At 38.3% G+C, this 105,634-nt stretch overlaps 11 protein-coding genes across 11 annotated transcripts; 4 read left to right on the plus strand and 7 right to left on the minus strand.

Annotated features, from left to right (window-relative positions):
* Positions 1-5,301: 5,301 nt before the first annotated feature.
* On the minus strand, positions 5,302-7,210 carry LOC141406045 (uncharacterized). Its single transcript, XM_073991056.1, has one exon. The coding sequence runs from the start codon at positions 6,640-6,642 to the stop codon at positions 5,395-5,397; it is 1,248 nt and encodes a 415-aa protein (XP_073847157.1). The 5' UTR covers positions 6,643-7,210; the 3' UTR covers positions 5,302-5,394.
* A 4,126-nt stretch (positions 7,211-11,336) lies between these two features.
* LOC141386923 (uncharacterized) lies at positions 11,337-13,190 on the plus strand. Its single transcript, XM_073955823.1, has one exon. The coding sequence runs from the start codon at positions 11,337-11,339 to the stop codon at positions 13,188-13,190; it is 1,854 nt and encodes a 617-aa protein (XP_073811924.1).
* A 3,348-nt stretch (positions 13,191-16,538) lies between these two features.
* LOC141386924 (uncharacterized) lies at positions 16,539-18,404 on the plus strand. Its single transcript, XM_073955824.1, has one exon. The coding sequence runs from the start codon at positions 16,539-16,541 to the stop codon at positions 18,402-18,404; it is 1,866 nt and encodes a 621-aa protein (XP_073811925.1).
* A 3,035-nt stretch (positions 18,405-21,439) lies between these two features.
* Positions 21,440-23,281, minus strand: LOC141386925 (uncharacterized). Its single transcript, XM_073955825.1, has one exon. The coding sequence runs from the start codon at positions 23,279-23,281 to the stop codon at positions 21,440-21,442; it is 1,842 nt and encodes a 613-aa protein (XP_073811926.1).
* A 1,945-nt stretch (positions 23,282-25,226) lies between these two features.
* LOC141386926 (uncharacterized) lies at positions 25,227-27,290 on the plus strand. Its single transcript, XM_073955826.1, has one exon. The coding sequence runs from the start codon at positions 25,419-25,421 to the stop codon at positions 27,288-27,290; it is 1,872 nt and encodes a 623-aa protein (XP_073811927.1). The 5' UTR covers positions 25,227-25,418.
* Positions 27,291-35,145: 7,855 nt separating this feature from the next.
* Positions 35,146-37,101, minus strand: LOC141386927 (uncharacterized). The gene has a single exon (XM_073955827.1). The coding sequence runs from the start codon at positions 37,009-37,011 to the stop codon at positions 35,146-35,148; it is 1,866 nt and encodes a 621-aa protein (XP_073811928.1). The 5' UTR covers positions 37,012-37,101.
* Positions 37,102-41,926: 4,825 nt separating this feature from the next.
* LOC141386928 (uncharacterized) lies at positions 41,927-43,495 on the minus strand. The gene has a single exon (XM_073955828.1). It carries the CDS (start codon positions 43,493-43,495, stop codon positions 41,927-41,929), a length of 1,569 nt encoding a protein of 522 aa, XP_073811929.1.
* Positions 43,496-49,077: 5,582 nt separating this feature from the next.
* On the minus strand, positions 49,078-51,114 carry LOC141405121 (uncharacterized). The gene has a single exon (XM_073989126.1). The coding sequence runs from the start codon at positions 50,997-50,999 to the stop codon at positions 49,110-49,112; it is 1,890 nt and encodes a 629-aa protein (XP_073845227.1). The 5' UTR covers positions 51,000-51,114; the 3' UTR covers positions 49,078-49,109.
* A 32,732-nt stretch (positions 51,115-83,846) lies between these two features.
* LOC141404723 (uncharacterized) lies at positions 83,847-89,445 on the minus strand. Its single transcript, XM_073988377.1, has one exon. It carries the CDS (start codon positions 88,177-88,179, stop codon positions 86,989-86,991), a length of 1,191 nt encoding a protein of 396 aa, XP_073844478.1. The 5' UTR covers positions 88,180-89,445; the 3' UTR covers positions 83,847-86,988.
* Positions 89,446-90,381: 936 nt separating this feature from the next.
* On the plus strand, positions 90,382-91,375 carry LOC141386929 (uncharacterized). The gene is made up of 3 exons (XM_073955829.1): positions 90,382-90,993; positions 91,210-91,314; positions 91,358-91,375. Exons 1-3 carry the CDS (start codon positions 90,382-90,384, stop codon positions 91,373-91,375), a joined length of 735 nt encoding a protein of 244 aa, XP_073811930.1.
* Positions 91,376-93,957: 2,582 nt separating this feature from the next.
* Positions 93,958-95,148, minus strand: LOC141386931 (uncharacterized). Its single transcript, XM_073955830.1, has one exon. It carries the CDS (start codon positions 95,146-95,148, stop codon positions 93,958-93,960), a length of 1,191 nt encoding a protein of 396 aa, XP_073811931.1.
* Between the last annotated feature and the right edge of the window lie 10,486 nt (positions 95,149-105,634).

The following is a 105,634-nucleotide window of genomic DNA, read 5'->3' on the forward strand; positions in this document are numbered from 1 at the left end:
ATTTTCTAGAAGAAGACCAAGGGATCATCTATGAAGAGACTATTAATAATGTCTTAGGGTCTTTAATGGGAAGGGCATCGCGTCTTCTAGAAGAAGACCATCAGTAGTGGGATTCTGTAACTCATGTTTGTTACCTTCTCTACTGTGACAAGACCATCGGTCTTCTACAAGAAGACCATCGGGGTTTCTTTCTTACAGAAAGGTTCTATATAAGTATCGTTTCTTTCTTTCAGAAAGGTTGTATATAAGTATCGTTTCTTTCTTTCAGAAAGGTTCTATATAAGTATCGTTTCTTTCTTTCAGAAAGGTTCTATATAAGTATCGTTTCTTTCTTTCAGAAAGGTTCTATATAAGTATCGTTTCTTTCTTTCAGAAAGGTTCTATATAAGTATCGTTTCTTTCTTTCAGAAAGGTTCTATATAAGTACCGTTTCTTTCCGAAAGGATCTTTAGAAGGACCCTTTCTTTGATAAAGAATCTATAGAAGTATCCTTTCTTTGAGAAAGGGTCTATAGAAGCACCCTTTCATTGAGAAGGGTCTATAGAAGCACCCTTTCTTTGAGAAAGGGTCTATAGAAGCACCCTTTCTTTTAGAAAGGATCTTTAGAGTCACCCTTTCTTTTAGAAAAGGTCTATAGAAGCACCCTTTCTTTGAGAAAGGGTTTATAGAAGCACCCTTTCTTTTAGAAAGGATCTTTAGAAACACCCTTTCTTTTAGAAAGGATCTTTAGAAACACCCTTTCTTTGAGAAAGGGCTATAGGAGCACCCTTTCTTTGAGAAAGGGTCTATAGAAGCACTCTTTCTTTGAGAAAGGGTCTATAGAAGCACCCTTTCTTTGAGAAAGGGTTTATAGAATCACCCTTTCTTTGGGAAAGGGTCTATAGAAGGACCCTTTCTTTGAGAAAGGGTCTATAGAAGCACCCTTTCTTTGAGAAAGGGTCTATAGAAGCACCCTTTCTTTGAGAAAGGGTCTATAGAAGCACCCTTTCTTAAAGAAAGGGTCTATAGAAACATCGTTTCTTTCAGAAAGGATCTATAGAGGACTCTTTCTTTGATAAAGGATCTATGAAAGTATCCTTTCTTTGAGAAAGGGTCTATAGAAGTATCCTTTCTTTGAGAAAGAGTCTTTAAAAGCACCCTTTCTTCGAGAAAGGGTCTATAGAAGTACCCTTTCTTTGAGAAAGGGTCTGTAGAAGCACCCTTTCTTTGAGAAAGGGTCTATAGAAGAACCCTTTCTTTGAGAAAGGGTCTATAGAAGCACCCTTTCTTTGAGAAAGGGTCTATAGAAGCACCCTCTCTTTGAGAAAGGGTCTATAGAAGCACCCTTTCTTTGAGAAAGGGTCTATAGAAGCACCCTTTCTTTGAGAAAGGGTCTATAGAAGCACCCATTCTTTGAGAAAGGGTCTATAGAAGCACCCTTTCTTTGAGAAAGGGTCTATAGAAACATCGTTTCTTTCAGAAAGGATCTATAGAAGGACTCTTTCTTTGATAAAGGGTCTATAGAAGTATCCTTTCTTTGAGAAAGAGTCTATAGAAGTATCCTTTTTTTCAGAAAGAGTCTATAAAAGCACCCTTTCTTTGAGATAGGGTCTATAGAAGCACCCATTCTTTGAGAAAGGGTCTATAGAAGCACCCTTTCTTTGATAAAGGGTCTATAGAAGCACCCTTTCTTTGATGAAGGGTCTATAGAAGCACCCTTTCTTTGAGAAAGGGTCTATAGAAGCACCCTTTCTTTGAGAAAGGGTCTATAGAAGCACCCTTTCTATAGAAGCACCCTTTCTTTGAGAAAGGGTCTATAGAAGCACCCTTTCTATAGAAGCACCCTTTCTTTGAGAAAGGGTCTATAGAAGCACCCTTTCTTTGAGAAAGGGTCTATAGAAGCACCCTTTCTTTGAGAAAGGGTCTATAGAAGCACTCATTCTTTGAGAAAGGGTCTATAGAAGCACCCTTTCTTTGAGAAAGGGTCTATAGAAACATCGTTTCTTTCAGAAAGGATCTATAGAAGGACTCTTTCTTTGATAAAGGATCTATAGAAGTATCCTTTCTTTGAGAAAGAGTCTATAGAAGTATCCTTTTTTCAGAAAGAGTCTATAAAAGCACCCTTTCTTTGAGATAGGGTCTATAGAAGCACCCATTCTTTGAGAAAGGGTCTATAGAAGCACCCTTTCTTTGATAAAGGGTCTATAGAAGCACCCTTTCTTTGATGAAGGGTCTATAGAAGCACCCTTTCTTGGAGAAAGGGTCTATAAAAGCACCCTTTCTTTGAGAAAGGGTCTATAGAAGCACCCTTTCTTTGATAAAAGGTCTATAGAAGCACCCTTTCTTTGATAAAGGGTCTATAGAAGCACCCTTTCTTTGAGAAAGGGTTTATAGAAGCACCCTTTCTTTGAGAAAGGGTCTATAGAAGCACCCTTTCTTTGAGAAAGGGTCTGTAGAAGCACCCATTCTTTGAGAAAGGGTCTATAGAAGCACCCTTTCTTTGAGAAAGGGTCTATAGAAGCACCCTCTCTTTGAGAAAGGGTCTATAGAAGCACCCTTTCTTTGAGAAAGGGTCTATAGAAGCACCCTTTCTTTGAGAAAGGGTCTATAGAAGCACCCTTTCTTAAAGAAAGGGTCTATAGAAACATCGTTTCTTTCAGAAAGGATCTATAGAGGACTCTTTCTTTGATAAAGGATCTATGAAAGTATCCTTTCTTTGAGAAAGGGTCTATAGAAGTATCCTTTCTTTGAGAAAGAGTCTTTAAAAGCACCCTTTCTTCGAGAAAGGGTCTATAGAAGTACCCTTTCTTTGAGAAAGGGTCTGTAGAAGCACCCATTCTTTGAGAAAGGGTCTATAGAAGCACCCTTTCTTTGAGAAAGGGTCTATAGAAGCACCCATTCTTTGAGAAAGGGTCTATAGAAGCACCCTTTCTTTGAGAAAGGGTCTATAGAAGAACCCTTTCTTTGAGAAAGGGTCTATAGAAGCACCCTTTCTTTGAGAAAGGGTCTATAGAAGCACCCTCTCTTTGAGAAAGGGTCTATAGAAGCACCCTTTCTTTGAGAAAGGGTCTATAGAAGCACCCTTTCTTTGAGAAAGGGTCTATAGAAGCACCCATTCTTTGAGAAAGGGTCTATAGAAGCACCCTTTCTTTGAGAAAGGGTCTATAGAAGCACCCTTTCTTTGAGAAAGGGTCTATAGAAGCACCCTTTCTTTGAGAAAGGGTCTATAGAAGCACCCTTTCTTTGAGAAAGGGTCTATAGAAACATCGTTTCTTTCAGAAAGGATCTATAGAAGGACTCTTTCTTTGATAAAGGATCTATAGAAGTATCCTTTCTTTGAGAAAGAGTCTATAGAAGTATCCTTTTTTTCAGAAAGAGTCTATAAAAGCACCCTTTCTTTGAGATAGGGTCTATAGAAGCACCCATTCTTTGAGAAAGGGTCTATAGAAGCACCCTTTCTTTGATAAAGGGTCTATAGAAGCACCCTTTCTTTGATGAAGGGTCTATAGAAGCACCCTTTCTTTGAGAAAGGGTCTATAGAAGCACCCTTTCTTTGAGAAAGGGTCTATAGAAGCACCCTTTCTATAGAAGCACCCTTTCTTTGAGAAAGGGTCTATAGAAGCACCCTTTCTATAGAAGCACCCTTTCTTTGAGAAAGGGTCTATAGAAGCACCCTTTCTTTGAGAAAGGGTCTATAGAAGCACCCTTTCTTTGAGAAAGGGTCTATAGAAGCACTCATTCTTTGAGAAAGGGTCTATAGAAGCACCCTTTCTTTGAGAAAGGGTCTATAGAAACATCGTTTCTTTCAGAAAGGATCTATAGAAGGACTCTTTCTTTGATAAAGGATCTATAGAAGTATCCTTTCTTTGAGAAAGAGTCTATAGAAGTATCCTTTTTTCAGAAAGAGTCTATAAAAGCACCCTTTCTTTGAGATAGGGTCTATAGAAGCACCCATTCTTTGAGAAAGGGTCTATAGAAGCACCCTTTCTTTGATAAAGGGTCTATAGAAGCACCCTTTCTTTGATGAAGGGTCTATAGAAGCACCCTTTCTTGGAGAAAGGGTCTATAAAAGCACCCTTTCTTTGAGAAAGGGTCTATAGAAGCACCCTTTCTTTGATAAAAGGTCTATAGAAGCACCCTTTCTTTGATAAAGGGTCTATAGAAGCACCCTTTCTTTGAGAAAGGGTTTATAGAAGCACCCTTTCTTTGAGAAAGGGTCTATAGAAGCACCCTTTCTTTGAGAAAGGGTCTGTAGAAGCACCCATTCTTTGAGAAAGGGTCTACAGAAGCACCATTTCATTCAGAAAGAGTCTATAGAAGCACCCTTTCTTTAATAAAGGGTCTATATAAGCAACCTTTTTTCAATAAAGGGTCTATAGAAGCACACTTTCTTTCAGAGAAGGTATATAGAAGCACCCTTTCTGAAAGAAAGGGTTTATAGAGGCACCGTTTCTTTCAGAAAGGGTCTATAAAAGCACCCTGTCTTTAATAAAGGGTCTATAGAAGCACCCTTTCTTTATTAAGGGTCTAAAGAAACACCGTTTATTTTAGAAAGGGTCTATAGAAGTACCGTTTCTTTCAGTAAAGGTCTATAGAATCACCCTTTCTGTCAGAAAAGATCTGTAGAAGCATCCTTTCTTTCAGAAAGGGTTTATAGAAGCACCGTTTCTTTCAGAAAGGGTCTATAAAAGCACCCTTTCTTACAGAAAAGGTCTGTAGAAGCACCGTTTCTTTAAGAAAGGTTGTATAGAAGCACCCTTTGTTTTTGAAAGGTTCTACAGAATCACCGTTTATTTCAGAGAAGGTCTATATAAGCACAGTTTCTTTTAAAAAGGGTCTATAGCAACACCCTTACTTTTAGAAAGGGTCTGTAGAAACACCATTTTTTAGAAAAGGTCTATAGAAACACCCTTTCTTTTAGAAAGGGTCTATAGAAACAACCTTTCTTTCAGAAAGAAACTATAGAAGCACCTTTTCTTTTAGGAAGGGGGTATAAAAGCACCCTTTCTTTCACCTTTTTACAAATATAATCGATTTTATTAAATCTTATTAACAGTAATTTTTTCCACTGAAATAAGAAGTTTTATCTATTTTATGTTTTTCTAGTATTATTTTCGGGTCTTTTATCGGGTCCACTATGAGCAGACCATCGCGTTTTCTATTCCAAGACCGTTGGGTCCTCTATAAGAAGACCATTGGGTCTTCTACGAGATGACCATCGGGTCTTCGATGTGAAGTCCATCGGGTCTTCTATGAGCAGACCATGGTCTTTCATTTTTCCAAATATCCTCACATGAAATCGAAAGGCATTTTAGGTGAAATTATTGTCTTTATTAGATCAAGAATGGTACTACATAAAGCTATTCTTGCTATTTATGTTTATGTGCGGATTGTGGATTATATTGAACATTTTTTTTAATTCCTTATGCCCCTCTCCTCTTGGCGATATTGCCACAATTCGTTGAGAAAACTCACAAAGGCCATAACAAATCCCAGTATCAGAAATCCCACCACCATACGCAAATGGGTAAATCCGACTGTATGAAATGAGGGATCCTGAACCAAATACCTGACGACACCCGCACGCAGGGCATATTCAAATGATTTCTTCTCATGATAATAATATAGGCCCGATGAATGTATGCGAAACATTAGATATTCGATGTCACGCCAAATTGGCGACTCTGCCACCATGGGAAAGGCCAAATGATAGTCACCAAAACAAATGTCGGTATAACGAAATATGGGTGGCTTCAAGTGGGCCTGCTGCAGATTGAGAAAATGCCAGGTGTCATAGGTGGCGAAGTAGCCGAACGAATTATTCAAATTCAATTGATGTTCATAGAATACCGAAGTGTTGACCGGACGCAGTAGTTCCATAAATTTGGGAGGCAACTGAAATCCCTCCTCTTCCAGAAATTCCAATTCATAATCCACAATCATGACGGGTAAATGTTGGTGGATCACATCGTTAATGCTGTTGATGTCGGCCTTAATGACCGTCACTGCCAAGATACTGCCCAGCATGGAGGTGTAATGGGCTGCCAAAAAGAATCCCTGAACATAAATAAATCCATTGAGAACCATTTCGAACCAAGGCATGTCAGTTCCGTGACTGGCAATCGGTGGAGCAGCAGTAATAAATTTACAGAAATTAATTAAAACGAAATTGTGATTGTCCAGCTGATGGAATTGCAGAAAGAAGTAGCACACAATGTTGATTAAAACGAAGGCCACCAAGAAGTTCAGCCACACTGTCCACTGGAAGGGCATTAGCGGATAAAACATGGTGAAAACTTTGTTGTTAATTGGCACCATAAGACACCAATTGACCACCAATAGAGGATAACTTTTTTGTAGCTCATCATCGTTGCGGAACAGGGCATAAGCATGGGCAGCCAACTCCACTTTATTGCGACGTACATCATCCAAAACATGTTTCATATTCACCACACCATCTTCGGAATAATTCGTCTGAGATTCCACCAAAGTTCCATTTAGGTACTGCAAACACATTTCAATGATATTGTAGGTTACACCCTGAATTCTCAAGTCGCCATTTTTGTTGTGGTTGCGAATAACTTTGGGTGGGTCCATGAGAAGGGGAGTTTCAAAGCGATAACCATTCAAATCGGTTTTCTCGAGTATTCGATGATAGAACATTTTAACATTGCCCACCAAATGGGATTTATTCTCCACCGTAAATTCCGGAAATGTGGCAAATCCGAATACCTCGTCCCGTTGAGTGGTGGCATTCAGGTAATACAAATCAGAGTTGACAAATTTCTCCCGATACAAATATTCCAAAATATTTTCAATGATGGTAAAATTCCATTGCGGTTCGTAGAGGATTAAAATATTCAAATAGAAATGGCGACCTTTTAAAACTTTGCGATGCACCTCCACGATGGGATCTTCAAGATGTTCAAAAATCAATATTGTCAGGAGATTTCGCTTGATATCATGATCCCTTAGTATATAATCCGACGGTTGAGATATGACTAGCTAAGGATGCATTGTGGCCATCTGAATCCATTTCATGAGTAATTCCAACGTTTCATCCTGACACTTGAGACAGGGACAAAACAAAGTCTCTTGAGTTCCCATAGCTATGGGTAATACCAACTCTTTGCCAACGTATTCAATGTTCCAGCCATGGAGAGGTGGAATCGACAATAACAAAAATAGTTTCAACATTTAACTGATGTTCCGCTTATTTGTTCTTATAGTTTCGAATAATTGACCGCAACTGATTTCCAGGTGTGGACATGTCCAATATTGTTGGCACATTTTTCAACTTTTACTACGAGGGTATATCGTGCGTGACCTGATATCATCATGTAAGGCCATCAAATAATTATTGCATTTTAATTAGAGTCATCGTAAACTGCGACACATCCTAGCTGTGTTTAAAGGGCGTATTTCGTGGTTATAATGCGTTTAATCCAGGAGACAGGCTAATTAAGGTTAGACATATGGGTTTAAAATAGTGAACGGAAAAAATCATAAAACAACAGTGAAGAGCAATGGAAAGACCACCAGATCTTTTATGTGAAGACCACCAGATCTTTTATGGGAAGACCTATAGCTCTTCTATGGAAAGACCTCCAGGTCTTCTATGGGAAGACTTCTAAGCCTTCTATGGGAAGACCTCCAGATGATCTATTGGGAGACCTCCAGATGATCTATTGGAAGACCTCCAGGCCTTCTATGGGAGAACCTACACGTCTTCTAGACCCTCAAGTCGCATTGAAGACATGGATCTCTTCTCATAGTAAACATGGAGGTCTTTTCATAAATGAAGTCAAGATTTTCTCATAGAAGGCCTACAGGTCTTCCAATAGAGGGACTGGAGGTCTTCACATAGATCTTCTCACAGAATACCTGGAGCTCTTCTGATCGAAGAACAGGAGGTCTTTACATAGAAATCCTGGAGGTCTTCTCTTAAATGACCTTGAGATTTTCTAATAGAAGGTCTACAGGTCTAAAGCTCTAGAGATCTTCCCATAGAAGACCTAGAGGTCTTCCCATTGATGACCTGGAGACCTTCTCACAGAAGACGTTTGGTTCTTCTTATAGAAGGCTGGAGGTTTTCCCATAAAAGACGTGGAGGTCTTCTCATAGAAGACCTGGAGGTCTTGTTATAGAAGACCTGAAGGTTTTCTCATAGAAGACCTAGAGGTCTTCTCATAGAAGACCTGGTGGTCTTCTCATAGAAGACCTGGAGGTCTTCTCATAGAAGACTGGAGGTCTTCCCATAGAAGACGTGGAGGTCTTCTCATAGCAGACCTGGAGGTTATCTCATAAAAGACCTAGAGGTCTTCTCATAGAAGAGGTCCTCTCATAGAATACCTGGAGGTGTTATCATAGAAGACCTGGCAGGTCTTCTCATAGAAGTCCTGGCAGGTTTTCTCAAAGAAGACCTGACAGGTTTCCTCATAGAAGACCTGACAGGTTTCCTCAAAGAAGACCTGGAGGTTTTCTTACAGAAGACCTGGAGGAGATCCTCTCTTAGAAGAACTTGAAGTCTTCTCATAGAAGACCGGGAGGTCATCTAATAGAAGACCTACAGATTTTCTCACAGAAGACCTGGAGGTCTTCTCATAGAAGACCTGGAGGTCTTCTCATGGAAGACCTGGAGGTCTTCTCATAGAACACCTGGAGGTCTTCCCATAGAACACGTGGAGGTCTTCTCATAGAAGACCTGGAGGTCGTCTAACAGAAAACCTAAAGGTTTCCTCAAAGAAGACCTGGAGGTTTTCTTACAGAAGACCTGGAGGAGATCCTCTCTTAGAAGAACTTGAAGTCTTCTCATAGAAGACCGGGAGGTCATCTAATAGAAGACCTAAAGATTTCCTCACAGAAGACCTGGAGGCCTTCTCATAGAAGGCTTGGAGGTCTTCTCATAGAAGACCTGGAGGTCTTCTCATAGAAGACTTGAAGGTCACCCCACAGAAGACCTAGAGATCCTCTCTTAGAAGTCCTACAGGTCTTCTGATAGAAGACCTGGAGGTCCTCTCATAGAAGACCAGGAGGTATTTACATAGAAATCCTGGTATTTTTCTCATAGAAGACCTGGAGGACTTTTCATAGAAGACCTGGAGGACTTTTCATAGAAGACCTGGAAGTCTTCTTATAGAAGAACCCCTTCCGGTCTTCTCACAAAAGACCTAGAGGTCTTCTCATAGAAGACTTGTAGGTCCTTTCATAAAAGACTTAGAGGTCCTCTCATAGAAGACCTGGAGGTCTTCTCATAGCAGACCTGGAAGTTATCTCAAAAAAGACCTAGAGGTCTTCTCATGGAAGACCTGGATGTCTTCTCATAAAAGACCTGGAGTTCTTCTTATAGAAGACCTGGAGGTCTTCTTATAGAAGACCTGGAGGTCTTCTTATAGAAGATCTGGAGGTCTTCTTATAGAAGATCTGGAGGTCTTCTTATAGAAGATCTGGAGGTCTTCTTATAGAAGGTCTGGAGGTCTTCTCATAAAATACCTGGAGGTCTTCTCATAGAAGACCTGGAGGTGTTCTCATAGAAGACCTGGCAGGTTTTCTTATAGAAGACCTGACAGATTTACTCATAGAAGACCTGGTAGGTCTTCTTATAGAAGACCTGGAAGTATTTTCATAGTAGACCTGGAAGTCTTCTTATAGAGGACCTGGAGGTCTTCTTATAGAAGATCTGGAGATCTTCTTATAGAAGACCTGGTGATCTTATATAGAAGAACTGGAGATCTTGTTATATATGAGCTGGAGGTCTTCTTATAGAAGACCTGGAAGTCGTCTTATAGAAGATCTGGAAGTCTTCTTATAGAAGATTTGGAGGTATTCTTACAGAAGACCTGGGGATCTTCTCATAGAACACCTGGAGGTCTTCCCATAGAACACGTGGAGGTCTTCTCATAGAAGACCTGGAGGTTGTCTCACAGAAGACCTGGAGTTCTTCTCATAGAAGACCTGTAGGTGTCCTTATAGAAGACTGCAGGTCTTCTCACAGAAGACCAGAAGATCTTCACATAGATTAAAACCCAGCGGCCCTTCTCACAGAATACCTGGAGAACTTCTCATAGAAGACCAGGAGGTGTTTTCATAGAAAACCTGGGAAGTCCTAGAGATCTTCTCATAGAAGACCTGGAGGTCTTCTCATAGAAGAACTAAAGATTTCCTCACAGAAGATCTTCTCACAGAAGACCTGGAGGTTTTCTCATAGAAGACCTAGAGTCTTCTCATAGAAGACCGGGAGGTCATATCAGAGAAGACCTGGAGATTTTCTCACAGAATACCTGGAGATCGTCCCACAGAAGACCTGGAGGTCGTCTCACAAAAGACCTTGAGATCGCACAGAAGATCTGGAGATCTTCTCACAGAAGACCTGGAGGTCATCTCACAGAAGAAACAGAGGTCTTCTCATAGAATACATAGAGGTCCACTCTTCGAAGTTCCATAGATCTTCTTTCATAGGAGACGAAATGTCTTTTCATGGAAGTCTTCCTTAAGAAGACCTGGTGTTTGTAACTTCATAGAAGACCTGGAAGACTTTGTTGAATACCTGTAGGCCTGAAGATCTTCTCACAGAAGACCTCGAGACCTTCTCACAGAATGCGTGGAGGTCTTCCCATAGAAGACCTAGAGGTCTTCAGATAAAGGACCCGATGATCTTCAAATAGAATGTCCGGAGGCTTTCTTATAGAAGACGACTTCCAATAGAAAATCTGAATTCCAAACATAGCATCTCGTGTCCTTAGATTTCTTCGTATTGACTTCGCAGACCCAATTCATAGTTCCTAGGCCCTTTAAACTCTTCTTTGTTTTGCCTATTTACCCTCGCATTTCCTTCACACGTGACTCACATCGGTAAAAAGGTGTTGCTTACGACCGCAGGATGATGACGAAGCATGTCTTGTGAGTACATCAACCATTCCCATTGGGCTTGTATCGTAACATGCTTTTGCAAACTTTCTCCATTCTGATATCTAGTTTTTGCTCCTCTGGAACCCCCCTGGGCACTTTTCTGGTGCCATCACGTGGTGCTTACAAGCGACAATCCATAGTTATTCCATTTCAGAGCGCTGTATGCAAAGAGGAATAAACTTAGTGTCATAACTAGCCACATTTTGATGTTTATTGTTGACGTTGTTGTTTTTGTACTAACTGACCAGCCAGTCAAAACAATGAAGAAGTTATTCTTGTTTTGCTTTACAATGTCATGTGGACTTGTAGTCGTCTCCTGAGGATACATGAAACATTGCCGCAGAACATGTCCTGATGCCTCGAGTAAATAAATAAAAAAAGCTGCGCATTAAATATAAACGAAAATTATGTTACGACGATTTTCTTGGGAAATTCTTCTTCAGTCCACAATGAATATTCAAAAGTTGTCCATCGCTGTTCTCCTTGGCCTGTACTGGTTTTCATCGCCCACCCTGCAATGGAATGGGGATTACATGTTCGATTTCATTATCAAATTTTATCCGATGCTGCAGGCCCAAGGAAATGTCTGGTTTCTCAGCCCCCTCATGACCACCGAACACACCAACCAACTGGATAGTTTTATAAAACGCATACAGGATGCCTCGCAGGAGTCTCAATATGTTTTGACAAATCGCACTGATATCCGAATGATACGCACGGCAGCTAAACGCAACTGTATGGTTGCGGTCTTTACCACAGGAGCCGATGATCCCATAATGTATGCCCACAATCGTGTCACGACCGGACGTCACTTTGGCCTTTCACTGATTATCTATGTGAAGAAAGTAAGGGACATGAAGGAGATTGAACGACTGTGCTATGTCTTGTACCAGGGAAATTTTGTCAATGCCATGGTCCACTTCCAGCAAACAAATGGCCAGAATAATCTCTTTGGTTATGAATTTTTCCCCCACTTTGCGGTGGAAAATCGCACCGACTTTATGGCCTATGTACGACGGCAATATGCAAAGGTTATGTCAGCCAGCCAAGATGTGGCGGGTTATAAGTTTTATACGCCCCTCAGGCAGGATTTACCGCATGTCTTCAAATTCAATGACAAGTTTCGTAATCTGCAGTTGCAAGGAACCACATTTCGCATTTTCGATGATTTTGTGGAATCCCTCAATGGCAGCATTGTTGAGTATGAAATGCCCAAGGACAATTACGGTGAGCAGATGGTAAATATGAAAGCCGTCCTGGAATTGGTGCGTTCAAGGAAAATCGATGTTGCAGCCCATGCCTATGCTTTGTATCACACCGATGATGATTTGGACAAAAGTTATCCCATAATGGTGGTCCAGTGGTGTCTAATGGTACCTCTGGAAAACAGCATCTCAACATTTCTCTATGTCTTGCAGCCGTTTGAGTGGAGGGTGTGGTTTATCGTATTGGCTGTCTTTTGGTCATTGTGGTGTGTGGATTTATTCAAAATTATCCTGGAAACGTCCGTGGATAAAAGCAAACGCAAGTGGTTTGTCGCTCGCCTAACCCATGCCGGTTTAATGGATTTTTGTCATGTCATATTTATTGCCACACCCAAGGCCCTACAAGTCCACTCCGTAAGGCATTTTCTGTTGTACACAGCTCTCTTCTTTTTCGGTTTCTTTTTATCGGCCAACTACACCTCCTATTTGGGTAGTTTCCTCACCGTGAGTTTGTTTCGTGAACAAATCAATACCATCGATGACATTGTTCGTGCCCAGCTGCCGGTCATGATAGTTGATTATGAATTGGAATTCCTGCTGTCCGAAGGTTATCAATTGCCCGCAGACTTTGGTAAACTAATAAGACCCGTGGATACGCACACTTTTGCCCGCCATCAGCTACAATTCAACACCAGTTATGCCTATTTTGTCACCGATGATACCTGGCATTTTCTCGATGAGGCGCAAAAACATTTGAAGCAGCGGGTATTCAAATTTTCCGATATTTGTTTTGGTTCCTATCACTTAGCCTATCCCATACAAACTGATTCGGCGGTATGGCGTGATTTGGAATATTTTCTCTTTCGCACCCATTCGAATGGTTTGCTGCAAAAATATGAACAAGAAACATTTCGATATGCCGTATCGGCTGGCTACGTACATCGTTTGGCGGAATCTCAAGAACACATATCGGCAGGATTGGAACATTTGAGGTTACTTTTTTGGATATGGGGTGTTATGTGTGGCGCCGGTTGGATAAGTTTGTGCGTGGAAATTTGTGTTTATAAATGTCGTCATGGTCGTGGCAGATTGGGTTGAGTGAAATATAAAGATTGACTTTTCCATGGTTAGGGGAGTGAAAAGAAATGAGTATGGCAGAGCTGGAAGGTAAATATCTATTGTAAGTTTGCAAAAAAATATAATTGTATCCTGCCAGTAGGGCAATTCTCAATAAATTTTATAAAGCTCCACCAATGATTGTGATTTTTTAAATATCTAGTACTTAGTAGCGCTGTAGAGTAGATGGCCCCTTGGGTCGTCTACTGTAGAGTAGATGGCCGCTTGGGTTGTCTACTGTACAGTGGATGACCCTTTGGATCGACTACTTTAGAGTAGATGGCCCCATGGATCGATTACTGCAAAGTATATGGCCCCTTGAGTCGTCTAGTGTAGAGTATATGGCCGCTATCGTTGTGTACAGTATATCGTCTAGGGTAGAGTAGATGGAGCCTTGGGTCGTCTACTGAAGAGTAGATGGGCCTTTGGGTCGTCTACTGAAGAGTAGATGGGCCCTTGGGCCGTTTACTGAAGAGTAGATGGGCCCTTGGGTCATCTACTGAAGAGTAGATGGGCCTTTGGGTCGTCTACTGAAGAGTAGATGGGCCCTTGGGCCGTTTACTGAAGAGTAGATGGACCCTTGGGCCGTCTACTGAAGAGTAGATGGGCCCTTGGGTCGTCTACTGTAGAGTAGACGGGCCCATGGGTCGTTTACTGTAGAGTAGATGGCCGCTATCGTTGTCTATAGTAGAGCAGATGAACCATTATGTCGTCTATTTTGGAGTAGATGGTCCCTTGGGTCGTCTTCAATAGTGTAGATGGCCACCTATGTCGTCTAGGGTAGAGTAGATGGAGCCTTGGGTCGTCTACTGTGGATTAGATGGCCCCTTGGGTCGTCTTCTGTAGAGTAGATGACCCTTTATGTCCTCTACTGTAGATTAGATTGCCACTTGGATCGACTACTTTGGAGTAGATGGTCTCTTGGGACTTCTACTGTAGAGCAGATGGCCCCATGGATCGATTACTGCAAAGTATATGGCCCCTTGAGTCGTCTAGTGTACACCTTTTATAGATGTAATTCGAATTATTTTAATTGTAATTCGAGAATTCTATTTGTAATTCGTAACATTTCATTTTTAATTCGAGAATTCCATTTGTAATTCGAATTATTCCATTTGTAATTCGAATTATTCCATTTGTAATTCGAATTATTCCATTTGTAATTCGAATTATTCCATTTGAAATTCGAATTATTCCATTTGTAGTTCGAATTATTCCATTTGTAATTCGAATGATTTCCTTTGTAATTTCAAATAAAATAATTCGAATTACAAATGGAAAAATTCGAATTACAAATGAAATAATTCGAATTACAAATAGAATAATTCGAATTACAAAGGAAATCATTCGAATTACAAATGGAATAATTCGAATTACAATTGGAATAATTCGAATTTCAAATGGAATAATTCGAATTACAACTGGAATAATTCGAATTACAAATGGAATAATTCGAATAACAAATAGAATAATTCGAATTACAATTGAAATGTTTCGAATTACAAATAAAATGTTACGAATTACAAATGGAATTCTCAAATTACAACTAAAAAGATTCGAATTACATCTGAAAAAGGTGTACACCTTTTTCACATGTAATTCGAAACATTCCAGTTGTAATTCGTAACATTTCATTTGTAATTCGATTATTCTATTTGTAATTCATAACATTTTAATTGTAATTCGAGAATTCCATTTGTAATTCGAATTATTTTATTTGTAATTCGAATTATTCCATTTGTAATTCGAATTATTTTATTTGTAATTCGAATTATTCCATTTGTAATTCGAATTATTCCGTTTGAAATTCGAATTATTCCATTTGTAATTCGAATTATTCCATTTGAAATTCGAATTATTCTATTTGCAATTCGAATTATTCTATTTGTAATTTGAATTATTTTATTTGTAATTCGAATGGTTTTAGTTGTAATTCGAATTATTCCACTTGTAATTCGAATTATTCTGATTGAAATTACACATGAAATCATTCGAATTACAAATGGAATAATTCGAATTTCAAATGGAATATTTCGAATTACAAATAAAACAATTCGAATTACAAATAAAATAATACGAATTACAAATAGAATAATTCGAATTACAAATAGAATAATTCGAATTTCAAATGGAATAATTCGAATTACAAATGAAATAATTCGAATTTCAAATGGAATAATTCAAATTACAAATGGAATAATTCGATTAACAAATAGAATAATTCGAATTACAAATGGAATAATTCGAATTACAATTGAAATGTTTCGAATTACAAATGGAATTCTCGAATTACAAATAAAATGTTACGAATTACAAATGGAATTCTCGAATTACAACTAAAATGATTCGAATTACATCTGAAACAGGTGTAGTGTAGAGTAGATGGTCCCTTGGGTCGTCTACGGTAGAGTAGATGGCTCCTTGGATCGTCTACAGTAGAGTAGATGGCCTTTCGGGTAGGCTACCGTAGAGTAAATGGCCCCTTGGGCCGTCTACGGTAGAGTATATGGACCCTTGGATCGTCTACGGTAGAGTAGACGGCCCCTTGTGTCGTCTACGGTAGAGTAGATGGCCCCACGGGTCGTCTGCGGTAGAGTAGATGCCCCTTGGGTCGTCTACGGTAGAGTAGACGGCTTCTTATGTCGTCTATTGAAGATTAGATGACCCCTTGGGTCATCTACGGTAGAATAGATGGCCCCTTGTGTCGTCTACGGTAGAGTAGATGGCCCCTTGTGTCGTCTACGGTAGAGTAGATGGCCACTTGTTTCGTCTACGGTAGAGTATATGGCCCCTCGGGTCGTCTATGGTAGAGTAGATGGCCCCCTGCTTCGTCTATTGTAGAGTAGATGGCCCACTGCTTCGTCTACTGTAGAGTAGATGATCCCTTGGGTCCCTTGCGTTGTCCACTGTAGAGTGAGTGGCCCGTTTGGTTGTCTTCTGTAGAGTAGATGGCCCCTTGTGTCGTGTATTGCAGTGAAAATGCCTCCGTCTACTGTAGAGTAGATTGTCCTTTGGATCGTCTACTGTGGATTAGATGCTCGTTTGAGTTGTCCGCTGGGGAGTAAATGACCCATTGTGCTCCATTTTGTTGACGTTTGATTCCCACTCCTTCTCTTGTTTGGAATCACTACTAGCCCATCCGGAAATATCTTCCATAGTATTTCAAAACACCGTTTCCCCTTACTTTACACCAACTCCTTAGGACAACAAACAAAATTCCTGTACAAATCCCCCGTGGCTTGTTTGCTAAATGTCATGAAATGTTACGAATATTAATCTGTGGTAAACGTTAATGCCAGCCATCAGTTATTCGGAGAACTTAACAACATAATGAACACTCGGCAACTGACATTACTCTTTGTGAAACTACTTCTGTGGCCGCCAGTTACATACTCAACATGGGATCCCAAATTTCTTTTGAATTATATTCCACCTATAAGTTCTATGATGCAGATACAAGAGGTAAATTGGTTTATATCGGAACGATTGTCATCACGGGAGAGTGCAGATCTCGACCGGTTTATGGTCACCATTCACAGCACTATTCCAATTACCCAAACTGTGATAACCAACAACACGGATGTGAGGGTAACACAGACCGAAAATAAAAGAAATTATGTTGGCATTGTTATGACAACTGGTCCGGAAGATTACGTAATGACCGTTCATGACAAGGTCCTAAAGGGACGTCACTTTTATTTGAATTTTGTCATTTTGGTCTCAAGAATTCAGGATTTGAAGAAACCTCTACAAATTCTGCAGGATATGAACAGAAGAAATTTCCACAACACATTTGTTTATGTGGGCTATAGAAACGGTTCCTCCGACCTGTATGGCCTGAATAGTTTTCCACAATTTACAATGGAATTGCGTACCGATTTATTTGGCTACATCGGAGCTATGGCAAAAGTTGTGTATGGTGGTTATGATTGCATGGGTTACAAATATTTGACACCACTGCGGCAGGATGTGCCGTTTGTGTTCCGGTACCGCAATCGCCATGGTATGCTGGTGTGGAAAGGCAGTTCGTATGTAATGATGGAATTGTTTTTGGAACATGTGAATGCTTCCATGGTGGAATATGAAATGCCCAAAGATCCGTTGGGAGGTGAAGTCATTGATATGCGTGCTGCCCTGGATTTGATAAGAAACGAGAAAGTGATGCTATTGGCCCATTCGTATGCCCTTTTCACCTCGGATGATTACGTGGATATCAGTTTTCCCATAATGATGGTCAGATGGTGTCTAATGGTGCCCATATGGAACACCGTATCGACTTTCTATTACCTTCTAAAACCCTTCGATGTGGTGGTGTGGTATGCTGTGTTATTCACCTTCTGGATGCTCTCTTTTGCCGATTGCCTTTGGATATGGGTCCATAGTAGAATCAATTCACGTGGTCTTGAATCGGAACACCACATTCTAATGTGGCATCTGAAAGATAGTTTTATGGAGAACTTTTGCTACATCATTAACATAGCTGCCAACAGGATAATACGAAATCCTCCAATCATGCGTTTCCTGTTCTATGCCGCGGTTTGGTTCCATGGTTTCTTCTTAACAGCCAACTACACTTCTCTGCTGGGTAGTATTTTAACAGTGACGCTTTTTCGCGAACAAATCAACACCATGGAAGATCTGATAAGGGTAAATCTTTCGGTGATGATAATCGATTATGAGTATGATTTTCTGGTTAAAGGTGGCCTCAACTTGCCTTTGGAATTTTTGAATTTATTAACCCTCGTAGACCCGGCCACTTTCAATCAGTATCAAATATCATTGAACAAATCCTATGCCTATTTCGTGACAGATGACAAATGGCGTCTACTCAACATGCAACAAAAGAATCTCAAATATGGTCTCTTCAAGTTGACTGATATTTGTTTTGGCTCCTACTATGTGGGTTATCCCCTGGAACCGGATTCACCGCTCAAACGTTCATTGGAATATTTTATGCGCAACATTCACTCATCGGGCCTGCTGATGCATTATGAAAATATGGCATTTGATAATGCCCTACAAGCGGGGTTTGTGAAATACTACCATGAGGAAGGGGCGAACAAGACGGCCCAAATGGAACATATCGCAATGATATTCCTTATAATGATTCTAACTTATATTATTAGTTTTGTTTTATTTGTAATGGAGATTATTGTTGCTGTGCTGCAAAAGCAATGGCAGAAGAGAATGCGTTAAAGAAATAATAAAAATATGCATAAAGATATATTTTCATTGTTGAAAGTCCTACGGTAGAGTATAATGCCCTTTGGGTCTTTCCCACGTCCACTGTAGAGTAGATGGCCCCTTGGCTAGTCTACTAAAGAGTAGATGGCTCCTTGGGTGGTTTACTGAAGAGTAGATGGTCCCTTGGGTCGTCTACTGTAGAGTAGATGGCCCCCTGGGTAGTCTATTGTAGAGTAGATGGCCCCTTGTGTCGTCTACTGTATAGTAGATGGCCCCTTGGGTCGTCTACTGTAGTGTAGATAGCCCCTTGGGTCGTATACTGTAGAGTAGATGGCCCCTTGGCTAGTCTACTAAAGAGTAGATGGCTCCTTGGGTGGTTTACTAAAGAGTAGATGGTCCCTTGGGTCGTCTACTGTAGAGTAGATGGCCCCCTGGGTAGTCTATTGTAGAGTAGATGGCCCCTTGGGTCGTCTACTGTAGAGTAGATGGCCCCTTGAGTCGTCTACTGTATAGTAAATGGCCCCTTGGGTCGTCTACTGTAGTGTAGATAGCCCCTTGGGTCGTATACTGTAGAGTAGATGGCCCCTTGGGTCGTGTTCTGTAGAGTAGATGGCCCCTTGGGTCGTCTATTGTAGAGTAAATGGCCCCCTTGGGTCGTCTACTGTAGAGTAGATGGCCCCTTGGGTCGTCTACTGTAGAGTAGATGGCCCCTTGGGTTGTCTACTGTAGAGTAGATGGCCCCTTGGGTCGTCTATTGTAGAGTATATGTACCCATGAGTTGTCTACTGTAGAGTAGATACGACCTTGGGTCGTCTGCTGTAGATTAGATTGACCCTTGGATCGTCTACTGCAGAGTAGATGGCCCCTTGGGTCGTCTACTGTGGAGTAGATTGATCCTTGGATCGTCTTCTGTAGAGTAGATGGCCCCTTGGGTCGTCTACTGTAGAGTAGATGGCCCCTTGGGTCGTTTACTGTAGAGTAGATGACCCCTTGGGTCGTTTACTGTAGAGTAGATGACCCCTTGGGTCGTCTACTGTAGAGTAGATGGCCCCTTGGGTCATCTACGGTAGAGTAGATGGCCCCTTGGGTCGTCTAATGTAGAAAAGATGGCCCCTTGGGTCATCTACGGTAGAGTAGATGGCCCCTTGGGTCGTCTACTGTAGAGTAGATGGCCCCTTGGGTCGTCTACTGTAGAGTAGATGGCCCCTTGGGTAGTCTATTGTAGAGTAGATGGCCCCTTGGGTCGTCTACTGTCGAGTAGGTGGCCCCTTGGGTCGTCTACTGTAGAGTAGATGGTCCCTTGGGTCGTCTACTGTAGAGTAGATGGCCCCTTGGGTAGTCTATTGTAGATTAGATGGTCCCTTGGGTCGTCTACTGTAGAAAAGCTGACCCCCAGGATCGTCTACTGTAGAGAAGATAGCCCCTTGGGTCGTCTACTGTAGAATAGATGGCCCCTTAGGTCGTCTACTGTAGAATAGATGGTCCCTTGGGTCGTCTACTGTAGAGTAGATGGCGCCTTGGGTCGTCTACTGTAGAAAAGCTGACCCCCAGGATCGTCTACTGTAGAGAAGATAGCCCCTTGGGTCGTCTACTGTAGAGTAGATGGCCCTTTGGGTCGTCTACTGTAGAGTAGATGGCCCCTTGGACGTCTACTGTAGAGCAGATGCCCCTTGGGTCGTCTATTGTAGAGTATATGGCCCCTTGGATCGTCTACTGTAGAGTAGCTGGCCCCTTGGGTCGTCTACTGTAGAGTAGATGGCCCCTTGGGTCGTCTGTTGTAGAGTATATGGCCCTTTGGGTCGTCTGTTGTAGAGTATATGGCCCCTTGGGTCGTCTACTATAGAGTATATGACCCCTTGGGTCGTCTACTGTAGAGCAGATGGCCCCTTGGGTCGTCTACAGTAAAGTAGAGTAGATGGCCCCTACTGCTGCCTAATGTAGAGTAGATGGCTCCTTGGGTCGTCTACAGTAGAGTACATGGCCCCTTGGGTCGTCTACTGTAGAGCAGATGACCACTTGGGTCGTCTACAGTAGAGTAGATGGCCCCTAGTGTTGTCTAATGTAGAGTAGATGGCCCCTTCGGTCGTCTACTGTAGAGTATATGGCCCCTTGGGTCGTCTACTGTAGTGCAGATGGCCCCTTGGGTCGTCTACTGTAGAGTAGATGGCCCGTTGGGTCGTCTACTGTAGAGTAGATGGCCCCTTGGGACGTCTACTTTAGAGTGTATGACCCCTTTGGTCGTCTACTGTAGAGCAGATGGCCCCTTGGGTCGTCTACTGTAGTGCAGATGGCCCCTTGGGTCGTCTACTGTAGAGTAGATGGCCCGTTGGGTCGGCCCTTTGGGTCGTCTACTGAAAAAAAGATGACCCCTTGGATCGTCTACTGTAGAGTAGATGGCCCCTTGGGTCGTCTACTGTAGAGTAGATGGCCGCTTGGGTCGTCTACTGTAGAGTAGATGGCCCCTTGGTTCGTCTACTGTAGTGTAGATGACCCCTTGGGTCGTCTACTGTAGAGTAGATTGCCCCTTGGGTCGTCTACTGTAGAGTAGATGGCCGCTTGGGTCGTCTACTGTAGAGTAGATGGCCCCTTGGGTCGTCTACTGTAGAGTAGATGGCCCCTTGGGTCGTCTACTGTAAAGTAGATGGCCCCTTGGGTCGTCTACTGTAGAGTAGATGGTCCCTTGGGTCGTCTACAGTAGAGTAGATGGTCCCTTGGGTCGTCTACTGTAGAGTAGATGGAACCTTGGGTCGTCTACTGTAGAGATGATAGCCCCTTGGGTCGTCTACTGTAGAGTAGATGACCCCTTGGGTCGTCTACCGTAGAGTAGATGGCCCCTTGGATCGTCTACAGTAGAGTAGATAGTTCCTTATGTCATCTACTGGTGAGTATATGGCTCCTTGGTTCATCTACTGTAGATGGTTCCTGGGGTCGTCTTCTGCATGGTATATGGCACCTTGTGTCGTCTACTGTAGAATACATGGCCTCTTGGGCTATCCTCGGCCCATAGAATCAAAACACAGACACACACCAACAACATTTTCATTTATTTAAATATCTTCACAAAAATCAATAACATCATTTTGGTTATCCCGTTTCTTCTTCAACCATCCCCAGGCATATTCCACAAGGAAAGTAAGGCAGCTCAACGCATAGACACCCACCAACATGCCAAATAGAATCTGTACATGTTCCAAACGGGCGAATTTATGTTCCCCATCGGTATTGAAATGTCGCACCAATCGTGCTTGCAAGGCATGATCGAAGGCATTTTTCTCATAGTATTCCAACAGACCCGAGGTATACATGTTGCGAATAAAATATTCAATCGAACGATCAATCGGTGAATCGGGTTCCATGGGAAAACCCAGACTGAAGGAACCAAAACAAATGTCTGTAAACTTGAAGAGACCCTGCTTCAGATGTTTCTGTTGCATATTCAAGAAACGCCACACATCATCGGTAACGAAATAGGCATAACTTTTGTTTAGTCGGAGTTGGTGTTGGGCAAATGTGGCACTATCCACTTGCTTAATGAGTCTAAGGAAATCTGCACTTAAATTGAGGTTACCCGACATTAGAAACTCGTATTCATAATCGATTATCATGACGGAGATGTTGACTCTTATTAGATCTTCCATGGTATTGATTTGTCCACGAAACACGGTCACTGTGAGAATACTACCCAGCAGGGAGGTATAGTTGGCTGCTAGAAAGAAACCATGGAACCACACGGCGGCATAGAATAGGAAACGCATGACGGAAGGATTTTTAATTGTGCGACTTGCGGCAATGTTAATGATGAAACAAAAGTTCTCCAAGACACTGTTGCGCATGTGCCAAATAAGGGCATCTCTTGTGGCTAACGTGTTTCCGGCCAGGGAATGCGTATATATCCAAAGGGCATCAATAATGGCCAGAGCAACAAAGGTGACCAGTACCACATACCACACAACATTTCCGAATGGTTTTAGGGGATAATAACGGGTCGTTTCCCTGTTCCACAAAGGTACCATGAGGCACCACCGTACCACCATAAGAGGATAACTAATAGCCACATAATCATCAGTGCGAAACAAGGCATACGCATGACCCAGTATAGCAATCTCACCTTCTCTCACCAATTTAAGGGCTGACCTCATATTAATGACATTTCCTCCTAAATGGTCTCGGGGCATTTCATACACCTCAATGGAGGCATTGATGTATTCCAAAAACATCCTTAAAATATTATAGGAAATTCCACGATGCTGGCCATCGCGGGCCTGAAAGACATACGGTACATCCTGACGCAATGGCGTTTTAAACTTATAACCGAAGGTATTCCAACCACCACTGGATCCACCCCGCATGGCAATGGCAAAATAACCAAACAAATCGGTACGGTTTTCAATGTGAATCTTCGGGAAGCTACTGATTCCATACAAATCCGATGAACCATTCGTATAGCCCACATACAAAATGCTGAGTTCAAAATTATTTCTCTCCAGAACGTAGAGAGTTTCCTCGGCTATGCGAAAATCATCTATCCTGGTTGGCAATACAACAAAGTTCATATAACTATGACGTCCTTTGAGTACCAAGTTATGTACCTCCATAATGGGGTCATTCGGTGAGGTAGTTAGGACAATACCCAAATAACTGCGTTTACTATTCGTTTGCACGATGCGATCATTCGTGGTGTTTGTGAACACCTTCTGAGGCAGAAAGGTCTTGGTGTGGACCAGCATCATAAATTCTTGCAAATGTTGGTAATGTTCCGTTTCCAAACGTTCCGATATAAACCAAATCACTTCGAATATATTAACGAACGACATCACAGGTATTATGTAGCCCATGAGGAATGGTATATCCCAGCTGGTTGAGGTTACGTTTTGCCGTAAACTATTCATGACGGAGTTATGTTTGCAACGGAAATGCGTCCGTTTTATTCGATAAGCGAAAAGGAAAAAAAATGAAAATAGCTTATCCGCAGATACCGCTTGGGAATTGCGAACATGTTACATCAATGCCCTGAGGGAGATGTGTTAACATTGTTGCGTTTTCAGAGGGAGGAATTTATTTTTAAATGAAAACAAAATGTCCTTGAATTTCGTCGTATAGACGTCACTCACCTTGCAAGTTAGAGGGGAACGATGAAATTGCAAAAATAAAAGCACAATGGGAGAGTTAGGCTTAAAACCCGGAAAATTTCGTTAGCCAACGCAAGTGGATGAAACTCCACCTCCCATTGGTGTATAATAATTTATTCGCATTTTAGACGCCCCAAGGGGTTTATCTACCCTACATTAGACCACCCAAGTGGACATTTACTCTACAGTAGATGACACAAGGGGTCATTTACTCTACAGTAGACGATCCATGGGGACATCTACTCTGCAGTATACCACCCTCTACCCTGCAGTAGGCTACCCAAGGACCCTCTACTCTGCAGTAGACGATCCAAGGGGCCATCTTCCCTTCAGTAGACTACCCAAGGGGCCATCTAATCTGCAGTAGACGACCCAAGGGGCCATCTACTTTGCAGTAGAAGACCCAAGGGGCAATTTACTCTACAGTGGACGAGCCAATGGGTCGTCTACTATACAGGAGACGACCAAAAGGGCCATCTACTCAATAGTAGACGATCAAAATGGGCCATATACTCTACTGTGGACGACCCAAGGGGCCATCTACTCTGCAGAAGAGGACCTAAGGGCCCATCTACTCTACAATGGGTCGTCTACTATACATGAGACGACCAAAAGGACCATTTACTCATTAGTATACGATCAAAAGGGCCATACACTCTACAGTGGACGACCCAAGGGGCATCTACTCTACAGTAGACGACCAAAGAGACCATCTACTCTACAGTAGACGACCCAAAGGGCCATCTACTCTCCAGTAGACGACTCAAGGGGCCATTTTCTCTGCAGCAGTCGACCAAAGGGTCCATCTACTCTACAGTAGACGACCCAAGGGGCCATTTTCTCTGCAGGAGTAGACCAAAGGGTCCATCTACTCTACAGTAGACGACCCAAGGGGCCATCTACTCTACAGTAAACGACCCAAGGGGTCATCTACTCTGCAGTCGACGACCCAAGGGGCCATCTACTCTGCAGTCGACGACCCAAGGGGCCATCTACTCTGCAGTCGACGACCCAAGGGGGCATCTACTCTGCAGTAGAAGACCCAAGGGGCCATCTACTCTGCAGTAGAGGACCCAAGGGGCCATGTACTCTACAGTAGACGAGCCAATGGGTCATATACTCTACAAGAGACGAACAAAAGGGCCATCATATACGCTGCAGTGGACGACCCAAGGAGCCATATACTCTACATTAGACGAACAAAGGGTTCATCTACTCTACAGTAGACGACAGAAAGGGCCAACTACTCTACAGTAGACGACCCAAAGGGCCATATATTCTAAAATAGACGACCCAAAGCGCCATATACTCTACAGTAGACGACCAAAGGGGCCATCTACTCTATACAAGACGACCCAAAGAAGCATCTACTCTACAGTAGACGACCCAAGGGGCCATCTACCATATAGCAGACGATCCACGGGGTCAATTGGTGGATAACTACTTAACCACATTGGTGGATAATTACTTATCCACCTTGGTGGATAATAACAAATTCACCTTGGGGATAATTGTTTATCCATCAATGAGGATATGCAATTATCTCCATTATCCATTTTGGTGGACAATATCTTAATCACTTTCTTGGACACTGTCTTGTCTGCGTTAGTGGATTTAATAATATCGGCATTGGTGATGGATTTATATATTTGGTTGACCTTTGATTAACACTCCTTCTCTTCTTTTAGATCGCTACTAAAGTTACCTCATCCGGAAATGTGTTTCATCGTCTTCCCTTGCCTTATACCAACTCCTTAGGACAACAAACAAAATGCAGGTACAAATCCCGCGGGGCATGTTAACAAAATGTCATGGAATGTTACGATAATTAAACTGTAACAAATGTAACGCTAAACTTTCTGCCAGCCATCAGTTATCCAAGGAACTTACCAACATAATGAACACGCGCCAACAAGCGTTCCTCTTAGTGAAACTACTCCTGTGGTCGCCGCCAGTTGTATACTCAACATGGGATCCCAAATTTCTTTTGAATTATATTTTCCCCATAACTTCAATGATGGGTTCACTAGAGATAAATTGGTTTATATCGGAACGTTTATCGTCACGGGAAAGTGCAGATCTCCAACAGTTTATGGTCACCATCCACAGCACTAATTTAATTACCCAAACGGTCATAACCAACAACACAGCTGTGAGAGTAAAACAGACAGAAAATAAACGAAATTATTTGGGCATTGTTATGACAACTGGTCCGGATGATTACATAATGACCGTCCACGATAAGGTCCTAAAGGGACGACACTTTTATTTGAATTTTGTCATTTTGGTCTCGAGAATTCAGGATTTCAAGAAACCTCTACAAATTCTTCAGGATTTGAATAGACGAAATTTCCACAATACATATCTCTATGTGGGCTACAGAAACGGCTCTTCCGACCTGTACGGCCTGACTAGTTTTCCACAATTCACGGTGGAATTGCGTACCGATTTAATTAGTTACATTGGAGGTGCTATGGCAAAATATATGTATGGTGGTTGGGACTGCATGGGTTTCAAATATTTGACACCTCTGCGTCAGGATGTGCCGTTTGTGTTCCGCTATCGTGATCGCCATGGCAAGCTGGTGTGGAAAGGCAGTTCGTATGTAATGATGGAATTGTTTATGGAATATGTCAATGCCTCCATGGTGGAATATGAAATGCCCAAAGATTCGCTGGGAGGTGAGATTATTGATATGCGTGCTGCCCTGGATTTGATAAGAAAGGATAAAGTACTGCTCTTGGCTCACTCCTATGCCCTTTTTACCTCGGATGATTATGTGGAAATCAGTTATCCCATAATGGTGGTCAGATGGTGTTTAATGGTACCAATATGGAACACCGTATCGACTTTCTATTACCTACTAAAACCCTTCGATAAGGTGGTGTGGTATGCTGTGTTATTCACCTTCTGGATGCTCTCTTTTGCCGATTGCCTTTGGATATGGGTCCATAGTAGAATCAATTCACGTGGTCATGAATCGGAACATCACATTTTAATTTGGCATCTAAAGGAAAGTTTTATGGAGAACTTTTGCTACATCATTAATATAGCCGCCAGCAGGATAATACGAAATCCTCCAATTATGCGTTTCCTGTTCTATGCCGCGGTTTGGTTCCATGGTTTCTTTTTAACAGCCAACTACACCTCACTGCTGGGTAGTATTTTAACAGTGACTCTGTTTCGCGAACAAATCAACACCATGGAAGATCAGATAAGGGTAAATCTTTCGGTGATGATAATCGATTATGAATATGAGTTCCTTGTAAAAGGTGGCCTCAACTTACCTTTGGAATTCTTGAATTTATTAACTCTGGTAGACACGGCTACCTTCAGTCAGCATCAAATATCGCTGAACAAATCCTATGCCTATTTCGTGACAGATGACAAATGGCGTCTACTCAACATGCAACAAAAGAATCTCAAATATGGTCTCTTCAAGTTGACCGATATTTGTTTTGGTTCCTACTATTTGGGTTATCCCATAGAACCAGATTCACCCATCGAACGTACATTGGAATATTTTATGCGTAGCATGCACTCATCGGGTCTGCTGATGCATTATGAAAATATGGCCTTTGATAATGCCGTACAAGCGGGCTTTATGAAAAACTACCATGAAGAAGGTGCCAAAACGACGGCTCAAATGGAACATATTTCAATGGTATTCTTTATAATGATTCTAACTTATATTATTAGTTTTGGATTATTTGTAATGGAGATTATTGTTGCCGTTCTGCAGAGGCAGAGGCAAAAAAGAATGCAATAAAGAAATAATGAAAAAATATTTGTAAAAATATACTTCCGTTGTTGAAAAGCCTCTTAAGAATGAAATAAATATCTTCTAGAGGAGAACTTAGAATGTCCCTAAGAGGAGCTCAATGTATCTTGAATAAGAACTTGGTGAGAAAACTTTTTCTAGAGAGAATAGCTTTTTCTAATGTCTTCTAGAGCAGACCTATTAGTCATCGAGAGGTGACGTTTATGTCTTCTTGAGAGTCTTGAATCTTGAAGTCTTCTAGGAGAGAGCAAAAAGTAATTGCGAGAATACCTTAATAACTTTTAGAGAACTTCTTTAAGTTTTCCATAGAAATATTCTATAGAAAATTACTAACATACAATTTTAAATCTTTCGAAGAAGGCTGTAGTTATTCTTGCGAGCAAATTAAAGTCTTTACCTTTGAGAATTCTGAACAATGTTTTCTCTAGTAGACCATTTAGAGAAGACTTTAAAGTCTTGTAGGGGAGACTTTCTAACGAAGCCCTTAATATCTTCTAGAGAAGACTCGAAAGATTTTAAAGTAATTAACGTGTTTCAGAGAATAAAAGAACGTCTTCTTAAGCAGGCTTTGATATCTTAAAAAAGGTATAAATGTTTCTAAAGTAGACATCAAAAGACTTTAAGATTTCTAGAAAAGAGAAGGCTTTATGTCGACTGATGGAGGTCTTAAAGTTTTTCTTTTTATTGAGAAGACTTGACTTGCCTTTTGGTTTCTCCGAGAATGTTTGCACAAGGAATAAACGTTTTTAAGGAAATATACTCGTAAACATACATATGTCATCTTGTTTACCTTCTATAGAAGAATTAAAGACGCAGGGAACGAATTAGTGCTGACAGCACGTATGCGCTCCCTTGTCCAAAATTGTATAAATAAATATTCCGCAACGAGTTACAATTTAAATCGATGTTAAAAGGGGAAAAATAACATTTCGGTGTCATTGATTTTTTCAGAATAATTTTTGAAGTCACTTTTAGTGCATTTATCAAATATTTATGTAAGAATTATTCTTGAGGGACTGCCAGGACAATAAATATTTAAGTTTTTTTTTTTGGAAATTTCTACTTAACGAAGACATTGAAATCCCCACAGAAGGTATTAAGGTCTCATATAGAAGACTCTAAAGTCTTCTAAAGACGACTTCAAATTCTTTAAATTAACTGCTTGTAGTTATTATAAAAAATATGTTAATGCCTTCATTAGAACACTAAAAAGACCTTATCATCATCATTTTCTTAACGCCTCTATAGAAAATGTTCTATGGATTGCCTTGAAGTGCTATGGAAGACCTTGTCTATTAGAGAAGAATTTAAAGTCTTTCTGAGAAGACCTTATCCTTTGAAAAACTAAAACAATCTTTAATAGAACATCCTAAATTAATCTATTTAAATTTTAAAAGAAAATAGAAGACCTTAAAAGTCCTTAAAGTTTTTTATAGAAGTCCTTAAAGTGTTCTATAGACGATATTGAAATCTACATCATGCTTGTTTGATCCAAAGGATAAAAATTCCCGAACAAATCTGTTTAGTTTTATTGTTTTTTGAGTTTAAGAAGGGAGCGAAGACGTGCTGACAACATGTATACGCCCCAAATATAAAACTTCATAAATGGATATTCCGGAAGAAATTGCAATTGGAATCGATGTTATAAGTGGAAAATAAGAATTTCAATATCTTTGAGAAGTTAAATTCTCCACCAGAAGGCTATAGTTGTTCCAAAAACATCCCAGGTGGGACAAGGGAGAAGGCTAAAAAGACTTATATGTCTCTATGCTCTCAAACTCTTCTATAGAAGATCTTCAAGAGAGAACTCAAAGACTTAAGTAAGACTTAAAAGTCCAAAGGAAGACCTTAACATCTTCTAGAGGAGTATTGAAAGTCTTCCTGAGAAAACCTCATCCCAAAAATTTTTAAAATTGTGTTATACTTAGTAGACGAACTTCTGAGGAGAAATCAAAATGTTAAAGTCTTCTAGAGAAGAATTTAATGTCTTCCTGAGAAAACCGTATCCGAAAAAGTTCTAAAAGTGTATTATAGGAGGATAGGAGACCTTATACTCTGAAAAAGCAAAAAATCTAAAAGAAAACCTAAATGTATTCTAAACAAGTAAAAAAAGTATCAGTCGGCTTTGCCGGCAGAGATATACCCTCAGCCTGTGTATATTGAAAAAATGTTTTCCCAAAATACGTATGTATTTAGGGGGTTTTAAAAATTTTGATTGTTGGAACCGACAAAAATGTTGATTAGGATCGACATTGACCGTTATGGAAGTGGACCTCCAGCCACAACATATGGTGCCATAGGGGGCTTTTACACTCTTCGGGCTGTTTGCTCAAGAAGTATGGACTTGCCCCTAAAAAAAACTTTTGCCATCGTAATTGAGGCAGCGAATGCAAGTTGTTTCAACCAAAATCAAAGTGATTCGATATTAGGTCTTAAAGTGAACTTATCCGAAATTTTGTGTGGGAGGTACCCGAAGGAGTGGACAAATATAGTCCATATTCGAACCTGATCTATATCTGAAAGATTTATTAGGATGTGTAAAGTATGGATCAAATCGGTCACTCCCATCAAGAGTTATCGTGGGTACAGTTTTTCCGAACATTTTTGAACTTTTGTGGGGGAGGTACCTGAAGGAGTGAACCGATATGGCTTATCTTCAAACTTAAAATATGTTTGAACAAAATATTACTAAGGCCATATTTTGGACCGAATCGGCGGATCCGTTCGAGAGTTATCTTGCGCTCCAACCACCCCACACGGTGTCATACGGGTTTTTTGCAATTTTCATGCTATTTTCTCAGGAAGTATGGACTTGCCCCTAATGAAACTTGTACCGTCGTATGGAGGGCAGTGAATACAAGTTGCTAAAACAAAAATCGAAGCGATTCGAGAGATGGCCCTAAACTGAACTTTTCCGAAATTTTGTGTGGGATGTACCCGAAGGAGTGGACCTACTGAGACCATATTTGAACCTCATATTACTCTGGTAGAAAGTTTTCGCTATACAAAGTTTGGACCGAATCGGTCACTCCCTTCAAGAGTTATCGTGCGCACAAACTTTCCGAACATTTTCGAACTTTTGTGGGGGAGGTACCGGAAGGAGTGGACCGATGTAGCTCATCTTCGAACTTAAACTAAGTTTGGGCAAAATATTACGAAAGCCAAAACTTGAACCGAAACGGTTCATCCGTTCGAGAGTTATCGTGCGCTCCAGCCAGCAGGACAGACAGACAGACAGACAGACAGACGGACGGACATGGCTAGATCGACTCCAAATTGTCTGAAACACATTTCGTCCAAACATACTTGGGGTCTAGAACCATTATTTCGATGAGGCACATTTTCATCGTATCAAAGTGTATATACCCTCCTTAGCCTAAAGGCTGAGGGTATAAAAAGGGCTTAAATTTTTGTAGTTCTCTAAGGTCTTCCTGATAAGGCATTAGAAAAGATTTCAACGTCTTCGTGGGAATTAATCTTTTGGGCATGGCATTAAAATCTTGAAAGCCTTAAGACCTTCTAGAGCAGACCTTAACGTTTTCTTTAACCATAATTAATTCCTTAAAGCCTTCGAAGGAAGAATTAGAAGTCTTATAAGACTTCCTGAGAAAAACCTATCCCAAGAAGTTCTACAAATTTGTTACAGAAGACCTAAAATATTATACAAATGGCTTTAAAGACTTCTATAGAAAATTTTAAAAACTTTATCTTGTCTTTTGGATTCTGGGTAATGAAAATGATTTCGCAAAGAATGAAAAATTCTCAACAAAACTTGTTAAATACCTTGTCCTAGAATTACAAAAGATGAGAGCGTATACGTGCTGACAACATGTTTACGCCCCCTAACCTAAACCTTTAAATACCAATATTCCAGTAGGAATTGCAATTCGAATCGATGTTTAATGTGAACGAAATTAACTTTTCGGTATCTTTGAGACACCCCCTAACCTAAACCTTTAAATGTCAATATTCCGGTAGGAATTGTAATTCGAATCGATGTTTAATGTGAACAAAATTCACTTTTCGGTATCTTTGAGACTTTCAAATTTTAACCAGAAGGCTAATGAGGAATTTAAAGACATGCCGACCTTAACATCTTTTATAAAAGATCTTCTAAGGAAACCTCAAAGTCATTCGTGAGACCTAAGGATCTAAGGAAAGACCATGAAGTTGATAGCAGATCTTATACGCAGAAGATGTAAGAGAAAATCTAAAAGTCTTCCTTCTACAGAAGTACTAAATACATTCTAGAGGAGATAGGTTTTTAAAATCTTCTTATGAAATACATTTTCTGGAAAATTCCTTTAAGTCGTCTAGAGAAGGCCTTAAAGTCGTTAGAGAAGGCCTTAACGTCTTTAGAGAAAGCCTTAAAGCTTTCAAAAGAAGGCGGAGATGTTAAAGTCTTCTAAGAAGGTATTAAAATCTTGTAGAACATACTTTTGAGTAAGATTTTACAGTCTTCTATAAAATATTATTTATGCATTCATGAAAAGACCTTAAAGACTTCAGGTTAAGATATTACAACGTACTGAAGAAAACCTTATAGGCTTCATGCCATTAGGGGAATTGGTATTGTAGGTTTCTAGAAAAGGTAATAAGGTCTTCAAATGAAGGCCCTCCCTAAAGTTATCTTAAAATTTTGTTGAGAAGACTTGAAGTCTTCTTGAGAAGGGATAGGAGTCTACTAAAGGAAACCTTAGAGTATTCTAGGAGAGACTCTAAAGTCTTCAGGAATAGACTTTTAAATGTTTTAGGGAAGTTTTCTAGTTTTCTGATAAATAGCTGGATGTCTTCAGTAGGAGATATACAGCCCAATCATGAATATCAACTCACCGTGAGTTGTGTCACTTTATCCTTTAAGTTGAAACGGCAGAAAGACAAAACTCACAGGGAGTTTGCATTCATGATTGAGCTGATAAATTTTTTTGAAGAAAATCTTTAAGCCGTTTAAAGAAGATCCTAAAGTCTTTACAGACACGCTTAAGATTTGTAGAGAAGCTCTTGAGGTTTTTTAGAATTTTTCTAAAAAAGACCAAAAAACTTCTAAGAACTCCCACAAGCCGTCTAAAAATTACTTAAGCTTTCTATGGACAACCGGGGAGATGTGTTAGAACGCCATCTGTATTTCATTTTACATTATTGGATGATTTATCTGAGTAAAATCAATTGATAGCATACTTTTAGGGGAAATATTAAAAAAATGACCAGCTGAGTTTAACGACTTATTTCCAATCAAAAAATCCATTTGATGGGATTTATTAAATTTATTGCATATTTTAAGAAGTTTTTAGGTCTTCTCTAGAAAAATTTAATATGTTTATGTTTTTTTTTTCTAGATAACCTTAAGGTCTTATCTAGAAGACTTGAAAATGTTTAGAGAAGAATTTTCTGATGAATAGTTTATGGTCTTCTGTCCGGAGACATACAAGAAGAAAATCTTAAAGCTTTTTGTAGAAGACCTCAACGTTACAGAAGCTCTTAGGGTCCTTTTGAAAATATGTTACACTTTCTAGAAAAGAAGAAAAATGTTAAGAATTCCCATACTTCTTTTAAAATTTACTTGAGCTCTCTATTGACAGCCGGAGAAATGTATTAGAACGCCATCTGTATTTTATTTTATATTTCATTTTTGAGTGATTTATTCTGTGAACACAAATTAATAGTATACTTTTAGGGGGAATATTAAAAAATTAACCATAAATAGCCAGCTAAGTTTAGGGACTTATTTCCAATAAAAATCCATTGGATTGGATTTATTAAATAGAATTCAATTTATTGCATATCTTAAGAAGTTTTTAGGTCTTCTCCAGAAAAATTTAATATGTTTTCAAAACTTATGTTTTTCAAGATAACCTAAGGTCTTATCTAGAAGACTTGAAAATGTGTTAGAGAAGAATTTTCTGATGAATAGCTTCTCTCTTCTGTCTGGATACATATAAGAACAAAATCTTAAAGCCTTTTGTAGAAGACCTCAAAATGTTTATCCATGAGCTTATGGTATTCAGTCCTACAGACATTTTAAAACTTCTTAGTTTTTTCTATAAAAGAAAAAAACTTCTAAGAATTCCCATAAGTATTCTAAAAATTTCTTAAGCTTTCTATGGACAACCGGAGAAATGTATTAGAACGCCATCTGTATTTCATTTTGTATTACGTTATGAGTAATTTATTCCATGAACATAAGTTGATAGTATATTTTTAGGGGGAATATTTAAATAATAAGACACAAACGACCACTTGAGTTTAGCGACAAGTTTTCAATTAAAGTATTTTTTATTTGTTGTTAGGAAAATCGACAAAACCCTCTCTGATGAATAGTTTCTGGTCTTCTGACCGGAGACATACAAAAAGAAAATCTTAAAGCTTTTTGTAGAATACCTCAACGTTACAGAAGCTCTTAGGGTTTTAAGAGAAGACCCTAGGTCCTTTTGAAAATATGTTAAGTTTTCAAGAAAAAAAATTTAAGAATTCCCATACGTCTTTTAAAATTTTCTTGAGCTCTCTATGGACAGCCGGAGAAATGTAATTATTGATTGATTTATACTGTGAACATAAATTAATAGTATACTCTTAGGGGGAATATGAAAAATGAAAATAAATACCCAGCTGAGTTTAGCGACTTATTTCCATTGGATTGGATTTTTTAAACTGAATTAAGTTCATTGCATATCTTAAGAAGTTTTTAGGTCTTCTCCAGAAAAATTTAATATGTTTTCAAAACTTGTGTTTTTCTAGATAATCATAAGGTCTACTCTAGAAGACTTGAATATGTTTTAAAGAAGAATTTTCTGATGAATAGCTTCAATCTGGAGACACACAAGAAAAAGATCTTAAAGCCTTTTGCAGAAGACCACTAAAGTATTTACAGAATTGCCTATAATTTTTAGAGAAGACCCTAGAGTCTTTTGAAAACATCTTAAATTTTTCTAGAGAAGACATTAAAGTAGCCTTCTAAGAATATCCACATATCTTTTAAACACTATTTAAGCATTCTAACGACCACCGGATAAATGTATTACGACGCCATCTGTGTTTCATTTTACATTATATTATTGAGTGATTTATTCAATAAGTAATAATTTATAGTATACTTTTAGGAATATTTAATAATAATCCATAAACGACCAGCTGAGTTAAGTGAGTTTATTTTTGATTTTATTTTTATTTTCAAATGCATCTTAGGCACCTTTAGAACATTTAAAAACAAATTAAGTTTTCTACAGTCTTTTAAAAAGATCTTAAATTTTTCTAGGAAAGACAAACAATTTCTAAGAATTCCCACAAGTCTTCTAAAAATGACTTAAGCCTTCTATGGATAAACGGAAAGATGTATTATAACGCCATGTGTATTTCATTTAAAATTATTAAGTTATTTAGTCGATGAACATAAATTCATAGTATACTTTTAGGGGGAATATTAAATAATAATAATACTAACGACCACCTTAGTTTAGCTTTCAATTAGTTTAGTTTTCAATTAAAGTCTTTTTGATTTATTATTATTATGGGTTTTTATTTATGGGTGCCACGGTGGTGCAATGGTATGCACGCCCGCCTTGCACGCAGAAGGTCGGTGGTTCGATTCCCCGGCCAGGCAACACCAAACATTTTTCAACGGTGGCAAAATACCCCTCAGTAATGTTGGCGGCATTTTCTGAGTATTTCAGCCTTGAAAAACTTCTCTACAAGTGGACACGCCGTTCGGACTCGGCGATAAACAGTAGGTCCCATATCATTGAGCTAAATATGAATCGGGGTGCACTCATTGATATGAGAGAAGTCTCCCTTGTCCTGTATGGGATGTTGTGGAACAATGTTTTTTTTTTATTTATTTATTTTCTTATTAAATTCCATTAAATTTATTACATAATTTATCAACATTAATTTTACAAAATTTCCCCATTTTGCGCCAAGTTAATCTACCCTGAATTTCAAAACCAAATATTACAACACTTAAGAGCACCCCAATACCCCATAGAAACAAAATCGGACGGAAAAAACTCAACGACAAGGGGGGTAAGGTTTCATCGACGATAATCATATGAACATAATCCAAATGTAAGGCATCAGCAAAGGCTTCCTTCTCCCAATGATCGATTAGGCCAACATCTGAGGCCAACAAGATGAACGTCTGCAATGGCAATGCCAAATGGGAGTCCTTTTGTATGGGATATATGTGATAATAGGGTCCAATACATATATCTGACAACCGAAATAAAGGTTTGCGGAGATACATTTGTTGTCTATTTGCAAAGTTCCAACGATCGGTTTGTGTACTATAACCATAGGTGGTGTTCAAACGATCCCGATGGATATCCATTTGAGGTTTGCTTGCATTGATAATCAAGTCCATAAATGCCTGAGGATAGTTGTAAGTTTTGACGACTTGATATTCATAGGCCATAATCATAATGGGCAGTTTAGCTTGGATAACATCCGCAATGGTGTTGATTTGTGGAGGGTCCTGGGAGGCTGTGAGAAAGCTGGCCATTTTACACACATACCAGTTGGTGGTAATGAATCCGAGAATGAACAGAATTATGAAAATAAAGCGTATTCTCGCCGTGGGTATTGTGAGGACACGTAATGGAGGTATTTGCAGCAGTGAGCATATGGCCTGGACAAATGTCAAACTTAGATCCCTCTTCCCGGATGGACTACAAATCCAAATACCCAGTGTTATGTAGAACACACTAAAGATGATTAAATACCAGGCATAGGGTCGAAAACTCATTTGCAAAAAGAGATGATCGGGTGTGCGATTTAAATACGGCACCATTATGCACCAATCGTTGATGCCAATGGGGTAGCTGGTACCACTTTTCTTGGGCAGCATATCTGTATAAGAGTGTAGACTTATTTCCAAACGTTTGCCACCCACTTTGCGTATAATATCACTCAAATTTACCGGCTGTGTGGCCAACTCGTGGGAGGTGGTTTCATTGAAGGTGGCATTGATGAATTTCACAAAGGAGGTAAACAATTTACCCGACACCCCGCTCACATAGTGGTCCTTGGTAATTAAACGCCTTGGCCGTGTCATATAAAATACCCGCGGCAAATCATGATGTATAGGTGTGCGTATTTCATAACCTTTAAAATTCAAATTTGAGGTTGCAAAAAATTGCTCCGCACTCCAGTTGCCAGTTAGGTTGACTATACTCGACACAGGGTATGGATCATGGACGTAAATGCCATTGCGAATGGTCAGCAGAGCCGTGTTGATGAATTGCTTTCTCCACACCCATTTGTAGATCTGCCTTATGGTTTCATATAAGTTATAATTCTCCTTCTCTCCGACTAGGGGAAATAGAATAAATAGGGTTCTTACGTAACGCAGGCCTTTTAAACTAATTGAGGCCACTTTCATAATGGGATCATCGGGTTCGGTGGTCAAGACAAAACACAATGAGGGTATATTTAAAAATCCTTCCATTGTTTGGGTATTATCGACCTTTATGGTTATCGGCACCGAGGGAAAGACATTCCAAAAATCGTAAAAGAAATCCGTTGCCGTATCGGTGTCATTGGTCAGGCGTTCCGATATGAAAAACACGAAATTATTAAAATGATTTAAATTGTGTAAACTTCGCACGATTTCGATTAGCAATGTGCTGTTGACCATTCGGGGATAGGTGGCGGTGTCATCATTGATTTTCGTAGAATTCGAGGTCAACAGCAGAAGGGCAATGGTACTGTTTAAGTCCATTTTTCGTGGAAAGAACTTTTGCCAGCTGCCAACGGTGATGAAATGTTGCAAATTTTGGAGTGCGGAAATTGATTGGCGCTATTTCCGTAATTTTTTGTTGTTGTCGTTTAAGTTCAAGTATTTGTGTAGTTTTGCAATAATTTGCACGGTGTTTTTTTGTTCTTAATAATAGGACTGAAGCTGTGGACATGAAATTGAAAATTTATACAAAATTGTAAATAAAAGGCGTGGTGAAAAGGAGGGGAGTTTTTAAAGGTCAAAATGTTTTTAGTTTGAGCAAATATTATAGACAATAAAAATTATTTTAAGAAAAGTGAAACAAGGCGGGACTTTGCGGACTTCCTATTTCAATGCAAAGAAGTCGGCACTTCCATGATATAAAGAAGTATTAATCAGCTTCTGGAAACTCACCAACTTCTGCTTAAGTGTCACTCAACAACACTGCATTTCCACGCCACTTTTTTCTCTTTTTGACAAATGACAGATAAACGTTTATTCGCCAATTAAAACAATACAAAGGAAATAAATGACCGACAGTCATGAAAAGCCAGTCGTCACGTTTTGTTTTGTGAATCGAAGTGACACGGATAAGAAAACTTCAAACGGAAATTAAGCAGCAATGGGTAAATCATAGAATTGTCGTAGTAACTGCGAGGAGAATTTGAGAGTGGCACATGTGATAATTAAACATTTTTAATTTAATTTCGAAATTGTTAATTATATATTTTTAATGTTTTAGAACGGAGTGTCTCCCAGCTGTAATTCACACTAGAGGGTGAAGGTAAACCAAGGACAATGTTGCAAAGTGGATTATTATATGCGTCAATTTTACGGATTTCTTAATAAACACTACAACAACAAAAAACTGAATAAAAATTCCAAAACTCTAAAATATATTTTCCACGAATATCCTCGAAGGCACATTGAGAGACTAATTTAATATAAAACAGTGATATACTTAAGTTGTTTATCTCCCAATTTCGTGTACATCGGGTAGATATAAGACACATTCGCCAATCGATTTGTGTAAAATTTTTCTTTTCCGATTCTCAATAAGTTCAGCATTTCACGGTATAGACAGATTATAGGCATTTTGAGGATTTCAGCCGCATTTTGTAACACAGGGTTGGCTGTAATTTTGTTCCTTGCCAAAGCCCTCCTCTTTAGGTCGAGAACCATGCAAACGTCTTTATAGATAAAATATCTTCTATGAGTCTACCGCGAACAAAAATTCTTCTAAAGATCTACTATGGATAAAAGGTCATCCAAACTTCTACTACATACATTTGTTCCCATACACATCCCCGAAGAGAAACGGGAGGCTTCTCTCATATCAATGAGTGCTCGCCAATTCAATTCAGCTTTACATTATTTTTTACAGCTGAGTCCGAACGGCGTGTCTTTTGACACCACTTATAGAGAAGTTTCAGGAAATGTCACCTACATTACTCTGACGGGTATTTTGCCACCTTTGGAGAGTATGATGTTATTACCTGGCCTGGAAATCGAAGCGCACAACTTCTGAGTGCCATGCGGACGTGCCTACAATTGCACCATGGTGACATAAACAATTCTACTATGGACACAAAATCCTTCCAAAGGTCTCCTTTGGTCGGATAACCTGATGAAAGTCGATTTTCTAAAGATTCTTTTTGCTTAGAAGAGTTTCTAAAGATCTTCAATGGACAAAATATCTTCTAAAGGTCTCTTATGGTCTCTCTTAAACATAAGACCTTCCGAATGTCCTCTAGGGACCGAAGACAAAAATATGGTTTTCAATAAGTGGAAGACCTTCGGAAGTATTTTGGAGACAAAAGACCTTCTTAAAAGATTCTATAAACAGAAAACCTTATACGGTCTTTTATAGATAGAAGACTTTCTAAAGGTCACCTGGAGCTCTATTAAAGATTTTCTATGAGCAGAGGACCTACTAAATGTTGTATTGACAAAATACCTTCGAAAGATCTGCTAATCAGATAAGACCTTCCAATGGGTTTTCATGGACAGAAGAGCTTTTAATAGTCTTCAATTGACATAAAAGCTTTTAAAGCTCTTCTATGGACAGAAGATCCACGAGCGGTCATCTGTGCAAAGAAGACCTCCTAAAGGTCTTCAAGCTGTAGAAGACCTATTTAAGGGGTTATAGGGGCAGAAGATCTTCGCAGTCTTCAAAGAATATAAGACATTAAAACGTTTTTTAAGGGGCAGAAGACCTCCTAAAAAGTTTCTAGGGACAGATTTTTTAATTTTTTTAAAGACAGATGACCTCCTAAAGGTCTCCTAGAGATAAAAAACCTTTCAAAAGTTTTCTAGCGACGGAAGACTTTCCCACGGTCTCTAATTCTACAAGTCCTTCTAGAGGCAGAACCTTTTAAGGTCTTTCATTGACAGAAGACCTAGTAAGAGGCTTCCATGGATATAAGACCTTCTAAATGTCTTCCATGGGCTAAAGACAAAATACCTTTTAATGGTCTTCTAATCACAGAAGACCCTCTAAGGGGGTTTTTATGGACAGAAGAGCTTTTAAAGGTCTTCAATTTATATAAAAGCTTTTAAAGTTCTTTTACGGACAGAGGACTTACTAGCGGTAATCTATGCCTTGAAGAAATTCTAAAGCTGTAGAAGACTTATTTAAGGGGTTCTAGGGGCAGAATATCTTTTCAGTCTTCAAAGGATAGAAGACATTAAAAAGGTTTTCAAGGGGCAGAAGACCTCCTAAAAAGTTTCTACTAAATTTTTTTAAGGACAGGTGACCTCCTAAAGGTCTCCTAGAGATAAAAAACCTTTCAAAAGTTTTCTAGCAAAGGAAGACTTTCTTCCCCCGGTCTCCAATGCTACAAGACCTTCTAAAGGCCTTATAGAGGCAGAACCTTTTAAGGTCTTTCATTGACAGAAGACCTAGTAAGAGGCTTCCATGGATAGAAGACCTTCTAAATGTCTTCCATGGGCTAAAGACAAAAGACCTTCTAATGGTCTTCTAATCACAGAAGACCCTCTAAGGTGATTTTTATGGACAGAAGAGCTTTTATAGGTCTTCAGTTGACATAAAAGCTTTTAATGGTCTCTTGTGGAGAGAAAAGCCTCTTCTATGAACAGAAGTGTATTAAAATTATTTTATGGGCAAAGGAGCTTTTAAAGGTCTTTTGTGGACAGAAAACCTTATTACGGTATTCTATGGACAGAAGAGCTTTTAAAGATCTTTAGTTGACATAAAAGCTTTTAATGGTCTTCAATGGACAGAAGAACTTCTAAAGATCTTCAATGGACAGAAGATCCTTTAAAGATCTTCTATGAACAGAAGAGCTTTTAAAGTTATTTTATGGACAAAAGAGCTTTTAAAGTTCTTCTATGGATAGAAGACCTACTAGAGTGTTTTTTATGGACAGAAGAGCTTTTGAAGGTATTATATGTACAGAAGAGCTTTTGAAGGTCTTCCATGTATAGAGTACCTTTGGAAGGTCTTCCATGCATAGAAGAGCTTTTGAATGTCTTCTATATATAGAAGAGCTTTTGATGGCTTTCTATGTATGGAAGAGCTTTTGAAGGTGTTCTATGTATAGAAGAGCTTTTGATGGTCTTCTATATATAGAAGAGCTTTTGAAGGTCTTCTATACATAGAAGAGCTTTTGAAGGTCTCCTATATATAGAAGAGCTTTTGAAGGTCTCCTATATATAGAAGAGCTTTTGAAAGTCTTCTATATAGAAGAGCTTTTGAAGGGCTTCTATATATAGAAGAGCTTTTGAAGGTTTTCTTTGTATGGAAGAGCTTTTTAAGGTCTTCTCTGTTTAGAAGAGCTTTTGATGGTCTTCTATATATAGAAGAGCTTTTGAAGGTCTTCTATGTATAAAGAGCTTTTGAAGGTCACCTATGTGAAGAAGAGCTTTTGAAGGTCTTCTATATGTTGAAGAGCTTTTGAAGATCTTCTATGTATAGAAGAGCTTTTGAAGGTCTTCTATCTATAGAAGAGCTTTTGAAGGTATTCTATGTAAAGTTGTTCTAGAGACAGAAGACGTCTAAAAGTCTTCTAGATACAGAAGACCACCTCAATATGTTAAGGACAGAAGACCTTCTGAAGGTATTCAAGGGATAGAAGACCTCCTAATGGTCTTCGAGGGACAGAAGACCTCAATCTTCAAAAAATAGGAGACATTCTCTATGTCTTCAAGGGGCAGAAAACATTCTAAAAGTTTTCTAGGACAGAAGGCCTTCCAAGGGTCTTCTAGAAGCAGAAGACCTAAAGTTATTCTATGATCAGGAGATTTTTTAAAGGCATTCTATGGACAGAGGAAGGAAACCTATAGGAATAAGACCTTCTAAAGGTCTTCTGTGGGCAGAATACAGATGACCTTGTAATGGTCTTCTAAGGACAGAAGACCTACTAAAGACGGAAGACCTTCTGAAGGTCTTAAAGGGCTAGAAGACCTGCTAAAGATCGTCTAAGGACCAAGACATTCTCACGGTCTTCTAGGGACAAAAAGCCCCCTAAAGATTGTCTAGGAACAGAATACCTTCTAAAGGTTTTCTAAGAACAGAAGACCTGCTAAATGTCTTCTAGAGATAGAACACCTTTTAAAGGTTTTCTAGGGAGAGAAGACCTTCAGAAGGTTTTAGCGTCAGAAGACCCTCTAACGGTCTTCTAAGGCCTGAAGACCTTCTAAAGGTCTTCTAGTGACAATAAACTATCAGAAGACTTTCTTATTGTCTTCTAGAAACAAAAACCCTTCTCACCGTCTTCTAGGAACAGAAGACCTTGTAAGGGCCTCTAAGGGCGGAAGACCTTCTAAAGGTTTTCCATAGACAAAAGACCTGCCTGAAGGTTTTGTTACAGGCAGAAAAGCTTCTTAGAAGATCTAAAGGTCTTCTATGGATAGGAAACCTTTAAAATGCTTTCTTCAGTTAAGAAACATTCTTTACTCATTTTTCAAAGATTTTATTTCGCAACTTCTTCAGTAAATTAACACAGATTTGAAATATTTCACACAACAAAACCCATTTCACTTCAAAAATAAAAACCACGATACTGCAGATCAAACCCATGCACCATATTATCCAAATGGAACGGAAAAAGTTTAAATTTAATGGCATCAAATGATCCTCCAGCTTCATCATGTGGACATAACCTAAAAATAAAGCATCGGCAAATGTTTCCTTTTCCCAGTGCGGCAACAGTCCCATATCCGTTGACAAAATTATGAAATTTTTCAATGATCGGGCCAAATGTGAATCCCGCTGCAAGGGGTAGACATGATAAAATGGACCCACACATATCTTTGACAAGCGGAATAACGGCTTCTTGAGAAAACGTTGTTGGGAATCCAGAAATTTCCAACGATCTGTTTGAGTGCTATAACCAAACGAGGTGTTCAAACAATCTCGATGTTGATCCATTTCCAGTTTATTCACGACAATTATTAAATCCATAAATTTTTGAGGCAAGTGGTAGGTTCGGAGAGCTTCATATTCATAATCTGTGATCATTATTGGGAGTCGTGCAGCAATTACATCTTCAATGGTATCGATTTGGGGTGGCTCCGAAGAAGCTGTTAACAAACTAGCCATTGTTGATAGGTAGAGATTGGTCAAATGGAAACCAAACACAAAGAGCACTATGAAAATCAGACGCATACGCCAACGTGGAAGTTGTAGAATTTTCATTGGCGTTGTTAACATTAACGAGCCAATGGCCTGCAGAAATGATAAACTAAGATCCCGTTTTCCGTATGGGGAACATAACCAAATACCCAGGCTAATGTAGAAGAATGTAATCGCTATCATCAACAAGGTTGAGGTTTGGAGAGTTCTGCGCATAAACTTATTATCTGGTGTTGGATTTTGATACGGTACCATTAGACACCAATCATTTATACCCATGGGATAGCTCACACCGGACGTGGGTATCAACATTGACGTAAAGGAATTGACGCTGATTTCCAATTTCTTGTCCGCCACCATTTCAATAATCCGACTTATATTAAACGGTTCTTTACGTTCGCTGCTAGCATTTGCTGCGGTGGTGTCATTCAAGGTGGCATTGATGTGCCTTAAAAAGGTAGTAAATAAATTACCAGATACACCGCTGAGTTGGAATATGTTCCGTACACCTGCACGTTGTCGGTGCATGTAGAAAACTCTGGGGAAATCTTGGTATACGGGTGTATGTATAACATATCCCTTAAAATCTCTGCGATTGGCCATGTTGAAGAAATTTCTAGCTGACCATTTATTGGTTATGTTCAGAATATTGGCCACCGGATAGGGTTCATATATGAAAATATTATTACTCCGCGTTACCAATAATGTGTTGATGTACTGTTTCCTCCAGGCCCAGTTAAAGATGGCTTCTACTGTTCCATATATTGTCGCCTCAGAACGTTTCTTTGGAAACAACACAAAAATGGTTTTTATATAACGCATACCTTTCATGCTTTTCGCTGCCGTTTCCATAATTCCATCCTCGGTACCGGTGGTTAGTATTAAACACATGGCTGGTATACCCAAAAATCCACTTATATTTTGGGTATTATTCACTTTTATGGTCAACGGAACCTTGGGAAAATGTGGCCAAAAATTATGAAAAAACTCTCCACGTGTCGTCAGTTGGTCCGATATGAAAAGCGCAATATTTTCAAAAGGGCGAAGCTGCTGTAAATCATTGACGATCTCCAAAATTAAACTATTATTAACTGTCTCCGGTTGGTTAGTGGTGTCATTCTTTGGAATTTTAGAAGAAACTCCGGCTAATATTAGGAGTATGCCCAATGTGCTGTTAAGAACCATGTTTATTCCGGCACTCAAATGGATGTGTCTGGTTTCCAATAGTGTCGCTGGGATTTTGTTTGAATATGTACTACAGTGCCATTGTTGCCCTTCAAATCTTGCTAATGATTTAATTATTTAATTAGTTTATCTGTTTTAATAACACACTATTGACCAGCCAGGCGAATTTAGTTCTGTACAAAGTTGTCACCGACGTTTTTATGCTTAGCAGTTGATTCCTATACTCAGCTGAGTTAATAGGTTATTTTTTGTATTTACAGTCCAAAAAATTGTGTCTGCTGTCGTATGACCACTGTGTAATAAAATTGCTTAGACCAGTGGCCGGTCGGGTTCTTCACGAAGCAGTTAACAGTTTTGTATAAGATTTATTTCGCATATTTTGCAAATGCTAACAATATTTTTCAACAGATTTTCCATCATTGGATCCCGTTGACCTTTTGTTACGGTATTATTTATGCGGAATTGGGTACACAGATGCTGAATTTGATATACATATGTATATCATCCTTCCGTCCTAATAAACATCCCTAAGGAGGACTTTATTATATCTGCGTAGTACATAAATGGAAGTCCTCTAATTCTAATTAAATGAAAGACTCTTAAGGCCTCGACACATAAGAAGCATGGAATTCTTGCTTAAGTCATATCTGGTAAATGACTAAAGACCAAGTTCGACCTAATTAAAATGTGATTCTGAAATCATTTTATTAGGTCGAACTTGGTCTTTAGTCTTTTATCAGATATGACATCAACAAGAATGCCATGCTTCTTATGTGTCGAGGCCTTTAGAGGGACTTCTGCAGACGCAAGTTCTTGGTCCCTAAAAACACCTGTAATGTCCCTAAGAGTCATTTAAAAGGTTTTCCGAACTTTAAAGCTCTTCTGTCCATAGAAGACCTTAAGAAGGACTTCTGTTGATAGAAGATTTTTAAAATGTCGCCTGACCACAGAAGACCTTTAGAAGGCCTGCTATTGATAGAATCTCTTCTGTTCATAGAAGACGTTTAGAAGGTCATCTGTCTCAAGGTGACATTTAGAAGGCCTTTTAGCTCTAGAAAACCTTTAAAATGTTTTCTGTCCCAAACACCTTTGGAAGGTCTCCTGTCTTCAGAAACCCTTTGGAAGGCCTTCTGTCCTTAGAAGACCTTTAGAAGGTCTTTTAGCCCTAGAAAACTTTTAAAAGATCTTCTGATCCAAGAAAACCTTTGGACGGTCTTCTCTCCCTAAAAAAAACCTTTAGGTATTCTGTCCTTAATAGACCTATAGAAGGTGTTCTGGCCATCAAAAACTTTTAAAAGTTATTCTCTCTCTAGTACACCTGTAGAAGGCCTTCTTTCCCCGATAGATCTTTAAAAGGTCTTCCCGTCCGCAGGAAACATTTCGAAGGTATTCTGTCTCTAGAAGACCTTTAAAAGGTCTATTGTCCCTAGAAGAACTTTAGAAGGTCTTCTGTCCCAACAAGGCCCTTAGAAGCTCCTATGTGTTTAGTAGGTCTTTAGAAAATTTTCTGTTCCTTGAAGACATTTAGAAGGTCTTCCGCCCTTAGAAGACCTTTAGAAAGTTTTCTGTCCCTCGAAGACCTGTGGAAGGTCTTCTGTCCCCAGAAGACCTTTAGTGACTATTCTTTCCTAGAATACCTTTGGAGGGTTGTCCGCCCCTGAAAGACCTTTAGAAGGTATTCTGTCCCTAGAAGACCTTTAGAAAGTCTTCTGGCCCTAGTAAATCTAGAGAAGGTCTTCTGTTCATAGGAGACATTTAAAATGTCTAATGCCTTTAGAAGACGTTTAAAAAGTCTTCTGTCCTTGGAAACCTTTGGAAAATCATCTGCTCTAAAAACCTTTGGAATCTCTTGTCTTTAGGAACAGTTTTAAATGTCTTTAGAGGACGTTTAGATGGTCCTTCTATCCCTTGGAAACATTTGGAAGGTCGTCTGTCCCTAAAAACTTGTAGAAGGTCTTCTGGCCCTAGAAAACCTTTAAAAGTCCCTAAAGCTCTTTGGAATGTCTTCTGTCTTTAGTAACCCTTTAGGCGGTATTTTGTTCCTAGAAGCCCTTCGGAAGCTCTTCCGTGCCTAGAAGACCTTTAGCAGGTCTTCTGTCAAGGAAAGACATTTAGAAGGTCTTCCGTCCCTATGATACCTTTATAAGGTATTCCTTCCCTACATCTTTACAAGGTCTTATGTGCCTAGAACACCTTTGCAATGTCTTCTGTTCATAGAAGACCTTTCGAAGCTCTTCTGTGCCTAGAACACCTTTGTAATGGATTCTGTCCCTGGAAGACCTTTAGCAGCTCTTCTGTTCTTAAAAGACCTTTAGAAGTACTTCTGTCACTAGAAGACCTATAAGACCTTTAGAAGGTCTTCTGTCCCGAAAACCCTTTGGAAGGTCTTCTGTTTTTCCTAGAGGACCTTCAGAAGCTCTTCCGTGCCCAGAAGACCTTTTGGACGTCTTCTGTCTCTGGAAGATAGATGTACTTTAGCAGCTCTTATGTGCTTAGAAGATCTTTAGAAGTACTTCTGTCACTAGAAGACCTTTGGGTGCTCTTCTGTCCATGGGCTCTCCTGTGCCTAGAACAACTTTGTAATGGTTTCTGTCCCTGTTAGACCTTTAGAAGCTTAGACCTTTAGAAGCTGTACCAAAAATACATGTAGGAGATTTTCTGTCCGTGGAAGTCCTTTAGGAGGTCTTCTGTCACTGGAAGACCTTTAAAAGGGCTTCTGTCCCTGGAAGACCTTTAGTAGCTTTTCTGTGATGAGAAGACTTATGTCCATGGGAGACCTTTAGAAGCTCTTCTGTACCTTTAAGAAATTGTCTGTCCATGGAAGACCTTTTCTGTGCCTAGAACACCTTTGGCCTCTGTCCCTTAAAGATCTTTAACAGCTCTTCTGTGCTTAGAAGACCTTTAGAAGCTCTCCTGTCCATGGGAGACCTTTAGATTTCTTCTATACCTAGAAGACCTTTAGGAGATTTTCTGTCCGTGGAACCCTTTTTAGAAAGTTTTCTATTGCTGGAAGGCCTTTACAAGGTGTTCTGTCCTTAGAAGACCTTCAGAAGCTCTTCCGTGCCTAGAAGACCTTTAGGAGGTCTTCTGTCTCCGGAAGATCTTTAGATGTACTTTAGCAGCTCTGCTGTTCTTAGAAGACCTTTAGAAGTACTTCTGTCACTAGAAAACCTTTGTAAGCTCGTCTGTTCATGGGAGACCTTTAGGTGGTATTTTGTCCTTAGAAGAATTTCAGAAGCTCTTTCGTGCCTAGAAGTTCTTTAGGAGATATTCTGTCCATGGAAGACCTTTAGTAGGGTTTCTGTCCCTAGATGATCTTTAGAAAGTATTCTGTCCCTAGAAGATCTTTGGAAGCTCTTCTGCTCCTATAAGACCTTTAAACGGTATTCTGTCCCTGGAAGACCTTTGGAAGCACTTCTGTGCCTAGAAGAACTATTGAAGTTCTTCTGTCCCTGGATGATATTTAGATGTATTTCTTCCGCTAGAAGACCTTTAGAAGCTCCTCTGTACCGAGAAGACCTTTAGGAGGTTTTCTGTCCATGGAAGAACTTTAGACAGTCTTCTGTCACTGAGAGACCTGCATAAGATCTCTCTTTATAAGATCTTTTAAAGCTTTACTGTGCCTAAAACACTTTTGTAACCGCTTGTGCCCTTGAAGAGCTTTAGATGTACTTTGGCAGCTCTTCTGTTCTTAGAAGACCTTTAGAAGTACTTCTGTCACTAGAAGACCTATAAGATCTTTCGAAGGTCTTCTGTCTCGAAGGCCCTTGGGAAGGTCTAATGTCTTTAGAAACCCCATAGGCGGTATTTTGTTCTTGGAAGACCTTTGGGAGCTCTTCGGTACATGAAAGACATTTAGAAGGTCTTCCTCTGTCCGTAGTAGACCTTTGCAAAGTCAGCTGTCCCTGTAAGACCTTAGAAGGTATTCTGTCCTTAAAAGACCTTTCGGAGCTCTTCTGTGTTTAGAAGACCTTAAGAAGTATTTCTGTCACTAGAAGACCTTTGGAAGCTCTTCTGTCCATGGGAGACCTTTAGGCGGTATGTAATACCTAGAACAACTTTAGAAGCTCTTCCGTGACAAGAAGACCTTAAGGAGGTCTTCTGTCGACGAAATACCTTTGGAAAGTATTCTGTCCCTAAAAGACATCTAGAAGCTCTTCAGCGACTAGAAGACCTTTTAAAAGCTCTTCTGCGCCTAGAAGACCTTTAGAAGTTCTTCTGTGCCTAGAAGAACTTTTGAAGGTCTTCTGTCCCTGGAAGACATTTAGATGTACTTCTGTCCCTAGGAGACTTTTAGGTTTTCTGTCCATGGAAGACCTTTAGGCGGTCTTCTGTCAATGGGAGACCCTCAGAAGGTTTTCTGTCCTTACAACTTCTTTGGCAGCTCTTCTGTGCCTAAAACACTTTTGTAACCGCTTGTGTCTTGAAAGACCTTTTAGATGTACTTTAGCAGCTCTTCTGTTCTTAGAAGACCTTTAGAAGTACTTCTGTCACTAGAAGACCTATAAGACCTTTAGAAGGTATTCTTCCTTTGGAATGTCGTCTGTCTTTAGAAACTCTTTAGGCGGTCTTTTGTTCCTAGAAGACCTTCAGAAGCTCTTCCGTGCCTAGAAGACTTTTATGGGGTCTTCTGTCCCTGTAAGATCTTTAGATGTACTTTACCAGCTCTCCTGTGTACTTCTTTCACTAGAAGACCTTAGGAAGCTCTTCTGTCAATGGGTGACTTTCAGAAGATCTTCTGTTCCTGGAAGACCTATGTCTGTCCCTAGAAGACCTGTAGAAGCAACAACTAAGCAACTATTAGAAAGTTTCCTGTCCTCAGAAACTGGTAGAAGATCGTTAGAATATCATGAGATAGTCTTGAGTCCATGGAAGACCGTTAAGAGTTTATCTGTCTATGGATGATTTTTATAGGGTCTGAAGATATTTTTTGGTCTTTATAAGTGATTTCTATGAACAGAAGATTTGCTTAAGTTCTTCCGTGCATAGTATATCTAGGTCTTATATGGAAAGTATACCTTAACAAGGTCTTAAATTGATAGAAGATCATCTCTAGTAGTGCTATGGAAAGAGAGTCTTCTTAAGGTCTGTCTGGAGCATATTATTATGCGACCATTCTCCAGAAGACTTTGTGTTTATGGAGTGTACAGCTCTGTCTTCAGAAATTATTACAACTCTTAAATATTTTATATTTGTAGAAAGCCCATAGCATTCCGTCTGTCCTCAGAAGTCCCTCGAAGACTACTTACCTTCTCAAATAAATTCTCAAACTAATAAAAATTCAACAATTTTATTTTTCGATTTTATTCATTCTTATTCTCTATTCCGAATCGTAAAGTTCTTCGTAAAATTTCCGATAACATTTCGTGCAAACTCCTTTCACCCTCTCCCAGGTGATGTGTTTCATTTCGAGGCAAAATACCAAACCACTTAGCGTTAAACCAAACCACCAGACATACCAAATGGAACGGAAATAGCTGGTGCTCAACGGCACCAGGGAATCATTTACCAAAATCATGCGAACATAGCCCAAGTAGAGGGCATCAACAAAAGCTTCATTCTTCCAGAAGGTAATCAAGCCCAGCTGAGACGCAAACATGATGAACGATTGTAACGGTGATGCCAAATGGGAGTCTCGCTGCAGCGGGAACACATGATAATAGGGTCCAAGGCATATTTGGGATAAACGAAAGACGGGTTTCCTTAAGTAGCGTTGTTGGATATTCAAGAAATTCCAACGATCCGACTGGACACTATAACCGTAGCTCGTGTTAAAACGATCCCGATGCTCATCCATTTTGGCCTTGCTTACCCGCACCATCAAATCCATAAAACGCTGCGGATAGTTGTTGGACAGAACGATTTCGTATTCATAATCCATTACCATTATTTTCAAGCCGGCATCAATGACATCCTGCACTGTGTTAATTTGTGGCTGCTCGGTGGTGGTGGTCAAAAAGCTGGACATTTTGGCGACATACAAATTGGTGATAAAGAAACCCATCAGGAATAGCAAAATAAATATGAAATGCATACGTCCTGAGGGTATCACCAGCACACGTAGCGGCACAATGAGCAGCATGGAGCAAATTGCCTGCAGAAAGGATAGACTCAAATCCCGGGAGTTGGAAGGCGAACACAGCCATATGCCAATCGTAATGTAAAGCGTGCTAAAGCATATCAGGAACCAAGTGTGCTCTTGAAAACAGTTTTGCAGATACATGTGCTCGGGTGATCGATTGCGATACGGCACCATTATACACCAGTCATTAATGCCAATGGGGTAGCTGCTCCCAGCGCTATCTCCGAGCATACCTGTGTATGAGTTCATGCTAATCTCGATATGTTTTTCTTCGATCATTTTTAGGACATTATTTATGTCCACCGGTTCCATTTCCATGCCATCGGTCCAGGTTTCATTGAAGGTGGCATTTATGGAACTTATAAAGGCGGTAAATATTTTCCCCGACACACCGGTTACCTGATGTTTGGTTCTGGCCCCAATCCGTGGATGTTTCAAGTAGAACACCCTTGGCAAATCATAACGTATGGGTGTGTTAATGACATAACCCTTGAAATCCTTACTGTTGTCCACGAAAAAACTCTCCGGCTGCCATGACTCTGTGATATTTACCAGCGTGGGTGTGGGATATGGATCGAGAATGAAGACATTATTGCGCACCGTCACCACGGCCGTATTGGTAAACTGTTTCATCCACACCCACTCGTACAGCAGACGTATGGTCTCATAGAACCGATTGAAGTCTTCAAAACTCTGATAGAAATCGTCGGACTCCACAATGGGAAAGAGTATGAAGATGGTCTTAAAATGGCGTATACCCTTAAGGCTCTTGGCAGCCACCTCCATAACTGGATCATCCCGTTCGGTGGTAAAAACCAGGCACAATGATGGAGTACTTAAGAACCCATCCATGGACTGAATATCGTCAATCATTATTATATTCGGCACTGTGGGAAAGGTGTCCCAAAAATTCTGAAAAAATTCCGCTGCCGTATCCGTGTCCATGGCCAATCGTTCCGAAATATAAAATACAAAATTATGGAAACCATAAAGATCGTGGATACCGGCCACTATGTCGATGATTAGGCTACTGTTGACCAATTGAGGCACAGCTTCCGTTTCATTGGCCATCATATCGGAAGGGGCTGACGATAGCATCAGCAAAGCTATGGTGCTGTTGAGAGCCATTTCTTTTGTAGAGTCCCCTCCTTGTGATGTTAGTCCTGCGATGACCAATGCTGGTGTGAAAACGTTTAAACTCTTTTGTTTTAAGTGGCCCTATCATTCCACGAAATGCAAATGCCTCGGCAAACATTTGCCTGTCGCCATTAAGTATTTCGTTTATTTACAATTAATTTGTAAGCGTTCAATTACATAGCAAGATGTTATGATAAGATTGCATTGTTATTGGGTGCCATATTGTGAAATGCGAAATATGGGCGTAGATGTTTGAGGAGGCAGAGTTTAGTAGAGAGGGAATTATTTTCAAAAGGTTTGTCTAAAATGTAGAAGACGTCGACACCAGATGTGGAGTTTATAACCAAAAGGGAGGAATGCCTGTTTTCCACAAAAGAAAATGTTCCATCCATATAAGGTTTCTAGAGAATGTTGAAAGTTATTGCTAGAAGACTAAAGTAGTTCTTCGTTCCTTTGGGTGTTGGGTTCATTGAAGATTAATGTATTCTGCGCATAGCCATAAACTGTCCTTAGAAGATTACTAGAGGTCTTCTGTTCTTAGAATACCCTAAGAAGATTTTCTACAAATAGAATACCTTAAGGTGGTCTTCTGTCCATAGAAGACCCTTTGAAGGTCTAGATGGTTTCCTGTCCATGCAAGACCTTTAGAAAGTGTCCTGTCCACAGAATACTTTTAGAATGTTTTCTCTCCTTCGATGGTATTTTTCTGTAAAAATAAGACCCTAATATGGTCTTCTGTCCATGAAGACCTCTAGAAAGTCTCCTGTTCATAGATGACTTCTTAAATGTCTTCGGACCATAGAATACCTTCAAAATCTTCTGTGTATATAAGACCATTTTAAGGTCTTCTGTCTCTAGAAGATCTTTAGAGGTCTTCGGGTCCTAAAAGACATGTGGAAGTTCTTCTTTTCCCAAACGACATTTAGAATGCCTTCTGTGTCTAGAATACCTTTAGAAGGTATTTTATCACTATACCACCTTTAGAAGGTATTCTGCTCATTAAAGATCTCAAAAATACTTCTGGCCGTGGAAGAACTAAAAAATTTCTTTTGTCCACAAAAGGCGTCTGAAAGGTCCATAAAACCAACAGACTATGGAAGACATCTAGAAGTTCTTCGGTCCTTAGAAGACCTATTAAAAGTCCTCTGTACATAGAGGATCTTTGAAGGTTATCTGTCCATTGAAAATCCTTGTAAGGTGTTCTATCCTCTGTTCTCTTCATAGAAGACCTCCGGATGGCATTCTTACAGTAGGAGACCTCTTTAAAGTTGTCTGTCTTTAGAAGTTGGTACTTTGTTTATAGAAACACTTTAAAAGGCCTTCTGTCCTCTTCTTCTCTCCGTAAAAACCTCTATAAGTCTTCTGCCCATAGAAAGTCTACAGAAGGTCTTGCGTCCTTAGAAAACCTCTAAAAGGTATCCTGTCCATAGAAAACCTGTAGATGTTCTTCTATCCATAGAAGACCCCAAGAAGGTATTTTGTGTCCAGGAAAACCTCTAGAGTGTCTGTCGTCCATTAGAAGATCCATATAAGTTATTATCTATACAGGAACCCTCATGACATCTTTCCGTCAATGGAAATCCACTAGAAGGACTTCCGTCCTTAGGGGACTTTTAAAAAGTTATCTGTTCTTATGGGGAGGTCTTCCATTCTCCATGGAAGACCTCTAAAAGGCCATCTGTTTTTAGAAGACCTCCTAAGAGTCTTCTGTCCATAGAAGACGTCTTAAAAAGGTCTGTTCTATAAAAGACCTTTCGAAGGGCTTCTGTCCTTATGAGACGTCTTCTTTCCATGGAAGACCTTTGGAAGGTCTTCTGTTTTTAGAAGTCCTCTCCTCCTCCGCCTATTGAAGACCTCTGGAAGGTCTTCTGTTCATGAAAGACCTTCTGAGAGTCCTCTGTACAAAGAAGACCTTTACAAAGTTTTCTGTTTCAAGAATACCTTTAGAGTGTCGAAGGTCTTCTGGCTATAGAAGACCTCTCGAAGGTCTTCCACCTATAGAAGTCCTCTCGAAGGTCTTCCGTCTATAGAAGACTTCTGGAAGGTCTTCTGTTCTTAGAAGACCTTCTGAGCGTCGAAGGTCTTCTATCTATAGAAGACCTCTCGAAGGTCTTCCAGCTATAGAGGTCCTCTCGAAGGTCTTCCGCTTATAGAAGACCTCTGGAAAGTTTTCTGTTCTTAGAAGACCTTCTGAGAGTGTTCTGCCTATAGAAGATCTCTCGAAGGTCTTCCGCATATAGAAGTTTTCTTGAAGGTCTTCCGCCTATTGAGGTCCTCTAGAAGGTCTTCCGCCTATAGAAGATCTCTAGAAGGTCTTCTGTCCTTACAAGACTTTCTGAGAGTCGTCTGTCCAAGGAAGACCTATCGATGATCTTTCGCCAATAGAAGTCCTCTTGAAGGTCTTCTGTATATAGAAGTCCTCTTGAAGGTCTTCTGTATATAGAAGTCCTCTTGAAGGTCTTCTGTCCATAGAAGACCTCTCAATGGTCTTCAGCCTATAGAGGTCCTCTCGAAGGTCCTCCACCTATAGAAGATCTTTAGAAGGTCTTCTGTCCTTACAAGACTTTCTGAGAGTCGTCTGTCCAAGGAAGACCTATCGATGATCTTTCGCCAATAGAAGTCATCTTGAAGGTCTTCTGTCTATAGAAGACCTCTCGAAGGTCTTCCGTCTTTAGAAGTACTCTCGAAGATCTTCCGCCTATAGATGTCCTCTTGAACGTCGTTCGTCTACAGAAGACCTCTCGAAGGTCTTCTGTACATAGAAGTCCTCTTGAAGGTCTTCTGTCCATAGAAGACCTCTCAATGGTCTTCCGCCTATAGAGGTCCTCTCGAAGGTCTTCCGCCTATAGAAGATCTCTAGAAGGTCTTCTGTCCTTACAAGACTTTCTGAGAGTCGTCTGTCCAAGGAAGACCTATCGATGATCTTTCGCCAATAGAAGTCCTCTTGAAGGTCTTCTGTATATAGAAGTCCTCTTGAAGGTCTTCTGTCCATAGAAGACCTCTCAATGGTCTTCAGCCTATAGAGGTCCTCTCGAAGGTCTTCCGCCTATAGAAGATCTTTAGAAGGTCTTCTGTCCTTACAAGACTTTCTGAGAGTCGTCTGTCCTAGGAAGACCTATCGATGATCTTTCGCCAATAGAAGTCCTCTTGAAGGTCTTCTGTATATAGAAGTCCTCTTGAAGGTCTTCTGTCCATAGAAGACCTCTCAATGGTCTTCAGCCTATAGAAGTCCTCTTGAAGGTCTTCCGCCTATTGAGGTCCTCTAGAAGGTCTTCTGTCCTTACAAGACTTTCTGAGAGTCGTCTGTCCAAGGAAGACCTATCGATGATCTTTCGCCAATAGAAGTCCTCTTGAAGGTCTTCTGTCCATAGAAGACCTCTCAATGGTCTTCAGCCTATAGAGGTCCTCTCGAAGGTCTTCCGCCTATAGAAGATCTTTAGAAGGTCTTCTGTCCTTACAAGACTTTCTGAGAGTCTTCTGTCCAAGGAAGACCTATCGATGATCTTTCGCCAATAGAAGTCCTCTTGAAGGTCTTCTGTATATAGAAGTCCTCTTGAAGGTCTTCAGTCCATAGAAGACCTCTCAATGGTCTTCAGCCTATAGAGGTCCTCTCGAAGGTCTTCCGCCTATAGAAGATCTCTAGAAGGTCTTCTGTTCTTACAAGACTCTCTGAGAGTCTTCTGTCTATAGAAGACCTCTCGAAGGTCTTTCGCCAAAAGAAGTCCTCTTGAAGGTCTTCTGTATATAGAAGTCCTCTTGAAGGTCTTCTGTCCATAGAAGACCTCTCAATGGTCTTCAGCCTGTTGAGGTCCTCTAGAAGGTCTTCCGCCTATAGAAGATCTCTAGAAGGTCTTCTGTCCTTACAAAACTTTCTGAGAGTCGTCTGTCCAAGGAAGACCTATCGATGATCTTTCGCCAATAGAAGTCCTCTTGAAGGTCTTCTGTATATAGAAGTCCTCTTGAAGGTCTTCTGTCCATAGAAGACCTCTCAATGGTCTTCAGCCTGTTGAGGTCCTCTAGAAGGTCTTCCGCCTATAGAAGATCTCTAGAAGGTCTTCTGTTCTTACAAGACTCTCTGAAAGTCTTCTGTCTATAGAAGACCTCTCGAAGGTCTTTCGTCTTTAGAAGTACTCTCGAAGATCTTCCGCCTATAGATGTCCACTTGAACGTCTTTCGTCTACAGAAGACCTCTCGAAGGTCTCCCGCCTATAGAAAACCTATGGAAGGTCTTCTGTTCTTAGAAGATCTTCTGAGAGTCGTGTGTCCATCGAAGACTTCCAGATGGTCTTTCGCCTATATAGCTCCTCCCGGAGGTCTTCCGCCTATAGAGTTCCTCTCGAAGGTTTTATGTCTATAGAAGACCTCTGAAAGGTCTTCTGTCTATTGAAGACATATCTAAGGTCTTCTGCCTACAGTAGACCTCTTGAAGGTCTTCCGCCTAAAGAAGTCCTCTTGAAGGTCTTCTGCCCATAGAAGACCTCTCGATGACCTTCCGCCTATAAAAGTCTTCTTGAAGGTCTTCTATTTATAGAAGACCTCTCGAAGGTCTTGCGCCTATAGAAGACTTCTGGAAGGTCTTCTGTCTATTGAAGACCTCCCGCAGGTCTTCTGTCTATAGAAGTTCTCTCGAAGGTCTTCTGTTTATAGAAGTAGAGGACCTCTCGAAGGTCTTTCGCCTATAGAAGACCTCTGAAAAGTCTTGTGTCTATTGTAGGCCTATCTAAGGTCTTCTGCCTACAGAAGACCTCTCGAGGGTCTTCCTCCTAAAGAAGTCCTTTTGAAGGTCTTCTGCCCATAGAGGACCTCTCGATGATCTTCCGTCTATAAAAGTCTTCTCGAAGGATTTCTGTTTATAGAAGACTTCTGGAAGGTCTTCTGTCTATTGAAGACCTCTCGAAGGTCTTCTGTCCATAGAAGTCCTCTCGAAGGTCTTCTGTCTATAGAAGTCCTCTCGAAGGTCTTCATTTTATAGAAGACCTCTGGACGGTCTTCTGTCCATGGAAGACCTCTGGAAGGTCTTCTGTCAATGGAAGACCTATCGAAGGTCTTCTGTTTATAGAAGTCCTCTTGAAGGGCTTCTATCTATAGAAGAACTGGTCTCCTGTCCATTAGAAGACCCCCATAGGGTGGTCTACTGTCCACAGAGGACCTCTATGATGTCTTTTGGAGACCTTCTCCTCATAGAAGAAGTTCTTCTGCCCATAGACTACCTCCAGAAAATCTCCAGAAGCGGGTCGATGGAAGGTATCCTGTTTATAGAATATCTTATGTCCATGGAAAACCCAAAGTTGGTCCTGTTTCCAAAGAAGACCTTAAGAAGTTCTACTGTTCATAGAATACCTTTTGAAGGTGTTCTGTCCATGGGAGACTTCTAGTTGGTTCTCTCTCCGCGGAATACGCCTATAAAGGCTTCTGTTCACATAAGACCTTTTGAAGGTCTTCTCTCCTTAGAAGATCTCTACAAGGTCTCTATAAGGTCATTTGTTCATAGAAGACCTTTTGAAGATCTTCTGTCCATAGAAGAACTTTTGCAGGTCTTTTGTCCATAGGAAACCTGTAGAAAGTCTTCTATCCATAGAAGACCTGTAGAAGGCGTATTTTCTCCCTAGAAGAATTTGAAGGGGTCTGTTGTCCGTAGATAATTATAATGTGTTTTGTCCCTAAAAGACTTTTTTAACTGTTTTTCTTTCCACATTGCTTTCGTCTGTGGCCCACGTCCCTGCCTTTTGGGATAGCATGTCTACGGCAGTTAAGTGGCGAGGCGTTAAATGTGTGCATAAGATGACATTCGATTTGGAAATATTCCATTTGTCTTGTTTTTGTGTGGCAGCGAATCAATTGACATCGTTTTGACGGATAGATACTGTCAAGTTCAACTGCAGATTGCATTTGACTTTGCTTGTAAAGAGGTCACCCTATAACAGGGGCGAGCTTCTTTGCTTTTTTGTATAGTGAGGGCGCCCACTGAGTTGTTTTTGCATTTGCTTCTCTCCCTCACGTACAGTGTAAGTGTACATAAACAAACGATGAATATCATGTGGTTGTTGTTTTTTTCACCCATGCATAGGCATATGCTTTAGTATTGATGGAAATATTGTGGTCGACACTGCCCTATAATCACCTCTGCTTGTTTACACTTTTATGAATGAAAATAAAAATAAACTAACGGCTGCATTGTAAACTCCAAATAAATTGTTCCGGTGCACGCAAGGAGTGCTCATAAACTTTATGAGGACGGAAAACAAAACAGATGGCCATCATGAGTAGTACGAAAAAAAGCGTTAAATGTTTCCTTGTGGGGACAAAAGTTATGACTTTTTTAAAATACCCTACAACGGAGTATAAGATGTTGCATATAATAGAGGAAAGGGTGCTCAATGGTTGTTTTTATCCCACATAAACTTTGAATATAGTTTTATGGTTATGTACATATTTATGTATGTATTTTATTGATAGCTATGTAAATTGTAAAAAGATGCATTTAGCAACAATGTAATTTGAAAAAATATGTTATCTGGGGGGTCAAAGAGTTAACCCGATTCAGTTAAGTGATGGAATTTAAACGGTTAACAAGGTCGTAATGAGAATTTAATACAAAATTATACGGTTTTTGTGGCTAAAAAGGTCATACGTAAGCACAGTAGGCTAGTTTACCTTTTACTCCATGTCATCATCGGCTTTCACAACAAAGAAAAAAACTGTTTTAAATTTTTCTTTTAATAATGATTTTTTATTTATTTTTTAAATAGTTTTTCTTGTTCTTTAAAATGTCATTAATTGTTAATATACTTCTTTTTCGTCGTCTTCATATACTTTACTTCGTTTGTTTTAATTGTTCTTGTTGTTGCTGCGGTTTTTCATTTAGTTGTTTACTTAATTATGTGTGTTTGTGTGAATATGTATTGGGTGTCCATCAAAAATTATTAAACAATTATTTTGTTAGTAATACTGTTTTTGTTTATATCGTGTGTGTGTGTGTTTTTTTTACTAAATTTCAAGTGTTTCGTATTGTATAATACTGCAAGGTTTAAAACAATTTGAGTTTATTTGTTTATTATTTTGACACATTGTAGGTATATCGTTTTAATGTTTTCTTAAATAAAAAATAACAATTGTTCTAGTTTAATTTATTTAGTTTTTTTTTCTCAAAACAGCACTTCTTTTTTGCCTCTTTTAACAAATAATGGTTGTGGTTTAATTGTATACTTGCATGTATGTGTGGTTGTTTTAATTTATATTATTTATTGTTATTTATGAAATAATTAACAAAGTATTTATTTATTAATCCCTTTTTTAAGTTATTTGTTTAAAAATACATATTTATTTGTTTAATTTTTTAGAATTTCATATTTCGTTTTTTTCTTTTCTTTTCTTCATTGTTTGTTTTGTTAGTTTTTTGTTGTTGTAATTGTGACTTGTTTTTTTTTTTCATTTGATAATATAATAACATTTCATTCTAGTAGTATATTTGTTGTTGTTGTTCGTTCATGTTTCAAAATTTTTTATTTGAATATCACTAAATTTGACACATAAAGCATTGGGGGAGGAAAAACATCTAAAAAATGTTTGGCTAAATTGTTCACAAAATTTATTTTTTATATAAGTGGGATTTATTTGTTATATGAAGTTAGATTTTATTTTATTTGTTGTTGTTTTTTATTTATATGGTATGGGGAATTAGGTAGATGCTTTACAAGACAGAAATGCACATAAACAGAAAACATTGTCAATGATTACAACTCTGAAATCAGGGTCGAGCAACAAAAGCATACTTTTAGGAGCTCGCATTGTGCAAGCCACATTGAATAAGGTAGCCGACTCACGTCAAAAAAATTGTTGTCAAAAAAATTGTTGTAAACAACATACAACAACAATTCTTAATGCAAAATCATAACAAATGTTGACGTTTAAAGTGTACAACAAGAGGGTTTTTGCTGTTGGCATTGTGATATTTTGTAATTGCATGGTTTTTGTAATGAGTAAAGTTGTTTGTGGGGAGAGCAATAGTACGTTCACATATAACCGGGTTTCAAATGTCAATTCCATTGCCTATACGTCAAATAATTTCTCATAAAGGAGTTTAACACTACAAAAAAACTATAATGTAAACATGCTATAACGTTCACTAAGAACACGACGGGCCTTGTCTCTAAATGCATGTTAAAGGTAAGAAGATATATTAAAATAAGACTACAATTTTACAATTGATTTTTTTAATTTTCAAAACATAAATTTATTCTTAAAACATCGATTAAATAAATTATTTTAAAATAGTAGAAAAAATACATAATCTTCAATGTATTGTTGGGCTGCTCAACATTGATGAGAGAAATGAAATCGAATATAACTTGTTTATCCTAAGTGTTTGGGGCACTCACCCAACTTTCCAAAGCTGACCACCACGGAAGCCTCTTCCCTGGTCAGCCCGGTTTGCCAGCACTTAATTTTCCTTAGGGCAATCACAAAATCCGCTCGCCCTTGAGGCAACAAAAACATCTCATCTGAGGCAATAGCTTGTTGTTTAGCGCAAAACACCTTTTCCCCACAAGTGAACACGCATCGACAATTTTGATTTCAACCACTTTTAGAATTTTTATTTTAATGTTCCAATGTTTGTTTCCATTAATTTAATTATTTCTAATAGTTTTAATTACAATTCAACTTATTTTTATTATGTTGATGTTGGCCCGTGTCCAGATTCACATTCTTATGTAAAAACAAAAGCAAAAAGCAATAACTTCTTAGGCGAAGCAACAAGAAAACAATACAATTCTAGTTTGACAGTGATCTCTCTTTCTCTGTCCGTTCTGCCTCTTGCGGGGGTTATTTTTGCAATGCAAAACGTTGGCTTGTGCCAATCTCTTGTTGTGCCCCAAGTACTAGTTTTCAATTTTTAGCACAACAGAGAGAAAGAAGGAGAGATAGAGAAATAGAGCAAAGTGATGAGGAACAAGGTTTATGTAATATGTTCAGTTGCAGCTACAGTGATGCCACTGTAGCGTTTCTCACATAAACACTAAGAATGTTCTCACTTTTATGTCGACAAACTTTGATTATAAAATGCAGGGATGGAAACTCGGGATTCATACAACGTTTTTGAGGTTATATAGATAGGGCGAGATGGAAAGAAAAAGAGTAGGTAAATAAGAATTGCTCAAAGTGCTATGAAAATATTTCCTTAAATTTGCTGTCCCTAGAAAAGCTTTGCAAAATGTCAGGCAAAAAAAGAAACATCAGGGGCTGTAATCTCTCCAGACACATAAATTAACGCATTGAAAACCCATGCCCTCACACAATAACAACAATGATTTCTCAAATGTTTGTTGTTGTTATTGTTGTATGTCTGACTCTGTTCTAGAACAACTGTATAGAGTCCTTTCTACATAGAAGACCTTTAGAAGAATGGAAAATCATAATTCTTAACAAGTAATAAAGCGTTAAGTTCGACATGAGCTAATATTCTTAGCTAATATGGAATAATTAGTTTTCTTTCTGTTATGAATTTTTGGTGGAGAAATACTTGACCACACTATGAATCTACAAACGTAGCTGAAAACGTAAAAATACCCAAAATCGGATAGCACCGATTAAAAATTGGACTTATGTCCATAATTTTTGGTGGGCAAGTTTCTTTACCACTGAGAACCCTAAATACCAAATTATAGTTAATTCGGCCAGAAAATGCAGCTGAACGAGTAACTAAATCAGAGTTGGTCAAAACATTTCGTCCAGTAGTCGTGAGTCTTTCTTTACGACTGAAGGCCTGGAATGTTTCTGTCCCTAGAAGACTGTAATTTGGTCTGCTATTGGAAGTCTTCGATCCATAAAATGCCTTTGGAAGTCTTCTTTCTGTCCCCAGAAAGCCTTTAAGAAGTCTTCTATCCTATCGGTGTTCTTTAATCCGTAAAATGCCTTTAGAAGGCTTCTTTCTGTCCCATGAAAGCCTTTAGAATACCATCCTTACAAGAATATTTTTGGAAGATCTTCAGTCCCTGGAAAACCTTTTGAATGTATCCTGTCTCTAACGGAGGTCTTCGATACATAAAATTCCTTTAGAAGTATTTTTTTTCCACCTCCAGAAGGCCCTTAGAAGGTATTCTATCATTACAAGACCTTATAAGATCTGTGAAAGATCGAAGAACTTATGAATGTCTTCTATTCCTAGAAGATCTTTATTAGGTCTGCTGTCACTAAATGACCTTTAAGGCCTAGGTACATAAGCTGCCTCGCCTGCTTGCTTCTGATAAAAGAATAAAAAAGAAACGGGTAAACCAGTTCGAAATTTGCTCGGTTATGTCAGAAATGAAGCAAGTAAGCACGGCAAGCAGGCGAGGCAGCTTATGTACCTAGGCCTTTAGAATGTGTTTAAGTTCAAATGTGATTTTTATTCTAATTCGGCTGACTGTTAGTCATGTGTCAACCCCCCTTGTCAGAAAGAAATAGTCTACTACGTTAATTATGCAACTTTGAGCCTTCGGCGCAATGTAATATTGACATATTCTGACAAGAGAGGTTGACATTTTGCCCGCCAAAGTCTAGTTAAAGCTGCGTTTGAGTAGAGTGCGTTATTCGATACAAGGCAGAATAGACGAACTTCGTTCACGGACTCCGTCCACTTAACAATACTAACATAACTTATTGTTTACGAAAAAAGGTAAAAGCTTTACGAGCAAACATTACAAACATTACAAACATCAATTACAAAAGTTACGCTTTATTGTGGATACTCCACATATCCTAAAATATACAGTCCACTTAGTGTTCCACCTAAAATTCTGCTTTCGCAACTAAACATCTGGTCTCTTCAGGCTGGATTAAACAGAATGTCTTCTGATTCAGGGATGGAAAATCAGTATTCGTAAAAAGTATATTGGGTTTTTTAATTGAGAGAGAGGAGTAGAGAGAGAGAGTAACTAAATCAGAGTTGGTAAAAATATTTCGCTCAGTATGCGCACTAAAAAATATTTTCTTTACGTCTGCTGCGCCTTTAGGTCTGCCATCGGAGGTCTTCGATCGATAAAATGCCTTTAGACGTTTTTTTCTGCCTCTAGAAGACCTTTAGAAGTTCTTTTATCCTTACAAGACCTTTGGAAGATCCTCAGTCCCTAGAAGACCCTTTGAAGGTATTCTCCCCCTGGAAGATCTTTTGAATGTATTCTATCCCTAGAAGATCTTCATTAGATCAGCTGTCACTAAAGACCTCTAGAACGTCCTCTGGCACAGGGATGGAAAATCAGAATTCGTAAAAAGTCTATTGGTCTGTTGTCTCTAGAAGACCGTTTGTAGGTTGGCTGGCCATAGAAAATACAAGATCTTTGATCCATAAACGATTTTTTAAAGTCGTCGTTCTGTCCCTAGAAGGCTTTTAAAAGGTCTTGCGGCCATAAAAAGTCTTTGGCTGGTCCGTGGAAGAACTTTCGAATAACTTTTGAACGTCTTCTGCCCCTAGAAGATGTTTATTACGTCTTCTGCGCCTAGAGATCTTTAGAAGGTCTTCCGTCCAAGTAGTGGGTCTGCTGTCTATTAAAAAATATATGATCTCCGGTCCATAAAATACCTTTAGAAGTGTTCATTCTGTATCTAGAAGGTCTTTAAAATGTACATAGAAGAAGACCTTTCGAAAGCCTTCTGTCCTTACAAGACGTCAGAATATCTTCTGTCCATAGAAGGCCTTCAGAAGGTCTTATGTCCATAGAGTACAATATAAGGTCCTTTACCTAAAAAGAGAACGTTAGAAGATTTTCTTGTCAATAGAAGGTTTCCTGTTTTTTTTCGAATATCTTCTGTCCCCATGAGAGCTTTATTAGGTCTGGCTAAAAATTCTTTGTTAGTTGTGTTCGGGTATAATTCTCATTCACTCCAAAAAGCTAAACGAATAAGATGGTGGCTTTCTGTCGCTAAATTTGCCGAGTGCTTGCCTTAGACGAAGTCCAAGAGAAGACGTGTGGCATTGATCGTTGTCAGATCCGCTTGAACTGAATATAACAACAACCGTCGACCTTGCGATTTGTCCACTCCTCGCTCTCTGCGAATCGCTCGCTCTGTCACCGAACTATACTCGATTCTTTCTTTCCAGAATAGCACAGCAGATCGACACACTTTTGTCCCGGGGACAAACCCTTCGGTTTCTGGAATGGAAAATTAAAATTCTTGAATTGCTTTTTTGGTCTCCTATAAAAAGAGGTGGAGAAAGAGAGAGAGAGCTAGGCAGAGGGAAGGAAAACAGTAACCATCACAGTTGGTTGAAATATTCCGTGCATTAGTATTGTTTAGAGAGTTGCCAATCTTTTACTGGCACGGGAGTTGCCAATCTTCTACTGGGCGCGTCTTCCCGGGTGGCGGATGGGAAGGGGGTCTCTGAGTTATGTGAGGTCAGCACCGCCCGAGGGAAACTGAAGGCGATTCTGTCTTCACATATTTCAGAGACCCTGGGGGTTTGTTTTTCAAACCCCCCGTGGACCAAAATTGGATCGGGGTAGTTCCCTTAAATAAATCAACTAAGATGGGTAAAATGCATAAAAGGAGTAAAGTTACGGTGCAGGGAGTTAATAACCCAGTAGCGGCGGTAAGCATGGTGAGATCACAAGCCACGTGCGGTCGAGATCAAGCGATTGTGATCCGGCTGTCTTAGGTGTGGATGCCTTGGCACCTACAGCCGTAATTGCTACAAGTGCAGAAAATGCGACCCAAAATATTATTGACGAACCGGATATTCCAAAGGACAATGCTTTATCCAAAACTGGTGTAAATCAGTCCACGGCTGACAGGACCGGAGTTTTGGGCGGGGACGACCTACACGGAAACCTCAAAGTGATTGGAGACAGTCTTGAGAGGCAGAGTAGGGAACTCCTTGATCAACTGGAGAGACTTGTTCCGACCATACCACCAGAGGACATGCTAAATAATCTCACCATCACTGACGACGAACTGGACATTACGGTGATCCCAGCTGAGTCAAGAAGGAGGTCTGACGATGACATGCCCACTGACGGTGATGTGGTCGAAGAGGTTGTGGATCTAGGTTAGCAACCCCAGACAATCGCATCCAGTCTGGTCCTGTATCGGCACTAGCCGATACTAAGCTTCGGAGTCAGATTGCCACGGAGTCAATGGATGTTGATGGAGAATATAAAGAGGATCCATCAACAGCCACTGACTCTAAGTCGATGACCAACGAGGAGGAATCAACGGAAACTCCAACAATAGCCACTGACTCTGAGTCTCCGGCCTGCGTTGGGGAATCCTAGGAAACCTCATCGACGGACACCGACGTAACTGCAATTTCCGCCAAAGAGGCTGTAGATACGAGGCACTATAAACGTGCGGCTTCGTATCTGCGCAAGTTCGTGGGAAGGGACGCGAGCTCGCATACAAAGAGGGAGATTATGTTCATCAAGAGTAAGGTCGAGTACATCAGGAACGCAGACCCTGCTTCAGCCAAAGACTCAAAAGAGACTGCGGTGACAAGCAAAAAGGTGGAGGTGAAGCCTTTTGCTTCTGGCAGTAAGGTGGAACCTAAAGCTGTTCCGAAGCCGAACCCGGATCAGAAAGGACTAGAAAAGGATAAAGGTCATAATCCGACACCAAAAGACTCTCGTAAGGGTAGTCAACTGGGAAGGGTGAATGTCCCAAATCCGGATCCTACCCCAACTGACGGACACCATCGACTTCTGAGAAGGCGAACAAGTCCTCGCAGCCAAAGACTGTGAAGCGGGTTCGCTCTTCAGAAGGCCCACACCCTTCGCCAAAGAAGACGATGATCTCCCAGGCGGTCAACACGGCGGACTCCTATGCTGGTGTTCTTGATCGCAAAGCCAAGGGAGATGGCGTCCACCTCCTCGGGAAAAGCTGCTACCAAGGCCCGCGATCAAGGACGTAGGAAACCCTACGCCAAAACGGCCACAGTGGCAACCGATGACGAGCTTCTAGTTGCAATCATCGACAGAGGATGTAAACAGGGCCACAAGGTGTACCTTCTATAGAAATTTAAAAACGACCCTCAAAATGCACTTAAACCCACAAGTGTAATTTCTGTGAGAGAGATGTAATTTCTGTGATAGAGGTACCCGAAGTTGGTGTTCGATAAAGATAAGTGTAAACTTGATGTACTTTTTCAGAGCTTTTGTACCACTATATCTGGACGTATGGAACTGCCCACGAAACACATTGTATAGATGTAAACAGGGCCACAAGGAGTACCTTATATAGAAATTTAAAAACGACCCTCAAAATGCACTTAAGCCCACAGTTGTAATTTCGGTGAGAGAGGTACCCGAAGGTGGTGTTCGATAAAGATAGGTGTAAACTTGATGTACTTTTGGAAGTAATTTTAAGATGTACAAATCGTCCCCTCAGTCATTTTAGTTGATGTCGGGAGGGGTTTTAGAGCTTTTTGTCCGTAATCTCAGCATATATTGTAACGGAATTATATACAACTTAACCCCGTGTAGAAAATGTTTTATTCCCCGATACGATTTGTTCCAAATAAAACGAGGGTTCGTGATTAGGTCGCGATACAATTTGCAACTGATCCGCCCACTCGCTACTCTTCCGTACTTATACTCGCATGCTCATGCATAGACTGTTCTAGCATCCTTTATCTAGGAGGTTCTCCAATGTTCAAACGAGATCCCCATGCACATACACACATACTCGTATACAAACAGACGAATAAATGTAAACAACTAATGGGGAAGAGGTAATAAATACGCGAGAGTAGGGGGCGTAATAATGAATGGCGTCACAATGTAACCTACACCTGAATCATTGATGTCTACGCCTGCACGTTGTCGTAACAACAGAGAATAACGAATTCAAATGAGAGCTATGTCGGCCGTTGTTTAACAAAGGGACATTACTCTCCCACCAATTCTCTCTCATTTATTTTGGACACCAATGACCTGAATGCTCAAAACAAATAAAGAGCGAGAGAGAGATAGATAGTACAACAAAACAGTGGCTACGTAAAGAGTGTGAATTAAGACTAAGCGATAATTCCGTGATTGCACTAAATTCAATACAATAGTTGTTGTTGCAAAACAGATACAAACAAATTAAATGCTTAATAAATGCTTAATAAAATTGAAGTTACAATTCAAATTCCTAAATTAATAGAAATCCATCTAAATTAAATCTACATGTTATATTTGTATAACATGTAGTGACATACAGACAACCTTCCTCCTATGAATAACGTAAAGGAATCCCATGTCAGCAGAAGCCCAATATCTTGTTTGTTTACAAGAGTTGAAAGATCTATGGAAAATCGACCTTTTCTAATTTGAATTTTTATCACACCTAATGAACGACCTACGATCGAACTTCTTACTATAAACGAATTTAAGATCTTAATTTAAGAGCTTTAAATACATATAACATAAAATATTCCAAAAGCTCCTAATTCCCCATACTTTGGCATCACATTATTTGTTGAATGCTCCCTAATTTTTGTATAATTCATATTTTGAGAGCATTTTTTAGATTATTTTTTTTTTTTTATTTGTTATTTATTATTAATAAAATATGTTTATAGTTTAGGTAGTTTATTTAATTTTTATTCGTTTTTTTGTAATAATTGTTCACTAAGAATATATTTTTTAATATTTAGTAGGGGGTATATGTTTTTAGTAAAGTTATTGTTTTTGTTTTGAGTAAATTTTATAAAATGTTATTTTATTCAAATTGTTTGTTTGTTTTTTATTCTTTCATGGTGGTATATTGCAGTCAGCGTTATAGAGAAGGATTAAGAGATTGTTGTTTTTGTTTGTTTTTTTTTTTCTTTCTTTTAATAAAACCAGAAAATAAAAATATGTTTTAGCTTTTGGTTTTATATTTCTGTGGTTTAGCTTTGTTTTTGTTATTTTGTTTTGGAAATTGAAGCAGTGTTTGGTTTTTTAAAAATGTTGGCTATTATTTTATTTTTTCAACTAAGCTTTGCAAAGGATTTTGTTGCGTCCCTTTCAAATATTTGATGGTGGTGCTACAAAACTTTTCACCGCTCAGTAAATCTCAATATATTGTTGTTTGTTTGCTTTTTTTTGCTGTTTTATATTTCAAATATAGTTTACAAATATAAGTAGTATAGAATATTTTTGTTGTTTTGTTTTTTCTTTCTTTGTTTTATTAAGTAAAGGCGGTGGCTTTTATTTGGACTCATTTTACATACATAGACTGTATATTCATTCCATTACTATATAAATTGTTGTTTGTGTGTATGTATAGTTATGTATGTGTGTGTCTCGTATTGAGGGGGGAAATTGTGATTTGGAAACTTATATTTACAAAATTTATTACATCATAGGAATTTTTTCTCTAAGAAAAATAATTGGTATTTTTAAGGCTCTGGACTATAATAATATATATTTAATAAATAAACAAAATAGGAACTAAATAGTATATAGTTTTGTCAAATTGATATTGAAGACGAAGATTTTATTATAATAATATTTTAAAGATTTAAATTTGCGAAAATAATATTGCACATGTAGAAGTTTAAATTGTTTTTATATCTTTAGCCTTATGGCAAAAGGTGTTAATTAGATATAATAATACCATCAGCAAGTAAATAAGAATCAGTCGGTTATGTCCACAGTTAAATACCCTCAGCATATGGCTGTAAAAAACAGTAACAGTAAATACCCAGCTGATTCTTAATTAAAAATAAATACAATTTTCGAAGTTTTGGCCTATTGTGGAGTATGTACATAGGTATCATAAACAGTGGGCCTAATTATTTCACTGACAAACCCAATCGACACTGTCTAAACCAAAACCACCATACAATTTCAAAACAATTCTCGAACAGCACGAAGGGGAAATTTTTAACTTATGTGAGTGAGGTTTTTGGAGTCATTATTAGGGTGTCCAAAAAACCGGTTTTTTCAAACAAAACGGTTTTCGGTTAAACGAAATTTTAAATTTTTTCAAAAACCGGTTTTCGGTTTTCAGCATTTGCCAAAACCGGTTAACCGGTTTAAACCGGTTTTGTTAAATAGGTACAAAATTCCTCATAATTTATAAATAGTTGATTAAAAATGTGCGACAAGGGGTAAATTAAGCATAATGACTTCGTTATGATATAATTATCTCAAAATATCCTTGAATACCAAATATTCAACCTCGAAATGGGTGCTGCAAAATTAAGACAGAAATTGTGCTCTAACAATGGTAAACCATACAAATATAAAATTGTGTACCAAAAGAATTAAGTTTACATTTCATTAAGTCCGGATTCTTCGTCTCGCTTTGCCAACCTCAAGTATTCGTGAAATGCCTGAATCCAAAATTTATTTTGTTACCGTTACCCTTTATAACCTGACATTCGTCTAAAGATTGTGTTAATTATGCACAGACTTCCCCTAGTGAGGCTGATCATAGTGAACATTCGTCGATCTTTAATTGGTTGGTTTTAAATTGTAGCTACTACAGCTCTAGTTCCTAGTTCACTGTACTAGTTCCAAAACGTGTGAACAATGTCATACAAACTGCTGTGTGATATTACATATACGCAGTTTTCATATAAAAACGATTTGGGCTATTGGAACTGCGTAGTGAACTAGATTGGCACAACTTTTTTTTAAACAAAATATATTTCAAATTTAAAGGTTAATAGTTAAGTTTAGTTTACTTTCAAGGAAACAACTGTAGTGAAATATTAAAAATATCACTATTTTTTAAAACCGGTTAACCGACACAAATAACCGGTTTTGTCGGTTAACCGAAAATGAAGTTTTTGGCGAAAACCGGTTTCGGTTTTGTAACTCAAAACCGGGTAACCGGTTAACCGGTTTCGGTTTTGGACACCCTAGTCATTATCTCTAGAAGAATACACTTGCCTCCGAAAGAAATGGTAATGTCATAAAACGGTTCGCGAGGACAATCCTAGACATATCCTTGCACTGCACTTTCACGAAATTTTATGAAATGTTGTACGGAAAGTATCAGCAGGACAAACCAGGTCTTCTATAAAAAACGGAAAACTTCATGACGTGTTCTATAGACAACAGAAGACCTATTAGGCCTTCCGTAGACAATAGAGGAGCTCTTGAGGTCCCTTATGTACTACGGAATACCCATTGATATCAGCTACAGACGACAAAGGACCTCTGACGACTTCTATAGAAAACAGAAAACCACTGAAGTCCTCTAAGGGCAGCAAAAGGCTTCGAAGGCCTTCGAAAGCCAATAGAAGTTCTTTTGAGGTCTTCTATAGACAATAGAATACCTCCACGGTATTCCCTAGACAACATAAGAGGTCTAGAGGTCTCCTATAGACAAAGGAATACCCGTTGATGTCAGCCAGACTGACAACAAAATACCTCTGAGGACTTCTAAAGACAACTGAAGACCACTGAGGTAATCTATGGAAAACAGAAATCTCTTTCAGGTCTTCTATAGAAAACAGAAGACCTCTTGAGGGTTTTCCATATGTAGCAAAAGACCTCTTAAGGTCTTCTATTTATCACAGAAACCTCCTGAGGTCTTCTATAGACAACAGAAGACCTCTTGATGTCTTCTATAGACAACAGAAGACCACTTGAGGTCTTCTATAGACAACAGAAGACCTCTTGAGGTCTTCTATAGACAACAGAAGACCTCTTGAGGTCTTCTATAGACAACAGAAGACCTCTTGAGGTCTTCTATAGACAACAGAAGACCTCTTGAGGTCTTCTATAGACAACAGAAGACCTCTTGAGGTCTTCTATAGACAACAGAAGACCTCTTGAGGTCTGCTATAGACAGCAGAAGACCTCTTGAGGTCTGCTATAGACAACAGAAGACCTCTTGAGGTCTTCTATAGACAACAAATGACCTCTTAAGGTCTTCAATAGACAACACACGACCTCTTGATGTCTTTTATAGACAACAGAAGACCTCTTGAGGTCTTCTATAGACAACACACTACCTCTTGATGTCTTCTATAGACAACAGAAGACCTCTTGAAGTCTTCTATAGACAACAGATGACCTCTTGATGTCTTCTATAGACAACAGGTAACCTATTAAGGTCTGCTATGCACCACAGAATTTCTTCTAAGGTCTTCTATAAACAACAAAAGACATCTTGAGGTCTTCTATGGACAACAGAAGACCTCCTGAGGTCTTCTATAGACAACAGAGGATCTCCTGAGGTCTTCTATAGACAACAGAAGACCTCTTGAGGTCTTCTATAGACAACAGAAAACCTCTTGAGGTCTTCTATAGACAACAGATGACCTCTTGATGTCTTCTATGGACAACAGATGACTTCTTGATGTCTTCTATAGACAACTGAAGACCTCTTGAGGTTTTCTATAGACAACAGAAGACCTCCTGTGGTTTTCTATAGACAACAGAAGACATCTTGAGGTCTTCTGTAGGCAACAGAAGACCTCTTGAGGTCTGCTATACACCACAGAAGATCTTTTAAGGTCTTCCATAAACAACAGAATACCTTCTGAGGTCTTCTATAGGCAACAGATGACCTCTTGATTCTTCTATAGACAACAGAAGACCTCTTGAGGTCTTCTATAGACAACAGAAGACCTCTTGAGGTCTTCTATAGACAACAGAAGACCTCTTGAGGTCTTCTATAGACAACAGAAGACCTCTTGATTCTTCTATAGACAACAGAAGACCTCTTGAGGTCTTCTATAGACAACAGAAGACCTCTTGAGGTCTTCTATAGACAACAGAAGACCTCTTGAGGTCTTCTATAGACAACAGAAGACCTCTTGAGGTCTTCTATAGACAACAGAAGACCTCTTGAGGTCTTCTATGGACAACAGAAGACCTCCTGAGGTCTTCTATAGACAACAGAAGACCTCCTGAGGTCTTCTATAGACAACAGAGGATCTCCTGAGGCCTTCTATAGACAACAGAAGACCTCCTGTGGTTTTCTATAGACAACAGAAGACATCTTGAGGTCTTTTATAGACAACAGAGGATCTCCTGAGGCCTTCTATAGACAACAGAAGACCTCCTGTGGTTTTATATAGACAACAGAAGACCTCTTGAGGTCTTCTATAGACAACAGAAGACCTCTTGAGGTCTTCTATAGACAACAGAAGACCTCTTGAGGTCTTCTATGGACAACAGAAGACCACTTGAGGTCTTCTATAAACAACAGAAGACCTTTTGAGGTCTTATATAGAAAACAGAAGACCTCTTGAGGTCTTCTATAGACAACAGAAGACCTCTTGAAGTCTTCTATAGACAACAGAAGATCTCTTGAGGTCTTCTATAGACAACAGATAACCTCTTGATGTCTTCTATAGACAACAGAAGACCTCTTGAGGTCGTCTATAGACAACAATGGACTTCTTGAGGTCTTCTATAGACAACAGATGACATTTTGGGGTCTTCTATTGACAACGGAAGACCTCTTAAGGTCTTTTGAGGTCTTATATAGATAACAGATGACATTTTGTGGTCTTCTATAAACAACAGAAGACCTCTTGAGGTCTTCTATAGACAACAGAAGACCTCTTGAAGTCTTCTATAGACAACAGAAGGACTCTTGAGTGTTTCCGTAGACAGCAGAAGTCCCCTTGAAGTCTTTATAGAAAACAGAAGACCACTTGAGGTTTTTGTAAGACAACAGAGGCCACCCTTGTGTGTTCTTTAGAAAACAAAATAACTCTTTGAGTTTTTCTATAGACAGCAAAAGAACTCTTCCGCACTTCTATAGATAAAGGAAGACCTCTTGATGTGTTCTATAGACAACAGAAGACCTCGTGAGGTCTTCTATAGAAAACAGAAGACATTTTGAGGTCTTCCAGAGACGACAGAAGACCTCTAGAGGTCTTGTTTTATAACAGCAAAAGGCTTATTGAGGTATTATATAGAGAACAGAGCACAGCTTGAGGTACTCTATGGACATCGAAGACCTTTGAGGTCTTCTGTAGAGAACGGGTGACCGCTTGAGATCTTCTGTAGAGAACATATGAGATCTTGATGACTTCCAGGGACAACAGAATACCTCTTCAGGTCTTCTATAAACAGTAGACGACTTTTCGAGGTCTTTTGTAGAGAACCCAGAGAACCTCTATGGGTATTCTGCGAAGACGGAAGACCTCTTGAGGTCTTCCGGACACAACAGAAGGTCTATTAAGGTATTCTGTAAACAAACGAAGTCTTTTTGAAGAAAACACAAGACCTCTTGTGGTGTTCTTAAGGTTTTCTATAGATAAAAACTGACCTCTTGACGTATTCTATGGACAACAGAATACCCTTGAGGACTTCTTTAGTTTTCAGAATACATCTTAAGGTATTTGCAAGACAATGGTATACCCTTGAGGTCTTTCATAGATAGCTGAAGTGTTCCATGAGCAACAGAGGACCTCTTGGGGTCCACGGAAGACGTCTTGTGGTGTTCTAAGACCAGGAAAGACTACTTGAGTTCTTCTATAGTATACAGAATACATCTAGAGGTATTTTCAAGACAACCGAAGATCACTTGATGTCTTCCATACTCAACGGAAGACCTCCTGATGTGTTCCATTGGCAACAGAAAAACTTTTGAGGTCTTCTATAGACCACAGAAGACCTCTTGTGGTGTTCTTAGACCAGGAAAGACCTCTTGGGATCTTCTGTGGACAACAGAATACCTCTTGAGGTCTTCTATGGAGAACAGAATACCTATTGAGGTCTTCTATAGTCTACAGAATACATATTGAGGTAATTCCAAGACAACCGAAGACCACTTGATGTCTTCCATACGCAAACGGAAGACCTCCTGATGTGTTCCATTGGCAACAGAAAAACTCTTGAGGTCTTCTATATACCACAGTAGACCTCTTGTGGTGTTCTAAGACCAGGAAAGACCTTTTGGGATCTTCAATGGACAGCAGAAGACTTCTTGAGGTCTTCTATGGAGAACAAAATACCTATTGAGGTAATTCCAAGACAACCGAAGACCACTTGATGTCTTCCATACAGAACGGAAGACCTCCTGATGTGTTCAATGGACAACAGATAACTTCCTGAGATCTTCTTTAGACCACAGAAGACCTCTTGGGGTGTTCTAAGAACAGGAAAGCCCTCTTGAGATCTTATATATATAGCAGAATACCTCTTGAAGTCTTCTATGGGCAACGGAAGACCTCCTGAGGTCTTCTATAGGTAACAGAAGTCTGCCATGGGCCACAAGAGGTCTTCTGCAGACAGTGGAATACCGTAAGAAGTCTTTTATAGAGAACAGAAAGCCTTTTAAGGTTACTTCTTTAGGTCTTCTATAGACTACAAAAGAAGCAGACAACGAAAGGTATCTGGAATCAGCTGTAAGTTGGACAATATTTTGGGAAAAAATATTATAAATAGCAAAAAATGCTTGATATGATATTTTACATACGCCAGGCCTAAAGCACGGGCTGAGGGTAAGCGCTGATGAAAAAGCGGTCTGATATTTTGTTAAATACCAACGTTCTAATTGGGATTTTCTATCAATTAATTCAATATTCTACCACATTCCGTTCATTGAGTCTAGTGGTGCCATATGTGGTATGAGTAACGGCACTACTTATACGTTATAATAAAATTGCAAATTTTCTTAAGAAACCGCTGCACAATTGAGCGCAATATGAAGATAATTTTTAATATATTCTTAAATACCAATGATTTCATTTGGATTTTCTATCAATTCAATATTTGACCACATCCCTTTCATTGGGTGTACCATAACCCCTATACGTTATAAGAAAAATTGCAAAATTTCTTAAGAAATTCGGTGCACACTTGAGCAGGATAAATACAGATTGAAAGCAGAGTATCTAACGTAACATTTTTTCTTTGGAAGAATTTCAATATCAATTCGAATTTGGTTAAAAAAAGTGTCTCAAAATAGGAAAAAATATCAAATAGAAATTTCGTAAAGGAACAAAATACTATTATTTATTTTTTAGAATACTAATATAACAATTTGTCTACATTTGCTTACTATTTATAAATGTTTAATTAAATTGACTAGTTTCTATTTTCTTTATTGTTTATTAACTATAAAGTATTGTTGTTGTTTTTTTCTCTAATTTGTAAAAACATTACCATTTTTTGTTTGGTTTCATGGTTTTTAAGTTTAACTTGAAATTGACATTAGGATCATTTGTTTTCATTTATATATATTTATAATATTTTCTATATATTTAAATTTTATATATGTATAATTTATTATATATGCAATACTATATTATGGAATACATCTACTTGCAGTTTATTATTGTTTTAAATTTAGTTAAAAAATTAAATATTGGAAACAAAAGTCTACAAACTGTGTAAGGATGGTGGTGAATTTGTTTATTACATAATTTGTGTTGGTGTGCAGTGTTATTTGTAGTCGTAGAGGTGTAGTATGACCTCTAACGTGTATTTCCTTATACCTTAAGTTTGTTTTTTTTTTTCTTTAAAAAATTTCCCTAAATATTGCTTTATAATTAAATTAAAATTTCTTTTTTTATTTTTTTATTTGCTTAGAAGCTGTGTATAATTTTTTTGTAATATTCCCATTTATTTTATTTTAGTTTTTGTTGTTGTGTGAATATATTTTTCTCGGTTTTTTTGCATAGATTTGGCTACAGGCTTGAATTTGGTTTTAAATGCATGCAACTGTGTCCAACTAAAATCTCAAGGGTTTGGCCTACATACACATATTCAAAAATGGATGGGAGGGGCTTTCGCTTAAAATTTGTTTGTTATTTGTCTTGTTGTGGATTTTGCTTAATTTGTTGTTTGGTTTTTAGTTAAATTGAAATGAATCTAGTCATTTGTTTAAATGTTTTGTATTTCAGATTTTTATATTTTAATTTTAGTTTTTTCAAAAAATCCCTTTTACAAGAATATTGTTTTTTAGTTAATATTTATATATGTTTGTTTTTGTTCAGATTACTTACCAATTCTCGGCTTGTGATCAAAGGTGGGTAAATTGTTAGTTTGTTGTCATAGTAGTTGTAATAGCTCAGCTGCATTTCTATTAGAAGAAAACCCAAAAACATAACCTAAAACATTGGTCCCTTAACATAGCATTTAAATAAGAAACAAAAGAGAATGAAATTAAATATTACAATAGAATAGAAATCCAAGGAAGAACAAAAGAGCAATGTAATGAATTTTTCATTTTTTTTTTCAAATCAACAACAACAAATATTGAAATACATTTTTTAAAATTGAATACATTTATCTTTTATTGTTAAACATTTTTTATATTTTTTTTACCAATTGTTCATTTTGTTGCCAGACAATTTTTTGCGTGTCTTTGCATTATTTGTGTGGCTTGGTTGGTTTTTTGTTGTTTTCTTCTCTTTTTTTGGGAAAATTGTCAATCTAAATGAGAGTAGAATTATATTTGCATTTTTTCTCCTACATAACAATAAATCCCATAAGCATATTGAATAACTATTATATATATTATATTGTTGATAGATTGGAACAAAAAGCCAAAACAATACAGACATGGCATAGCTAGAATCCAATTCAATTGATTGTATTTGCATATCTAGTTTTTGCTTGAGGCTAAAATGCAATGTGATATAAGCGCATTTATACAAAAAGTTGGATATTTAGTTTGATTTGTATTAAAAAAGAAAATAAAAAAATATAAAAATTAAATTTTAATTGTTTTAAGTGGAGTGTCATGTGTGGTATGAATGACGACGTAACTTATACGTACGGTATTGTACTGTACAGAACGATTTTGATGAAGTTAAAAGCATTAATAAACTGCAAAGATGAACTCTTTTGATGCAGCTTAAAAGAGGACTAAAAATGACATCAGTTTGGCAAAAGATATTCCCCTTTATTAATTCGCTATAATAGTGTCTTTGCGATGGCAATCACTACACATGACTGTTGGACAATTGATTTAATTGGGCTTTTCTGTCAATTTATTGTGACAGGTTCAATTAATTTTGCTTCCAATGGTGCCACATGTAGTATGAGTAACGTCATTACTTATACGTTATAAAGAAAATTGCAATATTCTTAAGAAATTCGCTGCACATTTGAGCGGTATCGAGATAGTTTGAAAGCACAGTGTCAAGCGTATCATCTTGCCTTTGGTAAGTTTTCAATATCAGTTCGTTTTTGACTAAAAAAATTTTGCAAAGAAACAAAATATTACCACTTATTTTTAAAATACTATTACAAATATTAGTCGACATTATTTACTATTTATAAATTTTAATTAAATTACTATTTTCTATTTCCCACTTTATTTCTATTTTTTTAAATAAAAGAAATAAAAAATTAAGTAAACTTTTTATTTTACGTTTTTTTTATTATTTATTTCGACCTTTATTTTAAATATTCTAAGGCCCGTTCTTACATCTTGTCTTTAAAGTCCATTTTAGTTATACCTTACTTTAAGAAAATTAAAGAATAAAGTTCGCATTACCTCGGATTTGTTATTACATCTTCCATTTAATATAAATGTTAAATTTTTTAAAAATATGGCAATATCAAACAAAAAAATCTGTATACATAAAATTTACTCAAATCTGATTGGTTGATTTGAATTTGCTGACAATTTTTTCTTGCTTTTGGTGCAGCATACTCTCGGGCGCAGTTTAAGTTCTAAAAGGAACACAAAGTTCCTTTTAATTTATCTGACACTTATTATTAAAGGAAACATGTAAGAACAAAAAATGGGTTATCTGTCCGATACCGGCCAAAATTTAACTACAGAAAGGATGTAATAATGGGCCTAATTATATTAATATTAATATGGTATGAGTGACGACGTAATCCATACGTACGGTATTGTACTATACTGTAAAATCTATTACAGATAAGGGGTAGTTTACACTATATGTAAATGTCTTATGACATGAAATTTTCCATCATTATATAGTCGCTAATATGTGCAATATTGGGGATTTTCCTTAAGTAATAAAATTAGGTCTCCACATTGCCTGCGTGGGTAGATATGGAATGTTTTTATTTCGTGTCATATGACATTGATAGATAGTGTAAACTACCTCTAAATGAATTACCTGTACATTCCCACTTGTTAATCGTGAAATTAATAAGAGTTTTGATTTTCGTCGTTATAACCGATATGTCGTTATAAGCGATTTCGACTATATTGTGGTCCTTTGTGGAGCTAATTTTTTCACAGTCCACGTCGAAAAAATCACCGCAAAGTTTCAACTCGATGCTAGTAGATGGTTAAACTGTATTAAAAGCATTTGTTGAGGAGCAATTTTAGATGGTTCTGGGTCATTTTGGGGACTTGCCCACGAACAAAATCATATGGTTATAATCCGAATCACATGCAAATTTCAAAACAACTTTCGTACAAACCTTAAACTGGTTGTTGGATACTTTTCTAGAACTAGATTTAAATGGGAAGTTTTGTTTGATTTGTTGCCAGTTTGTATCATTTTTGAGATAAAGAAGCTCAGGTTACATTTTTAGGTTTTTTGTTAGTGTTTCAGAATCAACAAAAACATCCCAGATGTAAGATGTTTTCACTTAATATTAGTTAAGGCGCAGGTCATGTAGACAGTCCATTGCGCCAATTTGAACTTCAATATCATAAAGGTCAATCTTGTAGTGAATTTTTACTGCTACAACATTTTCTTTAGTCCCATTACGATACGGCTCGTGGTTTCCAATCAAAATCGTGAAAACCTAAAAAAACCCTAAAAATGTGAACTTTGACCGCGATTTATTTGAAAATCCCTCCGGCGATTTTTTTGTTTTTTGATTTTTCTCATCTATGAACATTGTAGTTTCAGAATCCGCAAAATTTTCCCAGGTGTAAGCACCTTTCATTTAAATTTAGTTAAGGCGTACCTTGTGTAAGTTTCAGACAAATACCACGACGTGAAAAAATTAGACCAATGTCAGTCACTCCTTCCTATTATTGCGACCACCAACCATGTTGGTCAACGCACAATTTTTGAGAAATTTTGGACCATTATGGAAGCATTGACTGTCCCGCGAAACACACCACAGAATTACCTTCGGTAATCATTTCGAACAGCCCTTAAACTGCACGTAATTTTTGAAGTTTCGGGAGGGAGATCGCCAAGATGTATTCCCTTATAAACTTTTTGGGAATTTGTTGTACGTTTGGAAGAAATTTTTCGATATGTAACGTTTCAGCCAAATCTGGTATTCAATTCGTTAATTATCGTGGTAATTCTTCATTTTAGATGGTACCGGTACGGCTTTATGAGAGTTTGACCATAATCTAATCAGGAAGCATTGACTTGCCCCGAAAAAAAATTGTAACACGGTTCAATAGCATAGATGTTCTTAGATTCCACTTCGCCGAAAATGTTTGAAATTTTATGCTGGAGCTACCTGAAGTAGGGGACCTATATATCAGGGAAGAATATTAGCAGTTACCGATGTAGTCCATATACGGACCTGATCTATTTCTGAAAGAAAATTTTGGACCAAATCGGTTACTCTCTTACAGGGTTATTATACGTAACATTTTAGCTGAAGGAGTGGGTCAATATGGCCCATCTTCGAACTTTATCGAATTAAAAATTTGCGAAGTGCAAAGTTTGAATCAAATCCGTTGGTTCGTTCGAGAGTCATCGCGTGCCCCAGCTAAACAAAAGGGCGAAGAGGGCTAAATCGACTCCAAATTGTCGAATTTCTTCCAAACATAGTTGGAGCATAAAACGATTATTTTGATGAGGCACATTTTTAATCGTATTAAAGTATTCCGTAACGCAATGGTGCCCGAGTTCGATTCCCTTGCTGGGAAAAAACCATTCTACTTTTCAACGGTGGCAAAATACCCCTAGGCGTAATGTAGGCGATATTTTCTGAGTATTCCTGCCATGTAAAACTTTTCTATAAATGGTGTCTAATTGACACCGTTCGGACGCGACGATAAAATGTAGGTCCCATATCATTGGGTTAATATGAATCGGCCTGTACTCATTGATATGAGATAAGTTTCCTGTGTCCCTTCGGGGATATGTATGGGAGCATACATGTCTGCCAATCTGACTAGTGTGTTCGATAACTTTCGAACGGATCAACATTGGTGCGCACGATCAATTTCGAAGGGAGAAACCGATATGGTCGAAACCTTCCACATCTTAATATATCATCGAAAGATAGATCAAGCTCGAGTATGGGTTATATGGGTCCGCGCCTGTGTGTACTTTTTACAAGTGCATGTAAAGACCAGCTCTGGGATAGTTTTGAGATTTTTTCAGCAAATAATTTTCGCGACCCCTGTAAAAAATCGTTGCTTTCTAAAAAATTATCATTTTAAAAAAATTTACTGAGGGTGTGCCTTAGTTTAGGCCGACACTGTATCTCAAAAACTTAACGAGTTTAAGCTTATTTTCTAGGAGTTTGGCATAAATCAACAAAACAAGTTTTTTGAGTTTATTAAGCACTTCAAATCATGCTTGATCTTGCACAGAAATTTAGCACTGATATCTGGCTAGTTCTTAACAAAAGATGGTCCAAGTGTTTTTTTTTTTTTTTTTTTGTAATAACCTTTTTAAGTTGGAAAAGGCAACTGTCAATCGCAACGTAAACCGCGTTTTTCTCGAAACTTGATTTTTTGAGATGTGACACTCTTTGATTAAATGAGTGATATGTTCTCATAAACACCACAGAAGCGACAAGGGAAACTTCTCTCATATCAATGAGTGCACCCCGATTGATTGCACAGGAATGGAACCTACTTATATAGCCGAGCCCGAACAGCGTGCCCTAAGACGCCGCTTGTAGCAAAGTTTTATATGTCGCCAACATTAAGCAGAGGGGTGTTTTTGTCACGGTTGCAAATATGAAGTTGTCTGGCCTTGGAGTCGAACCCGGGAATACAGGTGTGCACATTTCCAATTTCTTTGAAAACTCGTAAAGTAATTTTACTGGCGAAAAAACTTTATTTTAATCCAATTTATATTAAAGTTTTTTTTTTTGGGTACATCGCAGAGGAATAATTGGGACTCTAACATGAAGCGTGAGCTGAGGATATATATCAGTCGGCAAGAATGACTTATCCTGTTTTACTTGTAGAAATACTGTTTAGTGCTCAGAACATATTTGTGATTCAGGTGGGAAGTTCTTTGTTCTTATTGGGTTATTAAGATGGTGTGTGTAATACACACGGTGCTCTTGAAACAATTTTAAATGGAAGATGTTTACACCTAGAAAGTTTTTGCGGATTCTGAAACTACAATGTTCATAGATGAGAAAAATCAAGAAACAAAAAAAAATTGCCGGAGCGCTTTTTAAATAAATCCCGATTCAAGTTGACATTTTTAGGGATTTTTTAGGTTTTCACGATTTTGCTTGGAAACTGCAAGTCCTATCGAAACAATATTAAAAATAATGTTGCAGCTATGAAAATTCTCTACATGATTAACCTTTATGATAATTTCGTAGGTTTTACCGTTATTGAGATATAGAAGTTCAAATTGGGACAATGCATTGACTGTATCGTCTCCTTATAAAACAATGTCATGACTAAAATTTCACAACTTAAACTTATATATCTCGAAAATGGTACAACCTAGGAAAAAATTGCGAAAGCCAATCTTGTAGAGAATTTTCACAGCTACCACATATTAGTCCCGTTTCGATAGGACTTGCGGTTTCCATGCTAAATCCTGAAGACCTAAGAAAAAAACTGAAAGTTTGATCTCCACCTCTTTGTCTCAAAAATGGTAAAACGTAGGCAAACATCTATCAGTCAGTCTTGTACAGAATTTTCACAGCTACAACATTTTCTTTAGCCCCATTTCGATAGGACTTGCGGTTTCCAAGCAAAATCGCGAAAACCTAAAATAAACCCAAAAATGTGAATTTTGACCGCGATTATTTTAAAAAAACACTCCAGCAAATTTTTTTGTTATTTTTGGATTTTGCTCACCTATGAACATTGCTGTTTAAGAATCTGCAAAAACTTCCCAGGTGTAAGTGGGTTTCACTTAAAGTTAGTTATGGCGCACCATGTATGACATAGTTTTATAAGGAAGCGATACAGTCAATACATTATCCCAATCAATCAATAAAGGTAAAACCTACGAAATTATCATCAAAATTAATCATGTAGAGAATTTTCATAGCTGCAATATTTTCTTTAGTCCATTTCGATAGGACTTGCAGTTTCCAAGCAAAATCGTGAAAACCTAAAAAACTCCTAAACATGTCAACTTGAAACGCGATTTATTTAAATAGCGCTCCGGCGATTTTTATACCCTCAGCCTTTAGGCTAAGGAGGGTATATACACTTTGATGTGATGAAAATGTGCCTCATCGAAATAATGGTTTTAGACCCCAAGTATGTTTGGACGGAATGTGTTTCAGACAATTTGGAGTCGATCTAGCCATGTCCGTCCGTCTGTCTGTCTTGCTGGCTGGAGCGCACGATAACTCTCGAACGGATGAACCGATTCGGTTCAAATTTTGGCTTTTGTAATATTTTGCCCAAACTTAGTTTAAGTTCGAAGATGAGCTACATCGGTCCTCTCCTTCAGGTACCTCCCGGGTACGGTAACTCTTGAAGGGAGTGGCCGAATTGGTCTATACTTTACACATCCTAATATATCTACCAGATATAGATCAGGTTCAAATATGGACTATATTTGTCCACTCCATCCGGTACCTCCCACACAAAATTTCGGATAAGTTCACTTTAAGACCTGATATCGAATCACTTTGATTTTTTTTGAAGCAAGTTGCATTCGCTGCCTCAATTACGATGGTAAAAGTTTTTTAGGGGCAAGTCCATACTTCTTGGGCAAACAGCCGGGAGAGTGTAAAAACCCCCTATGGCACTTCCCAGGTGTAAGCACGTTCCATTTAAAGTTGCTTCAAGAGCACCGTGCATATTTTTTAATTTTTTTTTATAATTGGTATTGGTGTTTTACCCTTTTTATCAAACTCAAAATTTTAACTTTGAACTCCTCGGCCGAATTTAAATGTTTTCAATTCATCTGAATGCTGATTTTTTATCTATCGATAAAAAAAAAGTAAATAAAATATCACTATCCGTTCAAAAGTTACGGAGTTTTGACCAGGAAAAACGATTTTGAACCACTGTGCGGTGTGTATTAGGAGTTTTTCATGGCTGAAATACTCAGAAAACACTGAGACGTATTTTAGCCACTGTTGAAAATTGGATGTTGCCTGACCTGGGAATCACCACAGTGTCATCCCATCCCATCATCTCAAATAAATCAAATATTTTCCTAAATCTCAGAATTTTTGGCGCCTGTGTTTCCATTGCACCAAGCAAAATTATTTTTAATATAATCTTTAAATTCTTGAAAATATTTCGCATTACTTTTCATTTTGTAAAAATTTTCTCCTTTGAACAATGAAACTGCATTTTTCTGTTCGGCAAGTGTCTGTATATTTGTCTGTTTTTCTTTGGAAAAGAAAACAAATTTCAGATTTTTGTCTCTCTTGCATTTCAATTGTGGAAAGACAGATAATATGGAAATTTAATCTGCTTAGCAAATCAATCAATAAATCTCTATATTTGTGTGCAAGCCTTTTAAGAAGACTCATGTACGAGTATATAATACGGAGAATACAAATGAAATTGTCAAAAGATTGTATACAAATATAAACATTTAGTTATGTATACTTAAATGTGATTTCTGGTTTATTTAAATGGGAATATCAGATGCTACCAAATTGTTGCACAATTTTATTTCGAGAATGCATCTTCATGTATTTAAACCATTTCCATGAAATAACTTCTTTATACTTTAATTCATTTTCATTAAATCTAGGTGTCCATTGTGATGTATGAGTAACATTATTAATCATTCGTTATTAAGTAAATTGCACAAGAGAAGGAGAGAGCGTAGGGAATTCAATTTGAATTATAAATGCACTGAGATGCAAACACTGTAGAAACGCTATAATTCCTACAACAATAAACCGAAAATCTTGATAATTCGTAATAGACTATTGGTCCCTTGAACTTGTTTTCTTCGTATTTTAATCCTACTAAGTCGAACCCTCGATAATTCATAAAAAATGCATGGCTGAAAAAAAACTCGGGAAATGTAAGCCAACATTTCGCTGAGAGGTTTTTTGCCACCAGTGAAAAATCTTTGGCATTGTCTTGCCTGGGAATCGACCCCATGCAAACAATTTCATCTCAGTGAAACTTTAAAAATTTATTTTTCCCTTTATTACACAAATATATTTTCCAAAATCTTCATGGAAATTGTGTCATTTGACAATTTTATTTGCCATTCTATATACGTACTCGTACAGTTGTAGATGTATATAACTTTTGTATTTGTTAATTGTGTTATTGCATTTTTGTCTAACATTTATCAATTTTTCATTTTCTACCATTGCAAATATTATGCAAAAGTTAAATAATCCGTAATTACCACCATTGTGGTAGCTCAGTCTGTATATAGATATTTCTTCTTTGACAATGAAATATTAATTTCATGTTTTGTGAGGTGAGAATAATGAATCAATTTACCAACAATGCAAACTTCTACTAAATTGAATTGAATAATGCCAAGGATCTCAAGGAAATTTGAGTTATGATGCAAATGAAACTAAGGAAATTCTTGATTTATTAATTAAAGAGATTGATTGATTGAGGTGCGTATGATAAACATTAATTCATAAATCAGGTGATGTACGATAAATGTAATTAATTATACGTTTTAAAATGATTTTAAATATTTACAGAATTGAATAGTTTATTTTCAAGGATTGAACTTTAGTATTAAGATTTTAATTAATAGGATTGTGGGTGTGGGATTTATTAAATTTTACAGCAGTTATCAAATGATTGAATTTAATATACTATTTGAAAGAAGGAATTAAAATATTTTGAAATTTGAATGGTCTGCTTCACTAAGATGATTCGAATAAAAATTCGTTCGAACTACTACCAAACTTCGGGTTTTTTTTTTGAAAAATATTTGAATTGTTTTTATTTTCAACAAACAAATATTTCCTGTAAATTTGAATTCGAATCGTCTTAGAGAAACAGGCCAGCAGAATTTGAACTTTTTCTTAAAATGTAAAATACAAAAAAGAACGTCTAACCTGTTTCAACAAGGCCCAAAACAAGAAAAGTAAATGGTTTTTTAAGAAAATACAAATACTTACCTTTTATGCCATCGATAACAAACGCTTCTACCCAAACAATCTACTTTTTTAACATTAAAATTTTTACAAGAACAACAAACAAATTCTGCAAATCGGTGAACAGTTCAATGTCTTACAACAATGCACAGATTTGCTTGTTTATGCGAGCAGAAACTTCTAAAGAATCGATGCAAATATTTAACTTTTTAGAATAAAATGGCTGAAAAATTTTGGAATCGAGCATTAAAGTAGAATTTATGTTAAATATGGAAAGTACTTTCATACGTATATCTTAAGGGGTCGATTAAGAATACCAACTCAACTGTAGTTGCGTTGCCAGAACGGAAAATCATACAATTAAAATAATTGAAACGACCGAAAGTTTTGCCAAATTCATTCAATACCAGTATTTTGAACTTTTGGCTATTAATTTAATTGTAAAAAAATATGAATTCCAATGCGGAATTGGAGATTTCTCTTATTAAATTTGTTGTCGGCAACGCAACTGGACTTGGGTTGCTATCCATAATCGACCCCTAAATTTATATGCAGATATAAGTTTCTTTTGAAGATAAATATTATCTGATAGGACAGTTGTAAATCCCACATAAGTTATACGTTTAATACCCTCCAGGGGCAGGGTAGCAAAATAATAATGGCGACATTTCCTGAGTATTTCAGCCAAGTAAAACTTCTCTACAAGTGATGTCTAAAGACGCGCCGTTCGGACTCGACGATACAGAATAGGTCCCATATAATTAGGCTAATATGAATCGGGGTGCAGTTATTGATATGAGAGAAGTATCTCTTTCTCATATCCCTTCTGTGGAACAATTATATTATTATACATTTAAGACCTGGCCTTAATCTGCACAAAAGGGCAAACATTTTGGTGGGAGAATCAGAAAGAGTGGTCCTTAATAAAATCCGATTTCCTTTTTATACGGAAAGCCCGTTTGAGTTGTTCTCTTTTTGAAAAGTTTTAAGGCTCAAAAATTTACTTTGTAATAATGGCCTCACGAACTTTGGTCCTTAAGAACTTCTGCGTAAAAGGCAAAAAATTTAGAGGAAGGATCAGAATGAGTGGTCTTTAATAAATTCACATTTCCTTATTTTTAACAAAAAGTCTATTTTGGATGGTGGATATAGGGCTTTGGGGAAATTTTAAGGCCCAAAAGTTTCCTTTGTTGTTAATATTTGTTGGCTTTTTTTATCGGACCTTCTCAGAGAAGACTAGAGTTTACCAGAAGACTAGGAGCCTTCTTGAAAAATACCAAAATGCCAATAGATCTACAGTTTTTTCGTTAATAGATCAGATGGTCCTCTCTCAGAATTTCTGACGTGCATATATTTCATGGAAAACAGAGGCTGTTATAATAGGGACCACAAGATCTTCTCAGGGAAGTCTAGAATGTTTTCTTTTAGAAAACCACCAAGAAGACTAGAAGGTGCTCTCATGACATGAGGGCATTTTTAATGACAACAAACGAGTCTTCTAAGAGTCTCAAAGTCTTCTTTTATTTAAAAGACCATTGAGTTTTCTCTTGGAAGTCCAAAGGGTTCTCTAAGGGATGACGTTCCATTAAGAACGAACGACCCAAGGGGCCATCTACTCTTCAGTAAACGAACAAAGGCTCCATCTACTCTACAGTAGACGAACCAAGGGCCGTCTACTCTAAAGTAGAGGCCGTCTACTCTAAAGAGCCATCTAATCTAAAGTAGACGACCCAAGAGCCATCTACTCTGCAGTAAAAGTGCCAAGAGACCATCTACTCCACAGTAGAAGTCCCAAGAGACCATATACTCCACAGTAGAAGATCCAAGTGGCAATCTACTCTATCGTAGACGACCCGAGGGGCCATCTACTCTACCGTAGACGACCCAAGGGGCCATTTACTCTACCGTAGACGATCCAAGAAACCATCTACTCTACCGTAGACGACCCAATGGGTCATCTAATCATCAGTAGGTGACATAAGGAGCCGACTACTCTACCGTAGCCGACATAAGGTACCGTCTACTCTATCGTAGACGACCCAAGGGGCCACCTACTCTTCAGTATACGAACCAAGGTTCCATCTACTCTACAGTAGACGACCCAAGAGACCATCTACTCCACAGTAGACGATCCAAGTGGCAATCTACTCTACAGCAGACGGCATAAGGGGCCATCTACTATACAATAGACGACCCAAGAGCCATCTACTCTACAGTAGACGACCCAAGGGGCCATCTACCCTACAATAGACTACCCAAGAGCCATCTACTCTACAATAAGATTATCTCATGGTACCACAAGTACTTCCCACTTAACTATATAAGTGGGGTGGGTAGGTACCAGATGGAATGGATAGACCTTGATCCTAAGCCCATGTGGGTTTTTTAAGGCCATTATCTATATTATCATACATGAAATGAGATTCCAATGGGCATATTTTTATATCCTCAGCCTTTGGATTTTATACGTTAAAATGGGCCTTATCGGAATAATGGTTTTGGATCCCAAGTGTGTTTCGTCTAATCCGTTTCGACCATATCGGCCTATCCTTTGAGTACCACGCTCACAAAAATGCGCAATACAACTCTCGAAAGAAGTTATATATATCGTAATATTTCTTCAAGGCATAGATCAGGTTCGTGCAGTTGAGGGACAGCTCTCGTATTTTCTTAAAATGTGTACATGTATCTAATTACGGTGGTATGGTCAATACTTCCTCCGATAATTACCCTAAAACTGTAAAAAAACCTACGACCATCAACTAAAGTGGCTATTGCGCAGGACAACTCTTGAAGGGAGTACCCGAGTTGTTGTGAAATTTGAACATTGTAATAGTTCTTCCAAACTTTTATGAAATTCTAAGACAGTGTGAGGGTTGTGGCATTTCGGTCGGAACAAAATTGACTTAGATATGAGTGTTGGAAAGAAAAATTTATTGCGTTTTGTAAGTAACAAATCAACTTTGAACGCGCTTTTCTCGCATGTACCTACATTTTCCAACCGAATTTGCTGTAAGTAGCAGATGAAACATCTGTTCATACGCTTGCAGGCCATTATCAAAGGCCATATTTTCATAATGCATCAGTAGGCCTGGTGAGCGGATGTTAAGCATAAAGTATTCCAACGAACGTTTGAGCGGAGAATCTGGTTCCATGGGAAAACACCCATAGTTGGAGGCAAAACAAAAATCAGTCAGCTTGAAGAGGCCATATTTGAGATCGTTTTGTTGAATGTTGAGTAGACGCCATCTGTCATCTGTCACGAAGTAGGCATAGGATTTGTTCAACGATATTTGATGTTGGTTGAATGTGGCCGTGTCTACCAGGGTTAATAAATTCAAGAATTCCAAAGGCAACTTGAGGTCACCTTTTACAAGGAACTCATACTCATAATAGATTATCATCACCGACAGATTTACCTTTATCAGTTCTTCCATGTTTTTGATCTGTTCGCGAAACAGAGTCACTGTTAAAATACAACCCAGCAGAGAAGTGTTGTTGGCTGTTAAAAAGAAACCATGGAACCACACTGTGGCATAGGACAGAAAACGCATAATTGGAGGATTTCGTATTATCCTGATGGCGGCTAAGTTAAGGATGTAGCAAAAGTTCTCCATAAAACTATCTTTCAGATGCCACATTAGAATGTGATGTTCCGATTCAAGACCACGTGAATTGATTCTACTATGGACCCATATCCAAAGGCAATCTGCAAAGGAGAGCATCCAGAAGGTCAATGACACAGCATACCACACCACCTTATCGAAGGGTTTTAAAAAGTAATAGAAAGTCGACACGGTGTTCCATACGGGTACCATTAAATACCATCGGACCACCATTATGAGATAACTGATTTCCACATAATCATCCGAGGTAAAAAGGGCATATGAGTGGGCAGCACGCATATCAATGATCTCACCTTCCAGCGAATCTTTGGGCATTTCATATTCCTCAATAGAGGCATTGACATATTTCATAAACAATTCCATCATTACATACGAACTGCCTTTCCACGCCAGCTTGCCATGGCGATCACGATAGCGGAACACAAACGACACATTCTGACGCAGAGGTGTCAAATATTTGTAATCCATGCAGTCCCAACCACCATACATATATTTTGACATAGAACCTCTATGAAAGTCCATATTTATACTAGGCAATTTTCCTTGCGGCAATTGTCAGTTTGAAGGAGAGAGAGGTGAGGCATATGGTAACCCTTTGCCTCTCAGCACCCTCTCTCATCGACAAACTGACAATTACCGCAAGGAATGTTGCCTAATGTAAATATGGACTAACTAATTAAATCGGTACGCAATTCCACCGTGAATTGTGGAAAACTAGTCAGGCCGTACAGGTCGGAAGAGCCGTTTCTGTAGCCCACATAGAGATATGTATTGTGGAAATTTCGTCTATTCAAATCTTGAAGAATTTGCAGGGGTTTCTTGAAATCCTGAATTCTCGAGACCAAAATGACCAAATTCAAATAAAAGTGTCGCCACTTAAGGACCTTATCGTGGACGGTCATTAATTAAATTACTGCTGTGAATGGTTACCATAAACTGTTGGAGATCTGCACTTTCCCGTGACGATAAACGTTCCCATATAAACCAATTTATCTCTTGTGAATCCATCCTTGAAGTTATGGGAAAAATATAATTCAAAAGAAATTTGGGATCCCATGTTGAGTGTAAAACTGGCGGCGGCCACTGGAGCTGTTTCACAAAGAGTAATGTCAGTTGCCGAGTGTTCATTATGTTGTTAAGTTCTCCGAATAACTGATGGCTGCCATTAACGTTAACCACAGATTAATATTCGTAACATTTCATGACATTTGGCAAACAAGCCACGGGGGATTTGTACAGGAATTTTGTTTGTTGTCCTAAGGAGTTGGTGTAAAGTAAGGGAAACGGTGTGTTGAAATACTATGGACCATATTTCCGGATGGGCTAGTAGTGATTCCCAACAAGAGGAGGAGTGGGAATCAAACGTCAACCAAATGGAGCCCAATGGGCTATTTACTCCCCAGCAGACAACTCAAGCGATCATCTAATCCACAGTAAATGATCCAAAGGACAAACTACTCTACAGTAGACGAAGCACGGAGGCATTTTCTCTGCAATACACGACACAAGGGGCCATCTACTCTACAGAAGACAACCAAACGGCCATTCACTATACAGTGGACAACGCAAGCGACCCAAGGGATCATCTACGCTACAGTAGACGAAACAGGGGGCCATCTATTCTACAGTAGACGAAGCAGGGGGCCATATATTCTACAGTAGACGAAGCAGGGGGCCATCTACTCTACAGCAGACGACCCAAGGTGCCATGTACTCTACAGTAGACGGCCCAAGGGGCCAAGGCGTCATCTAATCTTCAGTATGTGACATAAGGAGCCGTCTACTCTACCGTAGACGACCCAAGGGGCCATCTACTCTACCGTAGACGGCCCAAGGGGCCATCTACTCTACCGTAGACGGCCCAAGGGGCCATCTACTCTACCGTAGACGGCCCAAGGGGCCATCTACTCTACCGTAGATGACCCAAGGGCCCATCTACTCTTCAGTAGACGACCCAAGAGCCATCTACTCTACAGTAGAAGTCCCAAGAGACCATCTACTCTACAGTAGACGATCCAAGTGGCAACTTACTCTACAGTAGACGACCCACGAGCTATCTACTCTACAGTAGACGACCCAAGGGGCCATCTACTCTACAGTAGACGACCCAAGGAGCCATCTATTCTACAGTAGACGATTCAAGTGGCAATATACTCTACGTAGACGACCCAAGGGGCCATCTATTCTACAGTAGACGACCCAAGAGGCCATCTATTCTACAGTAGACGATCCAAGGGACCATCTACTCTACAGTAGACGACCCAAGGGGCCATCTACTCTACAGTAGACAACCCAAGGGACCATCTACTCTACAGTAGACGACCTAAGGGACCATCTGCTCTACAGTAGACGACCCAAGGGGCCATCTATTCTACAGTAGACGACCCAAGGGGCCATCTACTCAACAGTAGACGACCCAAGGGGCCATCTACTTGTTGTATAGTTGTTATGTCAGCGCGTACAGCTAGGCGTAATAATGCGTATGACTATTACGCATACTATTAGGCCTAGTGCTTAGAACCAGCACACATAACAAATATATGAATCTACCTGTTTTGACGTTCAAGCATATGCTGCACAAAAGTGCATCTCTGCAATCTGAATAAAGAATCATCACATTAATTGTGGTTAACCTAAAGATACCAGACGTCTTTTAATTATTAACATTTAACATGGTGTCAGGAGTGATTTCTGATAATTAAATATCAGATAAAATAAAGAAAAATGTCTTTGGAAGACAGAAGTGTTGAAGCCGGCTGTTCTAATGGTGGCAAATTGTTTGCGGCCACATTGGCACCAATAAACCTAAAAGCACCAAATTTGGCGAAAGAATGGAACACGTGGCACACTCAGTTTAAGATATTTTTGCGTGCCTCTGATTTGGAATCGCAGCCCAACGAGAGGAAGGTTGCACTATTATTGCATCATTTGGGCAGTAAGTCGTTGGACATTTTCAACTCATTTAATCTTGATGTCGATGTGGTGGAATATGATGATTTAGTCAGCAAAATGCAGTCATATTTTGTTCCACAGAGCAACATAGTGATGGAAAGGCATAAATTTTTCACTTACAAGCAACAAGAAGAGCAGACTTTGGATGAGTTTGTAACAGTATTGAAGAACCTTAGCCTGAATTGTGAGTTCAAGGAACTTAGAACGCAACTTGTTCGTGACATTTTTATTTGTGGCCTGAATTCAAAACATTCTTTTATAAGAGAAAGACTCTTAACGGAAGACGGCATCACTTTGGAGAAGGCTGTTATGTTGGCCAAAAACATGGAAACAGCAAGAATAAATTCATCATTGCTTCAAAATGACGACGGTGTTGATGGCTTGGTAAACATTATAAGAAAAGGTCCCAAAACTCACCGCGAAAGCAGTACTAATAATTACAATAGCCGATACGAAAATAACAACAACAATCATAACATGGAAAGCAAGCATTGTACGAAGTGCGGGTTGGTACATAAAATGAAATGCCCAGCAGAGGGAATTAAGTGTCATGCTTGCGGTAAAATGAACCATTTTGCAAGAATGTGTTTCAACAAAAAGAAATTTGTGAACCAAATGTTAGCTGATGAGGACACTGATGATGAGGATTTGTTTCTTGGAGCTGTAATTGAGGAGAGCAAAAAGGCTAAAGAATGGAATGTCGAGGTAATGATACAAAATCAAAATGTTATTTGTCAAATTGACACAGGAGCACAGGCTAATGTGATGTCTTTGGAAGCAGCAAAAAATTTAAAAATTATTAATAATTTAAAGAAGTCTAAAGTTAGAATATGTACATTTAGTGGGGAAAAGATACCAGTGCTAGGTAAAATAGACATAGAGGTCACGTATAAAGGTCGGGTCTTTCTTGCAACATTCTATATTGTTGATGTACATTGCAAGAACATTATTGGAATTGAAACTGCTATAAATATGAATATAATTAAACAAATTAATAGCTTGTCAATAAATGAATTGATTGAAAAGTATTCGCATGTATTGAATGGTCTTGGTTGTTTGAAAAACAAATGTAATTTAATTGTGAGAGATGACGTAGTTCCGGTGGTAGAACCTCCTCGTCGGATCCCTTTTAAATTACATGACGGTTTAAAAAAAGAATTGGACAGAATGGTCCAGTTAAATGTTATTACTTCGGAAAATGAACCAACAGAGTGGGTGAATTCAGTGGTACTGGTTACAAAACCAAATGGTAGTTTGAGACTTTGCTTAGATCCAAGAAATTTGAATAAGGCAATTCTAAGGCCACATTACCCTTTCCCTAATATTGAGGAATGTAAGGCGAAATTGAACGGTTCGAAATATTTTTCATCTTTGGATGCTAACAGCGGATTCTGGATGATCCCATTGAGTGAAAAGTCATCTAAGCTTTGTACTTTCAATACACCATTTGGTCGCTTTCGATTTTTAAGATTACCTTTTGGCATTAATGCTGCCCCAGAGATTTTTCATGCTGAGATGATAAAACTTTTTGGTGACATACCCGGTGTTATAATATATATTGATGACTTTTTGATATATTCATCCAGCAAAGAAGAACATGCGAAGATCTTGGAAGCTGTTCTAAAAAGAGCTATGGAAGTTGGTTTAAAATTTAATAAGGCGAAATGTCATTTTTTTAAGTCAGAGATAAAGTTTTTGGGACATATTTTTGACGAATCTGGTGTAAGAGCTGACAATGAGAAAATTCAGGCAATACTTCAAATGCCACGTCCAGAAAATGTGAAAGATGTACAAAGATTTCTCGGTATGGTGAATTATTTGGGTGCGTTTATTGAAAATCTTTCCCTTAAAAATAAGAATTTAAGGGATCTTTTGAAAAACGAAACCCAATGGCATTGGACTACAGTCCATGATACAGAGTTTGATAATCTTAAAAAAGAAATTACATCGATACCAGTTTTAACATATTTTGATCCTAAAAAGGAAATAATTTTGTCAGTTGATGCCTCGAAGTATGCTCTGGGAGCTACGATTTTACATGATAAACATCCTATTGCGTATGCATCTGTCTCCTTAACGGAAACTCAAAAGAATTATGCACAAATAGAAAAGGAATTATTGGCCATTCTTTTTGGGTGCACACGATTTCACCAATATATTTACGGATTTAAGGTAGTCGTAGAGACGGATCATAAACCATTGATTAATCTTTTTAATAAGGCTCTTTATAAGATACCTCCCAGGCTACAGCGATTTATGCTGAGATTGCAATGTTATGACATTTCCGTTATCTACAAACCTGGTAAAAATTTGAAAATTGCAGACACTCTTTCGAGGGCACCCTTAAATAATACTGCTTTGTCTGAGGTAGATAAGGAAATATCATTACATTGCAACTTTATAGCTTCTCATATGGAGACACCGTTTGCTGATATGGACCTTATTAGAAAACATAGTTTAAATGATCAAACAATTTTGAAAGTATTTAATTATATTAAAAATGGTTGGCCTAAAAATCAAAAAGAAGTAGAAATAGATGCAAGGCCATATTTTCGAATTAAAGACGAACTGAGTATCTTAAATGACATTATTTTAAAAAATCACCAAATATTGATTCCAAAAACTCTTCGGAAGCATATTTTGGGAAGAATCCATGAAGGCCACATGGGGGTTGTAAGATGTCAAAATTTAGCTCGACAGTCGGTATACTGGCCCAATATTTATAACGATATTGAAAATGTTGTGTCAAATTGTGAAATTTGTGCCAAATACCAAAATTCTAATACAAAACCAGAAATAATGCCACACGATATAGTGCAAATACCTTGGTATAAAGTTGGTTGTGATCTATTTGATTATCGAGGTAAGACGTACCTCTTGGTTGTTGATTATTATTCCAAGTGTGTTTCGTCTAATCCGTTTCGACCATATCGGCCTATCCTTTGAGTACCACGCTCACAAAAATGCGCAATACAACTCTCGAAAGAAGTTATATATATCGTAATATTTCTTCAAGGCATAGATCAGGTTCGTGCAGTTGAGGGACAGCTCTCGTATTTTCTTAAAATGTGTACATGTATCTAATTACGGTGGTATGGTCAATACTTCCTCCGATAATTACCCTAAAACTGTAAAAAAACCTACGACCATCAACTAAAGTGGCTATTGCGCAGGACAACTCTTGAAGGGAGTACCCGAGTTGTTGTGAAATTTGAACATTGTAATAGTTCTTCCAAACTTTTATGAAATTCTAAGACAGTGTGAGGGTTGTGGCATTTCGGTCGGAACAAAATTGACTTAGATATGAGTGTTGGAAAGAAAAATTTATTGCGTTTTGTAAGTAACAAATCAACTTTGAACGCGCTTTTCTCGCATGTACCTACATTTTCCAACCGAATTTGCTGTAAGTAGCAGATGAAACATCTGTTCATACGCTTGCAGGCCATTATCAAAGGCCATATTTTCATAATGCATCAGTAGGCCTGGTGAGCGGATGTTAAGCATAAAGTATTCCAACGAACGTTTGAGCGGAGAATCTGGTTCCATGGGAAAACACCCATAGTTGGAGGCAAAACAAAAATCAGTCAGCTTGAAGAGGCCATATTTGAGATCGTTTTGTTGAATGTTGAGTAGACGCCATCTGTCATCTGTCACGAAGTAGGCATAGGATTTGTTCAACGATATTTGATGTTGGTTGAATGTGGCCGTGTCTACCAGGGTTAATAAATTCAAGAATTCCAAAGGCAACTTGAGGTCACCTTTTACAAGGAACTCATACTCATAATAGATTATCATCACCGACAGATTTACCTTTATCAGTTCTTCCATGTTTTTGATCTGTTCGCGAAACAGAGTCACTGTTAAAATACAACCCAGCAGAGAAGTGTTGTTGGCTGTTAAAAAGAAACCATGGAACCACACTGTGGCATAGGACAGAAAACGCATAATTGGAGGATTTCGTATTATCCTGATGGCGGCTAAGTTAAGGATGTAGCAAAAGTTCTCCATAAAACTATCTTTCAGATGCCACATTAGAATGTGATGTTCCGATTCAAGACCACGTGAATTGATTCTACTATGGACCCATATCCAAAGGCAATCTGCAAAGGAGAGCATCCAGAAGGTCAATGACACAGCATACCACACCACCTTATCGAAGGGTTTTAAAAAGTAATAGAAAGTCGACACGGTGTTCCATACGGGTACCATTAAATACCATCGGACCACCATTATGAGATAACTGATTTCCACATAATCATCCGAGGTAAAAAGGGCATATGAGTGGGCAGCACGCATATCAATGATCTCACCTTCCAGCGAATCTTTGGGCATTTCATATTCCTCAATAGAGGCATTGACATATTTCATAAACAATTCCATCATTACATACGAACTGCCTTTCCACGCCAGCTTGCCATGGCGATCACGATAGCGGAACACAAACGACACATTCTGACGCAGAGGTGTCAAATATTTGTAATCCATGCAGTCCCAACCACCATACATATATTTTGACATAGAACCTCTATGAAAGTCCATATTTATACTAGGCAATTTTCCTTGCGGCAATTGTCAGTTTGAAGGAGAGAGAGGTGAGGCATATGGTAACCCTTTGCCTCTCAGCACCCTCTCTCATCGACAAACTGACAATTACCGCAAGGAATGTTGCCTAATGTAAATATGGACTAACTAATTAAATCGGTACGCAATTCCACCGTGAATTGTGGAAAACTAGTCAGGCCGTACAGGTCGGAAGAGCCGTTTCTGTAGCCCACATAGAGATATGTATTGTGGAAATTTCGTCTATTCAAATCTTGAAGAATTTGCAGGGGTTTCTTGAAATCCTGAATTCTCGAGACCAAAATGACCAAATTCAAATAAAAGTGTCGCCACTTAAGGACCTTATCGTGGACGGTCATTAATTAAATTACTGCTGTGAATGGTTACCATAAACTGTTGGAGATCTGCACTTTCCCGTGACGATAAACGTTCCCATATAAACCAATTTATCTCTTGTGAATCCATCCTTGAAGTTATGGGAAAAATATAATTCAAAAGAAATTTGGGATCCCATGTTGAGTGTAAAACTGGCGGCGGCCACTGGAGCTGTTTCACAAAGAGTAATGTCAGTTGCCGAGTGTTCATTATGTTGTTAAGTTCTCCGAATAACTGATGGCTGCCATTAACGTTAACCACAGATTAATATTCGTAACATTTCATGACATTTGGCAAACAAGCCACGGGGGATTTGTACAGGAATTTTGTTTGTTGTCCTAAGGAGTTGGTGTAAAGTAAGGGAAACGGTGTGTTGAAATACTATGGACCATATTTCCGGATGGGCTAGTAGTGATTCCCAACAAGAGGAGGAGTGGGAATCAAACGTCAACCAAATGGAGCCCAATGGGCTATTTACTCCCCAGCAGACAACTCAAGCGATCATCTAATCCACAGTAAATGATCCAAAGGACAAACTACTCTACAGTAGACGAAGCACGGAGGCATTTTCTCTGCAATACACGACACAAGGGGCCATCTACTCTACAGAAGACAACCAAACGGCCATTCACTATACAGTGGACAACGCAAGCGACCCAAGGGATCATCTACGCTACAGTAGACGAAACAGGGGGCCATCTATTCTACAGTAGACGAAGCAGGGGGCCATATATTCTACAGTAGACGAAGCAGGGGGCCATCTACTCTACAGCAGACGACCCAAGGTGCCATGTACTCTACAGTAGACGGCCCAAGGGGCCAAGGCGTCATCTAATCTTCAGTATGTGACATAAGGAGCCGTCTACTCTACCGTAGACGACCCAAGGGGCCATCTACTCTACCGTAGACGGCCCAAGGGGCCATCTACTCTACCGTAGACGGCCCAAGGGGCCATCTACTCTACCGTAGACGGCCCAAGGGGCCATCTACTCTACCGTAGATGACCCAAGGGCCCATCTACTCTTCAGTAGACGACCCAAGAGCCATCTACTCTACAGTAGAAGTCCCAAGAGACCATCTACTCTACAGTAGACGATCCAAGTGGCAACTTACTCTACAGTAGACGACCCACGAGCTATCTACTCTACAGTAGACGACCCAAGGGGCCATCTACTCTACAGTAGACGACCCAAGGAGCCATCTATTCTACAGTAGACGATTCAAGTGGCAATATACTCTACGTAGACGACCCAAGGGGCCATCTATTCTACAGTAGACGACCCAAGAGGCCATCTATTCTACAGTAGACGATCCAAGGGACCATCTACTCTACAGTAGACGACCCAAGGGGCCATCTACTCTACAGTAGACAACCCAAGGGACCATCTACTCTACAGTAGACGACCTAAGGGACCATCTGCTCTACAGTAGACGACCCAAGGGGCCATCTATTCTACAGTAGACGACCCAAGGGGCCATCTACTCAACAGTAGACGACCCAAGGGGCCATCTACTCAACAGTAGACGACCCAAGGGGCCATCTACTCAACAGTAGACGACCCAAGGGGCCATCTACTCTACAATAGAAGTCCCAAGAGACCACCTACTCCACAGTAGACGATCCAAGTGGCAATATACTCTACAGTAGACGACATAAGGAGTCATCTACTCTACAGTAGACGACATAAGGGGTCATCTACTCTACATTAGACAACCCAAGGGGCCATCTACTCTACAGCAGACGACCCAAGGGGCCATATATTCTACAGTAGACGGCCCAAGGAGCCATCTACTTTACCGTAGACGGCCCAAGGAGCCATCTACTTTACCGTAGACGACCCAAGGGGCCATCTACTCTTCAGTAGACGACCCAAGAGCCATCTACTCTACAGTAGAAGTCCCAAGAGACCATCTACTCCACAGTAGATGATCCAAGTGGCAATCTACTCTACAGTAGACCACCCGAGAGAGTAGACCACCCGAGTAGACGACATAAGGGGTCATCTACTCTAGAGTAGACGACCCAAGGAGCAATCTACTCCACAGTAGACGACCCAAGGGGCCATCTACTTCACAGTAGACAACTAGGGTGTCCAAAACCGAAACCGGTTAACCGGTTTTGAGTTACAAAACCGAAACCGGTTTTCGCCAAAAACGTCATTTTCGGTTAACCGAAAAAACCGGTTATTTGTGTCGGTTAACCGGTTTTAAAAAAATGATAATATTTTTAATATTAAATTAAATTTGTATTCTTGAAAGTAAACACAAGGTACGGGCCAAGTTGTAAATGTCAGATACCTTTAAATTTGAAAAATAGTTTGTGTAAAATGTATTGTTGTACCAATTAGAGTTGGGTAATCTAGTTCCTAGTTCCTTGTACTAGTTCCAAAACGTATGAGTAACATCATGAAATATAACGTGTGATAGTAAGTATACGCAGTTTGTTCAAAGAAAAAATGTGGGCCATTGGAACTGCGAAGTGAACTAGATAGTTCCATATAGTTCCTTTGGCACAACTCTAGTACCAATCTAGTTCAACTGAACGATGTATGAAATATGCGTATACTTAATATCCAAAGTTAGTTTGAATATCGTTACTCATACGGTTTGAATTAGTACAGTAAACTAAGAACTTGTCGAATTTAAGGTTATAAAGGGTAACGATAACAAATGCATGTTTGATTCCGGCACGATAATTTGAGGTTCTCGCATGAGGGAGAATCCAGACTTAATAAAATGTAAACTTAATTCTTTTGGTAGACAATTTTATATATGTAAGGGTTTTTACTGTTCTTAGATCACAATTTCAGTATTAATGTTGCTGTCCCCCCTTAGAGGTTGAATATTAAATAACAGGGACATTATGAGATAATTATATAATAACGAAGTCGTTATACTTAATTTACGCCTTTCCGCAAATTTTAAAACAAATTTTTATCAATTATGAGCATTTTTTACCTATTTTACAACACCGGTTTAAACCGGTTAACCGGTTTTGGAAATTTTTGAAAACCGAAAACCGGTTTTTGAAAAAATTAAAAATTTCGGTTAACCGAAAACCGTTTCGTTTGAAAAAACCGGTTTTTTGGACACCCTATAGACAACCCAAGGGGCCATCTTCTCCACAGTAGACGACCCAAGGGGCCATCTACTCCGCAGTAGACGACCAAGGGGCCATCCACTCCACAGTAGACGACCCAAGGGGCCATCTACTCTACAGTAGGCGACCCAAAGGGACATCTACTCTAATGTAGACCACGCAAAGGGGCCATCTACTCTATAGTAGACGACGGAAACATCTGACTTCACGTATATTGGGCGTTTGGTAATTCAGCTTTTAGAGTTCTCTTTGGAGAGAAAATCTGCTTTCAATATATTATTGTTTTGTTGGTCTAGTAGTTTTAGTGACTAAAAGATTTTAGGCTCTTTTCCAACTGAATTGCCTGTTATTTTGCATACCAAGTTCCTATGGACATGAAAAATGTATGTGAAATATTCCGAAATTCTGAAAACCCGACAAATAAATTATTTTTAGACAAAAAGGGTTTCGGTTATTTATCCTGTATGCGACCAGTCCATATATGGAAGTCTCAACTTCTATCCGAAGGTCTGATGAAATATAATGACGAATAACTCATAAAAATCCATTCTTGGCCGAGGTCTTTCAAAAATCTGACAATTCAGAAAACCTTTGATTTAAAATCAATATATTTATAGACGTCTAAACTTAACAGATTTTGGTTTGTTTGCGTACTCCATATATTACCGGCAAAAAATATCCCTTACAAAAACAAAACACCTTACTAGCCATTATTTTAGAAATATGTGCTTAGTTTTTGGCCACTAAAATAAATAGTTGCTAAAAATCGTGACTATTTCTTTCACTACTTATTTTAGTGATAAAAAATAATCACGTATTTTGCGCGACGTGCCCTAGTTAAAATAATGGGTAGTAAGGTGTTTTGTAAGGGGTATTTTTGCTGGGTCGTAACAATTATTGTCTGATGTTGTCTTTTTTCTCAAATTTGGATAGTTGAATAATTGAAAACTTGCTAGAGGTTACTGGGCTAATTTTACCAGTAACACACCTAAAATATATAAACAATATTATTAAATAATTTAAACAACTTTTAACTACAACTTTAACTGCAAAATAGGAACTATAAGAAACATTTCTACAAAGAATATTAAATAATTCATTGAATTGATGCGAAAGAGAGAGATAAATGACAGGATTGAATAAAACCTTACAACAAAACACTCAAAAAAAAAAAAAAAACGAACTATCTACTGGACTGACTGTCTGTCTGTAATTGAACGAAAGGAAGCTTATTGGGGATGGCGGGGCTGTTGTTTGGGTGTTGAAAAGGACATTGTTCTGTAGCTTTGATGATGTTCTGTGTTTTGTTTTGCTGTACTTGTTCTGTCTGCTTGTCTGTCTGTGGCGGGTTGTTTCTGTTTTGGAATTTTGCGAAATGAAAAACCAAAAAAAATTCGTTTGTCTGTTTGTTGTCTGGCTGGGAAAACAAATATTTTGTTGGTTGGTTGGTTGGTATGTAGAAACGTTTGTGGCGAAATAAAACAAGTTTTGTTTTGTTTTTCTCTTTTTTTACGGTGTATGATTTGAAATTTTCAGTTTTATTGAATATTTTTTTCTTTGTTAAACAAAAAAAGTATATTTTTGAGTTTTTTCAATATGTATTTCTTAATTTTTTTTAAGGTATATATGTACGTTTATAGTTAGTATATAAGTATTACATGTATTTTAGTATTTTTTTAGTAGTAGTATTAAATGTATTCATTTTTAGGATATTTTATGTGTTTTTCTGTTTGGTTTTGTATTGTTTGGTTGGTTGGTTTGGTTTGCAATCTTTTGTTTTATTTTTTCTGTTGTTTGTTTGAGAGAGAAAGAGAGGGGGAATAATAATTTCCTTTTTTTATATAAATAATTATATAAAGTTTAGTTTTCGTTTGTTTGGTTGGTTGGTTGTGGTGATAATGATGTTTTAAATTTAAATGATTTATTTTTTATTTCAAAAAAACTATTGTTGTTTGTTTTTTAATCGTTTTAATGTTTGATTTAACAAATTGAGAGGAATAAAACCTTGATTTTTATTTTAATCTCTGATTAATGTTATGAGACGGGGAGTTTAACGGTGTGTATGAGTGGCAGAGTATGAGTGTGGGGCTTATGTAGTTTCTCTGTGTTATGATGATATGAGAGTGAGCATTGTTATGTTAATGGTTTTTGTGTGTGAGACATGGAGTGACATAAAGGATATTTGTTTATTTGCATTTATTGGTGTGGAAATCTAAGGGGGGGACTGAGTTGGGAGCATAGGAATTTTATGTTGACAATAACAATTGCATTGAATGCAACATTGTTGACATGTTTCATTTGACAATTGCTTGGAGTAAATATTGCAGTGTACATATATGAGTGCCAGGGATGGAAATTATGAATTAATGGAAAGGGTTTGATAAACAAACCAAGGGCAAAAATCGACAACTTTAAGTTTACTAATACATACACTAGCCCATTGAAATGCTTATTTACGCATTAATTCAATGAAATAAGAAATTTAGTAATTCAGTGTGCAAAGCGGACGTGCAACTCATTTTACTACGATGGCAGCCAAATTTTATTAGCCGTTGCTTGAGTTCCCATCCCTGACGGTTAGAAGATGCTTTCTTTGCCCATATCATTGCAAATGTTTCCATCATGGATTTATTTGTTGTTCGTAACAATTCGTAAAACATGTATTATGGTTGTATGTATGTGTGTACACCTGGTTGTAGCTATTCCACACGTGTTGGGCATACCGAATTGTCTCTATTCTCTTCTGAATCCTAATTGTTATTACTTTAACATTTTCAATATTTAAATATGGGATAAATGCAAAGAGCGTATGAGTGTGTGTGATGGTATAACAATTAAGGTGTAGTGCTGGTATTTTGTAGTGTATATTTGTGTGGGTGGAGGGTCCTTGAAAAAGATTTTCATGTTGGGTAGGGAGACTTGTGAATTAGAATATATTGTTTCTTTATGTGATATTGTTACTTAACATCCTTGTGTTATGTCGTTTTCTTGTATATATGTATGTATGTAGCATATGTAATAATGTATGTATGCATGTTTTTCTGTGTATATATAATACTTAGTATTCAATTCAATTTTGTTTTTGTGTATTTAGTTTTCATTTACTTGTGTGGGTGTTTATGTGTTTGTAATACATCTAATGTTTTATTAATTTGTATGTGTTGTTTGGTTTTTGTTGTTGCTGCTGTTGTCATGTTGTTGTTGCTGTGTTTTGTGGCTTTTGTTGTAATTACTAAAACATTAAGATCATCATCTAAGGAAATGTTTATAAAACTTATGTAAATCTTGTTTTTTTTTTGTTCAGTTTTAATAGGATTTATGTAGTTCGGTTGTGTTTTGTATTTCAAATCCTTTAGTTTATGATGCTTTTTACAAGGAAAAATAAATTGAAAAAAATAAAAAAGGCAAAATTAAATTTCTTTGAAACTTTAAGAAAATACAAGAAAAAAAATTAACTTAATTGTATGGATAACGACGAAATATTATTTAGGTAAAAAGGATAACGAAAAAACGTTATCCACATTTTGCAAATATTATACGCTTTATGAGGATAGCATAAAAATATTAGCCTTGTTATGTGAATAACATAAAAAAATGTATCCACGTTATATAGATAACACAAACTGGTATACACCTTATGTGCATAACATAAATAATAGTTGTTAAGCACGTTATGTGGATAACATAAAACTTTTTTCCGTCTATGTGGATAACGTAAAACTGTTATCCACGTTATGCGCATATCGTAAAACTGTTATCCACTTTATGTGGATAACATAAAACTGTTATCCACTTTATGTGGAAAACATAAAACTGTTATCCACGTTACGTGGATAGCATAATACTGTTACCCACGCTATGTGGATAAGGTAAAACGGTTATCCACGTTATGTGGATAACGTAAAACTATTATCCACGTTATGTGGATAACGTAAAACTGTTATCCAATTAGTTGGATAACGTAAAACTGGTATCCACATTATGTGGATAACGTAAAACTATTATCCGCGTTATGTGGATAACGTAAAACTATTATCCACGTTATGTGGATAACGTAAAACTATTATCCACGTTATATGGATAACGTAAAACTGTTATGCACGCTATATGGATAACATAAAACTTTTATCCGTGCTATGTGGATAACGTAAAACTATTATCCACTTTATGTGGAAAACATGAAACTGTTATCCACATTATGTGGTTAACATAAAACTGTTACCGACGTTATGTAGATAACATGAAACTGCTATCCACGTTATGTGGACAACATGAAGCCGTTATCAGCGTTATGTCGATAACACAAAAATAATTTCCACGTTATGTGGATAAAATAAGAAAGTTACCCACGTTATGTGTATAACATAAGGTTGTTATCTACGTAATTTGGATAACATAAATATATTATTCATGTTTTGCGGATAACATGAAAACATGATCCATGTTTAGTGGATAACGTAAAACTATTATCCACGTTATGTGGATAACGTAAAACTGTTATCCAATTAGTTGGATAACGTAAAACTGGTATCCACGTTATGTGGATAACGTAAAACTATTATGCACGTTATATGGATAACATAAAGCTTTTTTCCGTCTATGTGGATAACGTAAAACTATTATCCACATTATGTGGATAACGTAAAACTGTTATCCTCGTTGTGTGGATATCGTAAAACTGTTATCCACTTTATGTGGAAAACATAAAACTGTTATCCGCGTTATGTGCATAGCATAATACTGTTACCCACGCTATGTGGATAAGGTAAAACGGTTATCCACGTTATGTATATAATGTAAAACTATTATCCACGTTATGTGGATAACGTAAAACTATTATCCACGTTATGTGGATAACGTAAAACTGTTATCCAATTAGTTGAATAACGTAAAACTGGTATCCACGTTATGTGGATAACGTAAAACTATTATCCACGTTATGTGGATAACGTAAAACTATTATCCACGTTATGTGTATAACGTAAAACCGTTATGCACGTTATATGGATAACATAAAACTTTTTTCCGTCTATATGGATAACGTAAAACTAGTATCCACATGTGGATAATATGTGGATAGCATAATACTGTTACCCACGCTATGTGGATAAGGTAAAACGGTTATCCACGTTATGTGAATAACGTAAAACTATTATCCACGTTATGTGGATAACGTAAAACTATTATCCACGTTATGTGGATAACGTAAAACTATTTTCCACGTTATGTGGATAACGTAAAACCGTTATGCACGTTATATGGATAACATAAAACTTTTTCCGTCTATGTGTATAACGTAAAACTATTATCCACGTTATGTGGATATCGTAAAACTGTTATCCACTTTATGTGGATAGCATAAAACTGTTATCCACTTTATGTGGATAACAAAAAACTGTTATCTACTCTATATGGAAAACATAAAACTGTTATCCATGTTATGTGGATATCGTAAAACTGTTATCCACGTTATGTGGATAACGCAAAACGGTTATCCACGTTATGTTATAAAGTTGAACTGTTAGCCACATTATGTGGATAACATAAAACTGTTACCGACGTTATGCAGATAACATGAAACTGCTATCCGCGTTATGTGGATAACATGAAGCCGTTATCAGCGTTATGTCGATAACACAAAAATATTATCCACGTTAATGGGATAAGATACACATATTATCCACGTTTTGCGTATAACATAAAATATTATTCATGTTATTTGGAAAACATAAGACTATTATCCTCGTTATTTGGATAACACAAAAATGTTATCCTTATTATGTGGATAATATAAAAACATTATTCAAACCATGTGCATAACATAAAACTGTTATCCACTTTATGTGGATAACATAAAACTGTTACCCACGTTATGTGGATAACGTAAAACTGTTATCCAATTAGTTGGATAACGTAAAACTGTTATCCACGTTATGTGGATAACGTAAAACTATTATCCACGTTATGTGGATAACGTAAAACCGTTATGCACGTTATATGGATAACATAAAACTTTTTTCTGTCTATGTGGATAACATAAAACTGTTATCCACTTTATGTGGATAACATAAAACTGTTACCCACGTTATGTGGATAACGTAAAACTGTTATCCAATTAGTTTGATAACGTAAAACTGTTATCCACGTTATGTGGATAACGTAGAACTATTATCCACGTTATGTGGGTAACGTAAAACTATTATCCACTTTATGTGGATATCGTAAAACTGTTATCCACTTTATGTGGATAACATAAAACTGTTATCCACTTTATGTGTAAAACATAAAACTGTTATCCACGTTATGTGGATAACATAATACTGTTACCCACGCTATGTGGATAACGCAAAACGGTTATCCACGTTATGTTATAAAGTTGAACTGTTAGCCACATTATGTGGATAACATAAAACTGCTACCGACGTTATGTAGATAACATGAAACTGCTATCCACGTTATGTGGATAACATGAAGCCGTTATCAGCATTATGTGGATAACACAAAAATAATTTCCATTTTATGTGGATAAAATAAAAAAGTTATCCACGTTATGTGTATAACATAAGGTTGTTATCTACGTAATTTGGATAACATAAAAATATTATTCATGTTTTGCGGATAACATGAAAACATGATCCATGTTTAGTGGATAACGTAAAACTGTTATCTACGTTATGTGGATAACATAAAATTTCTATCCACGTCTCTATCCGCGTTATTTGGATAACGCAAAACTGTTAACCTTATTATGTGGATAATATAAAATCATTATTTAAACCATGTGTATAACATAAAACTGTTATCCACGTTATGTGGGTAACGTAAAACTGTTATCCAATTAGTTGGGTAACGTAAAACTGTTATCCAATTAGTTGGGTAACGTGAAACTGTTATCCACGTTATGTGGATAACGTTAAACTATTATCCACGTTATGTGGATAACGTAAAACTATTATCCACGTTATGTGGATAACGTAAAACTGTTATCCT

This window comes from Musca autumnalis, unplaced genomic scaffold, assembly GCF_047663935.1.
Source record: "Musca autumnalis isolate F117 unplaced genomic scaffold, ASM4766393v1 scaffold_5, whole genome shotgun sequence".
NCBI lineage: Eukaryota > Metazoa > Arthropoda > Insecta > Diptera > Muscidae > Musca > Musca autumnalis.

Excerpts from the sequence above, each read along its gene's own strand:
- LOC141406045 (XM_073991056.1), bottom strand. The coding sequence starts at position 6,642 with ATGTTCTATCATCGAATACTCGAGAAAACCGATTTGAATGGTTATCGC.
- LOC141386923 (XM_073955823.1), top strand. The coding sequence starts at position 11,337 with ATGAATATTCAAAAGTTGTCCATCGCTGTTCTCCTTGGCCTGTACTGG.
- LOC141386924 (XM_073955824.1), top strand. The coding sequence starts at position 16,539 with ATGAACACTCGGCAACTGACATTACTCTTTGTGAAACTACTTCTGTGG.
- LOC141386925 (XM_073955825.1), bottom strand. The coding sequence starts at position 23,281 with ATGAATAGTTTACGGCAAAACGTAACCTCAACCAGCTGGGATATACCA.
- LOC141386926 (XM_073955826.1), top strand. The coding sequence starts at position 25,419 with ATGAACACGCGCCAACAAGCGTTCCTCTTAGTGAAACTACTCCTGTGG.
- LOC141386927 (XM_073955827.1), bottom strand. The coding sequence starts at position 37,011 with ATGGACTTAAACAGTACCATTGCCCTTCTGCTGTTGACCTCGAATTCT.
- LOC141386928 (XM_073955828.1), bottom strand. The coding sequence starts at position 43,495 with ATGTGTTTAATACTAACCACCGGTACCGAGGATGGAATTATGGAAACG.
- LOC141405121 (XM_073989126.1), bottom strand. The coding sequence starts at position 50,999 with ATGGCTCTCAACAGCACCATAGCTTTGCTGATGCTATCGTCAGCCCCT.
- LOC141404723 (XM_073988377.1), bottom strand. The coding sequence starts at position 88,179 with ATGGACTTTCATAGAGGTTCTATGTCAAAATATATGTATGGTGGTTGG.
- LOC141386929 (XM_073955829.1), top strand. The coding sequence starts at position 90,382 with ATGTCTTTGGAAGACAGAAGTGTTGAAGCCGGCTGTTCTAATGGTGGC. Across the intron at positions 90,994-91,209 it reads ACGACGGTGTTGATGGCTTG|AAATTTGTGAACCAAATGTT; the intron begins GTAAACATTATA and ends TTCAACAAAAAG.
- LOC141386931 (XM_073955830.1), bottom strand. The coding sequence starts at position 95,148 with ATGGACTTTCATAGAGGTTCTATGTCAAAATATATGTATGGTGGTTGG.